A 102,713-nucleotide genomic window follows, 5' to 3' on the forward strand; every position below is an offset into this window, starting at 1 on the left:
CCTTAAGTTTAGGTCCTTCAGCCACTGTTACCTCAGGGAGATTGCTTGTGTCTTCCCAAGTGAACACAGATCTGAAGTACCCATTTAATTCTTCTGCCATTTCTTTGTTCCCTGTAATATATTCCCCTGTTTCTGTCTTCAAGGGCCCAATTTTTGTTCTAACCATTTTTTTGCCTTGCACATACCTAAAAAAGCTTTTACTATCCTCCTTAATATTCTTGGCCAGTTTACCTTCGTATCTCATTTTTCCTCTGCGTATTTCCTTCTTAGTAATCCTCTGTTGCTCTTTAAAAGCTTCCCAGTCCTCAGTTTTCCCACTTAGCTATGTGATACTTTTTCTCTTTTAACTTTATATGTTTCTTTACTTCCCTCGTCAGCCACGGCCGCCCATGCCTCCTCCTGGGATCTTTCTTCCTTTTAGGAATGAACTGATCCTGCAACTTCTGCATTATACACAGAAATATCTGACATTGTTCCTCCACGGTCATCCCTGCTAAGGTATTGCACTATTGAACTTTGGCCAGCTCCTCCCTCATAGCTCCATAGTTCCCTTTATTCAACAGAAGTACTGTCACTTCCGACTGTACCCTCTCCCTCTCAAATTGCAGATTGAAGCTTATTGTATTATGGTCACTACTTCCCAATGGCTCCTTCACTTCGAGGTCTCTGACTAATTCTGGTTCGTTACACAATACCAGATCCAGAATTGCCTTCTCCCTGGTCGGCTGTGTTTAATGCCAATAAATTCTTTCCTAAGTAAGGAGACCAAAACTACACAATACTCTAGATATGGTCTCAGAACACCCTGTAAAATTGTAGTAAAATTTCCCTATTTTATATTCCGTTACCCTTGCAATAAATGACAACATTCTATTTGCCTCCGTAACCATTTACTGCACCTTCATACTAACTCTTTGTGATTCATTTACCAAGTCAACCAGGTTCCTCTGTGCCACAGTTTGGCAATTTTACTCAATTTCAATAATACATCATTTTCTATTCACATTTTGTCTCATACTCCATCTGCAAATATTTTGCCCACTTTTTTTAGCCTATCACTTACATGACATACAATAACATGACTGATAAATCGAGATGAAATCAATTGAAAGGAGGGTTGGGCAGAAACAAAAATAGTCTATATTTATGTTGAAAATTGGATGTAATTCTGGTTTGGTGTTGCTTATAACTTTTTTTTACTTGCTTTCAGCCCAGACTTACCAGAGAATGAAGCTACATTCTCCATCACTACTGGAGGAATTAGTGATGCCAAAGAGTGACACATCTAAAATGGAGATGGCCAGAAGTATCAGATTTTCCTTAGTATTTATTACTTGCTTTAGAAATGTAGACGGTCAGAGGTTCTTATTGATTCATTAACATATAAAGAATTGTAAGGTTAAAGATATTGCTCGATTGTTGGGATACGTTACAATGTGTGCTATGATATCCTGATAATTATCACTTGTGGCTTCCACAAGTTGGCCACTTTGCTGTAGCACAGAAGGGCTCCCAGTGCCTGGGGAACTGAGCTGGCGTAACAGAAAACATGAGAAACCTATCTCGCAGAACTTACTTATCTTGTAGTGTTGCACATAGTGAGTTCAAAGTGGTTAGAGGACGATAGTTAATTTGTCCAGGGTATGAAGGTAGAATTCAGCTCCCATATTAAAATCCTATTACTGTCATTTTTACGATTCTACTTTGATTTAACTTGTTGCTAAAGAGTGAAACGTGCTGTACATAGTGGGGAAGCAGACGTTGGTTGTAGTGCAGGCTGAGGAAACTGAGGGTGTACAACATCACCACTGGAGAAAGAGTTATATGGTTGATAAAGAGTTTTCATTTTCTACAAGAACACAATAATAATTATTTAATATAATTTATTTAAATATAAAAAAAATCTAAAGGTCTTGTACATAACACTGCGTTCTTAGGTCACTTATTTCCTGTAAACTTTCCCTATCACATTCTCAGTCCGGCTGAGTGGAATGCAATGAGAAGTCCATTAGAAAACATACAATATATGTTATGCAAACCTGCACCTGCTACAAAATTAAATCCTGTAATAGTTAACTACCTACCAATTTTCAAGTGGCTATTATATGCTCTGTCAATGTCATAATCCGACATTGTAGTATTCGTGTAAATAATAGACATGATGCTGTGTATTACTTAAAGTAAACTACCTGAAAGTGAAGTAAAAGCTATACTTGATCCCAAGGGTCTGATGATCAGATGATCTCAAAGTGTATGAACGTCAGTTTAGTCAATCCTTTGATTGGATTATGGAGTTGTGATTCACTCATAGACTCCTATTCCCAAGAACTCTTACACTCAATATACTGGAGGGCTGTCTCATTGTTTTCAACTTGAATAGTGGTCATGCAGGTAATAGAGTTCAAAGAAAACAAAAGCTAATCTTGCTTGTAAGTTAGACAGGCAGGAGGCTGGAAGAACACAGCAAGCCAGGCCCCTCCCATTCCCCCGACTCCCTTCTCAGCCCCTCCACCTCCCTTCCACTGCTCTCTGCCATCAACCGAATTAATTCCTCCCATTGACCTCCCTGCCTGTTTTCACCTATCCCCACTTCACCACCCTGTTCCTGCCACACCCTTTATCTGCAGCTCCCCCCACACCCACTGCAGTCCTGAAAGCTGCTTAGCTTGCTGTGTTCTTCCAGCCTCCTGCCTGTCTATTTTGGATTCCAGCATCTGCAGTTTTTCTGTCTCTATTCTTGGTTGTAACAGCATGTAACAGATCCCAGATTCCTGTATAGCCTCTGAATGCCATGTTGTTTATGTTGTTTCTTGGGATTGCTTTCTTGTGTCAAATAGAGCATGGTCAATGACCTTTCTCCATTGCCGAGTTGCATGGCACACGTACAGCACACTGTAATGCTTAAGTCAAGGAAAACTGACAAGGCCTCTTTGAACTCTTTGTTTTCTTTCCTAAAACTTGATGTTTTCAAAAGTACAGTCAGAAAGAGTTGCTTTCAAAATGTTGAGTTTTTGAAGATCTTGTGCTTATTGGACAGCATTTTAAAATGAATAGTGAATTTTTGAATGAGTGAAGTGTTTTATGTAATTTGTTCCTGTAGGTTTGTTAGCATAATAAAACAGATCAGAAATAATAATCTTTTCAACTGTTTTACAAGACATTGTATCTGCTATCTGTGATGTTAAAAAGATATAATTTTACATAATTGATATTTCATTGTTTTCTATTATCTATGACATTGCACACCCAATTACTTAATTAATGATAGCCTTGTCCTGTCCTCTGGAGTTAATGGAACACAAAAAAGACCTTTGAGCCCAATTAAAAATCCATTCATTTGTATTTTCATATTTCATTATCTGCATCTAAGATTATAACCTTCTGTTTGTTCTCACCCTTAAATACATCAATACTAATTGCTTCACATCAACCACTCTCTGTGATAGTGAGTTGCACATTGTCACCATTCTTGGGTTAAAGAACTTTCATCTAAATTCCCCATTGGATTTATTGATGACTATCTAATATAGATAGGCTATAATTGTGCTCTTCTCCAAACCAGGAAACATTCTTTCTATATTTAACTCTGTTAAAAGTATTTAAATTTCAATGGATCTGTCAGGTCATCCATTTGCATTTTATTAAGGAGGTCCAACTGCCAATCCTTTCCCGATGTAAGCACCCGGCATTTCTGGTTTGATTGTACGTCTTCTCTGCAACCTTACCAGCACCTTTTTATGTATTCTTTTTGCAAACTGGTAACCAGACGTGCACATGGTACTCTAAATGTTGTCCATTCTGTTACTGGTTTGGTGTTAATTTCTCTACTTTTCAATTCTATCCCTTTTTTATATCCATTCTAATGTGTAGCACAGTATTTTGTGTTTTTATCCTTTGAGATTAATTTTGTCTACTCCACCTGGATGTTCACCTTTCAAGTAATACATGCCATTATTATGTCAAAGGGAATGGAGTATAAAAATAATGAGTTCTTCCTAAAACTATACAAGACACTGTCATACCACAACTAGCATACTTAAATGAAGAAAAATACACTGGCATTGGAGGCAGTGAAGAACTGTTTCACTAGGTTGATCCCAGATGTGGAGGGATTTTCATATGAGGAGAGGGCTTGTACTCATTAGAATTTAGGAGAATGAGAGGAGACGTTAACAAAATATTTGAGATTTTTAGAGGAGCTTGACAAAATAATGTGGAGAACTGATTGTCCTTATGGGAGAGTTTGGGTCTCAGATTAAGGAATCATCCATTTAAGACAAAAATGGTAGAGAATCTGTGGAATTCTTTGCCACAGAGGAACACCAAAGCTGAAAGAGGCAGATTTTCAATCAGTGAGGGAATTAAGGGTTATGGGGTAAAGACAAGGAGTTGTGGATTATCAGATCAACTGTGATCTCAATGAATGGCGGAGCACTAGATGGACTGAATAGACAACTTCTCCTATGTCATAGAGTCATAGAGATGTACAGCATGGATACAGACCCTTCGGTCCAACCCGTCCATGCCGACCAGATATCCCAATCTAGTCCCATCTGCCAGCACCCGGCCCATATCCCTTCAAATCCTTCCTATTCAGATACCCATCCAAATGCCTCTTAAATGTTGCAATTGTACCAGCCTCCACCACTTCCTCTGGCAGCTCATTCTATACCCATACCACCCTCTGTGTGAAAAGGTTGCCCCTTAGGTCTCTTTTTTATCTTTCCCCTCTCACCCTAAACATATGCCCTCTAGTTCTGGACTCCCTGACCTCCGGGAAAACACTTTGCCTATTTACCCTATCCATGCCCCTCATAATTTTGTAAACCTCTATAAGGTCACCACTCAGCCTCTGACGCTCCAGGGAAAACAGCCCCAACCTATTCAGTCTCTCTCTATAGCTCAAATCCTCAACATCCTTGTAAATCTTTTCTGAACCCTTTCAAGTTTCACAACATCTTTCCATAAGAAGGAGACCAGAATTGCACGCAATATTCCAAAAGTGGCCTAACCAATGTCCTGTACAGCCGAAACATGACCTCCCAACTCCTGTACTCAATACTCTGACCAATAAAAGAAAGCATACCAAACGCCTTCTTCACTATCCTATCTACCTGCGACTCCACTTTCAAGGAGCTATGAACCTGCACTCCAAGGTCTCTTTGTTCAACAACACTCCCTAGGACCTTACCATTAAGTGTATAAGTCCTGTTAAGATTTGCTTTCCCAAAATGCAGCACCTCACATTTATCTGAATTAAACTCCATCTGCCACTTCTCAGCCCATTGGCCCAGATCCTGTTGTAATCAGAGGTTACCCTCTTCGCTGTCCACTACACCTCCAATTTTGGTGTCATCTGCAAACTTACTAACTGTACCTCTTATGCTCGCATCCAAATCATTTATGTAAATGACAAAAAATAGAGGACCCAGCACCGATCCTTGTGGCACTCCACTGGTCACAGGCTTCCAGTCTGAAAAGCAACCCTCCACCATCCCTCTCTGTCTTCTACCTTTGAGCCAGTTCTGTATCCAAATGGCTAGTTCTCCCTGTATTCCATGAGATCTAACCTTACTAATCAGTCTCCCATGGGGAACTTTGGCAAATGCCTTACTGAAATCCATATTATCACATCTACCGCTCTGCCCTCATCAATCCTCTTTGTTACTTCTTCAAAAAACTCAATCAAGTTTAAAATCACACAACACCAGGTTATAGTCCAACAGGTTTAATTGGAAGCACACTAGCTTTCGGAGCGACGCTTCTTCATCAGGTGATTGACAATCACCTGATGAAGGAGCGTCGCTCTGAAAGCTCGTGTGCTTCCAGTTAAACCTGTTGGACTATAATCTGGTGTTGTGTGATTTTAACTTTGTACACCCCAGTCCAACACCGGCATCTCCAAATCAATCAAGTTTGTGAGACATGATTTCCCACGCACAAAGCCATGTTGACTATCCCTAATCAGTCCTTGTCTTTCCAAATACATGTACATCCTGTCCCTCAGGATTCCCTCCAACAACTTGCCCACCACCGAGGTCAGGCTCACTGGTCTATAGTTCCCTGGCTTGTCCTTACCGCCCTTCTTAAATAGTGACACCACGTTTGCCAACTTCCAGTCTTCCCGCACCTAGCAATCACTTCTCTAGCTTCCCACAGAGTTCTCAGGTACACCTAATCAAGTCCTGGGGATTTATCCACCTTTCCCAGTTTCAAGACATCCTCTGTAATCTGGACATTTTTCAAGATGCACCATCTATTTCCCTACAGTTTATATCTTCCATATCCTTTTCCACAGTAAATACTGATGCAAAATACTCCTTCAGTATTTCCCCCATTTTCTGTGGCTCCACACAAATGCCACCTTGCTGATCTTTGAGGGGCCCTATTCTTTCCCTAGTTACCCTTTTTCCTTAATGTACTTGTAAAACCCTTTGGATTCTCCTTAGTTCTATTTGCCAAAGCTATCTCATGTCCCCTTTTTGCCCTCCTGATTTCCCTCTTAAGTATATTCCTACTTCCTTTATACTCCTAAGGATTCACTCGATCTATCTAACCTTACATATGCTTCCTTCTTTTTCCTAACCAAACCCTCAATTTCTTTAGTCATCCAGTGTTCCCTATACCTACCAGCCTTTCCTTTCACCCTGACACTTTCTCTGGATTCTCATTGTCTCATTTCTGAAAGCTTCCCATTTTCCAGCCGTCCCTTTACCTGCGAATATATGCCCCCAATCAGCTTTCGAAAGTTCTTGCCTAATACTGTCAAAATTGGCCTTTTTCCAATTTAGAACTTCAACTTTTAGATCTGGTCTATCCATTTCCATCAGTATTTTAAATCTAATAGAATAATGGTAGCTGGCCCCAAAGTACTCCTCCACTGACACCTCAGTCACCTACCCTGCCTTATTTCCCAAGAGTAGGTCAAGTTTTGCACCTTCTCTAGTAGGTACATACACATACTGAATCGGAAGATTGTCTTGTACGCACTTAACAAATTCCTTTCCATCTGAACCTTTAACACTATGGCAGTTCCAGACTATGTATGGAAAGTTAAAATCCCCTACCATAACCACCCAATTATTCTTGCAGAAAGCTGAGATCTCCTTACAAGTTTGTTTCTCAATTTCCCTCCGACTATTGGGGGGGGGGGGTCTATAATACAATCCCAATAAGGTGATCATCCCTTTCTTATTTCTCAGTTCCACCCAAATAACTTCCCTGGATGTATTTCTGGTAATATCCTCCCTCAGTACAGCTGTAATGCTATCCCTTATCAAAAATGCCACTCCCCCTCCTCTCTTGCCTCCCTTTCTATCCTGCTGTATCATTTGTATCCTGGAACATTAAGCTGCCAATCCTGCCCATCCTTGAGCCATGTTTCTGTATTTGCTATGATATCCCAGTCCCATGTTCCTAACCATGATGCCCTGAGTTCATCTGCCTTCCTTGCATTGAAATAAATGCAGTTTACTTTATTAGTCCTACCTTGTCCCTGCTTGCCCTGACTGTTTGACTCACTTCTGTTCTCAACTGTACCAGTCTCAGATTGATCTCTTTCCTCACTATCTTTAAATCCTCCCGATCAGCTCTAGCAAATCTCCCTGCCAGTATATTAGTCCCCTTCCAATTTAGGTGCAATCCGTCCTTCTCATACAGGTCACTTCTACCCCAAAAGAGATTCCAATGATCCAAATTGGATTCAAAATTGGCTCGATGCTAGGAAGGTGATGGTTGTGGGTTGTTTCTTGGACTGGAGGCCTGTGACTAGTGGTGTGCCACAGGGGTCAATGGTGGGGCCTTTGTTATTTACATAAGTGATCTGGATGTGAATATACAAGGCATGGTTTAGTAATCTTGCACTTGATACAAAATTAGGAGATATTATTGATCATGCGGAAAGTTATCAAAAATTATAGAGGGATCTTAATCAGATGGGGAAGTGGGTTGAGGATTAGCAAATGCAATTCAATACGGACAAGTGTGAGATGTTGTACTTTGGAAATTCAAACAGAGGTACGATTTATATAGTAAACGCTAAGGTCCTAAGGAGTGTTGTGCAACAAAGGGACCTAGGAGTACAAGTACATAGTTCATTGAAAGCGGCGTCACAGATAGACAGTTTAGTGAAGATGGTATATAGCATGCTGACCTTCATCAGTCGAGGCATTGAGTACAGGAATTGAGTTGTTATGTTACAGTTATATAAGTCATTGGTGAGGCCGCCCTTGGAGAATTGTGTACAGTTTTGGTCACCCTATTATGGGGAAAGACTTAATTAAACTGGGAAGAGTGCAAAGAAAATTTACGAGGATGTAGCCAGGACTAGTAGGCCTGAGTTATAGGGAGAGGTTATCCAGGACAAGATTTATTCATTGGAATGTAGGAGAATAAGGGGTGATCTTATAGAAGTGTATAAAATCATGAGGGGCATAGACAGGATGAATGCATATAATCTTTTTCCCAGAGATGGGAATTGAAAACTAGAGGGCACAGGTTTAAAGGGAGAGGGAAAGATTTAAGAAGGACCTGAGGGGCAACTTCTTACACAGAGAGTAGTGCATATATGGAATGGGCTGCCACAGGCAGGTATAATGGCAACACTTAAGAAACATTTGGATAGGTACATGGACGGGTAGGATTTGGAGGGATACGGATCAAATGTGGGCAATTGAAATTAGCTGAACGGGCACCATGGTCAGCATGGACCATTTTGGGCCAAAGGGCCTGTTTCCATGCTGTGTGACTCTATGACTGCTGATATCCCTATTCATGAGTCTTTTAAAACTCATGGTATTATGATTACTACTCCCGAAACACTTCCCCACTGAAACTTCACTCACCTGGCTGGACTCATTTCCCACAACCAGGTCCAGTATAACCCCTTCCTTAGCTGGATTGTTTACATACCGTGTCAAGAATCCCTCCTGGATGGTCTTTATAAATTCTGCCCCTTCCAATCCCCTAACAAGTAGTGATTCCTAGTCAATATTGGGAAAGTTAAAATCACCCACCATAACAACACTGCTGTATTTTACATCTTTCCAAAATCTGTCTACATGTTCTCACCTCTATGACCCACTGACTGTAGTATAGCCCCAGCAATGTAATTTTACCTTTCCTGTTCCTGAGGTCTACCCATATTGCCAAGCTGCACAAGTGCTTTGATGTACCCTTCCTCAGTACAGCTGAGATACACCTTTACCAGTAATGCAGCTTCCCAATCCTCTTTACGTCCCTTTCTATCACACCTAAAACATCTAAATCCTGGGACATTCAGCTATCAGTCCTGTCCACTTTCAGCCAAGTCTCTGTAATCACATTGGTGTCATAGTTCCAAGTACTGACCAAAACTGTATGTTCATCTGCCTAGCCCATTATACTTCTTGCATTGAAACACATGCATTTCAGATTACCTGCACAGTTCTTTTCAGCAGCATTTCCCTGCTTGTTCTTATTAGTAATGTTTGCCTTGGTTTCTACTTCACTCAAATTCTGCATCCACTACTTACTCCTTTAGTTCCCATCGCCCTAATTTAAACCTCCTCAACCACTCTACCAAGTATCCCTTCAGAGAAATCAGTCCCAGTCCTGCCCAAGTGTAACTCTTCCAGTTTGTACAGGTCCCAATGCCCCACGAATCTGAAAACCTCCCCCTCACACCATCTTTTTAGCAACACATTCATCCTCTATATCCTGCTGTTTCTATTCTGACTAGCTCGTGGCGCTGGTAACAATCCTGCAATAACTACCTTTGAGGTCCTACATTTCAACTTTCTCCCTAGTTCCCTGTATTCTAATTTTAGGACTTCATCCCTTTTTTACCACTGTGTACCACGGCCACTTGGTGTTCGTTCTCCCCCTCCAGAATGTCCTGCAACTGCTCCGAGACATCCAGGACCCTTGCACCCGGAAGGCAGTATACCATCCTTTATTTGCAGCCACAGAAATACCCTTACGATTGAATCCCCTATTACTATAGCATTTCTGTGCATATCTCTCCCTCCCTCTGCAGCAGTGCCAACCATGGTGCCAGAAATTTGGCTGCTGCTGTTACCCCCTGAACAGTATTCAAAATGGTGTATCTGTTTTGCAGGGGAATAGCTGCCTTAGATTCCTGCACTACCTGCTTAGCCCTCCTGCTTTGCCTCGTGGTCACCCATTCCCTTCCTGCCTGTGGAGCCTGCGATGTGACCATTTCTCCATATGTGCTATCCATGACACTCTCCACCTCGCAAATGCTCCACAGTGTTCCCAGAAGCCACTTCACCTCATTTGGTGTCATCTGCAAATTTAGAAACTGTGTCTTTGATTCTAAAGGCCGAATTATCATGATTTTCTTGCTTCTCTTTTTGAAGTATCACAACTCAAAAGATTAAAGAGGTGAAGCAGATCAATAGTAAAAAATGCTGTAGCCCCTGTTTTACAAATAATCAAAAAGCTATTGCAGGTAGTTTCTCTGGAACCCACAGGAATTGGGCATCTTGAACAATTGCCAACAATGTTGGATAAACCTTCAAGTGTCCCAACTGATTGATATTGTGCCACAGTTTACATGTAATACATATATATGTCCCATTACTCATGCAGGAATGAGAAAAGGCCATTGAACATGGATATATTGACCCGAAGATTCAATTTCATCTGAATGTATCAAGCCTTCTAAATGATAAAACTCAAAAGAAGTGATGAGGGAATTGGAAAAATTTATTTATCTGTTGTGTCCTCAGTCTCTACTTTGGAACCATTACCTTTTTTATGTTTATTAATGATCAATGCAAAGGAATTCAGGAACAAGAGTAAGCAGTTAATCCCTTCAAGCTGTTAGAGCGCGTATGATCTTGATCTTAATTCTGTCGACCTACTTTGCTTCCATAATCCTTCATGCTCACGAGCATCAAGAATCTAGCGGTCTCAATAGTGAAATTATCAACTGACCTCATCTTCAGCAGTTCTTTAAGGAGAAACTTCCAGACATCACTTTAGGTGCAGAAATGTTTTCTAATGTTAGTCCCTGAAGACTTTATCCCTTATTTTGCTTTTCGCTCACAAGAATTAGACTCCCACCTCTTAATCTTTTATACTGAATACACAGAACAAATTAATACATCACTTTTCATTTAAACTCTTCAGGGTTTGCTTAAAGAAAAATCATTCAGGGGTTGTGGACTGTGCTGACTGGATCAGCATTTGAGAAGGTTGCCTTTGAGAAGGTGAACTGCCTTCAGATTAATTATTCTCGTCAGTTAATGCTATATCCTTTCACAGCTGATATTCTTCCTGAGGATTAGGACCCAGACTGAATGTACATTTGTTACTATTTGTTACTATAACTTCTACCTTTGTTGTATTGAGGTTAACATTTCATTAACCTTTCAAATTATTCTTTTGTACATGTGATTTCTGTGTGTGAACCCCTAAATGTCTGCTGCTCCAGACTCCTAGCTGGGCTTGGTTATTGGGACAATGATTTTACAGTTCATAGGTGGCACTAATCTCAGAACTATAGAAAGCAGTGAGTAGGATAGTATCAGAAACAAACAGAAAAAAAGACCTCAGCAGGTCTGGCAGCATCTGTAGAGAAAGCAGAGTTAACATTTTGACTCCTATGATCCTCCTTCAGAATTTTAAGAAGGGGTCACAGGACTCAAAATGTTAGCTCTGTTTTTCTGTCTCTCCACAGATACTGCCAGACCTGTTGAGATTCTCCAGAACTTTGTTTTTGTTTGTTTCAGATTTCCAGCATCTGCAATTATGTTTTATCTTATCAGACTTTAGTAAGATGAACAAACTGGTGAAATAAGCAGTCATATGGAATATACTCACAAGAAGTCTGAAGTGATACTTCTGGATTTCTATTTCATATGATTCAAACCAACATCATTAAAAACAAATAAATTTCTCATATTTCAGCCCCGCCCAAGCCCCTTTATAGACTCAAATCATTTAATTATCTCAACATTTATTCCATTTTTGCCTGTTCACATTGTTGGCAACACTGAAGATCCTTTGCTATTCTCAACTAGACACCACAATCTGATCAAGTTGCTCTTGATTTCTCACAATATAATCTAACTCTATGTTGTTATTGATATACAGACAAAAACTATACAAAAGAGCAATTATTTGAAAGTGGGACGATGTGGATGACAAAGTGTTTGAGGTATTTGAACAGTGACTATCCAGCATTCTGACAACTCTAACCACTGCTGCAGCCCGGCTATCAACATTCTATGCTTAACTTCCTTATTGTCAATCTCCTACATAGCACTACATCAACAAGCTTGGGTGATAGCTAAGTAAAAAAGAAAACCATGGGGTGCCCTTCAGCCATAAGCTTTGATATTTCCTAATAGCTTAGTTTCTTCACTTTTGCCAGGAGTCATGAATAGGTATAGACAATTGGGATCATGTGAATTTCTTGAAGAATATAAAGGGTGTAGGGGCTTTCTTAGGAGGGCAAAAAGGAACTATGAGATAGTCTTGGCAGATAAGGTTAAGGATAATCCAAAGAGATTCTACAAGTACATTAAGAGCAAAAGAGCATCTAGGGAGAGAATAGAATCCTTTAAAAATCAACAAGGTCATCTATGCATGGAACTATAGGAGGTAGGAGAGATACAAAACAAATATTTCACATCAATTTTTACAGTGGACAAAGAAATGGAGGCTAGGGAACTGGGAAAAATAAATATTTATGTCTTGAAAACAGTCCATATTACAGAAGATGAAGAGCTGGAGATCTTAGAAAAACATGAAGGTGAGTAAATCTCCAGTACCTGATCAAGTGTATCCCAAGATGTTTTGGGAAGTTAGGTAACAAATTGCAGGCTCCAGCAGAGATATTTGTATCATCTACAGTCACAGATGAGGTGCCAGAGGATTGGAAGGTGGCTGATGTTTTGCTTTTATTTAAGAAAGGCTATAAAGGAAAACCTGGAAACTGTAGACTTGTGAGACTGACATCAAGGACAGGCAAGGTGTTGGAGGGATCCTGAGAGAAAGGATTTGCATGCATTTGGAGAGGCAAGGATTAGGGATAGTCAGCAAGTCTTTGTGTGCAGGATATCATGTCTCACAATTTTGATTGAGTTATTTGAGGATGCAACCAAAAAGATTGATGAGGACAAAGTGGTAGATGTTGTCTTCATGGATTTTAGTAAAGCCTTGGACAAGGTTCCGCATGGTAGACTAATTAGTAAAGTTAAATCACATGGGATTTAGGGAAAGCTTGCCAAATGGATGCAAAATTGGCTTGACGGTAGAAACAGAGGCTGGTAGTTGAGGGTTGTTTTCCCGCCTGGAGGTCTTTGACCAGCAGTGTTTTACAGGAATTGGTGATGGGGCAACTTTTGTTTCTAATTTATATAAAGATTTAGATGAGAATTTGGGAGGCATAGTCAGTAAGTTTACAGATGACAGCAACATCGGTGGTACAGTTGACAGTGAAGAAGGTTATCAAAGATTAAAAAGTTAAAAATCACACAACACCAGGTTATAGTCCAATAGGTTTATTTGGAAGCACTAGCTTTCAGAGCATCACTCCTTCATCAGGTGGTTGTGGAGAATAATGTCACTATAAAGAATTTATAGCCAAAGGAGTTCAGTGTCATGGAGATGTGATACATTAAACAATTTCAAATTAAATCTTTCACCTTTTAGAATGTTTCTAAATATTAGAATCTTTTAGAATGTGAATCACCATGCAACAATCACCAGGCAGGAGTGTTCCCTCCCACTCGGGGAACACTTCAGCGGTCCAGGACATTCGTCCTCGGACTTTCGGGTGACCAACCTCCAAGGTGGTCTTTGGGACAAGCAACAACGCAGAGTGGCTGAGTGGAAGCTGATAGCAAAGTTCAGTACCTATGGGAATCGCCTCAATCAGGACTTTCATCCCACTGCACAATACACTCACAAACACACACGCTCCTACGTACTCACACACCCATGCATAAACAAGCTCTCTCATATGCACACACATACACACACCCTCTCAGACACATACCCCATCACACTATCACGTGCACTCACTCTGCCACTCTTAAATGCGCGCATATATATATTTATGTGATGAATTTGTTTTGCAGAATTACATTTATTTTGCTCAAGAACTGCATGAATCCATGTTAAACTATGCAGAGGACTTGTCAGTCTGACTCAACATCGAGACACAGACAGACTTCACACCCATTGTAAGAAAAGCTGAGCTATCTTGAGAATGTAATTTAAAAGAAGCTCTGGGATTTACATATCAAAGAACAGAAAACAGCATATCCTATTCTAAAAGATGAAAGAGTTAATCTGCAATTGTTTAATGTATCACCTCTCCATGACACTGAACTCCTTTGGCTATAAATTCTGTGATCATGAACTTATTCACCACAACCACCTGATGAAGGAGCGGCACTCCGAAAGCTAGTTCCAAATAAATCTGTTGAACTATAACCTGGTCCTGTGTAATTTTTAACTTTGTCCATCCCAATCCAACACTGACTATGTCCTGTGTAATTTTTAACTTTGTCCATCCCAATCCAACACATCCCAATCCAAGTCATAAAGATTACAAAGGAATCTTGATCAATTGGGCCATTGGGCTGTGGAGTGGCGGATGGAGTTTAACTTGGATAAATGCAAGGTTTTGCATTTTGGTAAAACAAACTAGGGCATGACATATATGGTTAATGGTAGAGCCACAGGCAGTGTTGTCGAACAGAGAAACCCAGAGTTCTGGTACATAATTCTTTGAAAATTGATTCACAGATAGAGTAGTTAAAAGAAGACATTTAGCACACTTGCCTTCATTGCTCAGACTAGTATTGGAGTTGGGACATGATGTTGAGGTGGTATAGGATGTTGGTGAGGCCACTTTTGCAGTACTGTGTGCAGTTTTGGTTGCCCTGCCATCAGAAGGATAGTATTGGAGAGGATTCAGAAAGGTTTACCAAGATGTTGCCAGGACTACAGGGATAGAGTTATAAGAATTAGCTGGGACTTTTTTTAACAGGAGTGTAGGAAGTTGAGAGGTGACCTTATAGTGGTTTATAAAATCATAAGGGGCATAGATAAGGTGAATAGCAAAGATCTTTTTCCCAGAGTGGGGGTTCAAAACTTGTGGGCATATTTTTAAGGTGAAAAGAAAAAAATGTAAAAGGAACCTGAGGGGCAATTTGTATGTGGAATGAACCAACAGTGGAAGTAGTAGATGCAGGTACAGTTAAACATTTAAAAGACATTTGGATAGGTGCATGAATAGGAAAGGTTTAGAGGGATATGGGCCAAACATAGGCAAGTGGGACTAGTTTAATTTGGGAAATTTGGTCAGCATCAACAAGTTGGATCAAAGGGTCTGCTTCCGTGCTGTGTGACTCTACAGAATGCCTTTTCTGCAGCCCTCTCACAACCTTTACTAGTGGGACCTTTGACTCTGATTCTGGATCTGATTTAAACTCAGGCTGTCATCCTGGTTACAGCCGGAAATCAGCAAGTTTTAGAAATACCGTCTCCATGATTTCAATACAAACATACGAATTAGGTGCAGGAGTAGGGCATTCGACCTGTCCGGCCTTTCCACTATTCCACATGATCATGGCTGATCTGATTGTGGTCTCAGCATATTCTCGTGTCTCCTTACCCTTAAATTCTTTTTGTGGACAGTCACACAGAACACCAGGTTCTGTCCAACAGGTTTATTTGAAATCATGAGCATTTAGAGCGCTGGTCCTTCGTCAGGTGAAGTGTTATTCTTGACAAAGGAATCAATCTACCTGCACTTTAAAAATATTCATTTTTTTTAATGTCCCTCTCTCTGGGATAGAGTTCAACACCTCCCATTCCTGAGAGATCACTTCTTATACAGGACCTTTTAATTTTAAATTGTACTTCCTGACGAGGAAAAGATCCTCTCAGAATTCACCCAATTAACATCCATCTGAACTGCGACAGATATAGACCCAAGCTTTCCTCATAAAATAACCCCTTCATCCAAAAATCAAGTTAGGTAAAGTTTGTCTGAACCTGCAGTGGCATCTTTCATAGAGTACACAATACTCCAAAAGTGGTTGCACCAGCGCCCTGTAAGTTTCCTATATTTATATTCCATTCCCCTTACAATAAGCGACCTTTGTATTCCAGTCTTCCAGTACTAAGCTGTGACATCGCTTTCCAATGCCTTTGGAAAAATATGAGGTGGTATTTAATGTACACACAGTGTTCAGCTTTTAGTAAACTAAAATTACATAACGTGAGGTCAGAACTAGGGAGTTAACAGCAGGTTTTGATAAACAAGGCCTTATTTTGCAAGCCGTCCTCGGATTGCTGCACGCGAGCGGGGATGTGACGTCACTGTTGCTAGGCAGACCTTGACCGGTGGGGAGGAGCGGCTGTTCCCGACAGGGGCCTGGCGGGAAGGACTGTCGCCGAGAGGAAGTCGGCAGGGGTCCGGCGGAAGGGGTTGGGGTAACGGTAACTGTTCTTGACAGGGGTCCGGAGGGGCGTCTGCTTCGGGAGTCAGCAGGAGGTAAAGCAGGGCTGTTCACGACCGAGATCCGGCGGGAGGCGGGGCGAAGGGCCGCCGTTTTGGAATCCGGCGGGAGGCGGCTGTTCCCAAGCAGCATCCGGCGGGAGGGACGGCTCTTCCGGCAGCTTGCTGTTGATCCTATCGCAGTCACTGCGGCTTTTCTTTGTTCGCCGACGCTGAGAATCGAACGAAAATGAGAGGATTCGGTGGAGACCGTGACCGCGGTAGAGACCGAGGGAGGTAAGAGGCTGACCAGGACCGCATACTTAACGTGCCGGGTGAAAGGAAGCAATTCACAAGGACCGGTTTGTCAAGGAAAAGGCCTCGCACTTCGGCCAGGCCTGTTTTTCCAGGCCCGTGGCCCCTCCCAGGCCAGGCGGTGAATCGTAGCTTTGCCCGGGTTGCGTGAGCCGCGATCTGTGGCGAGGAAGCATGCGACCCTAGCCCGTTTGGCAGCTCCGGGTTTCTGAGAGACCTGGGGTTTGGGATCGGTGATATTCCGGGGCTCTGACCGCCCCTCTGTTGACCGGGGCGCAGAGAGTCTGGGGTTGTGTGCCGTTCCTCAGGGTATGAGGGGACTCTGAGCCCCGGGAGTGGGGGTGGGATGAGTCCGGGAGGGTCTGCGTGACCGGGTAAGGATTTAGGTGCGATGCTTCCGGGGCTGTGCGTCAGGGAGGGGGAGGTGGTGATGACTGTATGCCGTGGCGGGGGAGAATAAAATGGAGGATTCCGTATGATTGGGAGATGGAGGGGGCCGGGAATGAGGGCGTCGGGGTTGGAAGTGGAGGGGGCCGGGAATGGAGATGGAGGTTCGCTTCACGCCGGTCGGATTGAGATTCGGTCCCGCCTTCCGATGGTACTGCGCGCTTATTGGTCGGTGCATGTTTTCTCCACATTTGATTGGGTGGTCTTGGTGTCTGTTTGTGGGCCCAAAGGGTCTTGTGTGACAGATGGTCTGTCCAATCAGTGTGAGTCTGGGAGCGGCCCCGCCTTCCCGTTAGCTAACGTCACTGACCGTGTCCAGTGAGGGGCAGACCTACTGTACTGTGTCTCTCTCCATTACTGTCTGCTTTTGGTTCAGCCATTTTATTGTCAGAGACATAACGCAACCATCCCTGATCTCCCTGAGTCCTCCAATCCCTGTACATCACATCTTTTCAAGCCCCTTTCAGGATCTTACACCTTGGCAATATTTTTTAAAAATGGTTTATATGACATTACTCAGGGTGGCCCAAAGTATTTACCAACTGTACTCATAATAAAATAAATGTCACGTCGGATGTGGGCTTCAAATGCAGACTGCCCTCTGACCTGCAGTTATACCTATTTCTGACTAACCCTCAACCTCCTTTCATAGCAATGGCCCACGGTTTGGTGGAGGGCCGAGCCGTGGGGGTCCTTCCCTTGGGAAAAAATTTGGACAGCCCGGAGAACGCTTGAGGAAGAAGAAGTGGGACCTGGACGAGTTGCCTAAATTTGAGAAAAACTTCTACGTGGAGCACCCCGAAGTGGTTCGATTAAGCCCGGTGGGTATCTGAATATATCTAGTTGAGAAAGGTAATAGTTAACTAAGGTGTCACTAACTTAATTTAATATCAGAATTTTGCTGTAATCCAGGACTTTACAGCAGTGGCCCTATGTTGTATCCAAAAGCGCAGAGGGCTGAACGGCCTCCTCTAATCATTCTGTAGTGGCTTTGACATTAACCCTGATGCTCCAGAGCTTTCCACAGACACTGGGTTATTTTGAGATAAAGTTGTAATTTTGACTTAATTTGAAAGTACTCCATTTGTGGATGCACATGGAAGTTGAAATTATCTATTAAATGAAAATGGGAGTTGGTTAGGAGGGGAGCACTGAGTAGAGATACATGGCAGAATTTGTTTTGTTGTGAAGATCATGTCAATTGCTCCTGTTAATAGACTGAATCTGCATTGTGACTCCAAAAGGACAGAGGGCTGAACAATTTTGCTGACATTGCAGAGTTAAGCACAGTAAATCTTCTCAGGCAGTCTTTAAGGACCAATGATAACTTTCTTCTGGTGTGAATGCTGCAATAACTAAACAATCTGAATTATCTGCACACCCTGCCACAAGTGGTGTATGTACCTTCTAATGTTTGTATTTGTCTCGACCTATCTGAGATGGTTGCAACAATTGGCATCTTAGCTTCTTTTCCAGTTCGAGGGGTCTGGGGCCTTGGGCTTGAGATTTCCACAAGTCAGTTGGGATATTGCATTTTTTTTCAGAGAAGCTTCGAAGAAGTACAAATTTTCGTGCATGATTACTTCAATTTTAGTATCTTGGTGGTAATTTCATCTGCACCAAGGTATGGGGTGCTTGGGTTACAGTAGGTCTTAACTGAAGAATCCACATACTGTGAGTGTCAGTTGATGGATTTCCTACAGACTTGCCATTCACCACCTTTTTTTAAAATGCATTGTGTTTATTGTTTGTAGAGCTGCTTTCTCTCCTATTAGTTTTGGTTGTACTTAGAGCTCAGAATCGCTTTGTGTTTGTAATTTAGTAGCTCCTGGTTATTCTCATCGAACCAATCTTAATGTTTCTTGATAGAGTGGCCATGAATGTCATAATCAGTCATTATTACAATTTGATAAATTAATAGCAGAGACTTTGTGAATATGGTAATAGTAATCATTGCAGTATTGTGACTACAGGATGGTCAGAATTGGTAGTTAAATATACCAGATTAGAAGATCTACAGGCAACCAAAGAAGAAAATGAGTAAACATAGTTGAAGAATAAAATTTTAACTGGCTCTTTGAATAAAAACATTGCTGATAAAGTCTGAGATTACTTCCCAACTGTGATTGCTCAAGAAAGTGGTGGTGAGTCAGCTTCCTAGAGCTATTGCTGGCCATTGCGTGGAGTTACATCCAGATAGAACCAGGATTTTAACACTGCAGTCATTGGAGGAACAAATTAAGATAGTCCATATCTTGAAAAGGGACAAAATGCTGAATTTATATGCACTTTGTATGATTACTGAACATCACAAAGTGCCTTACAACCAATTAAGCACTTCAAAGTGTAGTTACTATTGTATAGTGTAGGAGATGTGGCAGTCCATTTGCACACAGCAAACTCCCACAAACTGCATTAATGACCAGTTCATCTGAGTATTTCCAGCTAAGATAGAATGGAATGTGGTAGAGGTCATAGTTTGAATGGAATCTTAGCAAGTTGCAGTGGTGCCTCTTGCAGTTAGTAAACACTGCAGTTCTGATGAGTCTATACTTGGGGTTCTGAACCTTTTTAAAGTGGTGGATTGAGCAGGTGATGATCATGCTGTGCCCTGATATTGAGATTCTTGAACGTTGTTGGAGCAGCTGTCTTTCAGGTACCTATTACTTGTGCCTCATGGATGGTGGACAGCCACTGGGGAGTTAGGAGATGGGTTGCTCCCTTCAGAATTCCCAGTCTGAGATCTGCTTTTGTCGCCATAATATTTATGGTGTATTCAGTTTGTCAATGGTAAGCCCCAGAATGTTGCTAATGGGGATTTTGAGGATTGTAATGTAATTGAATGTCTGATGCAGTTGTTTAGATTCTCTCTTGTTGGGAGTGCTTATTTTCTAGCTCTTTTGTGGCATAAATTTTACTTTAATCACTTTGGCGATTAAAGTGATTAAAGACTCGAGCAGGCATTGGCAATTTAATTGACAGAATTAAGGAATTGAAAAAGATTCCGCACTATAGGAAATCATCTACAGTACCAATAGTGGAAGAGGTTGCTTGAGTAGGTAGAGATTAGACAAAGACAGTGTGCTTAGAATAAGGTTTTTTTAACAGTACCTTATGTGCTGACACTTCTGATAAACTGGCAAAAATTATATACGTCAAACACTCTGAAGATTACTGTAATATTCTGACTATTTATTATAGTTTTATTTACCCTAGTGTAAATGTACTTGTTGAATACAAAAGACCACATGAAATATCAGCTATTTAATTCAATTTTTGAGTCAATTTCTCATCAAATACCACAGTTTTCCACAATGTCTAAGTAGTGCAAGTGAGAAGGCTCTCTGCTGGTAAGTTTTATATATTTAAGGCAAAGTTGCATTAATATTTGAGTTGTGTCTCTAAATAAATTAAAACAGTGATTTATACACCCCCCTGCATTAAGTTTCCATTATTTAGTGTATTTTTTCATCTATAATGTGGACATCCTGATTATCCAGAATATTTGATCAATCAGCACACTTTTAGTCTCAAGTGCTAGATAATAAAAGTTAACTGTATTTAAATAAGGAGAAAGTGAGGTCTGCAGATGCTGGAGATCAAAGTTGAAACTTTATTGCTGGAACAGCACAGCAGGTCAGGCAGCATCCAGGGAACAGGAGATTCGATGTTTCGGGCACAGGCCCTTCTTCAGGAATCAAATTCCTGAAGAAGGGCCTGTGCCCGAAACGTCGAATCTCCTGTTCCCTGGATGCTGCCTGACCTGCTGTGCTGTTCCAGCAATAAAGTTTCAACCTGTATTTAAATAAGCAACAAACAGTAGCACGTATTGGAAAGGTAGAGACTTTCCTGTGCTTGGGATTGTTTTCTATAGCAGTATGTACTAGAGCAAACAAGAAGTGAGCAATGAGTCCTGATTTAGTTAACGATCGATATTTATCTAATCGTGATCATGATGTGATTGAGTTCAACATGGTTTTAGAAAGGGAAGAATGTAAAATCAGCACTAAGTTTCCAGATTTTATCGTGGTCAGACAGTTTCCCTTGTGAACTGGATAAAATGACAAGTGAGATATTCGGAAGCAAATCTGTTGTGATACGCAACCAAACCCTAAGAAGCAGTAGCTCTGCTAACCAAAATGGATACATACAATTGAAGAAATAAGAGAATATAAAAAAACATAAATGTAGTGAAAAACAACACACACTGGCAAGTGGAAATGATGTGAAAAGTAGTGAGGGGTGTCAAAATAGATAATAAGGAGGAGTGTGAAAAAGAGGGCAACAAGGTTAACTTTGCTTCTTATTTCCCTAATGTGGTTATAATGTGAGCCATTTGAACTGCTGCTCGGCGGATGCTGCCTGAATTGTTGTGCTCTTCCAGCACCACTGATCCAGAATAAAGAGGAACCTCGATTATCCGTATGAGATGGGTGGGCACTATTTTGTTCGGGTAATTAATTGATTTCCTCTGGGGCTCTGAGTTTTATGTGAAGTCTGCTGTTCAGGAGACTAGGCAAAAGCATAATGTGCACGAGACCCCACTTGCTCGCACGCCCGCAGCCCCAACCCCACCCCTGGCCGACCCATGTTGTTCTTGTCCCCCACAAAATCCCGGGGCAACCGGGCTGTACGGCAACAATAAGACTGCTGTTGCCTTTGTGTGGTAAGTCTCCAAACAGTGCACATAAGTGCGCGCACACAACCTTTTGACAAGTTCCACCTCTGCCCTGTACAGGACAATGTTGGAGAGATTGGGGGGTGGTTAGGGTTCACTCTTTTGTAGAACTCCAGGAAAAGTGTGGTGGGTTGGGGGGTTGAGAGAGAGGGTGAGAGGTCAGTGATTTAGAAACAGTGCCTGGATTGTCCAGAACTGTTCTCGGCAGTATTTCAGTGAGCGGAGTTTGTTTTCAATCATTGTACCTGTAAACAAAAGACACAGTCAGGTTGAAACAGCTCTTTGACATAATGTTTCTATCAAGACCTTGACTTCCCCTTTGGAATCTGATATCTGGATAATTGATATTCAGGAATAATTGAGGTTCCCCTGTATTGTGATTTTGACAGTGAAAATCAGGAAATTAAAGAAAAATACTGGTATACTGGAAATTGCATGTGTTGAATTGGTGTTATGATTAAGAAAACTTGGGAAAACAGCAGTAATGAGAAACTAATGATCAAAGGGAGTGATAAATCCCAGGACCAGTTGGTTTTCAAGTTTTGGTTAACTGACAATGTTGTGTGTCTCTAACTGACGTTTTACAGCTCATAGAATTCCCATGGTGTGGAAACAGGCCATTCGGCTGAACAAGTCCACACCGAGCCTCCAAAGAGCATCCCACCCAGACTCACCACCAAATCAAACCTTTAAATCTTTGGACTGTGGGAGAAAACTGGAGCACCCGGAGAAAACCCATGCTGACATGGGGACAATGTGCAAACTCCACACAGACAGTCACCCGAAGTGGAATTGAATCAGTGTCCCTGGTGCTGCGAGGCAGCAGTGCTAACCACTGAGCTCCCATGCCGTCCCTCTCTTGTTTCAGAACCTTCACTTAAATTGAAAAATTAATGTAGATCACTCTGAAGCTGAAAGGAAAGCCAGAGAATTCTGGACCAGTTAGCCCAACCTTCTATTTGGGAAATTCACAAGAGTTTATTTTTTAAACAATAACAACTTTAAAGCTTTCTGCTGTTCAAATAAGGTCACAAGTGAACAATCATTCATGACTAATGAATATAGGCTGAGTTAAAAGTCAGTTACCTGATGAAGGAGCAGGACTCTGAAAGCTAGTACTTCCACTTAAACCTGTTGGACTATAATCTGGTGGTGTGATTTTTAACTTTGTCCACCTCAGTCCAAACCAGCACTTCCACATCATGAATCACCTACCTTTGTTCATCTTGAGCTTGCTTTGTAGTTCAGACAGATCATGTCCACTCAGTTCTCTCTCTCTGCAATTTTTTTCTCCTTGATATCATCAGTATGCTGAAACCTACCAATTTCTGTCTTGGGTATGTCAGTTGACTGAGTTTCTACTGCCCTCTGGAGTTGGTGATTTGAACTTTTTGAAGAGGTAGTTCAAGTAATGGAAAGGATGTCATTTCCTGTGGGTGTTTATGTGGACTTAAGGCATTTGGTCAAAGTTCTTCAAAACACAGCTAAAGTTGCAGCTTGTGGAATAGAAGAAGATTATTGACCTGGTTAGGAAATGGATTGAGCAGTAAGAGACAAGAGAGTAGGGATAATGGGCAGGATTAATGATATTTTGTAGGAGTGTTGCAGCCTCAGCTATTCACCATCATTGTTAGTGACTCATAATGGGGCAGAAAGTCATATCAGATTTTGCTGATGATGCAGATGTTATGTAAACTGTGTAGATAGTATTACAAAGTAATATAAAAAGGTTAATTGAATAGTCAGAACTAAATTCAATCAAATAAAATTTAATCAAGTGTGAAGTGATTCAATTTGGCCCTAAAATATTTAAATGGGTCACTTTCTCTGGAAGTGGAAAGCTAGAAGCAATGGGATCTAGATCACTAAAATGTCCTGAACAGATCAAGAAAAGCTGATGGGATGTTGACTTTTCTGACTAGAATATAAGGGTTAAAGTGGCACTTCAACTGTACAAAACATGCTTAGACTGCAGCCAAATGCAATGGGCAGTTCTCGGCACTATTTTGGGAAAGTTATCTTCGTGTTCAAGAATGCAGAGAAGAGAGTTACCAAAGTAACATTTTTTTTAAATTAAAAGGCAGAATTACACAGCTTACCTGAAACTAGAGTACAATTACTTACACTCTTAGGAATTTTTAAGTACAGAAATCTGTTTTGTACTTTCTCCCAACCTGGGACTGAAAGTCAGATAAATTTTTAAAATGGTCAATTTTGGTGACAACACCAGGAAAAGCAATGTTTACAGTATGTTACCCCAGTGAATTGTGACAGTATCTAATCCCCTTATAAACTCTCCCTTACATACACTCTGTCACCCATAGGCAGCACGGTGGCTCAGTGATTAGCACTACTGCCTCACAGCGCGAGGGACCCTGGTTTGATTCCAGCCTTGGGCGACTTGTGGAGTTTACACATTCTCCCCGTGTCTGTGTGGGTTTCTTCCCATAGTCCAATGCTATGCAGGTTAGGTGAATTGGCCATACTAAATTGCCCGTAGTCTTCAAGTGCATCAGTCAGGGGTAAATGTAGAGTAATTGGGTGGGTTCCTCTTCGGAGGGTTGGTGTGGACTTGTTGGGCCGAAGGGCTTGTTTCCACACTGTAGGGATTCTATGATTTACATGCACACACGTGTGTGGGATTGGGGAGGGGGAGCCATGGAAAGATGCAAAAGCAGTTCAGTAGTCTCTATTCACAAGATCTGTTGAGTTTGTGCTGGTCAGAAGGTTTCATCTTGATCATCCTTTTCCAAATTGCTTCTGCTGGTTTGCAAGAGGCACAGGATGACTGATTCACTTATAAATAGTCTCTGACTTCCCAATTAAAAGTCGATTTACAGTAACTACTGAATGAAAGGTAAACCAGATTTCTTCAGAGAGCAGAGAGACAGCTCCTGAGCTAGTAGAGATCTGATCACTTCTCTATGTTGTTCACAGCCTTCAAGTACTCAGTTATCCAAGAACCAATCACACAGTTGCGAGTAAGCAAACGGCCTTTGTCATCAGTCACTGGTCACTAGTCCATAGACCAAAGTTGAATACAGAACTGATTGGATTCAGTTCATCAAAGTCAGCATGGCTTTATGTATGGGAAATCGTGTCTCACTAACTTGGTTTGTTTTTTGAAAAAAGTGATGAAGATGATTGAAGAAGGCAGAGGGGTGGACATTGCCTATATGGATTTGAGTAAGGTATTCAACAAGCTTCCACATGGTAAGCTGATTAGCATGGTTAGATCACATGCAATACAAGGAGAGCTAGCCACTTGGATACAAAATTAGCTCGAAGGTAGGAAACAGAGGGTGGTGACGGAGGGTTGCTTTTCAAACTAGAGGCCTGTGAACAATGGTGTGCTGCAAAAGTTGGTACTGGGTCCACTGCTTTTTGTCATTCATATGAATGATTTGGATGTGAATGTAGGAGGCATTATCAGTAACTTTGCAGATGACACCAAAATTAGAAGGGTGTAGTAGAAGGGCATCTCAGAGTACAAAGAGTCCATGGGCTGTTGAACCAAGGAATGGCAGATGTAGTTTAATTTAAATAAATGTGAGGTGTTGCAGTTTGGTGACACAAATTAGGGTAGGACTTGTATACCTTAATGGTAAGGTCCAAAGAAGTGTCATATTGCCAAACAGAGATGTTAGGATGCAGGTTCATAATTCCTTGAAAGTGGAATCGCAGATTGAAGAAGACATTTGGTGTGCTTGTCTTTATTAGTCAATGCATTGAGTATCAGAGTTGGGAAGTCATGTTGCAGCTATACAGGACATTTTTGAGGCCACTTCTGGAATACTGTGTTCAATTCTGGTCTCCCCGTGACAGGAAGAGTGTTGTGAAATGTGAAAGGGTTCAGAAAAGATAGGATGTTGCTAGGGTTGGAGAAGTTGAGCTTTAAGGGAGTGGCTGAATAGGCTGTTGGCTATTTTCCCTGGAGCATCGGAGGCTTACAAAATCATGTGTTTTCACTGGGGTGGAGTAGTCTGAAACTAGAGGGCATAGAGTCATAACGATGTACAGCATGGAAACAGACCCTTCAGTGCAACTTATCCATGTTGACCTGACCTGACAGAATTAAAAGGGACCTAAGGGCCAACTTTTTCATCCAGGCAGTGGTGCATATATGGAATGAGCTGCCAATGAAGGTGCTGGAGGCTGGTACAAGTACAGCATTTAAAAGGCATTTGGATGGGTACATGAATAGGAAGGATTTAGAGGAACATGCTGGATTGATTTATAATATCTGGCCACCTTAGACAAGTTGGACACAAGTTTCTGTTTCCATGCTGTACATCTCCCTGGTTATCTGTAGCCTTATCTTCAATTACTGCTTCTTCAAGCATGCTTGCAATGTGTGCCAGATTACTTGCTTTTCAAAGTATGCAGCAACTGGGGTTTTTAAAATCGTTTTGTAGTTTGGTCCACAATTCTAAAAAATTAAACTAAAAAGCCTTAGGATAGGGAACCTAGAGCTAGGAGCATAACCTGGAAATTAGATGTGGACCCATGAGAAATTGGAAAATGCTTCTACCCAAAATCTGGTCGAAATTTCTCAGGGTGCAGAATGTTCTCAAAGCGGGGAGAGGCCAGCAGGTCATTGTACACGTTAGAACCAACGACATCTGAAGGGAAAAGGTTGAAATTCTGAAGGGAGATTAGAGAGTTAGGAAGTAATATATCTGGATTCCTCTTGGTGCTACGAACTAGTGAGGGCAGGAATAGGAGGATAGAGGAGATGAATGCATCGGAGGAGGAGCTGGTGTATGGGAGGAGGATTCACATTTTTGGATCATTGGAAGATCTTGGGGTGGAAGTGACCTATACAAGAAGGACAGATTGCACCTAAATTAGAAGAGGACTAACATACTGGCTGGGAGATTTGCTTGAGCTGCTTGAGGATTTAAACAAGTAAGGTGTAGGGGTGTGACCTAGAGAGATAGTAAAAGAGGTCAATCTGACACTGGTACCGTTGAGAAAAGAGGCGAGTCAAACAGGCAGGGATAAAGCAGAGAACAAGGTAGGAAAGATCACTTAAACTGCATTTATTTCACTGCAAGAGGCCTAACTGGGAAGGCAGATGAACTCAGGGCATGGTTAGGAACATGGGACTGAGATATCATAGCAATTACAGAAACATGGCTCAGGGATGGACAGCACTGGCAGCTTAATGTTCCAGGATGCAGATGTTACAGGAAGGACAGAAAGAGAGGCGAGAGCAGAGAGAGTTACGTTTTTGATTATGGATAATATTACAGCTGTACTGTGGGAAGATATTCCTGGAAATACATCCAGGGAAGTTATTTGAGTGGCACTGAGAAATAAGAAAAGGATGGTCACCTCATTGGGATTGCATTATAGACACCCCTAATAGTCAGAGAGAAATTGAGAAACAAATTTGTAAGGGTATTTCACTTATCTTACGAATAAAAGGGTGGTTATGTAGGGGTTTTTAACTTTCCAAACATATACTGGGACTGCCATAGTGTTAAGGGTTTAGATTAGATTAGATTACTTAGTGTGGAAACAGGCCTTTCGGCCCAACAAGTCCACACCGCCCCGCTGATGCGCAACCCACCCATACCCCTACATTTACCCCTTGCCTAACACTACGGGCAACTTAGCATGGCCAATTCACCTGACCTGCACAGCTTTGTGACTGTGGGAGGAAACCGGAGCACCCGGAGGAAACCCACGCAGACACTGGGAGAATGTGCAAACTCCACACAGTCAGTCGCCTAAGGCGGGAATTGAACCCTGGTCTCTGGCGCTGTGAGGCAGCAGTGCTAACCACTGTGCCACCGTGCCGTTTAGATGGAGATGAATTTGTTAAGCATGTACAAGAAAGTTTTCTGTATGTAGATGTACCTACCAGAGAAGGTGCAAAACTTGACCTACTCTTGTAAAATAAAGCAGGGCAGGTGAATAGTTGCATTTTAAAGTTGTTACTCAGGTGCTGGGTGTAAACCTCACCCATGGTATTGTTATGATACACTGGGATAGCCTGCCTGGAAAAGAAGCTCTGTATTTTGGAGATGTTGCAAAAGTTTAGAGGGTGCTGCTCATGTGGTGGTTTTTGAGCCTGGAAACCTGTATTCACCGGAGTTCCTCCCTTATTGTTTGTAGTTTATAGAAATGACTTTAATGTAGGGGGTTGATCAGTAAGTTTGTGGATGATGCAAAGATGGGTGAGGTGGTAAACAGTGAGAAGGGTAGCCTTTACATTTACAGGAGGATATAGACCTGGTCAAGTGGACTGATCAGTGGCAAATGGAATTCAATCTAAGCATGCGATGATGCACTTGGATAGGACAATCCACACAAGTGAGACTGGAAGGCACTGAGGATCAGTAAGCCTTTGGTATACATGTCCCTTAAGTAGCAGGATAGGTAGATAAAGTAGTCAAGAAAGTATATGGGACTCTTGTCTTTATTCATGGAGACATAGAGTTTAAGAACTGAACTGGAATATGTGCTGGAACTATAAGTAGCATTGGTTAGACCACTGCTAGAGTTTTGCAATGCTAGAATCCATATTAAAGAAGGGATGTGATAGCACTAGTAAGGGTGCAAGGAAGATTTACCACGATGTTGCCCGAGTTGAAGAGTTTCAGTTATGCAGAGATTAGACAGCCCAGGAGCAGAGAATTTTGAGAAAGGAATGTGATTGAGATGCATAACGTTGAGTGGCATAGATAGGAGGAGATTTTCGCCTTGGTGGACAGATCAGTGACCAGGGGCAGTAGATTTAAGGTAAGGGACAGGAGGTTTAGAAAGGATATCAAGATAAGACATTTCACCCAGAGGGTGTTGGGAATCTGGAACTCACTGCTTTATGGGTGTTAGAGGCAGAAACCTTCAAACCATTTGAGTGTTTAAATGTGTACTTGCAGTGCCAAGAGAAACAAGGCTATGAGCCAAGTGCTGGGAAATGGGTTAAGAATATTTAGGTGTTTTCTGACTGGCGCAGACTTGGTGGGCCAAAGGGCCTTTTGTCGGTGTTGTAGTTCTGACACTTCTTTGTCATTTATGTCACATTTAAAACACAAAAATGCATGGTCCTTACAGTATGTTAATTTGAGAGTTTAGCTAGACATTGACAAACTTTAGAATTTATTTGAAGTGGTAAGTGGGTAATCCAAGATGGAGGATGGGGAACATTTCTGGCTGTAACGGGCTGCTCCTTTTTTTTTTGAGGTAGTTTGTGTTGGAGGTGATTTCCTCAAAATCCAGGAGCAGCAATTACTGTTTTATATGGTGTTGCAATTGTTATGGAACTTTGGGAAAAAAAGTCAAAACAACAGCACTTTTAAAAGGGGGAAAGACAGACAAAGGCAGCAAGCACATGGTCTGTAAGGGAAGAGAGAAAGAAATCCGCACTGCTACCTGACACAGCAGTGATTCTGCGCAGTTTACGGCCTTTGCTGTTTGAATTCATGTATCGCTGAACATTGGAGTGCGTCTCTGAAGACTTAACAAACAGTGAAATTCACAATTGATCTTGGAGAGATCAGCCAAGTTTCCAGTATCAAGACTGGCTCTAATGTAGTGAGGGGTACTTTTAGATTACATTACAGTGTGGAAACAGGCCCTTCGGCCCAACAAGTCCACACCAACCCGCCGAAGCATAACCCATCCATACCCCTACATTTACCCCTTCACCTAACACTATGGGCAATTTAGCATGGCCAATTCACCTGACCTGCACATCTTTGGACTGTGGGAGGAAACCAGAGCACCCGGAGGAAACTCACGCAGACACTGGGAGAATGTGAAAACTCCACAGTCAGTCGCCTGAGGTGGGAATTGAACCCAGATCTCTGGTACGTTGGGTTCCAAGAGATCAGTTGTGATAGGGGACTCTGTAGTCAGTAGCTCAGACAAATGTTTCTGCAGCCAGCAGTGAAAAATCAGAATAGTATGCTGCCTCCCTGGTGCCAGGATCAAGGATGTCTCCGAGGGTGCAGAACGTTCTCAAGGGGGAGAGAACCCAGCGGGAAGTCATTGTACACATTGGTATCAACGACATAGGAAGGGAAAAGGATGAGATTCTGAAGGGAGAATGTAGAAAGTTAGGCAGGAATTTAAAAAGGAGGTCCTCGAGGATAGTAATATCTGGATTACTCCCGGTACTACGAGCTAGTGAAGGCAGGAATAGGAGGATAGAGCTGATTAATGCATGGCTGAGGAGCTGGTATATGGGAGGAGGGTTCACATTTTTGGATCATTGGAATCTCTTCTGGGGTAGAAGTGACCTATACCAGAAGGACGGATTGCAACTGAATTGGAAGGTAACTAATATACTGGCTAGGAGATTTGCTAGACCTGTTTGAGATGATTTAAAATAGTGGGGTAGTGAGGGGGGACCCAGAGTGATACTGAGGGAAATGATCAATCTCTGACTGGTACAGTTGAGAAAAGGAGCGAGTCAAACAGGCAGGGACAAAGCAGAAAAGAAGGTAGGACTGATAGATTAAACTGCATTTATTTTGATGCAAGAGGTCGAACAGGGGAAACAGATGAACTCAGGGCATGGTTAGGAACATGGGACTGGGATATCATAGCAGCTACAGAAACATGGCTCAATGATGGACAGCACTAGCAGCTTTATGTTCGAGGATACAAATGCTACAGCAAGGACAGAAAGGGAGGCGGGGGGGGTGGCAGTTTTGAAAGGGAATAGTATTATAACTGTAATGAGGGAGGATATTCCTGGAAATACATCCAGAGAAGTTAGGTTGAACTCAGAAATAAGAAAGGGATGATTGCCTCATTGGGATTGTATTTTAGACCCCCTAATAGTGAGAGGGAAATTGAGAAACAAGTTTGTAAGGAGATTTCAGTTATCTGTAAGAATAATAGGGTGTTTATGGTAGGAGATTTTAACTTTCCAAATATAGACTGGGACTCCCATAGTTGTTAAGGGTTTAGAAAAAAAATTACAAGAATGTTGCCACGGTTGGAGGATTTGAGCCATAGGGTGAGGCTGAATAGGCTGGAGCTGTGTTCCCTCGAGGGTTGAATTCAGAGGTTTATAAAATCATGAGGGGCGTGGATAGGATAAATAGACCAAGTCTTTCCTAGGGTGGGGGATTCCAGAACTAGTGGGCATAGGTTTAGGGTGAGAGGGGAAAGATGTAAAAGTGACCTAAGGGCAACGTTTTCACGCAGAGTTTAAGAATGTGTATGGAATGAGCTGCAGAGGAAGTAGTGGAGACTGATACAATTGCAACATTTAAAAGGCATCTGGATGGGTAAATGAATAGGAAGGGTTTAGAGGAATATGGGCCAAGTGCTGGCAAATGGGACTAGATGAGGTTGGGATATCTGTTTGGCATGGACGAGTTAGACTGATGGGTCTGTTTCCATGCTGTACATCTCTAATTGGCTAAATTACAGAGGTTTTACCACTGAAAGCTAGGATCTCTCTCTCGCTGCTTGCCATGCGTCTGGGGAACTTGTTAGTAAATCTGAGCTATTTTAATTGAAACTGCTTTTTGACTTTGTTGACAGTATGATGTCGAAGACTTCCGCAGAAAGAAAGAAATTACAACAAAAGGAACAGACTGCCCAAAACCAGTGTTCCAGTTTCACCAAGCAAACTTCCCTTGTGAGTGTCTGTGCGTGCAATGAAGTTTTTCCTCATTGAGGTTTTTCTTGACTGTGATCTTTTGCTTCCTGCTTTATTTTAGTATATTTAAAGTGTGTGTGATATGTGCTTACATATAAAATCTAAATATGTTTGAAGGGAGGCTTTGGACTCTGGATTTAGAATCATGAGTTATCTGTTGTGTCTGACCTTGAAACAGATGAATTATGTAATTAAGATTGTCAGCAAGTGTACAACAATGAGATCACATTAGGTAATGGATTCCACACAGGTGTATTTAAATATTGTGGTTCTAGTTTACTGGAGATCCAAAATCACCATAGATTTGGGGCTTGCTGGGACCCTTTTGTTCACATTATTCCTATAAGACTAATGAATTGCATTCTTTCAAATGGTCACTGGCTGTAATGTTGCACAGACCTAATAGCTATAGTTAAGTGATTTACTAAAGACTGCCTGTGATGGGCTTTTAAACACCAAAATTAGGAAATACAGGCCAGATTTAGCAGCTCTGCATCCCATATTGAACTTCTTCAGAGCTGGAAAGAAATTACAACAGAATTATTTAAAAAGGACTAGAACGCAGAAAGGAGAATAAAACACAGATATACATGTTATCAGAAATATGGTGGAAAATAGGCAATTGTTATATATTTGAAGTGGTATTAATTAGAAAAATAATAACACTTTACGAGGTCTCACAACCACTTGTGTGTTCCCTCTTGTCTGTTCCATTCTTTTTAAGTACTGTTAATCTATAATTATTATCTTCTGACAAAGCTGCCTGAGGGTTTGATTTCCAAGACCTACACTTTTGATGATTGAAAATGTCCTTGTGAATGGTTTTCTTTTCCTAGCCTATGTGATGGATGTTCTGTGTTCACTGAATTTTGTGGAGCCGACACCAATCCAGTGCCAGGGCTTTCCAGTGGCACTTAGTGGGCGTGACATGGTCGGAATTGCACAGACTGGATCTGGCAAAACGCTGGCTGTAAGTATTTGCAATTTTCTTCCATTAAAATGTAATGATTCTTGGGTAGGTTAATTATAACCTATTTAAATTACATCAAGAAAATGTGTTCATTTGAAGTTATTCAGCTTTCATATATATGTTGCCATCTGTGAGAAAACTCCTATTTGGGTATAAAATCCTGCTGGTATTTCTTTCAACATCACTAACTGCCGAAAAGACCAATCTTTTTCTTTTCTCATCAAATTGATCAGATGTGCCAAGGTGTGGCAGATGGAGTTTAATTTAGATAAATGTGAGGTGCTGCATTTTGGGAAGGCAAGTCAGGGCAGAACTTTCATAGGCTTAATGGTGAGGTCCTGGGGAATGTTGCTGAACAAAGAGACCTTGGAGTGCAAGTTCATAGTTTCTTGAAAGTGGAGTTGCAGGTAGATAGGATAGTGAAGAAGGCGTTAGGTATGTTTTCCATTATAGCTTAGTGCATTGAGAATAGGAGTTGAGGGGTCATGTTGCGGCCACTGGTGAGGACATTGGTGAGGCCACTTCTGGAATACTATGTGCAGTTCTCGTCTCCTTCCTATCGAAAAGATTTTGAGAGACTTGAAAGGGTTCAGAAAAGATTTACAAGGATGTTGCCACGGTTGGAAGATTTGAGCAATAGGAAGAGATGAATAGGCTGGGGCTGTTTTCTCTGGAGCATGGGGCATGGATAAGGTAAATAGGCAAACTCTTTTCCCTAGACTGGGGGAGTCTTGAACTAGAGGGCATAGGTTTACGGTGAGGGGAAAGATATAAAAGGGACCTAAGGGGAAAGTTTTTCACGCAGAGGATGGTGCATCTGTGGTTTCAGCTGCCAGAGGAAGTGGTGGAGGCTGGTACAATTACAACATTTAAAAGGTAGCTTGATTGGTATGTGAATAGGAAGGGTTTAGAGGGATATGGGCCAAGTGCTGGCAAATGGGGCTAGGTTAATTTCGGATATCTGTTCGGCATAGATGAGTTCAACCAAAGGGTCTGTTTCTGTGCTGTACATCTCTATGACTTGATAAATGTGTTATTGGCACAGCCAAGGAGAGGTTTTGTTACTCTGGATCTTTGAATTTTTCATTCATGCTTGTCTTTCAGAAGTTTATGCAAGGTTTATACAACTGTATATATATCTGGATTCAGAAAGCGTAGATTCTTTTTAGATATTAATCAGCAAGGCTGTTGGGGAATTAAATGGACAGTTCCCATTTAGGCCAATGCAAGATTTGGGTTAGACATTAAAACTGCCTCCAGAATCGCATTCTTTTCTGACACTTACGTAATTGTCAGAGATTCAGTTTTTCGATCAAGACATTAAAACAGAGTTTTGATTGTTGTCTCAGTATATGTAAAATATGTTATAGTTATTTATAAAGAAAGGCAGGGAATTTTTGGCTGACATTTGTCCCATAACTAAAAATAATTAACTGATCACTCAATTGAGTGCTGCTTATAAAACTGAGACACTGAATAAATACTCACGTTCTCTTTGCTAGTCCAGAATGATCATGTTAGTATAGTTTCACTGGATAATGAAAGGTCCACTGCTGCAAAATGTCATGTGCTGCTGTTGTGCTGGGAGCATTAATTCAGTTAACTGCTTAGATAAAATCACAATGCAGTTTCAGTCCAACTCCCCACAATCATCTTGAGTCTCTGACTAATAGTGCACTCAAATGTTATCAAGAGTTTTTGAGTCATTCATCAAAGGTGTAAAGTAGGACTTAACTCCTGGGCCCTAATAATCTCTCTTGATGCTGCTGCTGTCTCAAAATTCTTTTGCATTCTCATGATGCCACCTTTGCAAGAAATCTCAAATGAATCTAGTGTATTTATCTATTTTGCTTTACTTACAACACAAAATTGAACTTGTTCAGATTGCTTTTGGATAAAGACTCACACATCGGCTGTTGATGAGTAATGAAGCAGATTTATTTAAATAAAACCAAGAACTGCTGATGCTGGAAATCCGAAACAAAAACCAAAATTGCTGGAGAAACTCAGCAGATCTGGCAACATCTGTGGAGAAAACAAAGGGTTAATGTTTTGGGTCCAGTGACCACCTTCAGAACGAAAACTAGTGAGAAAAGGTGTGTGTATGTATGTATATACTGAAGATGAGGGGTAGGCAGGCTAAGGGAGTAAGAGGATGGGTGGAGATAGAACCCAAAGGAAGAGAAAGACAGGCAAACAAAGAGATGGGTATTGGAGGCCAGGAAAGGAGAAAAATTGAAAATGGGGCTCATAAGTGAGAATGGGTTGGCTGTGCTGTGCTGAAATGATGACAAGGCCTGGGCTGTGGGGGTGGGTATAGAACAAGGAAGAAGGTCTTCAGGCCCTAAAGGTATTGAACTCAGTGTTGAGTTCTGAAGGTTGCGGGGTCGCCAACGGAAAAGGAGAGCTGTTTTTCCACCTTGCTCTCCCAACACCTCCTCACAATACCTACCCATGCAGTCGTAGAAGGTGTGATACCTGCATGTTTACCCACCTATCCAAAGCAGCAAGACATACCATTCAGATGAAGCAGCAATTTGCCTGCATTTCAATCAGTCTTGTCTACTCTATTTGCTGATCACAATGTGGTCTCCTGCATCAGTGGGATGAAACACAGTTTGGGTGACTTTTTGGAACATCTGCGTTTCTGTCTGCAAAAATGACCGAGGTTGCAGTTACACGTCACTTCAACACAGTGTTCCCTGGCCAACGTTTTTGTCTTGGGCCTGCTGCAGTATTCCATTTGAGGCTTAGCACATAGCACACTCTCTCCATAAATACTGCCATACCTGAGTTTTTCCAGCAATTTCTTACTTTGTTTCTATTCTCACCTACTAATGGTCCCCATTATCAGATTTTCTCCTTCCCTAGCATACCATTATCCATTTCTGGTATGTCTTTCTTTCCCTCTCCTCCTATCGCCTTACTCCTTCCCCCACCTTGCTGTCTTCAACATATCTACCACTTTTTCCCAGCTACTACTAGTCTGATGAAGGGTCACTGGATCAAAATATGAATCTTCATTCTCTGCCGAATGCTGCAAGACCTGCTGAGTTTCTCCAGCAATTCCTGTTTTTATTTAAATCTAATATGGCCTGTTCAGTATTGCCCATGTGACTCCAGTATAGGTACTAAGCGATTGTGCTAGAATATCTGAAACATATGGAAGGTGAATCCCATAGTCTATAGAGAAAGAAAACAATGTGGGTGAAAATGGCCAGACGATGGTAAAGGACTTGTTTCAATGCCACCTATTTTCCTTCAGCCTTCTTGACCCCTTCACTACCTAACATCTCACTTCTGCACTTCCCAGTTTCCCACTAGACATGATAGGAATAGTTTAACTTAATATATCTGACAAAGTTGCTGCCTTGCCCTGAACTCCTACTTAGGTGAGACTAACTATGCATCTGCAACTCAGTTTGCCCTCTTTCTTCCAATTTCTTTTAAATGTCCTTCACTGTGTTGAATATCGAATATTGTGAAATGAATATTTGTCTTCGGTCTTCATCCTGGTAAAGGAGACTGTAGGTTTGGAACTCAGTAGAAGGGACTGTGAGGAACTTGCATATTTTGATATAGGAAATAAGGTATTGGAAGTTCTGATGGACTTAAAAATGGACAAATCCTCTGGCCCAGATAAATTGTGTCCCAGGCTGCTGTAGCAGGCGAGGCAAGAAATTAGAGGCTCTGACACAGGGAGATCATGCCTACCAAATCTGTTAGAAATTTTCGAAAAAGTGAGTAAGTGTATGGATGAGGGAATTCAGTTGATGTAGTTTATGGATTTTAGCAAAGCTTTTGACAGAGTATCACATGGATGTTAAAAGCACATGGAATTCAGGGAAACATGAGATGGATCTGAAACCGGCTTAATAATAGGACACAAAGGGTGGTAGTAGAAGGCTGTCTGCATGGCTGGAGACTAGTGTCCAGCAGTGCCACAAGGATCGGTACAGGGATCCTTATTGTTTGTTATATGTGTAAATCATACGGATGAAAATGTGGGAGGAATGTTAAGCAAATTTGTGGTTAATTGTAAAGAAGATGGTTGTAAGTTACAGGAAACTGTAGATGGGTTGGTTGGATGGGCAGATGATAAGTGCAAGGTGATGCAGTTTGGAAGAAGAAACAAGATGAGTGAGTATTTAATGAGTGCCTGGACACTGGGTATCTCAAAGGAATAGAGCGATAGAGTCATAGAGATGTACAACATGGAAACAGACCCTTCGGTCCAACCCATCTATGCCGACCAGCTATCCCAACCCACCACAGATTACTGAAGTCAGCCGAGCACATAAATAGGATAGTTAAGAAGATATGAGACGTGCTTTCATCAGTCATGCCATAAAGTATAACAGCAAAGATGTAATGTTGGGATTTGTACAGGAAGGATGTTACAGCACTAGAGAGAGTACAGAGGAGGTTCATCAAAATGTTGCATGGGTTGGAGCAATTGAGCGAAAAGGTGAGATGAGATAGTCTTGAATTATTTTCTTTATGGTAGAGAAGGCTGAGGGGGGAGCATGATTAAGGTGTATAAAATTGAGGGTATCATTAGGGATAGTAGGGAGCAGCTGTTACCCTTGGTTGAGGGCTCAGTCAGGAGGGGACATAGTTTTATGGTGAAGGGCAAGAGATTCAGAGGGGATTCAAGAAAGCAATTTGCACTCCGAAGATGGTAGGAATCTTAAAGGCACTGTCTGGAAAGGTAATGACGGCTAGAAACTTCACTTTTAAAAAAAAAAATTGGATGAACATTTAAAATATCATAACATTCAAGGATCTGGAACAAATGTAGGAAATTGGGATTATCGCACATTTAGTTGTAGTTATTGTCGGTGCATACTTGATGGGCTAAAGGACCTTTCTGCAATAAATAACTCGATGACTCCACTGGAATCTTGGGTTGCTGGCATTTTTTTCATTGTTAGCTGCCTTTGGCATTAATTTGGGCCTCTCTAGCTAACCCACCGTAGGTCTGTGGTCCTGTTTCCCTATCCCCGTATCAGGTTGAAGCAAACACTCAAAGACAGTATGGCTTTACCTCCTCCATCTTTATTCTGGACCCTGGAGGGAGAGAGAACAATCGCCTATGTGCAGAGAGACATGAGTTCTCAGTCTTCTCTTGAACAGCAGATTCTTGAGGAATTATATGGTCACTTACAGGGACCAGCTTCCAAATAAGGCAACATCTATATTGACTAGGTGACCGTTACAATCAGCGACCATCAACAGTAATGATTAAGCCATCTGGCATTATACAGTGGATGTTCTTAACCTTGTTAACTGGCATTACATAATTGATGATTTTCACCTTTTTAACTGGCTTTACATAATGGATGCCTTTCACCTTGTTAACCAACTAGGAGGAGAAAGTGAGGTCTGCAGATGCTGGAGATCAGAGCTGAAAATGTGTTGCTGGAAAAGCGCAGCAGGTCAGGCAGCATCCAGGGAGCAGGAGAATCGAGGTTTCGGGCATAAGTCCTTCTTCCTGAAGAAGGGCTTATGCCCGAAACGTCGATTCTCCTGTTCCCTGGATGCTGCCTGACCTGCTGCGCTTTTCCAGCAACACATTTTCAGCTCTTGTTAACCAACTACCCTTGCCTTCAGCACCTTATTGTTTACTGCAAGTCCTTATCTGGTCAAAGTCATGCTAGCTGAGCCTTTTGTTATACAACTCAAAACTTAACTCTTTCCCTACCTGCTCATACCTTACACACTTTCTCAGGTCAACTGGTTGCACTCTTACCTTGAGTCACAGTTTGAGTCCTAATCCATTCCAGAAACTGAGTGAAGCAGCTACAGATGGTTGCATACACTGCATAGTACTGAGGAAATCAGTGATATCACGTTGTATCAGTAGGCACAGAGCTCTTGATGCCATATGCATTTAAAGTTGCAATGCATCAGTATTAATTAGAAAACCCAACAAATTTGTCAATAAAATTGTAAGAAAGGTTGGTTACAGGAATGGACACTGCTAATATATTGTGATCTAAATCTAGATTGTAGCTGCAGAAGTGGGAAAAGAAAACATCAAGACATTTGTTGTTCATCTGAGTGTTTAACAGTTTTATGAGCAAATGTGTAACATGGTTAGATTGTTGCAAAGAATTGTAACTGAGTTTTTATTTTCCAGTACTTACTGCCAGCCATTGTGCACATCAACCACCAGCCATTCCTGGAGCGTGGCGATGGTCCCATTGTGAGTGCTTTACTTTAAACTCATTAATGTCAAGCCCCACTTTTGTGTTTGAACACATAATCTAGTTTGTCAGTGCAGAAGAGCCCTGGGGGAATGTTAGATGTTAAAAGTGTGGTTGTTTCAATGAGAGGTTAATCCAAGATACAGTCCATCTGTTCAAGTGAGGTGAAAGGATTTATCCATTCCTCAATTCAATATTTCCTCGACCAAATCTACAGAAAACAACTTTAGAGGCCATTCTGATTATTTTTTTTCCCCCTGTAATCTTACACACTTTCTCAGGTCAACTGGTTGCACTCTTACCTTCAGTCACAGTTTGAGTCCTAATCCACTCCAGAAACTGAGTAATCACAGTCACCAAAAAAACAAAAGCTGCACGTTTTTGGATGTGAATGCTTTGCCATTGGAAGCATTGAAAATTCGAAGTATTTTGTTTCAAAAGTGAAAATTAGCTAAATGTTTGAGCCAGAAAATCTAGAACTGCAGGAGATGTTGGTAGAAGACACATTAAGAATTACATTTACAATTAAATTTATTTTTCTTAATGCTGTTTCCCACATCTGTCCTCAACATCCAAATGGCTGATCCCAGTTTTATAGGTGGCCTCCATAATTAATAACATAGAGGAGAAATTACAAAGCTAAAAAGGGTTAATAAAAGTTTTGAGTTTTGAAGGAAAAAATGTTTTAATTTGAATATTATAGAAAAGAAAATGAAATCACTGCCACTTACACTTGTTCTATTATTCTGTGCTAAGCCCATCTTTTATCATGTTCTGATTGCTGGGTTTCACTTTTCACAGTGCTTGGTATTGGCACCAACTCGAGAACTAGCACAACAGGTTCAGCTGGTTGCAGAAGACTATGGAAAATCTTCACGTATAAAGAGCACTTGTATTTATGGAGGGGCACCTAAAGGCCCTCAGATTAGGGACCTAGAGAGAGGTATGTGCTAACCCCTTTATTGTGAAAAAAAGTCATAATTGTTGAGAATTTTGAGGTCTCCTCTGTATGTTTACACTGCTAAGATGACTACCCAGTAGATCTTTTTAAAATTTATGAAAATAAATTTTCTGTAGCTAAAGCTTCTCCTGGACATACACGGCTCAGTAGGTTTAAGCAATAAGTAGCTGAGTCATTCAAACAAAGATGATCTCAAATTCTGTCTCTAATCTGTCCTATTTGAACTTAACTGGTATAGTGGTATGGAGTTTTTTAAATCTTGGAAGGAGTGCCTTGACCTGATTTAAGTCCTTTTAGAATTTAGCATATGCAAATACAAGGATTGAGCTCAGCTATTCTACATATCACAAAGCAATAGTCTGCAACTGACAAAAGTAAACAATGTGCTGTTTGTGCCACTAAGGTACTAGGACTGTTTCAGGAACTTGATGCTTCTACATTTCGTCAATCCATATGTACAGACTGCTAATGCAGTGTATTTCTGGCCCAAGAGATTAAAGCACTACCCAAGATTCTAGTGTATTTGTACTCTGCTTCACCCTAGATAGATCAGGTTTACTTGCATTTAGAACTCTGTTACTGTGTTCATCATTTTCCTTTTGTCGCTGCAAAGCTCATTTAAAGTAATCTTGTACTTATTTAATCATGCAAAATAAAACCATACAGTTTATTTTTCCTTGTTTTGCAAATATCAAATTCTGTTTGCACAATTTTTATGCAAGTTGGATAGTAATCTTCAAATAACACTTCCATCCTCTCACCCAGTTCACTCCATTTTAATTTTACATGCAAATTTGAACAGCTTAATGTAGGTTTCTGAACCTGGGTTGGAGGTAGGAATTCAAATAAGCATCCGTCTTTCCCACCTATCACTGACTCTTAGATCCCAGAGCAAGCCTCTGAACTGTATTTTCTTCATCAGTTGTTTCTCTGTTTTAGGAGTAGAAGTCTGTATTGCAACCCCAGGCCGTCTAATTGACTTTCTAGAAGCTGGGAAGACAAATCTGCGTCGATGTACTTACCTGGTCCTGGACGAAGCTGACCGCATGTTAGATATGGGGTTTGAACCTCAGATCCGGAAGATTGTGGAGCAGATCCGGGTAAGAATAGTGTCAGTTGAAAGCATTGTGAAAATTGCACTGTCTCTATAAGGCAGTGTAATGCTATTAAAATCAGGCACTAGTTCACACAGCTTGAGAATAAATGCCCTTCATTCTGAACAAAGTAATGCCATCAGTATTTTCATAGTCTGAAACTGAAGTAATTGAAATTGACACTTTGTGGAGATGCATGGTGTGAGAAACTGAATAACTTCTCTTTTGTTCAGCCGGACCGACAAACCCTGATGTGGAGTGCTACTTGGCCTAAAGAGGTGCGGCAGCTAGCAGAGGATTTCCTGCGTGATTATATCCAGATCAATGTTGGAGCCCTGGAGCTGAGTGCGAACCACAATATTCTCCAAATTGTTGATGTGTGTCAGGAGACTGAGAAGGATCTGAAGTGAGTGTGCCTTGATACTTTGTCAGGTGGTACCTCACTCTGTGAGGTGGAGGACTTCTCATAATGATGTCTGTATTTATAGACTCATAGGAAATTTGCACAGAGTGGAACTGCTCAGCCCATTTCAATATCTGTCTAACTCATTCTTAATATTTCTGCAATCAGCTTCCACCATCTTTTGAAGCAGAACAATCCATGTGCCGACCACTCCCAGTGGTTGAATGAGAGTTGAGCATTCTTATCTCCTATATAATAATTTACCAACAATCTTGAATGTTTTTGGTCAGTGGTATAATGTCTTTTTGGAGATGTTCATTACCTGTATTTATGTAGCACTGTTATTTCCAACTGATCAGAACTACTCTAAATACTGCTTGAAATGTTTTTATCTCCTGCTGTCTACTACTTTGTGAAGTTTCATTGCACAACCTATTTCCTACACTAGCATCTAAGAGTAAAATGCCTAAAACTGACTCATTAAAAACACCACCTCTCAGTCTTGAATGTGTGTATTCAATTGTAGATTGCTACATCTGATGGAGGAAATCATGGCAGAGAAAGAAAATAAGACCATCATCTTTGTAGAGACCAAACGTCGCTGTGACGATCTGACTCGGAGAATGCGGAGAGACGGGTAGGTGTTGTTACGGTCCCCAACCCTCAGATTTGAAGGAAGCATTTTTTATTTATAGCTATATCAGGTATATGAAACTTGAATTTTTGATATTTTAGTGAGAGGTTATTAATTGACGCACAGCACTGTAACTTGGATGAATGGATAAGACATACCAGGGTATAGAGACTGTGGAGCAGTTCAACTGTTGTGCTTTCCAGACTGAGTAGCATTTGTGCCAGGGAAACCCAAGAGGGCAAGTGCAGACCTGCTTTCAGAAGGAATTGACTTGTGGGTGGTTCCAGAATATGGTGACAACCTTGTTTTTTGCCTTTTTAAAGCCTTGCTCCTTTTCTTCATTCTTGTAGGTGGCCAGCAATGTGCATTCATGGAGATAAAAGTCAGCCTGAGAGAGACTGGGTCCTAAATGGTAAAAATGGATGTCTTTTTCATGTTACAAGCAAGAGTTTTTTTATGTAATTAATAACTTAGTGTTGTTTTAGTATTATGAATTTCAGTTACTCAAATGAATTGTAGAATTTGGGTTTGTAACCATTTTCGAACGTTATTAATGAATCCCATTTTCAAGACAGATGGGAACTCCCTAAAGACCATTATAAGAACCGATAACACAAAAAAAGACCTTTGGTTCAACCCATTCTTTCCACAGTTGATTTAGTTTCTTTAACTCCTTGAAGCTACTGTGTAAACACTCCTCAGTCCCTAAAAGGTGGCCAGCAGAGTTTTGAAAGTGCAATCAGCAGCCTCTGGATCTGCTGAATGAAGTTAAGTCATGATTTGCTTGCATTCACTGGCAACAGAGAGTGAGATTGGGGGGGTCGAAGGAGAAAGATACTTTGTGAGTGCAGTGGGGTGGAGGAGGGTTTTATAGATGATCGATTGTATTGTTGCCCAACCTCGTCATCTACTGTAAACTGACTTTCCGTTTTACTTATCCAAATTGTATTCTTTCACACTTTGCCATGCTGATCTCCAGAGGCTATGCTTCTCCCCCCTCAGCATTCAGCCTGTCATCCAAAAGGCCATAACTAAGCATTTTAAGTTTTGTAGAACATAGAACGGTACAGCACAGAACAGGCCCTTCAGCCCACGATGTTGTGCCGACCATTGATCCTCATATGAGGTAAACCTAATGTACAAACTGTCAAATTTCTGTGACCATATACATGTCCAGCAGTCTCTTAAATATCCCCCAATGACCTCGTTTCCACAACTGCTGCTGGCAACGCATTCCATGGCGCTCTCAACTCTGCGTAAAGAACCTGCCTCTGACATCCCCTCTATACTTTCCACCAAGATGCCTGCCTTGAAGAAGTTTTCCTCCTCTCTCTACAAGAATCTCAGGGAGTCCCCCTCCCACTGCAACAATCGGGTTTCCAGCATCTGCAGTCATTGTTTTTACCCAGCTTAAAACTATGACCCCTCATGTTAACAATTTCTGCCCTAGGAAAAGTTTCTCGCTATCAACTCTATCTATGCCTCCCATTATCTTGTACACCTCAATTAGGCCCCCTGTCTTGCTGTTTTTTTCCAATGAAAAAAGTCCGAGCTCAGTCAATCTCTCTTCGTAAGAGAGATCTCTCTTCGTAAGTTTACCAGCATCCTGGTAAACCTCCTCTGAACCCTCTCCAAAGCATCCATCTCTTTCCTATAATAGGGCGACCAGAACTGGACACAGTATTCCAAGTGCGGTCTAACCAAAGTTTTATAGAGTTGCAACAAGATCTCACGGCTCTTAAACTGTTAATGAAAACCAAAACACCATATGTTTTCTTAACAACCCTGTCCACCTGGGTGGCAATTTTAAGGGATCTATGTACCTGCACACCAAGATCCCGCTGTTCCTCCACACTGTCTTTAATCCTGTACTCAACTTTCAAGTTCGACCTTCCAAAATGCATCACTTTGCATTTATTCAGGTTGAACTCCATCTTCCACCTCTCAGCCCATCTCTGCATCCTGTCAATGTCACGCTGCAGCCGACAACAGTCCTCTATACTGTCAACGACACCTCCAACCTTTGTGTCGTCTGCAAACTTGCTAACCCATCCTTCAATCTCCTCATCCAAGTCATTAATAAAAATTACAAAGAGTAGAGGACAAAGAACAGAGCCCTGTGGAACACCACTCACCATTGACTTCCAGGCAGAATATTTTCCTTCCACTACCACATGCTGTCTTCTGTCGACCAGCCAATTCTTTATCCAGACAGCTAAATTTCCCTGTATCCCATTCCTCCTGACCTTCTGAACGAGCCTACCATGGGGAACCTTATCAAATGCCTTACTGAAGTTCATATACACAACATCCACTACTCGACCCTCATCAACTTGTCTAGTAACTACTTGTTTGTAGTATCTACAAACTTCATAATGCTACTTCCTGCATAATAGTCTACTTCATTTACAAAAGTTGAGAAGAATATGAACTGAAAACTATTCCTTGCATAACACCTTACTATCTGGGGGAAAAAAATTATCCATCTATTTCAATTACTCTACCACTTTCTGATTAACTCCATGTACCTCCATCTATTAATTTCTTGTATGACGTTTTGTTAGATGCCTCCTTGAAATCCTATATGTATTTGTACAGCACTGGTCTTTCCTCGACTGTTTTCCCACAAATTGCTAAAGTAGCTGCTGCTTGTAGCTCCCCTATACCAAGAGATCTATTATGCTATGCCACACTCCTCTGTCTTGTGCCATCCTATCATATCTGCAACTGCTTTTTGACATCCATTATCCCAACTATGCTTAGGTTGACACTCTTTCTGCACCCCTTCACGTCCTCTAGAAGAGATTTCTATAGCTTTTTAACTTTGATCAAATGGTCAAACTGGTGACATTTTCTTCTTTGGGTATCACTCTTTTTAAAGTTCTTTTTGCTCTTGCAATTCCTCTTTTGTGAAATTATTTTTGATATGTGTTTTTGAGCTCGTATGGCAGCATACAAGTATTTAACGTTTTCAATTGCTTGTAAATAATTTACACATAAAATGAATTGAGTTAAGCTTCCTGTATATTGAAGGAATGAGAAGAGATGATATGGTTTTACACATAGTGTTTGTAATGAAGTGCTTTTCTCCTATTCCTGCAGAATTCCGATCCGGAAAGGCACCAATCCTTATTGCAACTGATGTTGCATCTCGAGGTCTAGGTTTGTACTCAACTTGTTTGCAGGAAAAAGTATTACAGATCAAGCTATGAAATTGCCTAAACTGAAAGAGGAAAGCGATATTTAAAGTGACGTAGTGTGATTTCCCCACCATCTTGAGCTTTTTAAATAAGTGACTTATTTTTGTTTTTTAAAATGTCTCTTTGTTTTTGTATTAAGGTACAGGCCTGCGGCAAGGCCTAGGCATGACAAAACGAGCACCAAGAGGGAGAGGAGATATCCATCTACCGCCACCTACATAAACCAAGCTTAGCCTTACCGTGTGGGGTCTTAACCCCTATGCACTGGGCTGGCTGTCCCAAATTTGGGGTCTTCGGATAATGTTTACCCCGACTTCTGTTATCCAGCTCGCCCTGGCACTGTCTGGTTCAACCTCTGCAGCGGACTGGTTCGTTAAATAAATAGGGTCTTCAGATAATGTTTTTTCCAACTGACTGAATATCCAGCTTGTCCTGGCCTTGTGGGGTTCAAGCCCTGCTCCAAGCCATCTTATTGGAGAGAATACTTAGGGGACTTCATAGATATTGACTTGCCCATCAAACCAGCATAGCCTAGCAATGAGGCAATAAGGCTCTGTACTACCCGAGTTCACCTATCAACCAGGATACTATACAGGTTCCAGGTAATCTTACCCATCTTAGTCAGATGGTGTACAGTGGGGTCCAGCTGAATTTATGGCTCTGTGCACAGTCTGGGCACATTTAGTTGAGATTTCTGGATACATGTTAAATGTTGCCCCTTACTTGATGAGAGATATTCCAAAAATGGGAACATGTATTCAAGTGTACTTCTGAGAGGTCAGTAGACATAGTACACTTAACCATAAGGCTGTTTAATAGCTGGTGTAAATTTGTTCTGTGACTCCAGAATTCCTTTTGAAAGTGGAGCACTGAACCTTTTGGATACTTTATTTATCAGTATTCACTCTATGAAATCTGGACTTCAATTACAGAAACTTCTATTACTGCTATATTCTGGATTCCACTTGCATAACATCAGCTGTTGCCCTCAGTTATGCTAGAGTTGTTGATGAGGTTTGAGTCATTATTATGATCCAAACAGAAACTATTGTTTTGTGTAATATATGTGAAAGATTGCATGGGTACCTGTTAGAAGTTTGGACCCTGCAGTTGCGTGATCCAGATGCAGGAAAGCCTTGCCTTTTGAAGTATTATTTTAATGGCAATTGTGTTGTTCAGGTGCTGCATTTGTTTTCCTGGCACATCTAACACTGTGTTAGATTAATAACAAGGGGCAATAGAAATTGTGCTAATGTGCTCCCTGATTGTGCACATGTAGAGTACCCTTATTGCACTAGAAGCACTTAAAGAACCCACATTTGAAAGAGATTAATGTAAACTGCTTTTGAATGTAGCAGTGAGGCAGGCTGAACCCTTGATTTGTGGGCATCCTGATGGCTAATGGGCTTTGAAATCAGTTACAAATAGATTTGTTGTCTAAGGGATACAACTTAATTTTGTGTATCCCCAGCTTGGTCTGAAAGAGCCTGTTTAGCAATTTATCTCTTCAGTTTTCTAACAGCTGGAATTCAGTATAATTTCAGTATTTTACTGACAAAAGTGGCTTTATCTGAAACCCTGTTCATTGAAAACCAGCACAAAAGCCAGTTCCAAGATCAGAAAATTGAAAGCAGAACCAAAATTCCCTGTTAAATTCTGACATTTCCCTTGTATGATCCAAATTTGATTTACTTATAATTGGTTTACTGCTGAAACTAAGGGGCGTGTGGAATTGTCTGCTGATTAGGGGTTTCACACCAAGCACTACATTTACATGGCCGGCCAGTTCTGCACTCAAACTGTTAAGTGCCTCAGAGCTAGAAACAAATCTTTCTAGCTACTAATGGGAACACCATGCATGCACTGACAGTGGCCCACTGTTTCACACTGAGATGGACAGACTGTTCCGAAGTAACTTCCCCTTTAACGGGCACTGGTAATAAACTAGGAATTAATGGCGTATATGTTCTTGGTCTCTTTACTTTAAAGGGTTAGAAGGTTTGTTAAGTGTGGCTGTTACAAAATTAGGGCCCCTTAATGGGGAAACTCCAGATGGAACAGTTTGCTCATTCTTAGTTCATACTGCAAAAAGAAACTACTGAATCCCCGCTGGTTAGCAACAATTGCAGCCAACTGATCCATCTGCTGGATTTGTGGCTCTATTGCAATCCCTGGGGTCTGGTTTCTGATGAGAACTGGAGTAACGTGGTGCAAACAGTTTACTCTCAACTACTGTGAAACCCCTACTGCCAAGCATGCCAAGTATCTCCCTCACCTTCACAGGACGTCATGTCGGGGCTTGTCCGGTAACATCTTGGGCCTGTCTGAGTTGCGCTGCCCGAAAAGCGGGTTGCAAAAAAAGTTTTTAAGGTAGGAATGAGTAGATTGCTGTTTCTGCATCTTGCCTAGCCATTGTAGAATTTACTACAAAACGAAGAACTATTTCATGTAGGTTACAGTCTGTTTCTTGTTACCGACTGATTCTACCAGGGTGGGAAAAGTTTTGTTTTGAAACATAATATTGTGGAGAGCCAGTAGACAATAGTTTATAAGGCTAGCTGTGAACATTGTGTTAGGGGCTTGAGGTTTTCTGGTGCAAAGCAAACTTTCTCTGTGGGGAAGTGCTAGTTGCAAGAGAATGAAATATCTGCCATGTGTTTTGATCAAATCATAGGAGCAGCAACATTTCTTAATATTTTTCCCAGTCTGCCATTAATAATGGGCTCTGAGTTTTAAAATCTGCAGTCTATAGTGCACAGCAATCATAGCAGGGTAATATTAAAAAGCAATCAAAATAATTTTAAAGAATTTGGAAAGTCTCAATTTTTATGCTCCACACTTTGTTTCTCTGTCCCTTATTCCTTAACATAGCTTTTCCTGTCTTTTGTTGCCAACTGGGAAAGAATTATCGGAGCTTCTCCATAACTTCAATGTCAGGGACATCACTTAGATCTTTCACTTGGTAATAATTTAAAAGATATAGTACACGAGCCCCTTGCATTGCTTCACATAATGTTAACCTTTTGTCATGGTTTGGGTTTATCATTCTAATACCTTTTACTTCTCCACAATAAAAGGCTGCTGGAAAAAATGCTCCCTCTGGTTAGTTGAGTATGTGAAAGTTATCTGAAAAATACCAACCAACTAGCAGAATACCCTATACGACACTAGAGCTGATAGCTAAGTGTTGGTCATAACTGAGCTCATCCTAGCACACTGTAATACAGTACTGGTGCGGTGCGTAAGATCACTCAGCTTCTTTTCAGTTCAGTTTGCAGTACCTCTAGTGTATAGTTGCAGGCAGCTCACTGACTGGCATTTGGTTATTCAGTAAACCTGTCTTGTGGCTTGCTATTGGTGTTAAGGTGCCCATTTTGGTGATCCACATTCTCCAAGCTATGGAAATAAATGTTAACATTGAAAAGTACTGTCGTCTTGTCACCTGAAGCTGGCAAGTAAGTTTGGCTTCATAAATGCAGCTTTCTGAGATGCAGACCTTTTACAGTTAAACAATGAGATTATAAAATATGGAAAGGCGGCTGTCATTTGTCAATAACTATGGATAGTAGGACACAGGTGATATAAGCTTTTGGCTTTCACTATTGTAATAGATTTTTGTCCTTTAGGATGGGCTGTCATTTAAACCTTGCTACTTGAGATCCATATCTCTGCTGTTTGTCTGCTTCCGTCTCTATTTGATATCAATATGTGCTATAATGATTTGTTTTTCATTTTTCATGTACATTTTTCATATCTGTTTATCTCTTTACTTCTGACTGTCTATTGGGGTGAGTAGTTCAGTCACTGTAATGTTCATCCTTTTTATTTAAAATAGGAAGAGATAGCATAGTGAAACTTGAGCCCATTCTTGTAATGAGAAACAGACTTCAATAATAGTTTGTCAGTAAATTTCAAAGAAAAATATTCTGAAATGTTTAAAAGTAAGTCTGGGATTGGGATACAGCATGGGTTGGGAGTTGCCTTGTTTTTGGAGAGTGGGTTGGAGGACCTAATTTAATGACAAACTGCAGCCCTTTGGTGCCCCCTGAAAGTCGGGCTACAGAAATGTATTCAGCCATCCATCCCAGCGTGTGGGACCTCTCGCTACAAGGGAATGCTCGATGCATGCTCTCCCAGCTCCACTGGTCCCGTGTCGCAGGGCGGAGGTCGAAAGGAGACCACCAGAACCAAAGAAACGGGATTGGCTGCGGCAGTACGATGGAGGGAGTGTGCATCGGACTGGTAAATACTACTCAACACAGCAGGGAGGAAATCTGTTGTCTAGGCATCATCTTCTAAAATGCAGATTGTAAAGGGTTAAGTTATATCATTAATCTGGAATTATCACTGATGTTTAAAATTATCATGCAGTTACTACTACAGTAGGAGCTAACATAGGGCGTGTTGTTGACCTTAATCATTAGAGTCCGTGGGTACAGTTAAAATGTTTGTAGAAATCAGTTGCTTAAAAAAACTCAGACTAATTCCCTGCAGAAGGGCTCCTTTATAATTCAGAATCTGAACTGAAAAATGCTTGCTGCTTCAATAATTTCAAGATATTGTTGGCCACTCAGCTTTGTGCCCATTCACTAAAGGCAAGAATAAATTATGGTGATGGCCAGTAGAACGGTGTAGTTTTGGTTTTAGAAGGTTGTCACAAGTAATCAGTAGTTGCACGAAGCCAAATTCCAAACACATTCCAACTCTCAGATTCCAGGGTTGTTATAAGTTAGACATCATTGAGACCCAGTCTTCAGTATGAGATAATGAGTGTTTTGTAGTGTCATTTGTAGTGTTTTGAAGCATTATAATTCTTGATTATATAAATGTATATGTATACCCATAAATATTATAATCTAGCCAAGAATTTTACTTGAGAATATTGTATAGAAGATTTCTTACGTGATTACTCCATTCAGAATATTGCAGAAGAATCTGACACTTTAGTCTAAATCTAAATATGTCAGTCAATGGTCAGCTAGTCAGTGTTGTGCCAGCATTCTGGAGTACCAGAATAGATTCTAGTGGTCAGATACCAATGATTCGATGATAATTTCTAGCCTTAAAGAGCATTGTGAACTGAAGTTCACATTACTGCAGCATTTAGGAATTGGAAACTTGAAGTATTTCTTCACAGATCTATATTTGAGACCAGGGTTAAATAATACTTGTTATTTAAGCCAATCAAGCTCTCCGAGGGGCTTTTGGGAAATATTGGTATGTTTTCTTATTTGACAAAGTCAGTAGCTATAACTCGAGCATCACTGTGTGCCTATATACTATGTTCAAAGTAACATCATTTGTAACTTAGCTCTTCCTGTAAACTGTATCTCTGGTAGCACCATTAGCTGTTATTTTGTTTAGTATGGTGCCTGGGGAAGTGTTGTATATGTTGACATTTGGTACTGTAGAGTTATTCTCATTTTATCCTTTATTGCTAAATGACCGGGCTCCTTGTTTTCAGGAGTGCTTTAATCTGTAATTTAAATTTAATTTAATTTTAATTTAATTTAAACTGTACTCTAGTATCAAATAGTACAATAAATCTAAGTTACTGGACTTTCTGTGTAGCAATTTGTTTTTCCCCCAAAGTAAAAGTCTGAGCATATTTGACTGAAGCAAGAGTGAGGAAATCTTTGTTATTCGTATATCCTTCCTGCAAGGGTGTTGGGTTAATCACTTTTCAAAGTTAAGATTGTTTGTTTTTGTTTGAAGGTATTGGTGGTTAATGGCAGGTTAGGATTTTAGTCTGAAGTTTGTGAACTGTTATATTAAAAACTGAGGTTTCAGGGTTTTGTGAGAATGCTAAGATGAGCAAGATATTCAGATCCAGCAAATGTCCACTGTGAGATACGCCCTGCCACATAAGTTCTGTGATTCCGTTGGTACTTAGAGGTCACTTGTTCTTGTGTTGTTTCTTTTATGGCATGAAAGTGGGATGCAGAATAGTACAATTATAACAAGCTTCACCAATATTGGAAATGGATTTGTGCAGGATGGGTCATGTTCCATCTACCTTTGTGGAACTAACTCCCTCTTTCTTGTCTGTCTTTGGATCAGCCACTGTTACGTCTACAGGCTTGTCAAAGCTCAGCTATTTCTTTAACAGTTTTTGTTTGAGCTGTGTCTAAGATACAAGAAGTTGGATAGAGATCAAGTCCTGTAAAAGTTTAAAATACCTTGTTTTTGATTATGTAAAATGGTAATGCACAGTCTTTCTTGATTGAATCGGATTTATCTGCATCTCCTTTAGAAGTTAAAGCTGGTGAAAGGAGCACTTACAGGCGCTGTAAATGTGTTTATAATTGATGTGCAATGATGTCTAGTTTTCCCAAATACATAATCTCTAAGTCAGGAACTTAACTAAAGAGAAGCAATGCGTCCCAGACTGAAACGAATGGTCTGTTCTGGAGCAATGTGTTTTGAGAATTCCAGTTGATTTTCTGGTTGGTAGATTGGTGGATCTGCTCTCCTGACAGAGATATGTGCACTATAAGTAGTTCAGAAAAAGCTGTTTTATGTTTGTGCTCCCTGTTCTGCTGTTTGATATGTGAAGTTTCAAAGCATGGTGTGGGTTTTTAAAACTCTGCATGTGATGGGGGATCCATTGCAGTACAGTAACATAAACTGTAAAGGTACTTGTACTCGAATCTTTGTTTTAACTGATCTCTTTCTACCTGGCTGTTGTGGTGTGCTGTTTGTGCTGCTTCAATTTGGCACATTCCCCATCTCTCCACACCACACTGCAACTCTGCTTTTACAGATGTGGAAGACATCAAATTTGTCATCAATTACGACTATCCCAATTCCTCTGAGGACTATGTACATCGCATTGGCCGTACAGCACGCAGTACTAATAAAGGCACGGCCTACACCTTCTTCACACCAGGCAATGTGAAACAAGCTAGGGAGCTGATCAAAGTGCTGGAAGAGGCCAATCAAGCCATTAACCCAAAACTCTTACAACTTGTTGATCATGGGAGAGGAAGCGGAAGAGGTAACTGAATTCTTTAATTTCTCATTTTTCTACTGATTGGGCACTTCACTAGACCAGATCCTGTTAAAAGCTGATTCCTGAACACTAGCTTCCATGTAGCGAACCTGGGATCGGGAACTCGGGTCATTTTAGGAATGTCATTGCTGAGACACTTGTAGAAGGGGCGAATGTCAAGTGTTTATTTCAAAATCATTAATCAGTGTTTAAGATGCTTGCTTGTCTTCCTTTAATAGGCAGTGCCCCTTAGCTAAAACTACCTCATTATCGTGAATGTACACTGTTTTATCCAATCACTGATTACACTCAAGCCAAGATCTGAGCTCTGATTGTTAACACTTTTTCCTGTCATTTCTTGCTCTCAGTCCTTTACCTTGAACACTTTAGCCAAATAGGCAAATGGGTGGCAGGCATGGTAAGCCTTTCTAAATCTGCAAGAGTATTGAAATCAAATCTGGTTACCAAACTTTAAGAAAGATCCTGTGGCCTGGGACAGGGTACAAAAGCAAACGTGCTGGAATGGAACAAAGTTGTGGAATAGTAGTTATTTGGAGGTATTAAAGAATATGGGATTGTTCTGTTAAAAGTAGAAAAGACTGAGACGCTTGAATTGAGGTATTCAAAATAACCAGTAGTTTTGACAGAATAACAAAGTCATAGAACACAGAAATAGGTCCTTTAGCCGATCATGTTTGCGCCCATCAAAAACAATCACCTAACTATTTGCCCCTCATTTTCCAGAATTTGGCCTACAGCTTTGGTATCGCCCGTGAACATCTAATACAACTTAATGTTATGAGGGTTTATCTATCACCCTTTTATAAGCAGTGAGTTCCAAATTCCCACCACCCTCTGTGTGATTTTTTTTTTGCTTCACATCTCCTCTGAACCTTCTGCCCTTACTTAAAACTATGCCCTTTGATTATTGATTCCTCAGTCAAGGAGAAAAGTTTCTTCCTGTCATAATTGCCCCTCATAATTTGAATACATCTCAATCATGTTCCCTTTCCATCTCCTTCTCTGGCTGTTAAGAAAACAAACCAATCTCCAGGCCAGGCAACTTTCTGGTAAATCTTCTCTGCACCCTCTCCAGTGCTATCAAATCCCCTCCATAATGTGGATTCTGTATACCACATTCTGTATACACAATACTCCAGCTGTGGTCTAACTAACATTTTATATAATTCCAACATAGGCTCCATGCTCTTAAACTCTAGGGCTTGATTAATAAAGGCAAATATACCATACAGCCTCTTGATTGCTATCTCCATCTGTCCTCCTACCTTAAGAGACATTGACACTAAGGATCCTCTGACACTATGTGCTTCCCAGGATCCTGTTGTTCATCAATATTCCTTGCCTTGTTTGTCTTAGCCAAGTGCTTCACCTCTCATTTCTCCAATTGAATTTCATTGATCAACTATCACCTGATGAAGGAGCGTCGCTACGAAAGCTAGTGTGCTTCCAATTAAACCTGTTGGACTATAACCTGGTGTTGTGTGATTTTTAACATTGATCAACTGGTCAGCCTATCTGACCAACCTGTCTAAACCTTCCTGTAATCTTAGGCTAGCCTCCTCACTATTTACCACTGCACCAGTTTTTGCATCATCTGCAGACTTGTAAACTTCCAACATTCAAGTCTAAATTATTTATATGAAACACAAATAGCAAGAACCTCAACTTTAATCCCTGTGGGACACCACTGGACACAGAATTCCAGTCAGAAAACACCTTACTCATCACTCTCTGCTTCCTGCCACTTAGCCAGTTGTTGATCCAATTTGTCAAATTCCATTGGATCCCATGGGCTCTTGCCTTTGCTATCAGTCTCGCATACAAAATCTTAACAAGTCCCAAGTAGATGATGTCAAAAGCATTGCCCTCATCTACGAGGTTGGTCACCTCTTAAAAAAAATTAAATCAAGTTGGTCATACATGTCCTCTTAACAAAACCGTACTGACTGTTCTCGATTAATCCCTGACATTCTGTACTCTTCTAGGACTTCTGCTGTTTTGAGCGTTTGATATCTGCCATAAGCCTCTCTCTTCTCACAATTCAATGTAATATTCCTCGATAGCCAATATTCATAAAATTTGATAGTCTTGTGCTTTTTCTTTAAAGGAAGATATTGTCTCTACACTCAGTATTCCTTTCAAGTTGTAACTGGAGGGCACAGAATAAGTGACTAAAATAAAAGGATGTGATTAGATGTTTTACTTGCACCATCAGTTATGATCTGGAACACTACCTGAAGTAGAAGTTATAGCAGAAGTTTTTCTAACGAGCAAATTTGTAAGACCTTGAAATAGAACACACAACATACTGTAGGTGCTTTGAAAGAATCAGCTCTTATGTGAGGATGCTAGTGGCTGCTATGAGATTAGATAACATGAGCCAGAATATCAAGTGGAAGAATACACGTTCAACGGAAATATGCTGCAATTTGCATCAGCAGAACCTAGGTGTTCAAATACTTAACTAAAAGTGTGAATGCAGATAGATGTAACCATCAAATATATCACATGTTTTATGGAGTTACTATAAGGAGCCCTCTTGTGGCAAAATGGTAGTGGCTCAACAGTTAAGAACATCTCTGAGCAGGTTGAATAAGAATGCAGGTTAAGCAACAGTACAAGTGCTAGAAAGTAACAAATAAATGTCCCTTTGAAGATCATGGATGCAGCAGGACAATGCCAGAGATTGTTAATGAAGGAGGAGTGGCAAGTAGCTAATGTTGTTTCCCTGTTCAAGAAGGGTAATAGGGATAATCCAGGAAAAATTAGACCGGAGAGTCACATTGGTGGTTGGGAAGCTATTGGAGAGTATATGTGCATTTGGAAAAGCATGGCCTAATTAGGGACAGTCAGCATGGCTTTGTGGAAGGCAGGTCATGTCTTACTGATTGTCGTCACCTCAAAAAATACAAAGGTAATCGATGAGGGTAGTGCAGTGGATGTTGTCTACATGGATTATACTTAGGCTTTCGACAAGTCCTTCGTGATATTCTCATCCAGAAGGTTAAGATGCGTGGGATCGAGATGCATAGATTCAGAATTGGCTTGCCGATAGAATACAGAGTATAGTGGTGGAAGGGTGTTTTTTTTCTGGCTGGACATTCGTGATGAGTGGTGTTCAGTAGGGATCTGAACTGGGACCTTTGCCATTTGTGATATAGATAAATGATTCTGATGAAAATGTAGAGGGGGGGGGTGAGTGAGTGCCTTTTTAGGCAATATAAAGATTAGGGGGGTTGTGCATAGTGTAGAAGGTTGTCAAAGGATACAGATGTATATAGATCAGATAAGGGTGGAGAAATGGCAGATCGTGATTAATCTGGATAAGTGTGAGGTGCTGAACTTTGGGAGATCAAATGTTAAAGAAACGTATACAGTTAATAGCAGGACCCTGAACAGAGGGATCTTGGGGTTCAAGTCAATAGCTACCTGAAAGTGGCCAGAGCAGTAGATACTATAGTTAAGAAGGCGTATGCTGTGCTGATTCGGGAATTGAGTACAAGAGTCAGGATGTTATGTTGCAGTTTTATAAGATTTTGGTTAGGCCATGCTTAAGAGTATTGCATTCACTTCTGGTTACCACATTACAGGAATAATGTGGAGGCTTTGGTTTACCAAAATGCTGCCTGGTATGATGCTAGAAAAACTCAGGTTGTTTTCTCTTGAGCAATGGAGGCTGAGGGGAGACTTCATAGAAGTCTATAAAATTGAGATGTGCGGATAGGTAGTCAGAATCTTTTTCCCAGAGATGAAATGCCTAATTCTAAGAGGTATGCATTTAAGGTGAGAAGGGGAGAGTTCAAAGGAGATGTGAGGGGCAAATATTTTACAGTGGTAGGAGTGTATAACACACTGTTAGGGGTAGAGGCAGCTATAATAGGTGTTTAAGGGACGTTTAGATGAGCATGTGAATATGCAAGGAATGGAGGGATATGGACCAAGGACAGGCAGAAGGGATTCGTTTAATTTGGCGTCATGTTAGGCACAACATCGTAGACCAAAGGGTCCATTGCTGTTCTGTACTTTTCAGTGTTAAAAGACTGATGTAGAGGTTTTTAATTGTCTAGAATTTTAACAGTACATAAACACCTTCTGGTTGAAGGATCAGTGATGTCCTTAATTATAAATTGTCACTGATGAGAGGAGAATTTTCAAAGCACAAATATTGTTCGGTGAAAGAAGAAAATATTCTTTTGGTTCACATTCTGCCTGTAGCACAATATGGGAGTGGAACTGTTGATGGATTAGTTGTTGCGAGATTGATGGTGTTGAGGTATTGAGTGGGACAGGGCATCATTAATTTGAGATTGCAGCAGAGAGAGGAGGTCAAAAAGGCCTTCTATGCTGTAATATAAATCTCTGGTTCAGTACCTTCCGTCAACAACTTCCGTCTTGCAAGATTTCTCCTTATTTCCAAGGAGACCTGACTAATGTCGGACTGGCAATGATTGTTCAAAATTAAATTCCCTTAACTTTCTCCTCCAAACGTTAGCTGTTGCACTGAGACAGTGAAATGGTTTTGAATAAAAGCTCTTGAAATACTGTTTTGCCCAATTTCAGAAGTGAAAATTTTAATATTTGCAGCTTTCTGTAGCTTCAGTTTGACCATAATTTTGGATTTGAAGCCTTTTTTTTTGTCCAGATTATTACAGGATTTTATGAGTAATCTTACATTTGTCCAAACGGTAAAAGGGGGAAGAGCTGTAATACATGGTGCTGTAAATATATAGGACACACACTCCGTTCCCTGCATATGTAGAGTGAGAGGTTCCTCACTGAATGAGATGGGTCTCTATGCTGGACTGCACTCACACAGATTACTATGGCAGCCTGTCAAGAGGTTTGGAGCCTTTCACCTGAATGGTTTATTGTGTGACTTGAGAGAATATGCTTCAGTAGGTGGACAGAGGGGAGAAGAAAGTTACCTACATCTTTATTGTAAATTTGAGGCGAATGTATGTGGTCAAATCTGGTATTTCATTCAGCAACAAGAGATGGAATAATTTTTACCAATGTGGATGTGTTATACAGATGTGCAATTTAATTCTAATTCACTAAGCATGTTTCTATTCCCCCCACTCTAGGAGGCCGCTCTCGTTACCGGCCCACTGGCTCCAACCCTAACACCATGTACAGAGACGATCGTGACAGAGGCCGCAGCCGGGCTTTTAGAGACCTCGATGGGGATCGCAGAGACAGGGGAGATGGGGGCAGGTTCGGGAGCCAGAGAGATACCCGAGACAGTGGCGGTCCATTGAGTAAGCAGAGTTTCCGATCTGCACAGACCAACAGTTTTGGGACCCCTGTGTATGGCCAACAGTCAGTCCAGTATCCAAATTTTACCCAAAGTGGGCTGTACGGGGGGACTAACCAAGGCACATATGGGGCTGTAACTCAAGCAGGATTTGGGAAAACGGGTACCTTCCAAAGTTCAAGTGCAGGGAGCAGTTACAGTACCTCCGGTTATGGTACTGCTGCCCAAAGCACGGCTTATGGTTCAAGTAATTATAGTGCTTCATCCACTGCCGCTGCAGGGCGAACCCCACAGTCCTCTGCGCAATTCAGGCAGAATGGGATGGGGCAGCAGCCACAGCCACTGATGTCTCAAACATATCAACAGAGCAACTCACTGTTGAGTTACATGTCCCAGGGGACCTATCAATTTGCACCACCTCCCCCACCACCACCTACATCACAGGGATCAAGCCGAAAATAAATTTGTTTTTGTAAATTTCCACTTTATTTCCCCATTTATAAGACCTAGGCATCAGCTCCATTTTCTACTGATGAGTAAAGTTTAAAGAGGATAAATAATCCAATTGCATTCATGTTGACTTCATTACTATAATAGTGTGCGGGGCAAGAAGCAAACTTCCTGACGCTGATCCCACATGATCAAACATGGGCCATTGTGTCAAATGTTACTCCTGACACCTACTGTAAATCCTCCTGAAGTGTAGGTTGTGTGTTAATGCTTGCAAATCATGGCCCAGTCAACCTGTTGATCACTCACTAAAATGGAAGCATCTATTGGTCAGTGCTTGAACCTTGATTCCTGCTTATCTCCGAATAAGTGTTTGAATCCTGTAGTGCCCTAGGTTCAACCACTCTCCAGAATGTTTTAAAAACCAGCTTGTTCCATTTTCAAGTGTATCCTTTAAAAGGTAGGTTTTTTGTCTGATATTCTTGTAGTGTAATTTTACCAGGATGTTCAGCAATTCTATAATTTGGCTGTAAATTGAAGCTAAAAATTCAGACTGCCCTTTTCACTGTCATAGCAAGTTTCCAGTGCAAATTAGGTTACTGTTTGTGATCTGATAAAAGAAATAAGTTGAGTCAAATGTTCAATTTTTGGAAGTCTCTATACAAACCATCAAAACTCTTTTTCCAATTAATATCGCTTTTATTTTAAGTCTCTTCCAGTTTTAATTGTTTATAAACTCACGATGTGGATAAAAGCTGTTCTTAGGCACCTGTGAAATGAAGAATCAGAAAACTTTTTTGGATTCCCTCCATAACTGCAGTAACACCTCCTTGACTGCAAGATTATCAGATTGATTTGCTTTTTAGAATTCTGATCATTGTGAGAGAGTCTGACTAAATTAGCTATTGGCTGAGAAGTTTTAACATGGTTCTTAACTTGCATAGTTGCAGTGTAGAATGGTGCTGTCTGTGACTGCCAGTTTGGGCATTGAAGACTGTCCATACTTAAATGCAGGGTCACAGTGGGAGTTATTGGGTACTTAATGTATCATAAAGTGCAATCTAAATGAAATTAACATCTATTTGGAACAGCCCATAGCATTCAGAAATAAGAACAGCTTCTCAGTAAAAGAGATTCCAAAACAGTGACAGTGAATTGTCTCTTTCTACTTGCATCCTTTACCCCCAATCTCTTGGGTTTTCACAAAGCTCGCTTCAGTTGCCGAAATGAAGTGAATAGTCATGTCCTTTTCATGCAAGCAATGAGATGTGGTTCATGTCAGTACTTTAACTTGGATTTTAAAATAGAATTGATTTCTGATGGTTTAAATTTAACAGGTAAAATATTGAACTATTACTCAACTACTTTCTTGTGGTCACAAGCTTGTTACTCTGCTATCTACGAGGACTATTGCTTAACAGTAAAAAGGGGAGCTATCCTTCACCAGCTGCCAATACACCAAACAACAGATGACTGGAAGTTGCAGTGTTGTTGGGTGCAATCTGATGCTTTAGGCTACTGTTCAATATTTTCCATACATGGGTAGAAGTGGATTCTTCCTGTTCTGTTGATTTGAGGATTTTTAAAACCAATTTCCTTGTTGTTTAATGATTGGCCAGTTTACATACTGCTTAGTATTCATAACAGTAGGTTTTCTTTCAAATATTTGAGTGCTGGATTTTCATTAAAGGTAGGTGTTTCATAAATGAACTAATTAAATGTAAAAGTCAATTTTCTTTCTGAGGCATTGTACAGAATATGTAGCTGATCATTTTAAATTCTCAAACCATGTTTTTATTTGAGGTTCAGTTAGTAGGATTGCAACAGTAAAGCTTCACGATTGCTTTCCTAGGTTTTCCTCAGGTCCAAATGTCATGTCATCACAAACCACACTGTTAATGAGGTACAAACATTTTGGAGCTTTAAGTTGAGACCAACCAAACTGTTTGCCCTGAAAGGGGGAAGTCTTTGTGGTTACCATCAGCTGTAATGCTATGTTCTGTAGCCAAGTTGTTTTTGTAATTTGAATGACCTGTACCATCTCTCAGTGCTTGCATTGTTTTGCACTTGATTAGTAATGTCATTCCAGTTAATAAAACTTGAACTCTCCCCTTTGTTTACTGTGAATCTGTTTTGTTTGATATTGCAGTGCATGTTGTATATATGTTGATTAAAATTGCTGTTGGAATATCTGTCAGTGCTGCTGACCTAATGTGGGGAGCTTGGAGGTTAGATTCAATTCCTGGAATGTGCCTTTTTGTTACTGGTGACATCAGGTTATCAGCTACAGTGTCAAACTGCCAATCATGCAGGTGCTTCAGTTTTTCAGATGCTATTCTTGGCACAGGCATTATAAAGGCTTTCTCTTCTGGGGACAAGGAAGCAGGTGGGGAGACCGTGATGGTAACTTTAATTTCATTGCCAGCGAGTAAAAGAGAAGAGGCAGTCATAATGTTAGCAGTACTTTTAAAAGACATTCTCAGGCAGATTTTCCCAATCAGCAGCTTGTCAACATGAGGGTAACATTATTGCCAGCTGTTCATTAGCCATTTGGAACAAATGTGTGTGGTCTCTCAGTGAGACACCCTTAATTCAATTTTCCCTTTCCTAACCTTCCTAAATGCTGGTCACTTTTTCATAACACCAGTTCTGGCTCGTTGGATCATTTCGTACAACATTATGGATGTAGTTGGGCCTTTTTGCTGAACTATTGATAGCTGACATTGCAACCGCTACAATTACCCTAAACCTGTTTACTTTTGTCTCAATTATAGTTAATATTAATTGCCAACGTAACACTGGGAAAAGAAATAGGTAACAACTGGGCAAGCAGAATCTAGGGATAGTGACAACTTTGCAACTTGCACACTTCATTTAAATGCTTTAGATGTTCTGACAAACATTTTTTTTCTTATTGCCAGGATTTAAGAGTAGTACATAATCTTTGCTTTATTGACAATTGCTCAGAGATTCTGTAAGCTACGTACTTGTTAGCCTGTTTGAACCTTTTTAAATCTAGGGGTCGAGTCTCAGCTTTTAAACAGTAAGAATTCTGCAGCTGGAGAAGAATTGCAGCAGTCCAAACAGATCTTGTAATTCTTCATTGTATGTAAAAGATTTCACCTTTGTGAAGTTGTACCTAGTGTCCGTCTTATTAATGTGCTATTTTGATACTGTACTGGTTTTCTTGTATTTTGTAATTCCAGTAATAAAGAGTTATTTACCAAAGAAATGGTTGCTCTTTTTGATTGGTAACCTGTCTTCATCTGTAAATTTGCTCATAATACAAGTTGGGTATAGAGGTAGGTGAGCAGATTTTGTTGAAGAATTGCAAGCAAAAGGTGTAAAAACTCTATTCAGCTAGGTTTCTCTCAATGGTGACGACCTGCTTCAGTTGGTAGAGGATTTAGTAACACTTCTGAGTCGCTAAAGGGAAGAGGAGATTGTAGGAGTGGATCAAAGGAAGTCTGGATTCATCCTGACTTGCTCCATAATTTGGCCATCGTGAGGAACCATCTGTTACCAATGACAGATCTATCCAGATCAATCTCTAGGATGATGATGACCAGAAGGTGCCTCAGAGATCGCCCACACTGAGAATGGGCACTCATCAACATCACTTTGAAGACTGCGAAATGTTTTTCATCTGATTTCCAAACAGTTCAACCACCACTTCTGTTCCACAACTGAGGACCCATTGAGATGTCAGTAATCTATATTTAATTTTTTAAACGCTGTCCACATTTGAATTGTTTAGTTGCCTGGATATTTAAATTTTCTGCAAACAGTAAACTGTGTGCATTAAGTATAAAATTACTGAGTAACTGACTTTCAGTGAATGAGCAAAACTAGAGTCTCATCGCTAAGAATGAAACTATCGACTTTGGGTCTGAGGAAAGTAAAATGGAGGACATAAAGCTGAAAAGATGCAGCCATACAACTCGTTAAACTGTCATGAACAGGTGCAAAGACAAGTCAAAAATAGGAAGACTGGCTGTCCTGACTCTTGACAACTTTTCCATCGAATCCTGCCACTTCAGATCAGAGGGGTAGCTATGGGCATCCGGATGGGCCCAACTGTTCTTGCCTGTTTGTAGAGTACATGGAACGGTCCATCTTCTGTAGCTACACCGGCACCAACCTCTTTCTTCCCCCCCCACACACACACACACTTTTTAACTCTGCTACATCGATGACTGTATCAGTGCAGTCTCATGCTCCCACAAGTAGGTTGAACGGTTCATCAACTCCTCCAACACTTTCTGTCTTAACCTCAAGTACACATTGACCATCTCCGGCAACCAATTGAACATGGACATCAGTTTCAAATACACTGACTCCCACAGCTACCTTCCTCTCTTTACCCACCTCTTGTAAAAATGTGATCCCATACTCCTAATACCTCTGCCTCCATTGTACCTGTTCCTTGGAGGAGTAATTCCATTCCGGGACATCCTAGATGTCCTATTTTAGGGACCACAGTTTCCCCTCCCATGTGATAACAATGCCCTACAGCACCTCTCTGCTTCCTGCACCTCCACCCTCATATCCCACCTCTCCAACTGCAACAAGGATAGAACCCTGGTCTGCACTTTCCACCCCAGTAACAGCCAGATACAGTGCATTTATCCTCTGTCATTTTTGCCATCTACAGTCAGACCACACCACCAAAGATATATTTCCATCTCTATCAACATTCCACAGATGCAATTCTCTCCATGGCTCTGTTGCTGCCACACGAGGTGTAAAACTTTTACCTACATCTCCCCCTTCCCCAAAGGATCTATTCATGTCCAGCAAAGACTTTCCTGCACATCCACCCATTTCATTTACTGCATCCGGTGCTCACTATGTGGGCCCCCGCTATATTAGGGAGACAGGAAGCCAACTTGCAGAGTGTTTCAGGGAACATTTCTGGAACACACTCCAAACAACCCTGCTGACAACTTCAACTTACCCCTCCCACTACCCTGACATGCAAGTTCAAGGCTGCCTCCACTGCCAAATCAAAGTCACCCGTCACCTGGAGAAAGAACGCCTCATCTTCTGCCTTGGGAGACTTCAACCTCATTGCATCAACTTCACTAGTTTCCAAATCTCCCCCTCCCCACCTGATCCCAGATCCAACCCTCTAACTGAGCATCACCATTTTGATATGTCCATGTTCCTTCCTTCCTATCCACTCTCCACTATCACAATCATCCCCCACCTACCTTCCTCTCCAACCTCACCTCCCTATTTATATCTGTCCTCTTTTCCCCTGATTATTTAGACTAGATTCTGTACAGTATGGAGACCGGCCCTCTGGTCCAAGTCCATATCAACCCTCCAAAGAGTACCCCACCCAGACTCAATCCCCAACCTGATTTACGCCTGACTAATGCACCTAACACTCTGGGCAGTTTAGCATAGCCAATTCACCTGACGTGCATATCTTTTTTTGGATCGTGGGAAAAATCTGGAGCACCCTGAGGAAACCCACACAGACACGGGTAAAATGTGCAAATTCCATACAGCCCAAGGTAGGAATTAAACCGGAGTCCTTGGTGTTGTGAGGCACCGTGCTGTCCCTGATGTCAATTCTTCTGTTCCTTGGATGCTGCCTGACCTGTACTTTTTCAGCATCACCCTTTTCGACTCTTGATGCTCCAGCATCTGCAGTCCTCACTCTCTCTCCTCAAGGAAATTAGCATACAAAGGGTAGAAATTGTCTCCACTATACAAAGACAATACCTGGAGATTTAGATGTTATGAGTACAATCTTGTCCCTGCAAGACACTTGCATTGGCTCCAATGGAAGCTGTGATCTAACTTTTCACAAAGGGCACATTGTTGCTAGATGGAATTGGCAAGTTGCACCACACTGGAAAAGATGCCAGGCTCTGGCTCAAGCCACTGATCAAGCTGAAGATGGCCTTCTGGAATGGCTCCAGGGTAGTGAGCTAGAGGCTATAATTGTGGGATAGTGATCCACAATAATCAGCATGACTCTATTCTTTCTTCCCAAAACTCCTTGACAGGTAGCATGTGGGAGGTTGATAATTAAGCCATTTGGCTGTGATCTGAGTGCACCTTTGCGTCTGCAGGTCCTTGGGGTGAAGAGACAGTGTTACAAGTGCCAATGGCAGAATTGGGTTGAGTGACGAATTCAGCAATCTCCTGTTCCCTGGATGCTGCCTGACCTGCTGTGCTGTTCCAGCAATAAAGTTTCAACTTGGGGTGAAGAGACAGTGTTACAAGTGCCAATGGCAGAATTGGGTTGAGTGACGAATTCAGCTTGAATGCTATCAATGACATTACAACACAATGCTGAGTGAAGTCCTTTATTACAGACATTTGATAAATTTATGCCAAATGCAAAGTGAGTATAAAATAAATCAGAACACAGAAGCATTATTAAAGCTTAGTTAGGAAGGAGTCTTAATCCTGGAACTGATGTGAAACAATTCACGGTCAGCTGGTAAAGCAGGGAGACAAGGACCCAGTGGAAACGTCATTAGGTTAGTTAGGCAGAGGCTGAGGACACTGCTCATTACAGAGGTTCAAATCGTGCTCTTGGTCTAGCCTTATCACACACAACAGAACAAAGCTAACCTGCCCAATTACTTTCTACCAGTCTACTTAACACCATTTGGATTTCACCAGGGCCATACAGCTTCTCCCTCATTACAATCTTTGTCTAAAGACTAAACAGCTAAATAGGTGAGGTGAGAGTGACTGCCGTTAACACCAAAGAGCCGAGCAAGACAAGGGAAATGGAATGGAAGAAAATGCTTGCACCACAAGCGGCAGGCAATAACCATCTCCAACCAGACAAAAATCCAATTACCACACTCACTGATCTTTTCCATTTTCAAAATCCTGGAGGTTAACATTGACCAGAACTGGCTTTGCCAAATCGATAACATGGCTGCAAGAGCAGGTCAGCAACTAGGAATTCTTTTATAAATAGCTCACCATCTTAATCTCCAAAGCCTAAAAAGAGATAAGCCAGGAGAATGCCTGGAATGTGTGCAACTCCAACAACATTCAAAAACTATCTCAGACCAAGTAGCTGCTTGATTGAAACCTCATCCATCACCATTGCACAACAGCAGCAGTGTGTCCCAACTACAAGATGCAGTACAATTACACACCAAAGCTCCTTCCAAAAACACAACCACTGCACGTTTTTCTCCAAGCCACTCACCATTTTGACTTGGAGATACTGTCTTCCTTACAATGTCACTGGACCAAAATCTTGGTACTCCCTCACTAACAACATTGTGGATGGACTGTAGTGATTTAAGAAGATAGGTAACCACCATTTTCTCCTGTGCAATTAAGCGTAGGCAATAAACAGTCACCTAGCCAGCAACACCCACGTCCCTTGAACAAGTGACATGATATTTGGGTATGAGGAGGAGGAATGGGATCTGGTTTCCTCTGTTCCTAATTTGAAAGCATATGTTCTACAAAACAAAGGCAACTAAACTATTAAAAATGTCACAAGAAGTAACTTCAGTTTTAGTTATATTTAAAATAATCTGTCTGAACTGCCCATAACAATTAGCACAATTCACAGACTGTCATCATTAAAACCACATGCTGTGCTTAAGCCATATTATGATTTGGGGGTGGGTGGGTGTGTGTGTGTGTGGAAAATGGACATGTGGAGAAATCCCCACCCAAGTATTCAGGATAGAAGATCTAATCTTTCCATAAGCCTGCTTAATACGGCAGGACCCAATTTCTATCTTCATTCACCTTCAACTCACTCCCCCTCCAAACTAAACCCAAGTCCACCCATCTTTTCCTTCCCAATTCATCCTCTCAACTCATTCTCTTAACTCTCTTTAACCCATCCCTTATTTCCTCATCCAACTCATCCTGTCAATCCTTCCCATTCAGGTCTTCCCTCCTAGGCTTCCTCCAACTCACTCTTCATTCATTGCCTCACTCCCTCATATTCTCCATTCCCCTCCTCCAGTCTGATCTTTTTCACACTCGCCAGTTTGACCATCTCAGAGGGCAGTGACTATTGAGCCTTGTGGATATCAATGATAATTCAAACATCCCAATCCTGTTGTGAGTGAATATGTTGAGGTTTATTGACATTTTTATAGGAGATATTGGCCCATATTAAGGAGAGGAGATCTGTGAACACGAATAAAAGGGGCTAAGGGAGCAGACCTTAAGGTATAGGAGCAGAATTAGGCCGTTGGGCTGATTGACTCTGCTCTACCATTTCTCAACCTCATTCTCCTGCCTTCTCCCCATAACTATTGATAACCTTACTAATCAAGAAGGAAGGTTAACCCAAGCCAAGAATGGACAGAATTACTCAGAAGCAGCTTCCTGATCCCTAGCCTTTGCAACTTTCCAGAGGCAGTGTCAGAAACATAGATCAATCCCTTGTGCCTGTCCCACCGTTCAATGAGATCATGGGGCAGATTACAGGGGGTTATAATCTCCCTTGTGACTGATGTCAATTTTAACACTGGAGAGCAATTGTTACAGATGCTGTCTTCTTTGGTGCAAGTTTACTCTGAGGGAGGCGCAAAAACAAAAGTGAAACCAGAAAGATTATTTAACCAAGAAAGTGGAATTTAATGACCAGGGAAAGAAAATGGCCTTGGGGGAAACAGGGCAGATAGTGGTAAAGTTGAAGGGGAGGGGCTAATGGGAAGAAGGACAGGGGAGGGTGCTGGGTGAAGGGGTGAGGAAATGGGGAGCAGAGGTGATGTGGAAGAAGGATCGGATGGGGGTGGTTGATGTGAAGAGGGATGGAGTGTTGGGGTCAGAAAAACACCTATTATTTCATCAGTTCCTGTGATATTTAAATTTAGTTCCAGTAAAAGCTCATTTATCTTCGAGTTGTACACTGTGTACTTGTGCAATATGGTCGGTTGCAAGGCGTTGCTTGATCTCAGACAGGTAACGGGAGGCTCAGGTTCTTTCCTTTCAAGACTGAGGAGAAGAAACAGATCAAACATTTCAGCAGGAGCAGCAAACTCAGATCCAGATCCAAATCTGAGACCCATGAAGCCCTGGCCTATGCTCCCACCGACTCCGAGCGTTGGCTGCCCCTATTCCAAGAAGGGACAGTTTCTCGGAGCCCCTCAGCAAGGGCAGTAGCTTCTAGAAGCCCCATTGCAGGGTGGATGGCTTCAAGGAACGCCTATGGCACTGAAAAGTTTCTAGCAGCCCGGTAGTTCGGTGGGCAGTTTCTAGGAGTCCCATGGAAAGGATACAGTTTCTTAGAACCCCAGGTCAGGGCAAGTTGCTTCACGGTCTTACCTTTTGTGACGTAGAGGTAGAAGAAATCACAGTAAAAGATGGTCTGCACGACACCAGCCACAACAGCAATCTGATCAAAGAAGCCTTCTGTGTGGTACCGCCAAATCCAATTGGCTAGATACAGCGCCCGGTAAAGCCCCAGGAAGAAGAGGTAATGGGTGGTGATTGTCTCAGCCTCGCCGGTTTTGGTGATCATGAAGAGCTGGGGCAAAATCGCAACGGATTCCAGATAAATGGAGAAGGTCCAAAGAATCTGGGAAAGACAAAGTGCAGTCACAAATCAGAAACTATGAAATGGGAGGTGACAAGTTCTCCTGAATCTTTTGAAGTCAGAGGGGGAGATGGCAAGGGGGAATAGAGGGATGAAGAGGTGCAAGTGTTGGGTGAGGTGAGGACACGGTCAGGTGAGGCACAGAGGATAAGGCAAAGGACCAGAGTGGGAGGGGTGGATGGCAAGAGAGAGATTTTGGAGAGGGTTCCAGATTACGAGCGATAGTAAACAAGTTGAAGGTACCTAATGGTGGGAAGCAGGAGGAGGATCAACAAGAAATGGGTCAAATGAAGGTGACAAACACAATCTGCAAGAGAAACTCTGCAGACCTGCTAGAGAGAAACAAAATTAATGTTTCGAGTCCAGTTCTTCTTCAGAACAGGAGTCGAAAAGTTAACTCTTTTTCTTCACAGATGTTGCCAGACCTGCTGAGTTTCTCCAGCAATTTTGGTTTTTGTTTCAGATTTCCAGAATCTGCAGTTCTTTGTTTTATTCACATGAAGGTGAATTTGGAGATTGTGGGGAGGGTTAGGTCTTGCAGAGATCTAAATGAGGATTTTAAATCTGAAGCACCAGAGCAGGATTGTGGCAAAGGGACTGACAATAGCAAGAATAAAGATGAATCTGAAGATGACTGCAGCATCAAAAGGGCCCTCAGACTCTCAGGAAACTGCAACATTGGGAGATTGGGCAGTCAGTGGCAACAGAGTGGACCTTGTAAGGAGGCAAGTAGTTAATTACTTGGAGGATGGACAAGACCAAGGTGGGATGAGGCCGGAGATATGAGGGGTTCTAAAGATTAGGCTGAGGTGAGCTAAGGGTAGGGCTGGAGACAGCTAACATACAGATCTGGAACGGAGTGTCAAAAAATGAGCAATGGAGTCAGCTCAAACACTGGGCAGCAAACACTGCCCTAACCCCACAACCAAGCTCCGAGTTCACATCTCAGCAAATAACATGAGCCAGGCCCAGGTCAGAGAGCAAGAGTATCTCCAGCTTCATTTTAACTGCTGCCGATTGTAACTGCAAGACCAGGACAGAGCTTCCAGTGAGCCTGAGGTGAGGACGGAGACAGCCTTACTACCTGATCCTCAAGACTGGCCTCAATCCTAATCTCAATGACAACGTATTGAAGACTAATGCCCAGTTCCTAGACAATGATGCAAATCACTAATTTCGGATCTCAATCAATATTAGGTTCAGATAAAGGTAATCCAAAACAAAGGGATCATTAAAATCGGTCTCACCTCCAATGGAGTGTAGTCATGGTTGACAAGGAAGGAGAGACCAGCGACAGGGACCAGGACAAACTCCACGCGGAATGTATCATTCTCCCGGTCAAAGGTGGAGCTGTATTTGATGTAGATCAGGTAAACAGTCACGTAGATACAGAGCAGAAATATGATCTGGAAAAGAATTCAAACCAAATTATCACAAGGGGAAATGAGAGCAGTGCCTGGAAATGAGCTGTGGCTGGCTTTAGCTGAGTGATAATTTCCTGATCCAGTAGTGTCGCTGCATTTTTGACTGGTGCCTTGATATCTTTTCCGCCTTGTCTTCTCCAGAAAAGCAGAACTTCTTGCAATAGTTCTATCATATAGTTCTATCGCACTCTTTCCAGAAGAACCAGCCCCAACTTCCTGGGCTTCGCAATCTTCAAGCCTTCTCTCAACAAGCAGACAGCTTATTAGTGTTGAATTTACATTTCATCCGCTTCTCTGGGAACCAACTCTGTAATAAAAGCCACAATCTTTCAAAACTCCTTTGGTGCAGGCATCAGGAGCCATTCCAACAACGGGGAGTGGGAGGTGGCAGCATAAACCCAGGAATGAGAGGCTGCCATTTGGATACAAAACTGGCTCAAAGGTAGAAGACAGAGGGTGGTGGTAGAGGGTTGTTTTTTCAGATTGGAGACCTGTGACCAGTGCAGTGCCACAAGGGTCCACTACTTTTCATCATTTATATAAGAAATTTGGATGTGAGCATAAGAGGTATTTTTAGTAAGTTTGCTGATGACACCAAAATTGAAGGTGTAGTGGACAGCGAAGAGGGTTACCTCAGATTACAACGGGATCTTGATCAGAAGGGCCAATGGGCTGAGAGGTGGCAGATGGAGTTTAATTTAGATAAATGTGAGGTGCTGCATTTTGGGAAAGCAAATCTTAGCAGGACTTATACACTTAATGGTAAGGTTCCAGGGAGTGTTGATGAACAAAGAGACCTTGGAATGCAGGTTCATAGCACCTTGAAAGTGGAGAAGGCATTTGAATCGCTTTCCTTTATTGGTCAGAGTATTGAGTACAGGAGTTGGGAGGTCATGTTGCGACTGTACAGGACATTGGTTAGGCCACTGTTGGAATATTACTTGCAGTTCTGGTCTCCTTCCTATCGGAAAGATGTTGTGAAACTTGAAAGGGTTCAGAAAAGATTTACGAGGATGTTGCCAGGGTTGGAGGATTTGAACTATAGGGAGAGGTTAAACAGGCTGAGGCTGTTTTCTCTGGAGCGTCGGAGGCTGAAGGGTGACCTTATAGAAGTTTATAAAATCATGAAGGGCATGGATAGGGTAAATAGGCAAAGTCTTTTCCCTGGGTGGGGGAGTCCAGAACTAGAGGACATAGGTTTAGGGTGAGAGGGGAAAGCTATAAAAGAGACCTACAGGGCAACTTTTTCACACAGAGGGTGGTACGTATATGGAATGAGCTGCCAGAGGAAGTGGTGGAGGCTGGTACAATTGCAACATTTAAAAGCCATCTGGATGGGTATATGAATAGGAAGGGTTATGGGCCGGGTGCTGGCTGGTGGGACTCGATTGGGTTGGGATATCTGGTCGGCATGGACGAGTTGGACCGAAGGGTCTGTTTCCATGCTGTACATTTCTATGACTATCAACATAATGCTGGCACTGGGAAAGATTTGAGACAATAATGGAGGACAGTGGGAATCTTTGGAGCGATAAATGAAAACCCACATGGATTTATTAAACATGAATTATGTCTGACACATGAGTTCTTCAATTAAATAATGAGAAAGTTAAATTTATATGGCATCTTTAACAGGGTCAAATAACATCTGATGTTGAGCTGCAGATGAAGGCAGAATATCGAGAGGCAATGAATGGATCAGTGTTACTTTGGGGAGAAGGGTGGTTCCTATTCCCATCCTTGGTGTGGGGATGGTCTTGGCAATCACAGGGTCATCCTTATTCCCACTAACTGCAGCAGTGCCTACAAACTATGCCCTGTTATTCCCAGGATCATGTCAAATGGTAATGCACTTTTTGTTTAAAGTATCAGCTTGCGCACTCTGTCCTTTGTGGGCGGCACGGTGGCACAATGGTTAGCACTGCTGCCTCACAACGCCAGAGACCAGGGTTCAATTCCCGCCTCAGGCGACTGACTGTGTGGAGTTTGCACGTTCTCCCCGTGTCTGCGTGGGTTTCCTCTGGGTTCTCCGGTTTCCTCCCACAGTCCAAAGATGTGCAGGTCAGGTGAATTGGCCATGCTAAATTGCCCGTAGTGTTAGGTAAGGGGTAAATGTAGGGGTATGGGTGGGTTACGCTTCGGCGGGTCGGTGTGGACTTGTTGGGCCGAAGGGCCTGTTTCCACACTGTAATGTAATCTAATCTAATAATTTACATGGTTTTCAGACAAAGTTTGATAGAAAGCAGGACCAGGGTTCTGTACCAACCAAAGATGGTTGTTTTATTATGAGTAATTAGAATGTACATACAGGTAGTGTCACAGTCATGCAGCATTGAAACAGGCCTTTCACCCACCATGCCTATTCTGACCAATAAACACCAAACTATACTAATCCCATTTACCTTGGCATACAAAACATAAGTTTATAAATAAAACTTATAAACTCCCCCTTACACATGCACAGGCAAATAAACAGGGAAAATAGATTCTGAGACGGGAAACATCAAGTCAGTGCTTCCCAGTTCCAATGTTAATATGATCTTCAATACTAGCATTAGCATTAATCCTTAAATTGGTCTTCAATATCCTGCCTCCAGGTGCCGCTCAACTTCAGATGTTATTTGACCCTGTTAAGTTGCACTTAAGTGTAACTTACTGATTAGTTAATTGAAAAACCTCACTTGTCAGGCATAAGTCATATTCAATAAATCCACACAGGTTTTTATTTATTGCTTCAAAATATTCCAATGTCCCCCAATATTTCATACCTTTCATATTCTATGTTGGCCAGCTTCCTGTTTTTCAGATGTCTTTCTCTGGAAGCTTTGACTGGTTTGTAAAATGCACATAACAATTGATTGGTTAGAGAAATTCAAAAATCCAAACATGGGAAGTGGTGAGAGAATGTTCATCGTACAGATAAACAGAAGAGATCTGGCACTCAGAGAACTGTTCACCATATTGAATAATGGAGATCAGGAGGAGAGGTTTAGCAGGAATGAGATCGAGGGAACCAGGCAGTGGATCACATGGAGAAGTCAAACCCAATGAGAGAATAGTGGAAGGTAGGAGAGAACTTAATGACAATATGAATTTAGGGCGAGAGCTGGAGACAGAGTTGGAAGAAGGGAAGGAAAGTGACAGAGATAGATGAACAGGTCTGTTTCAACCTTGTGATAAATAAAGCCATGGGTCTTTAGTGCCTTCTGGAGGAGAAGAGATAGCAAAAGAACTGAAGACAGTTTGTAGTGAAGAAGAAAGAGGAAGGAATTATCTTGGAATTTCAGTGAAGACCTAGAATCCAAATCACAGAGAGGAGAGTGGCAAGGCAAGGAACGGGCCACGTCTGGAATCAAACCCTGATGTGGAGACCGCCTCCAGCCAATCAGAGGCCAGAACTGGATGTAGTACTCCAGCTGAAACTTGTAGTGTTTTATAAATGTTTGGCATAAGTCAGAGATATATAGCTCCGAAAAGGGCCTTTCAGTCTATCAAGTCTGTTCCAGTCTAAAATAACTATTCAAATCCTATTTTCCAGCTCTTGGCCCATAGCCTTGCATTACAGCTGCACGTCAAAATACTTGTGAAATGTTCTGAGTGTTTCTGCCTCTATTACCCTTACAGGCAGTGAGTTCCAGATTCCCACCACACTCAGTGAAAAAATTCCTCCCCCTTCTACCCCTTACCTTCAGTCTATAACCCCTGGTTTGTGATCCCTTCAACGGGGGAAGGTTTCTTCCTGTCAACCCTCACTCTGCTCCTCAAATGTTTATACATTTCAATCACATCCCCTCTCAATCCCCTTTTCTAAGGAGAACACTTCCATGAACTGAATTGACAGATTTATCCTTTATGGCAATTCTATTTCTTCTGGTCCAACCTCTTACCTTCATGGTGGTGTTGTAGACTGAGATGAATGTAGTGAATAAATCCAAGTAACGTGTCGTAAACACCAGAGCAAAGAGAAGCTGACTCTTCCCAGAAATACCTAACAAAGTAAATTACAAGGTTAACAATGTGTGTGTAAAAAAATCCAGCAGCAGAAAGCCCTGAACTCTCCTGTCCTCCTCCCTTGCTTCCCATTTAATCTCACTCCTTCGGTTCCTCTCCCTTGTCTCTCCTTGTTCCAGGGAGATTAGCCATCTCCCCAATTCCTTTCTTTCTCTCTCCTTCCCCATCCCCTCTCTTGTGCACTGTAGTAAATTAGAGATTTTGAAAAGATTTATATAGTAATATAAAGCATTAAGCTTGACTGTGTAATAAAGTAAATAGGAGTGTATATGTAACGACAGGAAATGATACATTATCTTGCTCTCTCAGCTTTATGGGAAGATGAAGCCATGGTAAGGTGGTTCCTGGATAAGTTTTCCTTATCTCAGCCAACTCTAAATATTCTTTAGCAGCAGCATGACAGCAAAAAAATGTTGGCAACAAGTAAAAGAACAAGATGGATAAAGGTTTGGCATATCAAAAAGCTTCAGCAGGTCACAGGGCCCACTGAAACAGATGCAAGGCTGAATTGGCAAATATTTACCAGGTATTGCAGTGTGAAACCATATGGTTCAGTACACTATTGCATACACTGGGGGCTGTGCAGATAATATTCTATTCAGGCATGGGACTGAATAAGAAAAAGGTTGATGCAAAGAAGTCATAAAAATACTTAGCTGTGGAAAATGAATTCCATTACTGGATAGACTGAATTTAACAAGCAGACCTAGTGACAAAGGGAAAATGTTGAAACTTTCATCAGTGATTTGTGTAGACAAGCATAAAAGATGAACTAATCAGGAACAGAATTGTTGTTGGACCGGAAGCAAAGTTAATCAGCAATTTGGGAAGACAGGAAGGACCATATCCAAAAATGATTGACTTGGCAGAAAGATATTAATTTCAAAGCAGTGAGCTGGCTATAAAGAAGCAGAGGAGGTAGAACAGGGCCCATCCATTAGCTACCTCAGTTAACCCTAATTGGTGTCGCTATATTAAAAGAAGCTCATTAGTTACTACACAAGAGTTGTGAAAAGTTTGCAGGTTGTGTTGTTAGTCTCCAAGTGAAGGTAGAGAGAGTTCACAAATCCTTAGCGACACTTTTCAATTTTAAGGAGTTAGCAAAAAAATACCCCCGTGATTCACACGGAGGATAATCAAGTTTGGGACAGCGGATACTTTGTCCCATGTCACAGTAGCAAGGCCTAAACAAGAAGATGGAAACTTTGTTGAAGAGGTGGAACCTACCAAAGACTGAATGGAATTACAGGTGCCCAGAAATCTGACAAAGAACATGTTCAGGTGAGAGAGAAAAATGTCCAAGGCTGACTAGCACAATCCCATTCTCAGGCAATACACAAACAGAGGAGACATCTCATAGATTTAGTGATAACAGATTGGGCCTTTGGGAGTTCAGCCTCAATATGCTCAATGATAATTCTAGACACCTGAACTGAATAAAGATTCGTGCACCTTGTAAAAAAAATACTAGACACCTGGAATGTTGGAGGGACTGAGTGGTTTCTTTTTTTTTCCTGTTTATATATATTTTATTAAACAAATTACAACAAACAGTTTACAAAAAACATTTACAGCTGTACATAAGAGACAGCAATGTTACAAGGGAGAGGAGCAGCAAAGCTAGGCCCCGAACCCTACCGTTCAACCATTTTACAGGGAGAGGAGGACAAACCTCAAATCCCAGTTCCACATATGACAAGACAGTGACAATGACATTTGTACATTAGACAATACCGTTACATACAAAAGTGCAGATAATACAGACCCAGCAAGCCCCCGCCCCTCCCACCTGACTGAGTGGTTTCTAACATAGTGCAACTATCAGTGATTGGAGTATGGCAATTTGATTGGGAGTTGAGTTAATCTTTTGCTTGAGAATCTAGTACTAATTGATTCTAATTCTTTGAGACATTCAACTGTTTAGACAGTGGGTGGGGATGTAGTAGTTAATTAGGGTTAATGATTAATGTGATTTAAACCAGTTCCTAAAAGGAGGAAGGGAGCAAAAAAAGGTAGGTAGCCAGCATTGTGAGGATTGTGGCAGTAGCAGACTGAGTCCCAAGAACTGGGAGATTATCAAGGAATTAGCTGAAAAGCACAGCTATAAGTAAAAGTCAGAGAATAAAAGGAGGCTACTAAGACAAAGGGAGTATCTTTATGATTAAATACTTAGAAAAGTTAGCAAGCAAGACTAAATACATACAACTTTGTTGTGGTGGATGAGGCAGCTTCCTGGACTGAGTGACCTATGTAGAGAAGTCAAGGACCTTAACGGGCAGTATGACCACATGCAGAAAGTGCTTTCAACTACAGACGTGAGCTATTTCAGAGCTCTGGTGGCTGGAGAAACTGTGCCACATCCATGAGGCTGAGAGATACATGGGTTTCATGTCTAAAGCTGCAGCAGACCAAAGTCTGCTCTCTTATGATAGAGAAATGACTAGTAGTGGTTTAACCAGAACATCGCAACACCTCAGGAGTGGCTGAAATGGAGAGTCCTTATGGTAACCTCAGCATATTTGGAGAAGTGGTCACATTGTAGGAAAAGGTATTGGAAAAAAGATGGGAATGTGACTACTGTACAGTGGGGGGAAAAAAAATCAGGTAGGTAGTGCAGGAGACCCCTGGGGTCCTTCTCTCAAATTGGTGTTTCATTTTTGAAAGTTAACAAGAGCACTGATCCCTAAAGGGAGTGCAGATAGAGCCAAACTTCTAGCACAAGTGGCTTGACTGTATATAGGAGGAGGACAAGAAGAAGAAAGCTGGAGTGATAGTGACAGGGGATTCACTAGTTATGCTAGTGAATACAGGAATAAGAGAATGGGCAGATGAATGCATAGCTGAAGAGTTGGTGCAGGAGAGTGGACTCCTGCATCATTGGGACCATTTTTGGGGAAGGTGGGACCTGTCTGCGCAGGACAATCTGCACCTGAAACAGAATGAGACCCACATCCTTTTTGGGGGGGTTTACTCGTGCTGTTGGGAGGACTGTAAACTAGTTCATAGAATCCCTATAGTGTGGAAGGAGGCATTTGGCCCATCGGTTCACACTGACCCTCTTAAGATTATCCCATGCAGACCTACTCTCCTAGCCTATCTATGTAACCCTGCATTTCTCATGGCTAACTCAGTGTGCACATCCCTGGACACTATATGGGCAATTTAGCATAACAAATCCATTAATCTACACATCTTTGGACTGAGGAATCTGGAGCACTTGGAGGAAACCCATGCAGGCCAGGGGAGAACGTGCAAACTCTACACAATCACCTGAGACTGGAATTGAACCTGGGCACCTGGCACTGAGGCAGCAATGCTAACAACTGCTTTCAGCAAGGAAAGAGGACAAGGGACACTTACTACAATAGTAACACCGCAAACCTTACCAAAGCAGAGTTCAACCACGCTGCTTTTCAGGGGAGTAAGGTGAGGCTGGATAGCTCTTATTTTTAAAGCTTAGAGTATTACCGGCAAGACCAAGGCAGTAAGGGTGAAATTGCAAAGTTCCAGGATCTTCAGGCGGGGTGGGGAGGGTAAAAACAAGGAGATGGTTAGGGAGTCAGTTCCTGCAGTTAGGAGGAACAGTATCCAGACTGGTGCTCAAATGACGCTTTGTGGGTACTGTGTAGGAATAAAAAGGCAGACACTCTGGGAGTGCATTTTGACCCCCAAACAGCCAGTGGGCAATAGCGGAACAGATATGTTAACAATTCACTGAGTATGTAAGAGCAATAATAAAGTTGGGGATTTCAATTATATTCCCCAATTATATATTGGGGGATTTCAATTTCCCCAATATTGGGGAATAGAGGGTTTAGAGGGGACAGATTTCTTGAAGTGAAAGTTTTTGTATCAACCTGTAGATTGTTTTACAAGAGACAGTGCAGTGCTGGACCTAATGCTGGGCATGAAGCTAGACAGGTGATAGAGATGGCAGTCTGAAAGCATTTTGGTGAGAGTGACTGCAATACCATATGCTTTAAATTTGATCCAGATGGTCTGCAAAGTGAGTTTCAGATTTTTTTTGGGGGGGGGGTTGGAGAAAGAGACAGACTTCATTTAAAATAAGGCAGGAGCTGGTCAAAGTAGACTGGGAACAGTTACTCCTGGGTAAATCCACAGCAGAACAGTGTTGAATGTTCTAAAGGGAACTAGGGAAAGTAAAGGCCAAACAAAGGTGAAATATAGAAGTAATGAGCTAAGAGGCACAGTGGCTCAGTGGTTAGCACCGCTGCCTCACAGCACCAGGGACCCAGGTTCAATTCCAGCCTCGGGTGACTGTGTGTGTGTGTGTGTGTGTGTGTGTGTGGAGTTTGCACGTTCTCCCCGTATCTGTGTGGGTTTCCTCCGGGTGCTCCAGTTTCCTCCCATGCTCCAAAGATGTGCAGGGCAGGTGAATTGGCCACTCTAAATTGCCCATAGTGTAAGGTGCATTAGTCAGGTGTAAATGTAGGGGAATGGATCTGGGTGGGTTACTTTTCGGAGGGTTGGTGTGGACTTGTTGGGCTGAAGGGCCTGTTTCCATACTGTAGGGAATTTAATCTAATCAAGAGAATCCTGGATGACTGAATATTCTGAACTGGATGAAAAGGAAAAGCATATAACAGGTACAGCCAGACATCCAAAATCAATGGAGGCTCTAGTCGATTATAAAATGTGCACAGGAAAATGTAAGAAGGCTATTAAGAGAACATAAGAGAGCAAATATGAAAAAAAAATCACGAGTAAAATTAGAGAGAATCTCAAACCAATGTCCAATTTATTGAATGGGAAGGGACTCTGGAAAATGCTGCCTGGGAGGGGAGTTGAGGCAGTAAACCTCACAACCTTTAATGGCACTTGGATGAGTACGTGGAAGTGTCAGGACATTCAAAGGTTTGGGCCAAGTGCTGGAAAGTGGGACTAGCGTAGATTTAGTTGTTTCTCTGTTCTTTACTGTACGATTACATGACTCCACTCATAACCAGGACTTTAAAACATTGCAAGAGACAATCTTCTACTGGATTACTGGGTGCCCCTCATTGTCAGGAGGCCGGGCAATTGAAATAATTGAGATTTTCTTTCCTAAAGGCATCAATGAACCAAATGGGTTTCAACAGCAGTTAACTTTTATATTCTAGATTTATTTAAATTTAAATTCAAATTTCACCAGTTGAAATTTGAAAGCGTATCCCTGGCTCACAAACTGAAGCCCATGGATCAAGTGATCGAACCACTAACCTTATCTCTCTCTTTATGTACATCAGCCTGCTCCTAAACTGCTCTCACTTTCCCCCCACTCTCTGTCCCATCTCTCGCCTTTATGCCGTTGCTCTCCTATACGCCCCACTTTCTAACCCCAACTCTCTACTGTATTTTTCCCTTCACCTCTCATTTCCCCTTCTGCTTCCTACCTCGCTCACTCTCTATCACCTTCCCTTTCTCCTACCTCTACTCTCCTCTCTCCTTCTTACCTACTCCTGCATACCCATAACTTTCTCTCCCACACCTCCTATATTTTTATTCCCACCTTTTTCTTTCCTCCAGCCCCCGCTCCGTGTCCCCATCTCTTTCTCTCCTAATTCCCCCCCCTCCCCCGCTCGCCCGCGGGGTTGTTCTCTCTCACTCACCAGCGCAGGATTTGGATTTCCACATTTTCCCCAGGAGGATAAGAATGGCCAGTAAATGGGACAGGTCCCCGGACAGTCTGAACGCGTTCATCTTTCGCCGATTCCCAACTTTGCAAAATTGCTCAAGTCGGCACCAACTTTGCAGACAGCACTACAGTTAGACTCGGTGACGTGGCTGCAGCTTGCAGTCTGTCCGTTAAAGGGAGCTGTTGTGGGCCGACACAAAATCCCATTAAAGGCATCAGCTCAACAAACAGGGCTGCATTAAAAACAGCAGTTTTTTAAAAAAACATCAAAATGGAAAGAGAGGAGTTCCCCACTCATGGCCAGATACTCCAACATTCCATTGTCAAAAAGTGACATTAAATTCCTTTAATGTTCAGGGCCTTAAAAAAGTTACTTGACTTCGATTATATACATAGAGACTGCTATACTGTATAATGGGGAGGGGGGATAAAGAGTGGAGCTGGGAAAAGCACTACAGGTCAGGCAGCGTCAGAGGAAGAAAGAGTCAACACTTCATGTTGGAACCTTTCATCAGGACTGGGGGAGGGGATGGGAAAAGGTGGAGGGGATACAGGTAAGAGATGGCTGTGATTGGGCAGTGGGAAGGATGGAATGGATCGGTGGAAGGAAGCTGGACAGTTAGGGTCAGGTTAAGGGGTGGGCCTGGGATGAGGTAGAAATTGGGAGATTTGGAAGCTGATGAATTCTATTTTAGGCCCTGTGATTGTAAGCTCCTGCGGCAGAAGATGAGGTGTTCTTCCTCCAGTTTGTGTGTGCCCTTGTGTTGATGGTGGAGGAGGCCCAGGTTGGACATGTCACTGGGGGAGGCTGAGTTGAAATGGATGGCCGCCAGAAGGTGGGTTGGTTGCTGTGTACGGACCATAAATGGGTTTGTGCTCAGTCTCGCTGATGTATAGGAGACCACATCGAGAGCCCCAGATGCAATAAATCAGGTTGGAGGAAATACAGGTGAATCTCTGCCGGACTTGGAATGATTCTTTGTGGCCTTGGATGGAAGTGAGGGGTGGGGAGTGGAAGGAGGCAGGCTTTGCTGCTTGTGCAGCTGCAGAGGAAAGTTCTGGGGAGGGGGAGCTGTTGGTTTGATGGGAAGTGTAGACATAACAAGAGAGTGAGGGAGTGAAGAATAGTTCCTGTGAAAAGCAGACAGGGTTGGGGAGGAAAATATCATTTTGGTGGTGGGGTCAGTCTGCAGGTGGTGGAAGTGGTGGAGGATTATGTGTTGTACTTGGAAATTAGTGGGGTGGGATGCGAGGACCAGGGGAAATCTAACCTTGTTGTGGTTGGGGTGGGGGTGGTAGTTTTTGAGGGCAGAGATGCAGGAAATGGAGAAGATGTGGTTGAGGGCATTGTTGATCACTGTGGAGGGGAAATTGTAGTCTGAGGTGTCCTGTTGTGGAATTGCTCATCCTGGGAGCAGATACAGCAGAGATGGAGGAATCGGGAGTACAGGATCACTGTTTTGAAGCATGGGTGTGGGGGGTGTGGGAGGAGGTGTAATCAAGGGAGTCAGTGGCTTTGTAATAGATGTTGGTGCTGAGTTGGTTGCTAGAGATGGAGACAGAGAGGTCTAGGAAGGGGAGAGAGATGTCAGAGATGGTCCAGGTGAAATTGAGGTCACGTGGAAGGTGTGGGTGAAGTGAATTAACCATTTGCGCATGAGGCAATGCAGATACAGTCATTGACGTAGCAGAGGAAACTGTGGGAATGGTGTTAGCAGAGCTGCGGAAGGAGGACTGTTTCACATACCGTACAAAGAGGCAGGCATAGCCTGAACACATGCGGGTACCCAAGGCCACTTCTTCAGTTTGTCGGAAATAGGAGGATTGAAAAGAAAAGTTAAGGGTGAAGATCAGTTTTGCCAGGTGGATGAGAGTGTTAGTGGCGGAGGGCTGGTTGGATCTGCTGGAGAGGAAGTGATGTAGGGCCTTGAGGAGATACAGGTGTAGAGAGGCTGGATGTCCATAGGAAAGATAAGATTTTGGGGGCCGGGGAACTGAAAGTTATGGAGAAGGTGGATGGCGTGGTTGGTGTCCTGAATGTAGATGGGGAATTCCTGGACCAACAGGGACCAGAATCGAGGTAAGAGGTGATGGGTTCAGTGGCGTGGGAGCAGGCGGAGCTGATCAGTTGGCTGGAGAAGTCAGGTTTATGAATTTTGGCAAGAAAATAGAACCAGGCAGTGTGTGGTTGGGGAACTGAGAGGCTGGGGGCTGTAGGTGGGAGATATTCCAAAGCGATGAGATTGTGGTTGGTCTTGGAGATGATGGTTTGGCACTGAGAGGTGGGGTTATGATCATGGGGGAGGTAGGAGGAGGTGTCAGTGAGTTGGTGTGTGTGGCTTTGGTGAGATAAGGTTAGTGCACCATATTATCACCATGCCTCTGTCAGCTGGTTTAATGGTGAGGTTGGGGTTGGAGTGGAGGGAGCGGAGGGCCACTCATTCAGATGGATACAGGAACTGCTATTTACTGTAAGATACTGTCATGATTGGAGCGAGGTTAACCTTGTTGATTGGGATTATTAACCGGGCTAATCAGGAAAACCCTGGCTGACCAATATGAACAGGAGGTGAGGACAAGATAACAAAATCCATTTATTACAACAAATTTCCTGTGCAATATATTAAATTGTCCTGGATGATGGTTGAACCTTAGCAGAACCTGTGCTTGGTTGCCCACTTAACATGCTCAGGTATGTGTACCTGAGGTATGTGTCTTGTTCAGTCAACACTTTGTGTATTTGAAGCAAAAAATTCTGACTGTTGTGGGTGCAATAGCTGGTGTTGACGCACATGGTATGACAGTGCAATTAGTGGAATTATTTCTCGTTAGGTATAAAATGAAAGTTTTTGCACTTCCTTCATTTGGAATTTAAATGCACTTTTGGCTTGGCAGTTTTTGCTAATTTGGCAGTTTGGCATGCTTCAGTCTTAAACAAAAGTAAACATTGGAGATTTCAAATCTTGGATACGTTGAATCTTGGCCACTGTTAATTCTTTTGTGTTTGAATAAAGTCTCTTGACCCAGCAAAAAACCAAGAGATTTAGAATCTCCTCCGTTCACAGGACTGACTCCGAGCTGGCTGGCTACAGGCTGTGTACTTTACGTAAGTAAATAAAGGTGAGGGACACAGGCTTCTCTGCAGTTATTTCAGTGGTGATGGGAGGAAACAGGACGTGCCTGAAGAACATTCACTTGTACCAGTCATCTTGGAGTTGGGGTAAGCATTTTTGGCATCATGCTTCTATTTGGGAAGTTTAGCCCCTTTGATCCTGCTGTTGAAGACTGGGCCTAGGATGTGGAAAGAATGCAATATTTTTTCCAGGCAAATGACGTTGAGTAGTCCTTCTGACTGTGTGTGGACCTGCAGCATTTTTGGTTATAAGGGGTTTAACATTCCCAGAGGCACCAGACACTAAAACCTTCCAAGAATTGATGAAGTTGGTTAAGGAATATACAACCCCAAAGCTTCTCTGATCCTGAGACGCTGTCGGTTTTATTTGGCTGTTAAAGAATCAGGGGAATCTGTAACAGGATTTTTGATGAGCTTGAGACAACTGGAAGAGGCATGTGATTTTGAGTTAGTCCTGAATGAGATGCTGAGAGACCATTTGGTGTGTGGGATTAATGATGTAACCATGCAGAAGTGTCTACTAGTTGAAGCCCAACTGGACTTCAAACAGGCGCTACAACTGACCTGATCATTAGAGAATGTGGCAAGTGAAGCCTGGGAGCTGTAGGGCATCCCAATGTACGTGGACTCCCTCACCTGTCCAACTGAGCTTGGGGAGCACCCCTTGAGTGTAGGCAATACTAGAGCCTCATGCAGGGCATGTCCTAAACACAGGGACCCCAGGCCAGCCCACAGCAGAACCTCTCAACAAAGCCAAGCCTTGGCCAAGTGGCTAAAATGTGCTGCAGGATGTGGACCAACAAGCCAAAGTAGTTGCTGCCGGTATGTGGACCCAAGACAGTAAAGGACTCCAACCTTTAACCACAGACCTCAGCCAGCCTGAGAACATACGCCGGGGAACCATTGCAGATTAAGGGCACAACTTCAGTTTCAGTCTCCTGTGAAAAGCAGTTGGAGCAGTTATCCCTGGTGATTGTGAAAGATGCAGGCCGAAGCCTATTGGAACAGAATTGGTTGAGAAAGATTCACCTTGATTGGCTCAATAAGTGGCTGCAGGATGTGGACCAACAAGCCAAAGTAGTTGCTGCCGGTATGTGGACCCAAGACAGTAAAGGAGTCCGACAAGGTGGCTCAGTGGCTCACTGCTGCCTCACAGCGCCAGGGATCTGGGTTAAATTCCCACCTCAGGCGACTACCTGTGTGGAGTTTGCACATTCTCCCCATGTCTGCATGGGTTTCCTCCGGGTGCTCCGGTTTCCTCCCACAGTCCACAGATGTGCAGGTCGGGTGAATTGGCCATGCTAAATTACCCGCAGTGTTAGGTGTAGGGAAATGGGTCTGGGTGGGTTGCTCTTCAGACGGTCGATGTGGACTTGTTGGGCTGAAGGGCCTGTTTCCACACTGTTGGTAATCTTTTTTTTAAAAAAAAAGGGTCAAACTGGAGTAAGAAAACTCGTGGGCTGGTATCCAGGAGAATGTACACCCTGGAAAGTCCCCCGACAAGTGGGTTGGAACAATTAAATTGCTTAGTGACATCCAAATCAGAGTGAATTAAAACTAATGTTTGGTTAAATGCACCCAGTTCCCATGGAGTGCAGCTATATCTGTGGTTGTAGAATCTGTCTTTAACAAGATTCGTCCAGGACTCCAACCTTTAACCACAGACCTCAGCCAGCCTGAGAACATACGCCGGGGAACCATTGCAGATTAAAAGGGCACAACTTCAGTTTCAGTCTCCTGTGAAAAGCAGTTGGAGCAGTTATCCCTGGTGATTGTGAAAGATGCAGGCCGAAGCCTATTGGAACAGAATTGGTTGAGAAAGATTCACCTTGATTGGCTCAACAAGTGACTGCCTCAGTGAATTCCTAGTGAAGTACACAAGAGTATTTTTAAGAATGGACTGCCAAAGTCGCCTTACTTGTTAAGCAGGAAATAATTCCAAGATTTTGCAAAGGCCCACCCAGTGCCATTTGCCTTACGGGCAAAAGTATAGGTGGAAATCATGAGGCTGGAGAGTGAAGGAATCATTAGCAGCATGGGCAGCATTGGGAATGCCAATTATGAAGCCTGAGGCTCGGTTCACCTTTGTGGGGATTTTACATAAACAGTAAACTGCTTCTCACAGCTGGATAAATACCTGGTCCCTCACGTAGAGCACTTGTATGTAACATTGCCAGGGGTGCTGTCCTTACCAAGCTGTAAATACACCATGCCTATCTGCAATTGCGACTGGATGACTAGTCCCAGAGATATGCTATAATTTAATATCCACAAGGGTTTATATCAAGAAGAAAGACTGTTTTTTGGGGTATCACTCCCTGCTCCTTTTTCCAGCTGACCATAGAGAGCATTTTACAGGTTGACATTTATCTGGATGATGTACTAAATAACAGACGACCAATAAAGAGCACCTAGAGAACTTGGACATAGTGCGTAAATGTTTCTCCCAGGCGGGCGTATGCCTTTGAAAGGAAAAATTTGTTCCAGGCAGACCAAGTGACCTACTCAGGTTACAGAATCGACAAAACTGGATTACACCCATTGGCGGTTAAAGTGAGGGTGATCCAAACAGCCCCAACTCCCACATCTGTACTGGAACTTCAGACTTTCCTTGGGTTCGTGAGTTATTCCAGAAAATTTAGACGTAACCTGGTGTCCACCTTGGTGCCCTTACAGCTGCTATTGAAGAAGGATCAGCCTTGGAAATGGTTGTGTAGCCAAGAAGCAGCCTTTAGGGAAGTGAAAAAGCAGCTATCGTCATCTAAGGTGTTGGCCCACTACGATCCACAGTGAGAGTGCTGACATGTGATGCCCCCCATACAGTATCAGGGTAGTGTTGGCCCAATGGAGAGCAAAACCCAACAGGGTATGTTTCCTGGAGTTTGGCTGATGCCAAACGCTGATATGCTCAGATAGAGAAGGATGGTTTGGCAGTCATCTTTGGTGTGAGGAAGTTCCACCAATACCTTTTACAGATGGAAATTTGTCATAGTAACCCATGCTAGGGTACTGAAGGAAGACAAGGCAGTGCCACCCATAACTTCCAGCAGAATTCAATGATGGGCCCTTAATCTCAGAGTGTACAAGTTGGAACACTGTTCCAGAAGCCAAGGGGCTCATGTGGATGCCTTGAGCTGTCTCCCCCGCTGACAGATACTCCACTGGTGGAGCCTCCCTTCGAGTTCATTTTGGTTTTAAACTTCCTGGACACCCTTCCACTGACCGTGAACAATGTCCGATACAAAAGGCCTATCCTAGCGAAACTAAACCAGCTGGGGGTAATGGGAGGTGGAACCAAAGGGTCATCACAACCTGGCTTGAAACCTTTCTGGATCCGGTGAGACCAGATTACCATAGAGGACAGCATATTACTGTGGTGAGCAAGGGTGATTGTCCTGAGCTGAGGTCACCACCAGATACTGGCCAAACTCCACCAGGGTCATCCAGGGATTTCCAAAATGAAAATGCTAGCAAGAAACTGTCCTTTGGCCAGAGTTGGATGCTGACACAGCTACATTGGTGCCCAGAGTGCCAACCAGGACAAATTGCCATCCGCAGCATCCCCACACTCGTGGAAATAGCTAGGTAAACCCTGGACTCAGTTGCATATTGACTATGCCAGTCCTTTCATGGGCTCAATGTTTATGATCGTTGTGGATGCCCATTCAAAGAGGTTGGACGTGCATAAAGTTCGCTCAGCAAACTCCAGGATGACGATTCAGAAGCTGCGAGAATCGTTCATGATACACAGACTCCCGAAAGTATTGGTCGTGGACTGTGGGATGTCATTTACCAGCAGGGGATTCAGATATTTCCTCAAGTTAAATGGCATTTGGCACATAAGGACAGCTCTATACCATCCATCATCCAATGGTCTAGCATAAAGAACAGTGCAAATGTTGAAGGCAGGCTTAAAGAAGCAGCGTACACTATCATTTGATACTAAACTGTCCCGGTTCCTGTTCAATTACAAGGCCACCCTCCACACAACAGGGATAGCTCCAGCAGAGTTCCTGATGGGGAGCAGACTCCATGCCGGCTTAACCTGATTTATTCCCGGACCTGGGGGTGGAGAGACGGTGAAACAGCAGCAGGAATGCCAATGGCAGCCAAGTGCCTCCTCTAAGCGAGAGAGACAATTTAATTTACCTCAGAGAAGGAAGTTTAGTGCTGGAACCATGGGAATGGCCCTGTATGGGTATGAGGTGAGGTTGAAGTGGGGTCAGGTTCGATTAGGTGAGGCGGTCCTGAACAAACATAGATCACCTGAAATGGGGCTGGGGTCAAACATGCCTGGCCCCTCAGAACTCCCCTCCACCATCTAGTCAGTTTAATAACATTTGATATTGGAGGCTGCTGTGCTGAATATACCAGGCATTGTGGCCAGTATATTTTCTTCCCCGAGCTGAATGCTGTGCTAACTCTAACAGCGTTAGCCTGTAGACAATCCAGTGTCATTTTCTGGCCCAGTTTGTGACTGTGGCCATCATTTTGTACCTGTAGGTTGGAAGCAGTTGCAGTGGATTAGGTTACTTAGTGTGGAAACAGGCCCTTCGGCCCAACAAGTCCACACCGACCCGCCGAAGCGCAGCCCACCCAGACCCATTCCCCTACATTTACCCCTTTACCTAACACTACGGGCAATTTAGCATGGCCAATTCACCTAACCTGCACATTTTTTTGGATTGTGGGAGGAAACCGGAGCACCCGGAGGAAACCCATGCAGACACGGGGAGAATGTGCAAACTCCACACAGTCAGTCGCCTGAGGCGGGAATTGAACCCGGGCCTCTGGCGCTGTGAGGCAGCAGTGCCAACCACTGTGCCACCATGCCGCCCATAAAATATGACATGAAACATGTAAAAACGTACAAGACCCTGGTCAGACCACAGCTGGAACACAGTGAACAGTTTTCCCTGCCTTATCTCAGGAAAGATATACTGGCATGGAAACAGTCCAGAGAAGGTTAATACCAAGTACAGAGGAAGAACTGTCTTCTGAGGAGGGGTTGAGTAGGTTCAGCCTGAACTGATTGGAGTTTAGAAGAATGAGAGGTGACCTTATTGAAACTAACAAGATTTTTAGGGGATTTAACCAGGTAGATGTGCAACGTTGTTCTCCCATGAGGGAGTTTGGGAGCAATCTCAGAATAAAGGGTTGCAACTTTATGACAGAGGTGAGGAACAATTCTTTTCTGAGTAGTAAGTCTGGGGAATTACTAACCACAGATGACTGTAAGTCTATTCAAAGGTTGTTAAGCATATTCAAGGCTGAGGTGCAGATATTTTACTCAGTATGGGAATCAAGGCTTTGAGCAAAATAGCAGGAAACTGAATGAGGATTATCAGATCTCATTAAATGGCAGAGCAGACTCAATGGGCCAAATGGCCTCCTTCCGCTCCTACATCTGATAGAAACATAAAAAATTAGGATCAGGAGGAGGCCATTCAGCCCTTCAAGCCTGCACCCCCATTCATCACGATCATGGCTGATTGTCCAACTCAATACCTAATCCTGCTTTCTCCCCATAACCTTTGATCCCATTCACCCCAAGTGCTATATCTAGCCACCTCTTGAATACATGAACTCCTTCCTGTGGTAATGAATCCAACAGGGGCTCACTGCTGTTTGGGTGAAAAAAAGGTCTCCTCATCTCCATCCTAAATGGTCCACCTGAATCCTCAGACTGTGACCCCTGGTTTTGGATGCACCCGCCATCAGGAATATCCTGTCTGCATCCACCCTGTCTAGTCCTGTTAAATTTTATAAGTCTCTGAGTTCCCCCCTCATTCATCAGAACTCCAGGGAAAACTATCCTAAGCTAGTCGACTTCTCCTCACACATCAGTCCCACCATCCCCGGGATCAGCCTGGGAAACCTTCGGCTGCACTCCCTTGAGACAAGAGCATCCTTCCTCAGATAACGAGAGCAAACTGCACACAATATTCCAGGTGTGACCTCACCAAGGCCCTGTATAACTGCAGCAACACTTCCCTGCTCCTGTACTTGAAATCTCTCACTAATGAAGGCCAACATACCATTTGCCTTCTTTACTGCCTGCTGTACCGACACTCATATCTTCAGCAACTGATGCCCAAGGACACCCGGGTCCTGTGCACGCTCCCCTCTCCCAATTTACAGCCATTCAAGTTGTAATCTACCTTATTTTTGCTTCCAAAGTGAATAACCTCACATTTATCAGAATTATACTGCATCTGCAATTGATTTGCCCACTCACCAACCTCTCCAGATCATGCTGAAGGATCTCTGCATTCTCGTCATTGTTTGCCCTCCTGCCCAACTTGGTATCATCTGTAAACATTTGTCTCATTATGGACTCAGTACAAAGAGTTTCTGTGTCATCCACCCTTCAAGGCAGGGATCTTGAGATGAATAACCTCAGCCAGTAAGCAGTTGCTTCTGGGAGTTTTACTGTTCTCGAAGGACTCAGGTCTTTGTCAGTTCTTCCAGGTATATTGGCTTACCAGACTTTCCTGCCTGCTGTCAGCCAAGACCTCTGTGACAGAGGTCAGGAACACCTGGGAGTCTGTGCTGTCTGTAGGCTTCACATAAATGGATTTGCAGATGCTCCATGATGACTGACCAGAAATCTAGGTGTAAGTTGTACTCCGAGCATTCCCTTTCAACTGAAGATGGTGAAAGCATTAACACTTTGGGGTTTATGAATCGTTGGCAAGACCAATATTTGTTTCCCATCCCTAATTTTCTTGAATTGATTAGTTTGCTTGACCATTTCGGAGGGCAATCAAGAGTTACAATGCTGTGGATCTGCACTTGTGTGAGTCATGACATGATGTCAATTCTCCTTCCCTGAAGGCCATCAGCAATTGATGATGGACTCCACTTTCAGAATTTGTGCACTGAATTTAAATTCCACCTGCAATGGGAATTTGAATCTGTGACAAGTGAGTTGCTATCATGCTAGCTTTTGATTGACATCATATGGGGCAAAATGCTGTCTCTGTTGGAATTCTTTGTATTTGCTTTCACCGACTGTGAATAAAAGATCAATTTTGCATTTGTCCAATTGCTGGTTGTACGTGATTGTTTCCCAATAGACAATGACCTGATTTGGCTCTATGTTACAGACAATAGTAGTGGTGATTTAGAGACACTGGGGTTAGACATGATGTATCTAAAGACAGATGAAACCTGTGGCCTGGTGCTTGATCGGTGACTGCGATGAGAGAATGGGGATGTGGGTGCAAGGGAGTGTCAGCCAGGCCAGTAATTTGCCATGAGCAGCACGGCTGTTGTACCATTATAATGCTGGCAACGGTCTACGCCAGAATGCCAGTGCTTGCTCAGGTACAGAACAACCCTTTAAGGATATTCCGGGTGCCAGGAATGCCAGTATCCAGTTTCGGGAAGGATGTGTGTTAGTGTGGAGCTAGAACTGGATGTGAGGGGAAACAAAGGAGAGGTAGGTAGTTAATCAGACGTGTTTGATAAGAAATAGAGAGGGATTTCGCTCAGCCTCACTAGTTTCTCAGCAAGAAATTCTCCGTATAACTTCACAAAACTGACAGAGCGGAAGATTCAGCTTGACATTTCAAGATATGAATATCCTGTTTTTGCTTTAGGAAGTGTTACCATTGAAATTCAACAAATTTTCCTCTGCCATTCTCTGTCTGCTTTTGGGAATGCAGAGAGAGGCCATGAATGGGCAAACTGTTAGATTGGAGGAGGGGAAGATAGAGAGAAAGTAAATAGAGTGTAGAAACAGGCCATTCAACCCAACAAGTGCACACCGACTGTCCAGAGAGCATCACACCCAGGCTCACCCTACTACTCTATCCCTGTAACCCTGCATTTCCCATGGTTAATCCACCTAACCTGCACATCTTTGGACTGTCGAAGGAAACCCCCACAGATGTGGGGAGAATGTGCAAACCCTGTACAGACGGTGGCCCGAGGCTGGAATTGAACCCCAAAGTCACCATTGTGGATCATAGTACTGCTTTCTTACGAGCGAGAGAGATGACTGGTGGTGCTTTAACCTGAAGGTCACAATGTCACAGATGAAGATAGAGGTTAAGGAGAGTCTTTTACAGCTACTTCAACCAATGCTGGAACTAAACATGTATCAGAATGTCATGTCGCAGCTTTGTAAGACTTTGGTTAGGCCAGTATTGCTTTCAATTCTGGTTGCTACATTAGAGGAAGGATGTGGAGGCTTTGGAGAGGGTGCAGAAGAGGTTTCCCAGGATGCTGCCTGGATTAGAGAGTATAATCTATAAGGAGAGGCTAGAAAAATTCAGGTTATCCAGAAAGCCAGTCTAATGCTCCGGGATCATAGGTTCAGCTCCCACCATGGCAGTGGCAGGAACTTCAGTTCTGAAAAATCTGGAATTGTCCACAAATCTCAGCAACAGAACTATAATTGATTGTCATATAGAATCATCCAGTTCACAAATGTCTTTTAGAGAATGAATCTACTGCCCTTACTTGGTCTGATTCGCATGTGACTCCATGACAATAATGTTAGCCATGATGTGGAGGTGCCGATGTTGGTCTGGGGTGGACAAGGATAGAAGTTACAAAACACCGAGTTATGGTCCAACAGATTTGTTTGGGGTTGTAAGCTTTCAGGGCACTGCTCCTTCATCAGGTGAAATATTCCTGCGCCTGACCGAGGTGAGGGGTGGTGGTGGTGGACAGCCCTGCGAAGGCTTGTGATTTCAGGCAACCTGTTGGATTCTAGCCTGGTGTAGTGTGACTTCTGACTGATTGACTACAGCAATATCACTAACTGTTAAAACTACCTTCTGAGACAACCTAGCAGGTCACCCAGATCAAGGCTAGTTATGGAAGAGCAATAGCCTAACCAATGTGTCCACTTCCCAGAAAAGAATACAGGAAAATGCCTTGCAGCAGAAGCTGGGGTTGCTAAAGTATATAGAGCAGGTGACATCATCAGAGGCAGGAATCGGCGTCTCCCATTCCGTGTGTCAGCAACAGCATTGAGCACATTGGAAACTGATGCATATGTTTGTGCTGGGGCCATGGCCTCCCAGAATGGCACAAACAATTTTTCATCATTGCAGTTAAAGAGTGAGTACCTGAACCCACCACAATACCAAAGCATTGTCACCCCAACTGTTTCCAGTCTTGGAGACGCAGCCACAGACCTGTACACCCCAATTGATGGCAAGGGCATCACCTGAGTGCTCAGTTGTGGCTTTTAAGAATAACTGTGTCTGGACGTATATCATTGTGACAGCACTAGCCAGAGTGTTTATATAAATATTGGCTGGGAATTAATCTTACTTTCCTCCCTTCCTTCATTGTGTGATTCTGATCCCTCCTTGATTTCACTGGCAGATGCAGCTGTTATCTGGGATCAAAGTCCCAGAGTGATTCTGAGGAGAGAATATAGGAAGTTAGGTAGGAATTTAAAAAGGAGGTCCTGTTGTGTAGGTGTGGGTGTGTACTGTACCTTTAAGATTTGATTAGATTACATTACATTACAGTGTGGAAACAGGCCCTTCGGCCCAACAAGTCCACACCGCCCCGCCGAAGCACAACCCACCCATAGCTTTAAATTAAGGGGGGGTAGATATAGGACAGATGTTAGGGGTAGGTTCTTCACTCAGCGACCCCTACATTTACCCTTTACCTAACATTACGGGCAATTTAGCATGGCCAATTCACCTGACCTGCACATCCTTGGACTGTTGGAGGAAACCGGAGCACCCGGAGGAAACCCACGCAGACACGGGGAGAATGTGCAAACTCCACACAGTCACTCGCCTGAGTCGGGAACTGAACCCGGGTCTCTGGCGCTGTGAGGCAGCAGTGCTAGCCACCGTGCCGCCCACTACCACCGTGCCGCCCATGCCACCGTGCCGCCCATACGTGAGAGAGGCAGCTGGCAAGGACTGACTGAAAGCACAGAGTATCCTGAACAAGGTAAAAATGTAACACTTGGTCGAAACAAATAGCTGGAGCTGTGTTGCGATGGAACAAAAATAAATTCAAACTCAGCCAATCAATTTAAACTATGCCCCAGATACCAAAATCCAATCTAATTTGAATTTTACTATTTGGGACATAACATTGCATTCCGTGGGGTTAACCCTCCATGACCAAAGATGAAGGTCATTGAGGACTTTCCACGATCAACCTCGAAGAAAGAGGTGCTTTGATTCTTGGGACTAAGCGGATTCTGTCAGAAGTTTGTTCAAAATTTCAGCAGGTATTGTGGCACCGTTAACCGGTTTTCTGAAGAAGAACACAATGTTTTGGTGGACAAAACAATGTCAGGAGGCATTCAACCTTTTGAAAACAATATTGACCATCGCACCGGTTTTCGCAGCACCAAACTTTCCGAAGTTGCCGTCGATGCTAGTCACATTGGAGTTGGAGCTGTACTCCTACAGGAAGATGATGATGGGATTGAACTGCCAGTTGGTCACTTTTTGAGGAAACTCAACATCCACCAGAGGAAATACTCCATGATCAAAAAAGAACGATCGAGTTTGGTACTGGCCTTACAACGTTTTAATGTGTATATCACAAACAATGTGTCTGAGGCGGTTGTGTACACAGATTACAATCCTGTTACATTCTTGGAATGCTTTAAAGACAAGAATATGAAACTCTTTAATTGGAGTCTTATGTTACAGACTTTTAATTTACAAATCATACAAATCACAAATTTACAAATCATACTGTAGGTCGTAAAAATGTAATAGATGTGTTATCGTAGACTTAACTGATAAAGATGAGATTGGTATCTATTCAACGTTATATATATTTAGGAAGAAGTTAATATGAACTTAGATTAAAGTTATCTGTATGTTATGATAATGTGATTAAGGAATAGAGGAAAAAAGTGAAGCCATCTTTTCATTATGATAGTTCATTTTTTATTAAGGGGGGAGGTGTAATGAAGGTGTCAGGTGTGTACTGTACCTTTGAGCAAAAGAGGAAGCTGGCAAGGACTGACTGAAAACACAGGGTGTGCTGAACAAGGTAAAAATGTGACACTTGATTGAAACAAATAGCTGGAGCTGTGTTGCCATGGAACAAAAACAAATTCAAATTCTGTCAATCAGTTTAAATTATGCCCCAGATACCAAAATCCAATCAAATTTGAATTTTACTGTTTGGGATGACATCAAACCAATGAAATGGTCCGATGTTTTGGGATATAAAGTTGCACATTTTGAACAGTTAGGGGGAGAAGTGCCAAGAAAACCAACAAGTATAGACTGTTAGCCAAATAGATCTCTGAAAGGCACCTGTTCATATGAAAGATCTGTGTAGAAAAGACAACAGAAGAAAATCTGCAGAGGAAGATACAGAAAAGATTTGACAGCTGACTAGTTTTGAAATTTGAATTTTTTTTGTAAATCTTAATCGGGGTTTTTATCAGAGCAGTATTATATACAGTGGGAGGTAAAAGATAGGTTTAAGAGAATGGAATTGTAAGTGGGTGCTTAACGTTCTCTTGTGGACTTTAAAGTAAAAATTAATAATTTTATTCTTTAATAGTGACCTCTGGATAGTTGCCGAAAATGTGTTGCTGGAACAGCGCAGCAGGTCAGGCAGCATCCAGGGAACAAGAGAATCGACGTTTCGGGCATAAGCCCTTCTTCAGGAAGACGAAGAAGGGCTTATGCCCGAAATGTCGATTCTCCTGTTCCCTGGATGCTGCCTGACCTGCTGCGCTGTTCCAGCAACACATTTTCAGCTCTGATCTCCAGCATCTGCAGACCTCACTTTCACCTCTGGATAGTTCTTTGCCTCTCAAAATTCAACAGATTACGGCGTGGGGTGAGCTTCTCTGTGTTTAAATTTTTAATTTACATTAAATTTAATTTAGTTTAAATTAGCTGGGGAGTTTACCCTGTGCCATCACACTCCTTGAGGGTAGTAATAGCTGGATTACTCCCGGCCACGAGCTAGTGAGGGTCGGAATAGGAGGATGCAGCAGATGAATATGTGGCTGAGGAGCTGGTGCACAGGAGAAGGACTCATATTTTTGGATCATTGGAAACTCTTTTGGGATAGAAGTGACTTGGATAAGAAGAAAGGATTGCACCTGAATCAGAAGAGGACTAATATACTGGCAGGGAGATTTGCTAGAGCTGTTTGGGAGGATCTAAACTAGAAAGGTAGGTGGAGTGGGGGAGGCGGAAGGACCTCAGTGATTTAGTGAGGACACGGTACCTTAATGTTGCAGAAGAGAGATGCTATAAGAAGTATAGAAAGGGGAGCAAGAGAGGAGGGGGAGTGGTGTTTTTGTAATTAGGGATAAAATTACAGCTGTACTTAGGAAGGATATTCCTGGTAATACATCCAGGGAAGTTATTTGGGTGGAACTGAGAAATAAGAAAGGGATGGTTGTCTAATTGGGATTGTACTACAGATCCCCTCAATAGTCAGCAAGAAGTTGAGAAACAAATTTGTAAGGCGATCTCAGTTATTTGTATTTTTAATAGAGTAGTTATGGAAGGGGATTTTAACTTTCCAAACATAAACTGGGAAAGGCTTGGATGGAGAGGAATTTATCACAGATCCATAGAGATGTACAGCAGGGAAACAGACCCTTCGTTCCAACTCGTCCATGCTGACCAGATATCCCTACCCAATCTAGTCTCATTTGCTAGCACTTAGCCCATATCCCTCCAAACCATTCCTATTCATATATCCATCCAGATGCCTTTTAAATGCTGTAATTGTACTAACCTCCACCACTTCCTCTGGCAGCTCATTCCATACACGCACCACCCTTTGTGTGAAAAAGTTGCCCCTTAGGTTCCTTTTATATCTTTCCACTCTCACCCTAAACTTATGCCCTGTAGTTCTGGACTCCCCCACCCCAGGGAAAAGACCTTGTCTATTTATTCTATCCATGCCCCTCCTGATTTTATCAACCTCTATAAGGGCACCCCTCAGCCTCCAACGCTCCAGGGAAAACAGGCCCAGCCTTTTCAGCCTCTCTCTATAGCTCAAATCCTCCAACCCTGGCAACATCCTTGTAAATCTTTTCTGAACCCTTTCAAGTTTCACAAGGGTGGCACAGTGGCTTAGTGGTTAGCACTGCTGCCTCACAGTGCCAAGGACCCGGGTTCAATTCCAGCCTCGGGTGACTGTCTGTGTAGAGTTTGCACATTCTCCCTGTGTCTGCATGGATTTCCTCCGGGTGTTCCGGTTTCCTCCCACAGTCCACAGATGTGCAGGGGGGTGAATTGGCCATGCTAAATTGTCCATAGTGTTATGTGCATTAGTCAGAAGAGAATGGGTCTGGGTGGGTTACTCTTCGGAGGGTCGATGTGGATTTGTTGGGCTGAAGGGCCTGTTTCCACACTGTAGGGAACCTAATCTAATCTAAAAAAAATCCTTCCAACAGGAAGATCAGAATTGCACACAATATTCCAAATATGGCCGAACCAATGTCCTATATAGCTGCAACATGACTTCCAACTCCTGTACTCAATACACTGACCAATAAAGGAAAGCATACCAAACACCTTCTTCACTATCCTATATACCTGTGACTCTACTTTCAAGGAGCTATGAACCTGCACTTCAAGGTCTTTTTATTCAGCAACATTCTCTAGGACCTTACTATTAAGTCAAGAGTGTGGTGCTGGAAAAGCAGGTCAGACAGCATCCAAGGAGCAGGAGAATCGACAGGCAAGAGCCTGTCATCAGAAAAGCATAGATCACCTTGAATACAAGGAGACCTCACCATTTGGATACAGAACTGGCTCGTAGGTAGAAGACAGAGTGTGGTTTTGAAGAGTTGCTCTTCAGACTGGAGGCCTCTGACCAGTGGTGTGCCACAAGGTTCAGTGTCCAGTCCACTGTTTTTATATAAATGATTTGGATGTGAACATAGGAGGTTTGTTTGCAGATGACACCAAAATTGGAGGTGTAGTGGACAATGAAGTAGGTAACCTCAGAGTATGACAGGATCTTGATCAGATGGGCCAATGGACCGAGGAGTGGCATTTAACTTAGATAAATGCGAGTTGCTGCATTTTGGAAAGGGAATTCAGGGCAAGATTTATATACTTACGGTAAGGTCCTGGGGAGTGTTGTTGAACGAGACCTTGGACTGCAGGTTCATAGTTCTTCAAAAGTGGAGTCGCAATTCGATAGGATAGTGAAGAAGGCATTTGGTAATGCATTGAGTATAGAAGTTGGGAGGTCATGTTGTGGCTGTGCAGGACATTAGTTAGGCTACTTGTGGAATACTGTGTGCAATTCCAGTCTCCCTGGTATAAGAAGGATGTTGCGAAACTTGAAAGGGTTCAGAAAAGATTTACAAGGATATTGCCCAGATTGGAGGATTTGAGCTGTAGGGAGAGGCTGAATAGGCTGGGAAGCGCGGAGGCTGAGAGGATGACTTTCCAGAGGTTTACAAAATCATGAGGGGCATGGATAGGGTGAATAGACAAGGTGTTTCCCTGGGATGGGGGAGTCTGAAACTAGGGGGAAAATATTTAAGGGGCAACATTTTCATACAGAGAGTGATGCGTGCATGAGATGAGTTGCCAGAGAAAGTGATGGAGGCTTGTACAATGACAACACTTAAAAGGCATCTGGATAGGTGTATGAATAGGAAGGGGTTAGAGGGGTATGGGACAATTGCTGGCAAATGGGTGGCACAGTAGCTCAGCGGTTAGCATTGCTGCCTCACAGCATCAGGGACCCGGATTTGATTCACACCTTGGGCAACTGTCTGTGTGGAGTTTCCACGTTCTCCCTGTGTCTGTGTTTCCTCCCACAATCCAAAGATGTGCAGGTCAGGTGAATTGGCCATGCTAAATTGCCCATAATGTTAGGTGCATTAGTAAGGGGTAAATATAGGGTAGGGGAATAGGTCTGGGTGGGTTACTCTTCGGTGTGGACTTTGGTGTGGACTTGTTGGGCCGAAGGGCCTGTTTCCATACTGTAGGTAATCTAATCTAAATTTATTTAGGATATCTGGTCGGCATGGATGAGTTAGACCAAAGAGTCTATTTCCTTGCTGTACATTTCTATGACTATAGACTATGGAAGTCCTTGTTAATATTATAGAGAATAGCAATTTGTGTGTGTTATAGCAAAGATAATATGTATATTATAGTGAATAGCAGCTCCTGTGTATATTACAGAGAGTAGTAGTTTGTATGTTTATAAAAGAGCAGCCCCTGCATATATTATATAGAATTGCAGACCCTTTGTATAGTATGTGGAATATCAGTTCACAAGTATATTAGAAATAATAGCAGTCATAGAGTTACACAGCGTGCAAAGAGACACTTCAGTGCCAACCAGATATCCTAAACCCATCTAGATCCATTAACCAACATTTGGCCCATATCCCTCTTAACCCTTCCTAGTCATGTACTCATCCAGATGCCTTTTAAATGTTGCAGTTGTACCTACAACGACCATCTCCCCCGGCAGCTTGTCCAATACATGCACCACTATCTGTCTGAAACAGTTACCCCTCAGGTTCCTTTTAAATCTTTTCCTTCTCACCTTAGATCTATGCCCTCTATATTTGGACTCCCCTGTCCAATAGACCTTGCCTTTTCACCTTCTCTATGGCCCTCATGATTTTATAAACCTCTATAAGGTCACCCCTCAGCCTCCTACACTCTGGGGAAAAACATCTAGCTATTCCTTATAACTGAAACCTTCCAGTGTTGATACCATTCTTGTAAATCTTTTTTGCACCCTTTCCAGTTTAATAACATCCTTCCTAAAGCAGGGTGCCCAGAATTGTATGTGGTGTTTCAATGTGGACTTAGTAATGTCTTGTACAGTGTAACATAACATCCCAACTCCTGTACTAGATTAGATTAGATTAGATTACTTACAGTGTGGAAACAGGCCCTTCAGCCCAACAAGTCCACACCGCCCCGCCGAAGCGCAACCCACCCATACCCCTACATGTACCCCTTACCTAACACTACGGGCAATTTAGCATAGCCAATTCACCTGACCCGCACATCTTTGGACTGTGGGAGGAAACCGGAGCACCCGGAGGAAACCCACGCAGACACGGGGAGAATGTGCAAACTCCACACAGTCAGTCGCCTGAGGCAGGAATTGAACCCAGGTCTCTGGCACTGTGAGGCAGCAGTGCTAACCACTGTGCCACCGTGCCGCTCAATCTTGTTTGCACCCTTTCCAATTTAATAACATCCTTCCTATGGCAGAGTAACCAGAATTGTATGCAGTGTTTATATTTGGATTTACTGATGTCTTGTACAGTGTAACATGACGTCCCAATTCCTGTGCTCAGTGCTCTGACAAATGCCTTCTTCACTGCCCTGTCTACCTGTGACGTGCACCCATGAAGAAAGGTTGGATAGACTGGGTTTGTTTTCATTCAACACAGGAGGTTGAGGGGTGACCTGATAGAAGTTTATAAGATTGTGAATGGCATGGATAAGGATTGGGTGAAAAGTATGAGGCTTTTTCCCAGGATGGAGGAGTCAATTACTGGGAGACGTGTGTTCAAGATGTTTAAAAGAGATGAGCAAGGCATGTTTTTCACACAAAGGGCAGTGAGTGCCTGGAACGTGCTGCCAGAGGAGTTAGTGGAAGCAGACACAATAAAAGCATTCACAAAGCACCTGGATGATTACAGGAATAGGAAGGGAATAGATGGATACGAATCCTGTAAGTGAAAACAATTTTAGTATCGAAGGGTAAAGTGTGTTGGCACAGGCTTGCAGGGCCCACGGACCTGTCCCCGTGCTGTCCCTGTTCTTTGTTCTTTGAATAGCAGTCTCTCTATGCAATATACAGAGTGGAATTTTCCATGTGTATTAAGGAGAATAGCAGTTCCTGAGTATATTAATGAGAATTGCAGTCCTGATGTACATTATGCAGAGTTGAACCTCCTGGGTATATTATAGAGAATAGCTGTCCCTGTGTATATTATGGAGAATACAAAGACCAACAGAGAGCAACTCAAAAAAAATCAGGAGGGAGAAGATGAAATATGAGGATAAGCTAGCCAGTTATATAAAGGAAGACTGTAAGAGTTTCTATAGATATATAAAGGGCAAAATAGAGGCAAAAGTGGACATTGGACTGCTGGAAAATGCCGCTGGAGAGATAGTAGTGGGGAACATAGAAATGGCTGAAGAACTGAATAATTACTTTGTGTCAGTCTTCACGGTGAAACACATGAGTAATAACCCAAACATTCAAGAGAGTGAGGAGGCAGAGCTGAGTATGGTGGCCATCACCAAGAAGGAGATGCTAGAGAAACTGAATGTCCTGAAGGTGGATAAATCACCTGGACTAGATGGATTACACTCCAACGTTCTAAGGGAAATAATTAAAGAGATGGTGGAGGCGTTAGTGGTGATTTTTCAGGAATCGCTAGAATCAGGGAGGGTCCAGGGGACTGGAAAATCACTAACATGACACTCCTGTTTAAGAAGGGAGTAAGGCAAAAAACAGAAAATTACAAACCGATTAGCCTAATATCAGTCTTGGGTAAAATCCTAGACTTCATCATGAAGGATGAGATTTCTGAATACTTGGAGGTGTATGGTAAAATAGGGCAGAGTCAGCATGGTTTCATCAAGGGTAGTCATGCGTGACAAATTTGTTCGAATTGAGGAAGTAACAAGCAAGTTAGACCAAGGAGAACCAATGGATGTTATCTACCTGGACTTCAAGAAATTACTGAGTAAGATAAGGGCCCATGGTGTCAGAGGCAAGGTGCTAGCATGGATAGAAGCTTGGCTGTCTAGCAGAGAGCGAAGATAAAGGATCCTTCTCAGGGTGGCACCCAATGACAAGCAGTGTTCCGCAAGGTTCAGTGTTGGGACCACAACTTTTCACTTTATACTCTAACAACCTAGATGAAGGAACTGAGGGCAGATGATACAAAGATAGGTCGAGGGACAGATAGCATTGAGGAGGCTGGGAAGCTGCAGATGGATTTGGTTAAGTTAGGGGAGTGGGCAAAGAAGTGGCAGATGGGAGCCCTGTGTGAGAAAGTGTGAGGTGATGCACCTTGGTAGGAAGGATAAAGACATGGGCTATTTTCTAAATGGGGAGAAAATTCAGAAATCTGAAGTGCAAAGAGACTTGGGAGTTCTAGTCCAGGATTCTCTCAAGGTGAGGACTCTAGGTTTATACTCGATGGAGTTTAGAAGGATGAAGGGGATCTAACTGAAACATACAGAATACTGAATGGTCTGGACAGAGTAGATGTTGGGAAGATGGTGCCATTGGTAGGAGAGACTAGGACCTGAGGGCATAGCCTGAGAGGAAAGGGAAGACCTTTTAGAATGGAGATATAGAACAGCCAAACAGCGGTGAATCTGTGGAATTCATTACCACAGAAGGTTGTGGGTGAATCTGTGGAATTCATTACCACAGAAGGTTGTGGAGGCCAGGTCATTGAGTATATTTAAGAAGGAGATAGATTGGGTATTGAGTATCAAGGGGAGAAAGTGGGAGAAGGGGTTGAGAAACCTATCAGCCATGATTGAATGGTGGAGCGGACTCGATGGGCTGAATGGCCTAATTTCTGTTCCTACATCTAATAGCAGTCCCTGAATATATTATCAAGAATAGTAGTCCTGGTAGATATAATACAGAGTAGATATTTCTGTGTGCATTGTGGAGAAGATCAGACCCTGCATGTGTTACGGAAAAGAGCAGTCCCTGTGTATGTTAAATAACTGCCCAGAGCACAGTATCCTGTTAATTCACCCTTTATTTATTTCTGCACAGCACACTAGCTGTGGCCAGCCAGCACAGAGTCAGTCCCCTGAACTGAGGAGATACTAAGTCTCCTGTTTATTGTTTTATTTTCTTTATTTTATCGAGCTGATCACATGACAAACAAGCAGTCAAAAATGAACACTAACCAATAGTTTGCAAGAAACAGCAATTTACAGGGGAAAAGGGCAGCTAGGTCAAACCCCAAATCCCGAACCCCACTGTGCAACCACTTCACAGGGAAATGCAGCCAAACCCCAGACCGCAAAACCCACGGTGCAACCAGTTCACAGGGAAATGCAGACAAACCCCAAACCTCACGGTGCAAGCAGTTCACACGGAAATGCAGACAAACCCCAAACCCCACGGTGCAACCAGTTCACAGGGAAATGTACCCGAACCCCGAACGCCAGGGAGCAACCAGTTCACAGGGAAATGCAGCCAAACCACAAACCCCACGGTGCAACCAGTTCACAGGAAATGCAGCCAAACCCCGAACCCCACGGTGTAACCAGTTCACAGGGAAATGCAGCCAAACCCGAACCCCACTGTGCAACCAGTTCTCAGGGAAATGCAGCCAAACCCCACTGTGCAACCAGTTCACAGGGAAATGCAGCCAAACTCTGAACCCCACTGTGCCACCAGTTCTCAGGGAAATGCAGCCAAACCCCAAACCCCACGGTGCCTCCAGTTCATAGGGAAATGCAGACAAACCCCAAACCCAACGGTTCAACCAGTTCACAGGGAAATGCAGACAAACCCCAAACCCAACGGTGCATCCAGTTGACAGGGAAACACAGACAAACCCCAAACCGCACTGTTCAACCAGTTCAGGGGGAAATACAGGCCAAACCCGAACCCCACTGTGCAACCAGTTCACAGGGAAATGCAGATAAACCCCAAACCGCATGTTGCCACCAGTTCTCAGGGAAATGCAGCCAAACCCCAAACCCCACTGTGCAACTAGTTCACAGGGAAATGCAGACTAACCCCAAACCCCACTGTGCAACTAGTCCACAGGGAAATGCAAACTAACCCCAAACCCCACTGTGCAACCAGTTCACAGGGAAATGCAGACAAACCCCAAACCGCATGTTGCCACCAGTTCTCAGGGAAATGCATCCAAACCCCAAACCCCACTGTGCAACTAGTTCACAGGGAAATGCAGACTAACCCCAAACCCCACTGTGCAACTAGTCCACAGGGAAATGCAGCCTAACCCCAAACCCCACGGTGCCTCCAGTTCACAGGGAAATGCAGCCAAACCCCGAAACCCACGATGCCACCAGTTCACAGGGAAATGCAGACAAACCCCACTATGCAACCAGTTCACAGGAAAATGCAGCCAAACCCCAAACCCCACTGTGCAACCATTTTACGGGGAAATGCAGCCAAATCCCAAACCCCACTATGCAACCAGTTCACAGGGAAATGCAGCCTAACCCCAAACCCCACGGTGCCTCCAGTTCACAGGGAAATGCAGCCAAACCCCGAAACCCACGATGCCACCAGTTCACAGGGAAATGCAGACAAACCCCACTATGCAACCAGTTCACAGGAAAATGCAACCAAACCCCGAACCCCACTGTGCAACCAGTTCACATGGAAATGCAGCCAAACCCCAAAACCCACCGTGCAACCAGTTCACAGCGAAATGCAGCCAAACCCAAACCCCACTGTGCAACCAGTTCACAGGGAAATGTAGACAAACCCCAAAACACACGGTGCCACCAGTTCACACGGAAATGTAGACAAACCCCAAAACCCACGGTGCAACCAGTTCACAGGGAAATGGAGACAAATCCCAAACCCCACTGTGCAACCAGTTCACAGGGAAATGAAACCAAACCCCGAACCCCACTGTGCAACCAGTTCACAGCGAAATGCAGCCAAACCCAAACTCCACGGTGCAACCAGATCACAGGGAAATGCAGCTAAACCCCGAACCCCACTGTGCAACCAGTTGACAGGAAAATGCAGACAATCCCCATACACCACGGTGCAACCAGTTCACAGGGAAATGCAGCCAAACCCCGAACCCCTCGGTGCAACCAGTTCACATGGAAATGCAGACAAACCCCGAACCCCACGGTGCAACCAGTTCACAGAGAAATGCAGCCAAACTCCAAACCCCACGGTGCAACCAGTTCACAGGGAAATGCAGCCAAACCCCAAACCCCACGGTGCAACCAGTTCACAGGGAAATGCAGACAAACCCCAAACACCACGATGCAACACGTTTTAGGGAAATGGAGCCAATCCCCGAACCCCACTGTGCAACCAGTTCACAGGGAAATGCAGCCAAACCCCAAACCCCATGGTGCAACCAGTTCACAGGGAAATGCAGACAAACCCCAAACCCCACTGTGCAACAAGTTCACAGGGAAATGAAGCCAAACACAGAACCCCACGGTGCCACCAGTTCACAGGGACATGCAGCCAAACTCCGAACCCCACGGTGCAACCAGTTCACAGGGAAATGTAGCCAAACCCCAAACCCCACGGTGCAACCAGTTCACAGGG

At 42.6% G+C, this 102,713-nt stretch overlaps 3 protein-coding genes across 4 annotated transcripts in view; 2 read left to right on the top strand and 1 right to left on the bottom strand.

Annotated features, from left to right (window-relative positions):
- The window catches only part of dmc1 (DNA meiotic recombinase 1), a 179,127-nt gene extending 177,847 nt beyond the window's left edge, over positions 1-1,280 (top strand). Inside the window, exon 15 of the mRNA XM_043679281.1 lies at positions 1,211-1,280. Within this exon, the coding sequence (XP_043535216.1) occupies positions 1,211-1,280 (70 nt within the window). The remainder of the gene's footprint in view (positions 1-1,210) is intronic.
- A 14,663-nt stretch (positions 1,281-15,943) lies between these two features.
- On the top strand, positions 15,944-60,945 carry LOC122542344 (probable ATP-dependent RNA helicase DDX17). 2 transcript variants are annotated; one of them, XR_006309780.1, is made up of 13 exons: positions 15,944-16,759; positions 17,877-18,045; positions 31,413-31,509; positions 32,367-32,500; positions 38,643-38,708; positions 39,511-39,652; positions 40,610-40,770; positions 40,998-41,170; positions 41,694-41,804; positions 42,152-42,213; positions 44,904-44,963; positions 45,141-45,603; positions 51,765-51,891. XR_006309780.1 is itself a non-coding variant. In XM_043680022.1 (13 exons), exons 1-13 carry the CDS (start codon positions 16,713-16,715, stop codon positions 57,727-57,729), a joined length of 2,088 nt encoding a protein of 695 aa, XP_043535957.1. In that variant the 5' UTR covers positions 15,972-16,712; the 3' UTR covers positions 57,730-60,945. The 2 variants fall into 2 exon arrangements, 1 of the variants encoding a protein (XP_043535957.1); XM_043680022.1 differs by lacking the exon at positions 45,141-45,603 and adding an exon at positions 57,098-60,945 and having other exon boundaries at positions 15,972-16,759; positions 51,765-51,998.
- A 3,081-nt stretch (positions 60,946-64,026) lies between these two features.
- On the bottom strand, positions 64,027-78,487 carry LOC122542345 (ER lumen protein-retaining receptor 3). Its single transcript, XM_043680024.1, has 5 exons — positions 78,312-78,487; positions 72,579-72,679; positions 68,515-68,673; positions 66,997-67,249; positions 64,027-66,666 (listed from the first exon to the last, which is right to left on the bottom strand). The coding sequence occupies exons 1-5, from the start codon at positions 78,400-78,402 to the stop codon at positions 66,626-66,628; spliced, it is 645 nt and encodes a 214-aa protein (XP_043535959.1). The 5' UTR covers positions 78,403-78,487; the 3' UTR covers positions 64,027-66,625.
- Between the last annotated feature and the right edge of the window lie 24,226 nt (positions 78,488-102,713).

Source organism: Chiloscyllium plagiosum, chromosome 39 (genome assembly GCF_004010195.1).
Source record: "Chiloscyllium plagiosum isolate BGI_BamShark_2017 chromosome 39, ASM401019v2, whole genome shotgun sequence".
Lineage (NCBI taxonomy): Eukaryota > Metazoa > Chordata > Chondrichthyes > Orectolobiformes > Hemiscylliidae > Chiloscyllium > Chiloscyllium plagiosum.

Coding starts and splice junctions, on each gene's coding strand:
- LOC122542344 (XM_043680022.1), top strand. CDS start 16,713: ATGAGAGGATTCGGTGGAGACCGTGACCGCGGTAGAGACCGAGGGAG. Junction 16,760..17,876: donor CGCGGTAGAGACCGAGGGAG/GTAAGAGGCTGA, acceptor CTCCTTTCATAG/CAATGGCCCACGGTTTGGTG. Junction 41,171..41,693: donor GAGACTGAGAAGGATCTGAA/GTGAGTGTGCCT, acceptor ATTCAATTGTAG/ATTGCTACATCTGATGGAGG.
- LOC122542345 (XM_043680024.1), bottom strand. CDS start 78,402: ATGAACGCGTTCAGACTGTCCGGGGACCTGTCCCATTTACTGGCCATT. Junction 68,674..72,578: donor TCTACAACACCACCATGAAG/GTAAGAGGTTGG, acceptor ATTCTTTTCCAG/ATCATATTTCTGCTCTGTAT. Junction 66,667..66,996: donor CTACCTCTACGTCACAAAAG/GTAAGACCGTGA, acceptor TCTTCTCCTCAG/TCTTGAAAGGAAAGAACCTG.